Source organism: Lepisosteus oculatus, chromosome 13 (genome assembly GCF_040954835.1).
Source record: "Lepisosteus oculatus isolate fLepOcu1 chromosome 13, fLepOcu1.hap2, whole genome shotgun sequence".
Taxonomy (NCBI): Eukaryota; Metazoa; Chordata; class Actinopteri; order Semionotiformes; family Lepisosteidae; genus Lepisosteus; species Lepisosteus oculatus.
This window is the reverse complement of record NC_090708.1, coordinates 14,518,613-14,636,247: the sequence shown is the minus strand read 5'-3', so window position 1 is coordinate 14,636,247 and position 117,635 is coordinate 14,518,613. Positions and strand designations below refer to the sequence as shown.

The following is a 117,635-nucleotide window of genomic DNA, read 5'->3' as shown; positions in this document are numbered from 1 at the left end:
ACATGCTTTGGAGGCCATTCCAGAGTAACAAGCTTACCGAAATCGCCATTTCTGTAATATCTCAGGTGATGACCAAGAGAGTAGTGGAGCGTGTTTATTCACCAGTCAAGGCCAGTTTGTTCTTAACAGAAGTCAACTATGTCATAGTGAGCCAGCATTATGCTGAATTGTGAGATGTTCAAGCCAACCAAAGGGGTGGGTGACAGAAGATCTGTGATGCAGAAAGGAGTTGTTTTTTAACACAGATTTTCTTTGGTGCAGGTTGTGGTACCATTAAACTCTAAGTATTGTTCATTGAAAAAATCCTTCAGACAATTTTGTTTTTCATTCGTGCAAGGCTGTGTCAAAGACCACACAGTCCTGTGGTGCTTATCTTTTTTTCTCCTGACCTGAGACCGACAGATCAATTGTGAAACAAAATCGTCAAAGCCACTAATTGCCAATATCCACAACTGGATATTAGTCTGCTCAGGCGCTGCTCGGTCTATGTGCCAGTATTGCTAGGCTTGTGTTAATACTAGGAGGTCGTAACGGATACCACCGTTGTAATGTTTTCGTTTTGACAGTGTGTGTCACACTGAAACATGTCGTCTATCTTTGATCTGTACATTAGTTCGCAGTTTATAGGATTTTGTTTGATGATGGATGTTTAAAATCCTAGGTTTTGCCTCTTTCCTTTGCATCAGTATACAGTATAAGTAAATATTTCTCTCAGACCACTATGTGCACGAATCCTTGTGCCTTGTCTGTTCTTATTTGCCGCATCGTTATTCAAAAACAAAAATCCCAAATGAGGACATTTGGAAAGACGTCTGGTTTTGCAGGACAGATCCACATTGCAGTCTAATGTTTCTTCCCTGTCTGTATTTTATCAGCCGTATTTGATTTATAAGGCAATACTCGTATTGACTACAAATCCCAGGAAAAAGAATGGATCAGGCTGACAAACTGGCGGAAATAGTAACAGTATGTGCCGTCTTAGTATCCGCTTTCTACACCACTTATACGCCCACTTTAGATATTGTTAAGGTTAGACAGTTATATTCTTACGATTACATGTAATATCCACGATTTACATTTACGTCGTCACCAGCTATATTTAAATGAAAAAACTTCACATTCTGAATTGTTTGGATGCCTTTTTCTCTTTTCTAGAGATTTAGATTCTAGAGAACACCTGGCAAGAAAGTAATTAAGCCTTTACCACTGAACACGATTTTTGGAAAAGATTAAGAGGCATTTTTAAATCACAGATTTAAACACTTTATTCATTAGAAATATCTTCGTGTTTTAGCATTAACATTCAAAGATGACTAAACAAACTGTACATATGTTTACCAATGTAACATATACGATCGGTAAAATTAATCATTGATCATTTAAAACCAAACAGTATTGGGTCCCAAGAGCTTATATAGTATTCGTGGAATACAGGGGTTTGATGATAATTACAAAAAGCAGATTGCAGGGGTAATCTAATCAATTCAATGCCCATTTGTTTCTACTACAAGGCTTTTCCACAGTATATCCATAGACCCCAGAGGTCTTCAAAGAAACCGCTCGCTGGATCCAAAAAACGAGGAAATTTAACCCCGAGTCCAATGTGTTTAAATCAGTACACTTGGGCGACGCTTCACGGCGGGTGCGTTGATCTTCTGTTGATCTACGAATTAGAAAAAAATCGGAGAGCCTGACTGAAAGAAATATGAAAACATCCCTCCCGCAAAAAAAAACCCGGTTGCAGCCCTCCGCTGACTGCGCTGTATTTATAAAAATGTCTTACGTAACCAAGGGAACTATATTCTCGCGGGCGTTGGTGTCCGTATTCTCGCGAGATGTGAAACACAGCGCCCCCTCCTCCTTCTTATATGCGGAGAGGAAAAAAGGAGGGGAGAAACCTCCATAGCTATAGCAGACTGTTGAATTATAAATAAATATTAATATCACACCGCCAGGAACCTTTAGTTTGGGGGGGAAAAAACGGAAGCAGGAGCTAACTGGAAACCGAAGCCAACTCGCAACCAACGCAGCTCCAGCTGGCTACAACGAAAGCAGTCGGGGAGGACGGAAAAGGAGGGATAAATCCAAAGAAAAGAAGAAAAAAGCGGCCTATTTTTGTTCGGATACCCCGGAGCCGCCGCTGCAGGACAGAGCCCCGCTGGAGGTACATCGCAGCAAAATCTGGCCGCCCTCGTTTTCTCGTGAGGAGAGGAGAACAGGAAGTGTGCGTGCGGACGCCTCGGCTCGCCTGCTCTCCGGGGGTAGAGAGGGGCCGGAGCGGAGCGGCCTGTTTTGTTTTCGCAGCGACACCGCCATGAGCAGCCGAGGCGGACAATAAACACACATTTCGTGCTCGCCGACTTCCCTCCTCCGAGCGCCCTGAATGCATTGGGCCGGAGCCGTGCCGGGGGGAAGAGGACCTGCTGTTTTTTCCCCAGAAGCAATCGCCGAGATCAAGGAGGAGCGAGAGAGCGAAAAAGAAGCGGAGCTGGGGGTTTGGTTGGGATTTTGGTACAGCCTGCCTGTACTACAGCTCGTAATTGGAAGCCAGGCTTGACTCGACCAGGAAACAGAGCGCCGCCAGTGTTGTGTTGTTGAATAATAGCTAATAATAACCAGGAACAGCGCGGCTGCTATGGAAGACAAGTGATCCACTTTGAGGAAATAAGACAATCTGGATGTTTACCCTTCCCCTCGCCTTTTGTGGATTTTTTTAAAACATCGTCCTCTTCGATTTTGTGGATGAACCGTTTTATCTGAACATGTTAATTTGGGCGTACTTCGTGCCATGGAAGAGAGGAAAGCGCTAAACGCGTCCGGTGCCGCGCTGCTGTTGTTTTATCCACTGTTGCTGAATGCAGACTGTTTTATGCGAGCCTATTGACAGCAGAATTGGAAACCCCACCACATTCTCCCTTCCGGCGGGGGATGCGAAAGCCCTTTTTGGTTTTAAGCAGAACCCCCCAGAATTGCGCCGCGCCTGATTTTATCCACCCATGCTTCACTCCAGCCTCGCCTGCCCCTCGCCCTCTCTGGAAACTAGGGTTGAACGCGTCCTGCGCCGCTTTCACGGGAGCCTCAGCGGGCTGCGGTGACGGGGCCACCTTCCAGCGCGAACGGCGGATCTGGTTGCTTGATCATTTTTCTCCAGAGCAGGACCTATCTGGTGTTAAGTTGCTGCGATGAACCCGGTGAATGCCACCGCTCTTTACGTGTCAGCTTGTCGTTCGGTGCTGCAGTGCGATCCGCGGGACCCACAGTCCTTCGAAGAGCTTTACAAGCTTTTGCCCTTCTTCAGACAGTCCCTTTCATGCCTTGTTTGTGGTGAGATTATTATTATTTATATATATGTATGTATTTCATTGCACATTGCTTTCTTTGAATGAAACAGGGAGGGAAAAAAAAAATAGCCGAGATGCATCCCTCCCTCCCCCCGCTCGGGCAACCTACGGAACAGCTACTGTGATCAGCTTCCCAGCCCATCGGAAAGGCAGATTTCTCAGGACTTGATAAATAACAGCTCACCGTGCTGCAGTCTAGGGCACCGGCACCAGCAGAAGCGTCTCAGCTCCGCTCAGGGCTGTCCTAGCTCACTGTGGAAAACAAAAAGGGTGGCAGGGAGAGAGGGAGGGGGTCACTGATGTAGGTTCTTGAGGTGAAAACGCGGCTCTGTTGTTACGCTTTTATCATTTGGGAAGTTTTCTGCGGCGGCGGCCGCTGTCATCATGTGATGGAAAGTAGCTAATGAATGGGGCTGAACTGGTAACGGCGTTTGATTTTTTTTTTTTATTGTTGTTGAAATTCAGGCTGGAAACGGAAATGGTGAAGGAACATACAGCGTGGTCCCACCGTGAAACGTTCAGAAGCTTAGAAATAGTTGACTTTTTTTTTAAAAAAAAGACTGATTTAATATAGATTGATGAGGTGGGCGACTGCAAAAAAAAACACGCGTGCGAAATGCTGTGTCGAGACGGCTGCGTTATTAGTGTAATTCTGTGTTAGTGCCAAGAAGGATAGTAACTAGCTATAACGGATAAAGGGAAAGTTTTACATAACGCTAGAGCCTTTCTTTTAATCGCGAGTTCACTCCTCTGTGGTTGAAAGTTCCCACCTTATAATATGACATTGGCTTTTTGAAAACGAAACAGTCTGGTTTCCCTGTGCTATCGTCAATACATTATTTTATGTACATTTTTATTCATTTTAATAGTATTTGTGTATCTCGGCAAAATATACTGTAATGCATTGCTTAATGTACGCAAATACAGTAACCGATAAAAGACGGCTGATTTTGTCTAGAGAGCGAGGATGTTCACCTATTGAATGAAGACGGTACTTAACGGTATATTGAATTGATAACCGGTTTATATCGCATTTTCACCTTAAATCAGCTTGTCAATGCTTTCGTAAACGGCCGAAAATATATTCGTAATATGCAGACAAAGCCACAATAAATATTTGATGGTGGTTTTTTATGTTTGTATTTTAAGAACATTACAGTGCTGGTTAGAATATTACGTAACGATGCGTTGGAAGGAGTTTTAAGGTCCTAGCATCTATATAAACCCGTTTAGACGTCGAATTACATTTTTGTGTGTGATCTTTCTTATCGCGCTAATTGGGCGAATGAGGTTTTCTTGATGAGTGTCCAAGTCTAAGGATGCTCCTCTTGAGGTGGGTAGAAGCGGCGACTGTCCGGATCTCTAAGGAAACGCGAATAAATCCTGCTCACCGATCGGTATCAAAGCATGAGGTCATCGGCCACGTTTCCTACCTACCGGCGTTGCTAAGGAAGCCCGCGCAGCCCGGTCTCCTCTGTCCGTCGGTGCGCATGTCTCAGAATTCATACAGAGGCGTGTTATTAATGGATACTGCTAGTAAAATATTTATTGAGAGAGTCGCTGCGCAGTTCCGTAGTTATTTTGTTTCTGTGCAAAACCCAAACTGAGTGCTTTTCTGAATATTAATCCCTAAACTGTTTACCTCTCTATTAAGTCATGCTTAATCGTGTGTGTTGCCTGTGAGCTAAGGGTACAATTGTAGCTTTGTAATATGTTTAGGAACTGACGATTAATGGAAGGAAGCCTGCCGTACTGTCACGTACAGTCGATGGTATAATTTGGGGTGGCAGCTAGTGAATTCACTCCTAAAGTATTTAGAAATGGTAAATTTGCCGTTTAATGAAGTGTGCCTTTGTAATAACCTCAAAACAATGCTGAGGTCTGATTACAGTGTGAAGAACTACAGTTGTAGCCCTCTTGCGAGTCATTAAGAGACATTAAATTTGTTCTTGGGAAAACTGCTTTTGCAATCGTTTAACGGGTGGTTTTCAGATATTTGACTTCACATCCATCTGTGCACCTCCATGGGGCTTGGAGGAGAACACACTGCAGCCATACTGTGTACCATCAGTGGTACATTGATAAAAAGGCAAGGTGTAGTAGTAGTAGTAGTTACTAAGGACTTTTTTACAAGTGCGTCTTCAGATTCATCTTGCTGTTTAATGCAAAAGTCTAAACCATGAAGTACAAGTGAGCTTAACTGCTACTTAGAGGAGTCTGACCTTGTTGGTTGCTGAAGCAGTATTCTAGGAAACTGAATCTGACAGCCTTTTTTTTACAAGTCTTTAGCAGTAATGTAAGCCTGTTTTCTGTAATTGCAAGAAGGTCATTGTTCCTAAGAGAATCTGTGAAGGTTGCTCAGATATGCTGTGCAATTACTGTTCATAATATTGTGTGTGCATAATCATAATTGTCTGGTCTGTGTCTCGCAATGCTGCTGTTTCAGTTATGGCTTTATTAAAGGTTTATGTCAAGAAACAGCATCATTGCTTGATGTCCATTATATGAAACTAAAGACTTGAGCCATATTCTTCAACGTACAAAAATATTGTTTCCTCTGCTAATGGGGCTATATCATGTCTCTTGTAGGGTTTATACATAAATTGCTCTTTTCCAAATGTAGTAGAAAACTGAGCTAAGTGATCTTTACTAGAGTCGATCTTTCTTGATAGAGATTATTAATCATTTGTTAAATGTTTTATAAAATTGTTTTCAGAGTCAGAGCCAAATATGGGCAATAAACCACAGGTTTAAAACCATGTATCAACATAGTATTAAAGGATTTATAAGACAGTTATATTGATTAATTAGAAGACAGTCTGCTTCGAGTTGATTAGATAGCCTGCTTGCTGCCAAGAACTATGGTAAAAGAAACATCCAACAATTTCTATACAGTCTTAAATATTTTTAACTCATTTTGTTATTTCATGACTTAAATGTTTGATTGTGTTCTGAATATGTGTCATTTTATAAAATACGAAAACTAATAATCAGAAATGGAGAGCCCATCTAACACCATTCACTTTATAACAGTGTAAAGAGTTTTTATTGTTGGCATGAGTTTTTAAGTCCTTGTACTTCGATGAGTTGTTTTTTTTGGTCCTTATCGGGAAACATTTGCTTGTCTTTAGATAGTGTTTACATCTGTGCAGCTTTCAGTCTTTCCTAATGCATTCTTACTCTTAATAAATGAATGTAATTTGATTAAACCTAGTCCCCGATCAATATAAGGAACAAAGCCTTGCTGATGATGGAGGGCGTCTTTTGTCGAGCTATTGATCCCAAACCTCTTGGTTCAAATTTGTTGCACCAGATTCTTCCCCTGCTCGCATCTTTTAAATGAAACTCTTAAAGTGGTTTTGTATAATCATATTAAAGTATTTTATTTCAGTTAATATGCAATTTAAAATACTAAAGCAATGTCAGATGTTCAATTGCTCCTTTATTAATGCAAGTTTGTTTATTATTTTATCTTCTAGGGAACTTGCTACAAGATCCCATAGCTCCAACCAACTCTTCTTGCCAGCACTATGTTTGCAAAGCCTGTAAAGGCAAAAAGATGATGATGAAGCCCTCTTGCAGTTGGTGTAAGGACTATGAACAATTTGAAGAAAACAAGCAACTGTGCATCCTCGTGGACTGCTATAAGAAGCTCTGTGAGTATATCGTGGAGTCCCCTCTGGCTCATCAAATTGCCAGTGCTGTTGGAGGCTCCCCTGACGTTTTGGCGATGTTGAAGGAGGGGCTGTCGTTAAATGAAGGCGAGCAGGGAGAATCTCAAGTTTCTTTGTCACTGAATTTGTCACATTCCCCGACGCCTTCCACCTCTGAACACCATGACGCCACGCAGCTGGAGGCCTCCTCGGATCTTCAGAACCGGGCCGCGGATGCGAAGGTCAGCCCGGCTGGCATGAACGGGCTGCACGATTGCAATGGGCTTACAGTGGATGAGTTGGCAGCCAGCCTCCCTTCCCCGGAAAGTGCATCCGCTACCATCGATGTGTGTAGTAGTGGGGAAGAGCTAAAAGCCGAAAGCTTTGCTGATGAGCTGCCTGTCTGTGAGGCCTCAGAAGAACTATGCACTGACGGCATTGATATATGTAGCTTCAGCGAAGAGATAAAACACAGCAGCGGCCCCTTGCTTTTAAGTGTGGAGGAGGTGCTCCGGAGCCTTGAGCCAGACCCTGTCACGGAGGACTGCGCAGATCCCTTACATTCAAACCTGGAGACGTCAGGTAACCTCAACGGACCCTTCAGTGACTCCCGACTACCCTCGCTTCCTCTGGATTCGGGCGTCTTTGTTCCCTGTCACCCCCAGCCTTCCTCTGGGATCTCCTGCTCAGCAGCCACACCCAAAGCCGCCCGACTGAACCGAAAACGATCTCGTTCTGAGAGTGACAGCGAGAAGATCCAGCCCTTGCCCATTTCCAGCATCATCCGGGGTCCGCCCTTGGCCGCAGCAGCGCCTGTGACGGTTAAACGGGAGCCCAAGGTACCAGTGCAGCCAGTGGCTACTGTGCCAAATGGGGGAACACCCAAGGTCAGCAAAACAGTGCTGGTGTCCAGCAAGAGCATTAAGAAAAATCCTGACCATGGGGCCAAGAAAGCGTATTCCAAGGCCAAACAAGGGGTTACCAAGACCAAGGACAAAACGAAAGACCGACTCCCGACTAACAATGTCATGCCGGGGAGTCCCACCAAAGTTGTGTACAAGAAGCCCCAGGAAAAGAAGGGCTGCAAATGTGGCCGGGCCACCCAAAATCCAAGTGTTCTTACGTGCCGCGGCCAACGGTGTCCATGCTATTCCAACCGCAAAGCCTGCTTGGACTGCATTTGCAGGGGCTGCCAGAACTCCTACATGGCCAACGGTGAGAAAAAGCTAGAGGCCTTCGCTGTACCAGAGAAGGCCTTGGAGCAGACCCGGCTCACCCTGGGCATCAACGTCACCAGTATCGCGGTGCGGAATGCAAGCACAAGCACCAGCGTCCTCAACGTCACAGCGGGCTCCCCCGTCACCTCGTTCCTCGCTGCCAGTCCTCACGAGGACAAAAGCTTTGATGAGACTCTAGAGATGAGGTTTGACTGTTGAGCTGTGTTGAGGTGCTGCTCCTTTCCGTTAGTTTTTATAGGGAAGGAGGAGTTAGGGAGGAGTCACTACAATACTAAGGCAGCTATGGTTCTGTTCTAGTTCAGATTAAACATTATTGCCAAAGCTCCTGCCTATAAATCCCTTGTATCACATGTGCTGTCTTACACACTGCTGCAGTTCTGAATGAGGAGAGTATTGTTACTGTAAGTTTAGTCCTGCTACAAGTGATTTATACGTCATGATCTTTGGCAAGAGAAACTTGACCTCATTGTTGCGGGTCATGCTCTGTGCATAATCAAATACAAGGTTCAGGTAATGAGAAATGTAAAAGAAATGGTACCTGCAGTGTAAGTACATGGGTTGTATTTATAATCTTTTGTATACAAACTTAATTCCATTAAGAAACATTTTATGATATATTTTATAAGTTACATTAACAACATTTGCAGTATTTATTGGATGTCATCTAACATAGAGTACTGTCTATTTAGGGCATCGTCAGGATACCATTTCTACAAATGCAAGGTGGTGAAATGCAGTATGTACAGTTTGTCTAAATTATGTTGCTGTCCTGTTTGTGCTAGTTTCTGCTGTCTCAAAAGTCTTTTTTCCCCTTGGGGCATTTTTTTTTTAATTGTAACATAACTGTAACATATTTCGTCAAAAATGAAAGAAAATGAAATACTGTCAATGTTGATTTTATTCTTCCCTCTTCCCACTCCTGAATGTAAAATGTGTTTTATGTAGTAGCGCGCACAGCCTTGGTAACCTCCCTAAGTGATGTGCACAGTCACTCCCCTCGTGGGTTCAGCAGTTAAGAGATGAGCGGTGTCTTAAATGCTATATTCTGCGGGCACAGATGTAGTCTCTGCCATTTAGATAGGTGGGCTTCTGCCTTACCTGCACTTCATGTCGGCAGGGACTTGGGTATAAGCACTTATGTGAATAACAGGCCAAATAACAGCAACTATTTGGCAGACCACAGCAATATTTCTGGAGAACAGTAGATGCTCCCCTAAAGCATGTATGCATACACGACATTCACAGTAATGCTCACTTTTACATAATGTGACTTATATATTTGCATACATACAGTACTATAAAACAGAGGCTACCTTTTATTTTGATTGATTTAATCAGGCAGGACATCACCATGTAGAAGTGTCAGGGTAGTATTTTCTTTGAATTGGTGGAGGGTGGAAGTTGTCAATGTTAGTAATGTCCAAAAATACACTGCTTAATTTCTGCATTCAGAATCAATGACGTTATTTCAGTGTCTGTAACATGAGGGCACTGAGAGGGCAGGTTTTCAGAATTACTTCATAAAAGCAAATAGTTTCTAGATCTTCAGTTCCGTTCTATTTTGCTTTTAGTGCTCAAGTAAGTAAAGGTTGTTTATTAAGTCCGTAGTTCTATCATTTCTTTTTTTCAACTTGTGTATCCTCTCATAAAGCATTTCATATTTCCGTTTGGACAACATCCTAACAGTATAGAACCTGTTTGATTTCGCACACAGCATGCACGATGACAGTTGTTCACCCAGTGTACAGAATAAAGAATGTGCAGGTATTCTCTGACAGATAATATGGCACCCTCTGTTTTGTAGTTTTACCTGGTGTCATTTTCCTGTGAATGTGGTCAGGTAGTGTTTTTGAAGCCATAGGAGAAAACAATGTGATTTGTGTCCAGTCTGTACTTTTTTTTCTGTTTTGATTTGCAAGAAAAGTTGGAAAAAAAACTATTTTTGATAATGAGTAAACGGTGGAAAATGCCATGTAGTTTTGTGTTTTTTTGTCACCTTGCACATCTGATTTTAATTCCCTCCTCCCAATACCTCAGCCATTTTTTGTTTTTCTTTTTAAGCTGTTTTGCATTTGTAATGTGATTTATGTATTTTGACCAAAAAGAAAGTGAGGGAAAAAACAAACAGCCCCAGTCACCAGCACTGAGTTGGTGCTTGAGAATTACTCTTGTGTTTACGGCTCCACTGTGGTATTAGAAAACTGGTGTAAACAGAACAGTTACATTTCATCAGAGTTTTTTAATGCTATTGTTAGGGCTCTAAACTGACCAAAATATATAAAGAGTGCTACACTGTTAGACCAGGTAATGTAGTGGTCAGTGAAATTAGAAAATAGTTGCTTTCTTTTCATTTGCAAACTTTTGGTTATTGATTAGAGCCCTGATTACAGTTTTGTTGTTGATAGATCAAGTTGCTGGAAACAAGTTTCCCTGTTATTGCTGGTATATTCACTGCCACATTTTAAAATATGTAATGCAATGATCAATAAATGATAGTTTTCTACTACTATGTTGTAGATATGTTTAGAAACAGGTTCTTATGTTGTCTGCACTGATCTGTGTTGAAATAACACAATATTAGTCTTTTGACATTCAGTTCCATGGTGTTCAGGTATACAGTATTTACATGGACTTAAAATTACACATTTTAGTCGACCAAAGACGTTTGCAGAGTAAAATTTTTTTTTTTTAATTCATAATGTGGTACAACATGGAACCTCTAGTGGTAAGTAAAAAGAAATACATCTCCTAAATTTACTACTTGAACAATTCAAAATTATTCAGTTGAGATTCAGAAATGAAAATACTTAATCAAATATAGGAACATGCATAGTTATAAGTGTTAGTGTTCCATGACCTCAATATTTAAGCATTTTACTGTTTTTTTTTAGAAATCCTGAACACATCTTTGAGCATGATGTGGGGGGAAAAATAATGTATATTTTTTTAAGGGTGGTGTACAAAATCTATATATTATTTTATATACCACCCTTAAAAAAAAAGCCCTCAATCGTGTATTGCCATGAAACTTGTGCAGTTTAATGAAACTGCTCAATCTCCTAAATGTGTCAAATTTTTAGCAGTTGTCTTTCATTTCTGTGAAGTCTAGATAAAGTAATTTGGAATATAATCACTTAAAGCAAACTCCTTAGCCCATTTTATTAAAGGTGGTATTTACACATCACATCTTAAAAAGAAAAGACTATTTGCTGTATAGTTGGATTTTTCTTTTTTTCTAATTAGTATTAGTATTCATAATGCAAAAATCTATTTTTAGTTTTAAAATGCTAAAAGATATTGAAACCAGAAAAGTTACTTAACACAATTCTAATGGATATGTATATAGTATCATATTTTACTGCTATGTAAACAAAATAGGAATTTACAACTTTAAAAACTGCTTTATTTAATTCCAGAATTACAGAAAAGAAAAAAAAGCCATGCTAACACAAACACTGTCTCACAATAACACTTCAAGGTGGGATACTGCTTGATTTATCTCCAGCAAAATACATATGCTAGAAAACGTGGAAAAAACATTTTCAAACTCAATAATAAAAGTGACACAGGTTTGTTGCTTATGCAGTTGTGTTAAAGCTGAAGCAGCTGCCTCTTTATAAATGTTCTGATTTGCATAGAGCTAAAAAATAATTGTACAAGCAGCATATTGTCAATGTTCATCTCATGTTTTGATTAAGTCATTTGGTTCATGTTTGTTCAAATCGTCCTAATAAGTTAACCAGTACAGCAGTTTTATTGCTTAGAAAGCCAAAGTACTAAAAAAAGTGCTATTTTATACATCAAAATCCATTTAAAAAAATCTAGTTGATTGTCCTCAAAATGTGAATTCAGACATTTTCATTTAAATTTCATCTCTGAAGCTTGATGCGCATTTTATCACTGGCAGTAAAAGAGAAATATTTTAAAAAACTGCCACTCAGTGGCGTAACCAATTGCACAGAAATATGATCTGCACTGACTATAGAAAATTGTCCTATTGCAAGAGTAAAGTTGTAGTATAGATACAGCAACACGTGGCACATATTACAACATAAGCAGCAACTCCACACTTTTTGCAATACGTTTTACTCATAAAAAAGTTTACAATGGAACACACGGAGACTAGCTTGCTCAGTAACATGATACTTGACAAAGGGGAACTAGAACGTATGTTATTAATTTTTAAAAATGTAATGTACAAGAGTTATAGTTATAAGCAAAACAGCTTCACAGATCTGTAGTTTGATACCATAGAATCAAATACCACAAAGACAGTTGAATAATTTGGTTCTGGTAAACCTGTGAAGTGTAAATTTGTGATTTTAGTGAATGTTAATATATTATGATGCTGATAACCAGTGATAATGGCAGAAAAGATTATAAGCATTCATCCCTAAATTAAGGCAATGACAAAGTATGGTACAGTAACTGCCAAGTCTCTGTAACTTGCTATAAACTTGATTTGCACATTGTTGACTTAATTATGCAGGTAAATTCTAAAACTAGAATTTGCAGGTAAAATAAGAATAAGGTGTCAAACTGCTTGATGAAATTGTATCAAGGTACAGTTATAAAATTAAAAAAACTCCTACACTTCAGTAACATTTACACAACACAGATGTGGCCTTAATGATGCATAGCATGATGACAATTGAAGAGAGCACCATTAATGCAAAAAAATAAAAGTTAGCCACAATACATACAAGAGTACCTTTAAATATAACATTTTTATTTACAATTTTTTCAAGGTTTAATAAATATTATAATTTCTATATTTTACTTTATTTGACTATACCTGGAGTCTCTAACTCCATTCTTAAGGCCACAATCCTGAAGTTTTTCTAGGTCTCTTTAAAACGTGAACTTCTCAAGAACTGGGGAAATGGTTAATTGGCTCATTAAGATTTACTGTAATGGGACCAATTGAACCCTTCTTCAAAGGTCTGTTGATGATTTAAAGAGACCTATAAAATTGCTGGGTTGTGTCCCTCAGGGACCAGGACTGGGGACCCCCTATCTCTTACTGACAATCTTGATTATGTTGCTCAATGATGATGCCTTAAATACACTACCAACAGGCATTTTTAAATGTTTGGAGGCAACATTTCTTGTTTTTCTGAACTGGTAGCAAAGCCTTCTTCATAAAAACACATCCAATGCCTAATGTTGATTTTAGATCAGTACCATTTGCTATCCGCAAGTATAACACATCCCCAGGATATATCAATATATATAATATTCACAGTCAGAATGATTAAGTACAGTTTGAACTGCACTGTTCTCCAGCAGAAGACTGATGCTAGCAATTTACTTTGCCCTGATGTCATAAACACAGCAATATATCTCGTTCCACGTTTCTTGTTCAATTTTTCAGCCACAATTTTTTATTAAACAAAAAGTGTATCATGGTCTTGGAAAAAGATCTCTCAATCCCTGTCTTGAGGCTTAAAAGAAAACAGCAGTAAAATATATAATCCAAAGCTTTTAAAGTGGAAATTATTTTTCTAGGTTTACTGAAAACATGATTTAGCTTATCTTTCCGCTTCCAATATAAGATTTGTATTTAAATTATGAACAAGTATGCAATATGAACATATTCAACACATGAATTTGTGAAAATAGTGACAGAAACGTAAACTCTGTGACTACACAGTAAGAAAAGCTGGCAGTGTGGGAATAAGCTTTTTTGTAAGGAATATATCCTGGTTTAAAAAAATAAAGATGAGCAAAGACACATATCACTTACAGACATCCAAGCCCTATGTGAAGACAATTCAAACACAAAAGAACTGACTGGGTAGTGCATATTGACTACACACTGGACATTTTTAGCACCAGACCTGTCTACAAATTTCCCATGGCAATATCCAATTTACTATCACTTTTGACCACAAGGTGGTGTTAAACGTCAAAGAAGAAACCAGTTGTTCATGTACAAAATTGAGACAACCTCCTAAGCTATGATGTAATTCCTTGTGTATTTCACATCTTATATGTCCTGCATGTGAAAATCTCCAAGTCTCCTGCACTAAACTGCAGCAACCCTTGTGCCCTTTTAGACCTCAAGGTGTAGACCTGTCTGCCATCTGCCTTAATTGATAAAACCTCTGTTGTAAACTACAGTCCAAAGCCTTTTATTGTGTGGTCATGTCTGAAGTCATGACAGAAGATTAGCTGTAGAAACCATTAAAGGAGTTCATGGTGAATGACACACTTATTGTCTAACAAAGAATAGAAACTGACTAGATCTACAAATTAAGACATAATTGCACAAAACAAAAAGCCATTTGGTTTAGACACAGCTCTATTGCATACACACAAAGACTTTTTGACATAATTCCCTTCCAAAGGAACAAAGAAAACTGCTTGAAAATACTAAAACAGGATGTTTTCCCTTCTTGAGGCTGGCTGGACAACGGTCAGTTTCAGTGGGCGTTTCTAATTGGCTTCAGTGCTACTCTTACTGTTCAGGCCGATAGGTCAGAAATGACAAGTTTGTCCATCTTGTTTCCAATTTCTGGTGGGACGGTAAGCTCATCAGATTCATAATCATCCTCAAAAGAGCTATAAAGATTAAACAAACAAGAAAGAATTACTTCTACACACATTTCAAAACTGTTGGGGCTAGTATTTTTATTTCACAAATATTGCAGTTTTATGTATAATTCCATGGATGTTTAAATTGTTATAAATTATGTTTAAGTTGCTGTAAATGCAACATTTTCCGAGCTGACACAGGAGGGAACCTTCAGTGAAAAGACAGATAGATACCTGCTTTGGTTAAGGGATTCTCTGGAATTCTACCTACCAGCAGATGAACAGGCTACTTTGTTGCTTTTTGAAATGACAGATCCAGCTAGTTTTATGTATGATCAGGCTGCACTATGTATTTTCTTCCTGTGCTCCTACCATACTGTATATTTATGTGCAGTGACCAGTTTGCCTGACCCCAGAGAGGTCTGTCTTGATGGCTACAAAAATGTTGAATGAAAAATCTTGAAGTGAATTAGTCCAGGACAGACAAAATGTCTTCGGCGAACTGTGTGTTTACCCTTCCTGCAGCTGCTCGTTTGCTGACTCTTCTGCTACCAGGATCTCATATTCTTCAGCTGCATACTTATCCCAGTCTGAGGGCTCTGGACCTCCTTCACTGTCAGCATCCTAAAACACAGAGAGATTGGCCTTAGCTCTTTTTTTCTGTCATAGCTACGCCACCCAGTATGCTTTAGACCTCTGATCCAGTTCAGTCTTTCAATCTTGGTGATGTTTTCAGGGGGAAAAAAAAGGTTGGGGAGAGACAGTGTTCTCTATCAGACTCGCTGTTGGAACCTTCAACTGCTGGCCTCACTTCTGTTACACAAAATACACAATACATTTACACAATACACAGTGGGGGTTTATATTTCACTTCAAGGATGAAGGTGTTTACACACTCAACAAGTTAATGACCCACAGCGGTAAAATATTGCACATTATCTTCTACTTGTTCACATAATTGTAAGTGTCACGAGCTTTTGGTTACTGACAGCAAGTAACAAACCCAAGGCTTATCTCACCTTTTGCACTGCAAAGGGATCTCTCTGCTCGTGGTCCAGGTACTTCTCCAGGTTAAAGAAGGTGTCATAGAATATATGTGCCATTCTGCAACGCTTCAGGTCATGAAGGGTTATCCTACCTACAAGAACAATCCGTCACAACGGTAAGAAAGACAGAGTAAAATCTACAAGCACAACACAGTATTTCAGAGCCCATTACTGAGACATAAAATGTACTGTAGTTTGACAGGGAACGAAGGGCCTTTCCCATCCCAATCACTCAGAGGCACCCCAGGTAATTCCTCAGGAGTTATATCAAGGGAGAAATCAGAGCAAATCTACAATAAACTGGCAAGAAACAGCAAAGAATAATCCTCAGAACCATATTTAAATGAATGTAAAAAACCCCAAGATAATTACTTCTTACACCATAACTTCTTTTCATGTCTGGAAGTGAAAGGGGAAACTGGAAAGGAGCCGGAGCACAAGATTCCTTTACCTTGTTGCTCCGGCTTGACTAAGTCGAGCATCTGACAGAGCAGGTCGTGGAAGGGCAGCGGCTCGATGCCCATGCCCTCCATTCTCTCGCACTGCTCCTCGTAGAAGTGCTCCAGTTCATACATGGACAGCACTCCGTCTCCATCCAGGTCCATGCACCGGAACCAGTACTCCACACTGCAAGCACAGACCCGCTCTCAAACACAGAGGCATGAAATGCAAAGTCTGGAAGTACAGAACGCTATATCCCACAGATATATAGGTGCAGGGAAGCACAGTCAAGTTAAAGCCGGATACGTTCCCGCGATAAAGACTAGAATGTTCAGTAGCGTCATTTTCTTTTAATAAGGACGTTTTACAGCACTTTACAAAACTATTTTCTCATTTTTAATCTTTTGTTTTCGGTATTACAAAGTCTCAGAAGTGAAGACTGGTGCCACTTTAAAAGAGACGCAGAGGAGAACAGCCTGATAAATTGAAACACAGTAACTGTAGATGCCCACTGCAAAATGACTTAAGTTAAAAAAAAAATGGAGGGAAAAGTTAGGAAATGTGAAAAGGAATGTAGATAAGTGCTTGTGCTACAAATTCAGTTAAATTTGATATTTTACTTCTGCATAACTACCTTCCAAGGCTTTTTAAAGTATTAACATATTAGCATTACATCAGCTTGGACTTAAAAGGACTGGGAAAGAATGAAGAATGAGTTCCAAACATTTCAGTTTTGTACAGCCTCCATTCCCTAGGTGTTAAAAACTTGACTGTTGTTATGTCCTATTATACACTAATTTCTACTTCATTATAAGATGACAAAAATCAAAGCATTTGTTGCATAGTTCTTTTAAAACTGTTTACTGTTACTCAAGGAATTTGAGGTTTTTCCTATTCATGGCGCAGTGGTGCAGTGGTGAGCATTGTTGCCTCAGAGAACTGGGGCCCTGGATTCAATTCTAAACCTGGGGTGCTATCTGGCTGGAGTTGGTTTGTCATCTGTATGTTCGTTTGAGTACAGTGGACTGGCGCACTATCCAAGGTGTACTGTGGCTTGACAGAATAGGCTTTGGCCTCCCTTTGACCCTAAATTGGAAGTAGTGATTAGAAAATGGATGGATATCTACTGCCCAGAAATGTGCTCTAGAGTGACAGTGTGGTGGCAAGATGTGTTTTAAGTCTGTTGCTTTTACACTGTATGCTGGAGTTACCTTGTGGGATTTTTCTTATCCTCTTCAGAGATGAGGAACCACACAAAGTCTGCGTAACTCATTCTGCCTTCCTTCTGCACTGAGTTTCCCCTATGATGAAAAAGAACGACTCAGACAACAGCACCCTAGATAAAATAAATCAGTGAAAGGCATGCCTGTTGAAACAGCTAAGGACAGCCCCTCTACAAAATATGTTCCACTTTCACACATGCATTTACTATAATTTACACCTGTACTATTATTCCAATCCTTGTCCTTGTTTATGATGGGTATGTTGTAGCTGAAACAGAGCTATGAAAACAGACAATAATGTGTAACCAGCAACAATACATTTTATATTGCCTTTTAAATGTGCCAAAACCCTTTTTACATTTTTACACCAGGAAAGAACTGTAATGAAGCAACCACATGAAAGAAAGTTATTTTCCTTGGGCTGACTCTCGACTGTACCTTGTGACTGCTCCAGAGAATATTCGTTCTATTATTCTATTTGAAGAAGCTGCCAGAAAAGGAAAAGGAAATCAAAAGGTGCATAATTTCAGGTGTTTATGAGTATCCATTACAACAGCAAAGCTCACTTTTGGCTAAGGTTATGAAGTATTTCCAAGGTAAACAGTATAGAATTCAATTAAACCTTGAGAGGTTCTCAAGGGTGTATATACCACATACAATGATCCTCTTGTTTTTACAGTAATTCACTTACAAAGCATTTGAGATACACACTTAGAAGCATTTACAACTTCACAGGTACTTTAAGTGAGACACTGCAACACAGTTTAAAGAATAATTTCCACAGGGTAATTCTCTTTATGAGGTGGTTTCTTGTTAATTTGACATTTTACAACTCAGTCTAGGTCCTAGGAAGAATTGTTTGCATCCCTCAAGGAAATCAAGTGTGTAGCACAAGCGTACTATGCATGTAATTTAATTTTAGCCAGTAATATCAGTGACACAAAATAACATTGTAGGGATTATATCTATATCTCAACAGCTTCTCTTTGTGGTGTCACATTAAAGCTTATCATTGTATCGGCAAGTATAAAGAAATGCGATGACAATCAATCTGGTCGATTAATTCTCCACTCACCATGGTCATTATATCGGGCCAGGTCCTTCTGGTCAATGAACAGGTCATGGTCAGTGTCCAGTTCCCAGAATTTACAGTAAATCACATAAAAGTGCTCGTACGAAAAATAATCTGTGATCTGGTTGATATCATCTTCTTCCTCCAACAGCGCTAGAGTCTGAGGCAAAGCAGACAGCATTTTAATCTTATTATCCTCTAATGTAGAGATCCTGAAGTGCTGCAAATGAATCAGCACTGGTTTCAGTACGAAATTAAGCATTGCTGAAAATTGAGATTTTCAGAGGTGTGGAGTTCACGGAAAAAAGAATGTTCATGGCAATTTGACATCTTCTTTTTCTAGTTCATGCTAATGGTTTGGAAAACACTATTATCTGAGCAAGCCAATAGATGTTTGTTCTTATTTTCAATGTTTTTCATTTGACCTTGTTTACAGAGGTAGACTGCATAAAATGTAGATATTTTAAGGCACTGTTTTAAATTTTAACCAATTGTTTCTGACATAGCCTCATTCAGCTTTCTTGAATTTAGACTTGGACAACTGCAGGCTTGAAATGTAGGGAAGTCGATGAGCATACTTGCAGGAAGTTGCTTTTTCGTAGCTCTGTCATGGTGATTCTTCCTGACCAGGATCGGTTGACTGTGTAGAATATCCTCTGAATCACCTGGATGAACAGGGCACCACAAAAACAGAAGAGTCAGACTGACACCCACAGACACACACAGGCAAAAGAAACGCATGCTGCAGTTGAAATAGAGATAGAAAGACAACCTGCTCCCAGCCATGAGTACAATCTCTGCGTTACACACCACATACCTTACTCATGGCACTGATGTGGCACCTCAAACTCTAACAAACAACACAATTTTTATGATTTTAATACCCATTTTCACATCCATTCTTAAGTTAGTAAAAAACAAGATGCGTGTGCAGCGTTCTATCTCCGCTGTGCAGTGTGACAGTCTGCTTTTTTGGGGACCTTCAGCCCACCGAGTTTAATATAAACACAGATCAATGTTTAGTTGTCTTCTCTCTTATAGCAAATATCCTATCTTTTTTTTCCTTAAAGTCTTTAAATCCTGTTACAAAAATGCTACTGCACAAGAAAAAAAAAGTTATTACTACTTATTCATTTGTACCTATGGCTTTCTGGATTTTATTTCCTCCCTAGAAACGTAAAACACCTGCATTACGTGGTAAGATCCCACTGTATTCAAAATGATTTGCCTCTGCTGTAACCTTAAATTCTTTTTTATAAAGGGATAAACGTTTCCCACACACCGACGGCAAATTATTTTAAGAGTACAAGTGAGAACCAGGCAGCTCCAATTTCTTCTCTAGAGAGAAGAGATGTGAAGAGATGTGAGATGTTCCACCTAGTATTAAAAATGTCAAGGTGTATTAGCACGAGCCATTTCAGGGGCTGGGTTTCATATTGGACTGAAGAGTGCAGACTTGATAAAGCTCCATTTCCTGGTAGCCCATAAGTCCTGCTCTGAGGATTGACGAGCCTGACTTCAATGTCCAGAGGAAGCGCCTAAATATGGACAACTCCAGGGCTGCCATCCTCATCTGTCAGTGCCATCATTCTTTCCATGATGTCATGGCCCTTGTTACTGCTATCCTGGAGACTGTCACAGCCCACACTGTGTGTTTTCTAGAGGTTATTTCACTCAGGTAGGGCAGTGCTGACCTTTCACAGAAAACTGTGACAGCAGGACAGGGTTTTAACTTGGAATTCTAAGCACTGTACTCCTCTTTGGCAGCAGGCACTGAAACAGATACTTGCCAGAAATGTCTGGCACATGAATACGTTTAGAAGCATAAGGTGTTGTTTTTAGCGATGGTGTGTCAGACATTGGGAGACAAATTCTCTCATTGTACAGATGAGGAATCAATCTCAATTTAATTTCTTGTGTACAGACCTTGTGTACATTCATATAGTAATGGTCTCATTAGTAAAACAATAAATCTTGTTTCATCCCTCTTTAATAAAGTTAAGAGATTATAACTGTAAAAAGAATACTGTGGATATTAAGCAAAACAGAACTTCAATAATATAAGAAATGCATTGTTCCTGAGACACAGTATTATGTTTTTAAAATGTGAATCATCTTAAAAATATAGTACTGTTTTTGCACTCAAGTTGGAATCTACAATTGTTTTAAGACTCAGCACTTCACAGGTGATTGACTCCCATTTTGGAGAGAGTGAGACACACCTGCTCACCTGGCAGAGCCCTGTTATCATGGGGCACTGCACACTCCACAGTACCTGACAGTAGAGGCCGCTCTGATTGGAGGAGAGGGGAATCTTTCGCAGACATCACTGCACGCCTGATTTGGGTGTCACATATGTTGGCAAGAAGGCCAAGAGATCCCAGGAAAACTAATCCCGCCCTGCACCTGTGGAAGGTTGCCAGTGGTGCACCATTTCCTTGGGATTCTCAGTACCTTGTGACATGACCCAGGCTTGAACTAGCTGCGACTATATCAGCAACCTCAACCTGAGATCTGTGCAAGTACATGTACCTGTAACCTGTCAAACCACTTGGAAACCGCCAGGACCTGTAACACTGGCATTCCAGCTCTGAGCCCTGAGGTTCAATACATACTGTACTAACATTAACAGCAGAGACATACCGTGGTAATGTAGCGGGAATGGAACTCAGGAGCATCCTTCAAAAATGTCAGACCTGGGTGAGTGTCAACCACATCCTGAAACGAAAGAGCATTAAAGCATTTCACTTGATTACAAATCCTGAATTCACACAGTGAGCTCTCACAGTGAGGGTTTCAAGAGCAGTTACCATAGATTTTATTGGTGTTTGCCCTTGAAGCATGCAAACATGACCATATTGATTGCCCTCCTTTACTGAGCACACCAGTATTCAGCTGCTTCTATTGATAATAACAGTAATAGTTTGGAACTCCAGGCATGTGAAATACAGCACAAGGCTGTTTTAGCATTTAGCATTAAACCTAATATACAACAAACAAGTGCATTGTTTGATTTTGTATATCTTAGCTGTTCAATTTTTGTCTATGTCAGTCTCTATGTCACTAATCAGTGATAGAAACCCTAGGGGTTGAATTCATAGGGATTGAATTCTTTCAGTAAGGAGAAGATTGTTTTTCAAGTACATTACATAGCTAAATAATAACATTATACTATACTGTATATTATACTTCTATACCAACGAAAGCATTGATGGAAGGAAAGTAAATGTCTGTGGTATCAACGTACAATGCGACTGTGATTTTTGTCACAGACTAAGATCTGACAACGGCAACAAACTAAAGCTACTCCTGTGAATAACACACCAAAAAACAGACATGTCTTTTGGCATATCAGTGAGGCTTTACTTGAATGAGGCTAAAACAGTCATAACTCTTCACAACCACCATACAATATAACGAGATGCACAAACCCTTGTGCAAATGACAAGGGTTCATAGCAATAGTTCAGATGAATGTTTTACTATGCCCATTAAGAATTGTGGTCTAAACTGTAAAGCAGTGATTGTGCAGTAGTATCACCTGTAACAGTGGGATGAAGTCTTCCTGCTCAAGGTAGTTGTAGCCTGGTTTGGCCAACAGGTAAACAAACTTTGATGCATCATCATAGCAGCTGAGTAACAACCTGCAATGAATGCAGTCAGTTTACGAACCTGTACAAAGACCCTCAGACATGTGACATTATTCCCTTTTCTTACTTTCAGACCAATGCCTTCAATACAAAAGCTCAAATGTTAGAAATGGTCAGACAGTTGTACTGACCTAAATCATATGCTCACATACAGATCTAATTCTCCTTCAGATAAGTTTGTTGGGTAATTTCAAATCAATTAAATACTTACCTTGAAATATTGTGTGAGTACGTGCTAAAGAGACAGAAAACTGCACAGTTGTCCTGTTGTATATTTTAAAAAGTACTTAGAATTTAGCTACTTTTGTTCTTATACTTTTTCATTTCTCATTCATTAGTCTACAAAATCCATCACATTAGGTACACAGCGTAGAGAGATGATCAGATCAGGTTTCTTACTTTCTCCATGTTGCAATAAATCCGTGGACGGACACAAATCCTGTTCTTTCACCTCCAGTGCCATTGAACATGGGGGCCTTCCAGTACAGTGGACAGTTGCATGCCTGAAGAAGAAATTTCAAATCTATTCTGTGTAGAAGTCAGGATTGCTGTAGCCTGTAGTGTGCACATATAGATTCTGTACATAGACAAGCGATGGTAAAACTTGTCAGAATCGCATAAAACAGTAGTGGAAATATATTTAGTGTCAATGCATACATAACTATTTGGATGTCCAGAAAAAAAGTTATTCCTATGTTTCTCTAGAATTCTCAAATGTGAATATAGGAGTAAACAAACATAAGTAAAGATGCTAAAAAAGATTCAGCCTGTCATAGCTTGGGGAACTATCAAGTTGTCCACATTCAGAAACACCGTTCCAACATTAATTGAATGCCCTGAGCCATTCTTATACCAATATTATTGTGTCAATGTATGGAAAAGGTTGGGATGGCACAGCGCTGTTGTACATTGTACTGCTGCCTCTCAGCACCAGGGTGTCAGATTCGATTCTGGCTTTGAGTTCTGACTGTGTGGCATTTGCACGAGTGTCCAATGTTCACATAGATTTTCACCAAGAGCCTTCTACCACCGTGCAAAGACATGCTGGCAGTGTTCAATTAGGTATTGTCTATTGTGTCTTTCTGTCCCTGCAGTGCACTGGTGTCCTCTCCAGGGGGAGAGCAGTTGTATCCTCTCAGTCTCACCTTATGGGCTGATGGGATAGGCTCCTTTAAAATACTTTTACTGCACTGCAGGTGTTTAGTTACAGGTGGATAGGGTTCATTCAAATGGTACACTGTCCTGTGTTCTGAGATTCGTACGTGTAAGTAAGAATACAGAATACATTGTGGAGTTCATTAAAACAAGAGTGTTGCAGTTTTAGTGTACATATCTCAACACCTCCCCTCTGGGTCCTTCCCAGTATTCCCACCTGACACACTGAACTGCTGAAGAGGAGGCTGGGATGTGACAACCCTTGCAGTTTTGTCAGCATTTTTAAAATCAAACAGGAAAAACTCTTTAGCATGATTGTAGTCATGAGGTGAAGATCAGCTTTTTTCAGCTGTGTTTACCCTGCTGCTGTAAGTGACTAATTTGAAAAGGATTTTAAAGGGATAATTGGTGCTACGAGGTCAAGCTTTAGGTAGGAACAACTTTTTATTTTTAGCACTGTTGCCAAAGATAACAAGGGAGCTGCATGATGCATTGTATTATGCAGAGCCTGGAGTTGTTCAGAACAGAAGTGTCGTATTGTGAGACTGACCCTGCAGTGAATCATAAGGAGCAAGCAGAGTTGCCAGAGACACAAGACCCATTTCTATGAGTAGCAACAGGCTTGACCGGAGTTCTTATGACACAGCTCTTAAAACCTAATTCACAACGATGGTTGAGTGTATTTTTGTGACACAAAGGCCGACACCTGTATTTGATGTGTAAACATTAGAAATCTGTGGCCAAAGAGTACAACTTTGTAGAGCGGGATCTTCATAAAACACACCTCACATTCTTTTTTAAATTGGCGCTGTAGGGAGGAAGGAGGGTGGTATTTGTTAAAATGTTGCTGTTGTTCTTTCTGACTGTTACTGCTTTTTTTATTATTAAAGTAAAAGATAAAACACAACAAAACAAAAAAAAAGCAGTGCTATAAAATGTATTAATTACAACCAAAGGTCATTAAAAACCAACCTAACAAATAGACATAATTGCAGATTGCTTTCTCTGAGAACGCCATACCTTAGCAATCTTTCCCATTTCGTAAATATCAGCCTTTTCTTCCTCAAACTCTGTGAATGCTGCTTCAATTTTGGCAATGGTCTCATCGAGGTTGGCACTGCAGTTTGGAAGTCCCTTGGGGAAATAGAAGCGTGGAATGTTTACAGACAGGGAGGTGGCAACCACCACTTTGTGGGCAGGAGGAGGGGTCGGAGGTCGTGGGCTGGGGGTGGAGCTTGTTGGGGCTGGGGGCGGGGTTCCGGGTTTCTTTTCTTGCTTGTTTTGGACCTGGCAGAGGAAGAAACAAGAAAAGAGTTTGAGACAAAAGAAGAAGACTTGTGATCCTTATGGTCTACGCCGGTCATCCTTTTGGATCATATCATGCTAACTAAAACTGTACCTGAGCAGTTCTAGACCCATATATGAATGTTGCTTAAATAGTTGTAAGACTGTATTCACCCCACCTGTTAGAAACAACTCCCCAACTGTCAACTTCAACAGTTGACAAGATCACAAGCAGGTGAGTTTAACCGGCTTGACTGGTTGGTAACTAATGGGGGTGAAATAAACAGGTTTCACCTTCAAGTACTTAAAAAAATATTGGCAAATGTATTTCACACTATATCTTGTTTTATAAACAGAATTTTTTTAAACAAATTTTAGAAAGCAGATGCTTATTTCCCCACATGGAGTTATCCAATTTACTACGTTAACAAGGGGGTTTTCTTACTCTATCATTCATATTGTTTTACTGCATTGTTTAACAGTGAAAGAGGTTGGCGTAGCTCCTGCAAAGTAGCAGGTGCTACTGTATATATTGAATTTAATAAATTATCTTCAGTCATCATGCACTAAAATAGTAAATGTAAGTACATTTGGCTCAGTGGTGGCACTCTACAAAATTCCTTTCAGGTTGTATTTGTTTTCAAAATAAAAACAAAAATCCTAATATTCTCCCCAGTAAACTAGGCGAATAACTGCCGAGGAAAACGTACTGGGGATTGCAGTTACACGTTTATCACTGAGTGATGTACTCTTTGTGGTGGTATATAATTTCAGAGTATCACTCAGTGTATCACTGTTAGGGTTTCTCTAGAGCCTAGAAAACTAGCAATAATGATATCCAGTCATCATGTTATAGTACAGGTTAAAGTGTAAAGTGACTAATTTCAATGCTCTCACAAGAGTATAGGTTCTGTTTATGAAAGCACAGTACTATTTTTTCCTTTACATTATACGGTAAAAGTATTACCTTGACTGAATTTCTAGTAATATAGAATTGAAATATTAATATTAAGCCTGGTTCTATGTTTTCCTAGTGGTAAAAATTGTATTCTGTCTCAACACATTATTCTATATAATGCCTTCAGAACATTTTTTAACTCAATAATGGGTTATCTCTGTGAACTGTAAATGCTTTAAGCATGTTTATTTTAATAAAGAGCAGAGTACAAATTAAAAAATAGAAAATACAAGACAAATGAATATTGCTCCCCATAGAATATAGCACTTTACTTCAGACTTGGACCCGTTAATGATCATTTGATTCATTCAGAAAAAAATATATCATTTTCAATGTCCTGTTGATAAATACACAGTGCACATTACTGAGTTTAAACCATAGCACAGTTTCTATTTGTAGCATCCTTTTCTGTACTGAAGAAGTACATCACGAAAAGGGAAAGACAGTAGCATTTTGAATCATGGTTTGGAGTCTCAATGAATCACCAGAGTAGTGTGTCCATTTTCGTAGTAAAGAACCTAGTGCAGGACAGTGTACAGGTCTTGGTTCACACTAAAGCTTTTGCAAGATGCAGGAAGAAAAATCTGGATATTGTAATCATAGTTATTGTGCAGTGATGATAGTGTTTCATTGCCAACAAGATTTTCATGTTATACAATATTACAGGAGGAATGCTGTGATACTTTCACACATTGATACACACATCATCTACAGTATCTGGAGCAAGTGTACTTGTAGGCGAAGGTTATTTTTCATGATAAAGAACAAATGTGGACAGGTAAATATATCCTTAATGCTTACCATCCAAATGTATAAAATGTTAATTTCAGTAAATGACTCAATATTTCATTCACAGTTTCAATCTCACAACAATGGACCACGAATGAAATACGATGGTATATTAATACCAGTTTTAATAGTACTGGACATGAACAAATTAATTTTAACTGCATCACATAAATGAAATAGCAATGACTTGTAAAAAGTCAATTTCGTGACCCAGTTTTTAAAAACTTTTTTCTCAAAAGTCTTATTTAAAATAATTACTGTTTCATAGTTTTATTGATGTTTGCTTGAGCTATTTGAGAAGAAATGTAGTTATACTGGCAAACATGTGCAAGCATGTATTTAGGAGATCCTGCAGAATATGAACAAGGAGCCAAGTCATTGCCTTGTGCTGCAATCACATCCAGGATATTTGATCTTGAAGAATCAGGCAGTACTGCCCAGTTATTAGAAAGGGGGCATGGTCAGCTACACGAGTTAACATGAATAAAAGAGGTGTTTCATTTTGAGCAAGCTGTACAATCAGATGCTCAGTGAAATAATATGTTACAGAGCGGTACTATAAATGCAACATCGAAGAACACGGTGTTATCAATACAAAATGCTGTATCAGCTTTCTTGGGATTAAATAGAAAGTGCTTGGTAGTATTAATATGAGTATTCCTTCACTTCAGCTGTCAGCCTGTGGAGACAGAGCAAGCACTTTGATTCAAACTCACTCAAATATTTATGCATCAGAGACCTTGCTAGAATTCAGTGTGCAATAAAAATAAGCATCAGATTTGATGTCTATATTATTTTAATATAAATCATAATGGATTCTGTCTGTGAAACAATAGAATCAGTCTCCCAAAATAACAATGATTAATAGATGAATATGAGAAGACTCAAAGATAGAAAATAAGCACAAGACTCATATATGTCAAATCATTCACCATGCCATTGATAAAGGATAAAGCATCTGTAATAATTTCCTTAATCCACAATGCTCTGTACACTTTTGTTTTTTTCTTTGTTTCAGGTTTCTCAACATCTCCAAAGAGTTGTATCTATTAGTAAAACAAAGTATTTTTCAGTACCTACACCTATTTGGGCCAGAAGAAGAGATTTTCCCATTAGAATTCGCACATGCTTAATTCATATTATTTATAAAAAGCAGTGATTGTTTCAAATTCACTAAAAGGCTCTATTCATCAGCATTAACCACGCAGATTACAGACACAATGCTACCTGAATAAAAAGAAGACAACAGTTTTTGGCTTTAAATCTAAGTAAAGGTCAACCTTTTTTCTTGAAAAAATAGGAATAGCTGCTGATTTTAATCTATTTATAATTTATCATAAACATAAAAATCTGATTTGTTGCGAGGAGGACACCTGTTGCAACACTACTAATATCAGCTTAACGAGATGTTCATAAAATGCCCCCTGTGTCTACATTTCTCCAGTGTTTTTAGTAATGTTGTATTTGTGCACTGAAACATGGGCCCTATGCTGTAAGCGATGCCAATATTATAAAAAAACAGCAGATAAACACACAGAAACATGCACATGTATTTAATGTGACAGCTATATCAGTGGTTTCCAGGCCTCTGCTCTCTCCCCCGAAGATCTGCTGGCCAGATTGATTTTGACACTGTATTCACAGTCCTCAGAGCTATTAATAAACCCGTTGGTATCTGCCCGCAAATAGTTTGTCTTTAATGGCATGCAAGTGTTCGCAGCAGTAGTGGTTTCAGAGCGAATGATACACAGAGTCTTTAAAGCCGGCTGAGCCCACACTAACCTGTGCTTGCTGGAAAGACTTGAGCCTCTTCTTAAAGCGGGACGGCAGAACAAAATCACAGCCTCTGGCCAAGAAAGCCAGCTCTCCCCTCAGATCGGGATCTCTCCTTAAAGAGGTCTCCTTAATCATCATATTGGAAGGAGTTTGAAAGAAAGAGAAACAAGGAGCCCCGACTGCCGCTCCTCTCAGAAGATACGACTCTGTCACTACCGACTCCACTGCCACCTGCGCCACTCACTGGAAAAGACCAGGAGACACTTCAAACTCTGGGTTCTTCCGAGATCCTAGAGTCAAAAGAGTCCTTGTGTGACAAATTCCTGGTGTTTTCACTTCTCATACAGTCACCAGAGTGTCCAAGCATTGTATCTCGACTGGCAGGCCCAGATAGCCCCCGGTTCCAGATATCCAAACAATCTACCGCCTCAGCCACTGGCTCCCAGCGCCTCCCTGTAACACTCCACTCCGAAACATGACCCACACTGGGATCTGTCTCTTGGAAGCTTTGCCACAAACAAGCTGTCCCTAACAGGAGGCTGAAAAGGAGAAGGGGGTGGGGGTTAGGTGTTGTGCATGTGTTGCATTGTGGGAAAGGAAGCACCCCCCCTGGCTAAGTTGCTAAAAATAGACATTGTAGACAGAGTTCAATATACTGTCTATACTGCCTTTGTTTACTTTTAGTTCCTGAAGCACAGGGCGCACGATTTGAAAGTGGAACAAAGGGAAATAACAAGTAAAGTTTTATTCCATGCTGAAAAGAATAGAAAAGCAAAGAGACACAACGTTTCGCCTGTGGAGCCTTCTTCGGGTGTGGTTGAAGAAGGCACCTGAAGAAGGCTCCACAGCCAAAATGTTGTGTCTCATTGCTTTTCAGCTAGAATAAACCTTTACTTGTTCCTTTGCTGCCTACGCATGCTGATGCTGCTATCTACATGAAAGGGAAATTAGGAAGCTTACCATCACACTTTTGCTCATTTACATGCAGCAAAATCATCAATTAGCATCATTATGCTGATATATGATTGATGATTGAGCAGCCAAAAGAAGACTGGAATGACAACTATAGAAACGTGCTCCTTGGACGTACAGTAAATGTGTTGCAAGTTATAAGTCAAGCTTATTATTAAGGGATCTACACACAAGGTGTCATTAGGTAAAGCCATAATGTTTAATAATGTCCAATAACATTTTAAAATACCACATTTTACAGGATAACTGTACTAAAGACTGTAGCTGCAAAATTGTCTTGATAAAGATACAGCTGGACAATAGGAAAGAAAAAACCACACCAGAGCTCACAGTCTGGTACCATGGTCATAGGAGAGGGGAACTCTGACTTGGTTCCAGACAGACACGAGAGTTGAATTATTGCTGCTGCACGTGTGCCAAAACCAGGCCTGCTAACTTTCCTTGCGTTTCATGGATTTTGGAGGAAACAAGTAAGAAGCCTGGATGGTGGCCAAGAGAATTATATATTTGTTTTTATTCTGGCATTATCAGCTCTAACAAGCATGTAGTGACCTATTTTTACTCCTGTTTAATGTGGGATGACTTTCAGTATTTACTAAGCGAGGTGCAACACTTCACATTCCCAAACTTAATGCTGTTTATTTTTCTTGTACAATCAGAGGATTTATCTGTCAGTGCCTTCATGGTGCAACTTCTGCATGATACACTATGCACTTCATATATTTCTGTAAATAGAACATATTTTATCACTGTCCCAGTTTCAAACTTCTCCCACTTGAAGGGGGATAAATAAAATTGAACATTCTGTTTGTAATCTTTCCTTTCTAGGCTGCTTAATTGTTTGCTTCACTTAACTTGCTTTGCTTAACTGAAAAGAACGTCATTGCACCCATCTACTGTACAGGCAGCATTCTCAGATCCATATTTTAAATGGCTGAGGTATTCATGTACAAACGGAACTGGAATGTACTTATTATCTTAAAGGACACAGGCTGAGACATTAACAGTAGATAAATTGAATTACTTGAATAATTCTTGTACATAAACTGAATTCAATAAAGTGGCCGAATACAGAATACAGTATGCTAACTGCTGTCTTTACGCCCAGCTTTCCTGTTATGACTAAGTATTGTGTCCATAGTACCTGGAATGAGCTACCATAGACACACACATTTAAGCCAAATCAAATACTTGTGTCAGGGGTACAGACCAGCACCACCTAGTGTCCACTTATCTGTCATCAGGAACTCACAAAGACAATCCATGCCAGCAACACAGAATTTAAATACACCATTATCTTTCATGATGAAGTGTCTGTGATTCCCTAGTGGAACACTGCAATTCATAACGCACATAATTAGATATTGTTGAGGACAATTACAGTGAAAGAAAATAAGTGTTCTCTGTACATATTTAATAAATGTGCTAGAAGTGATCTGCTTAGCTTATTATTTGTGTGAAAGGGATGCTGCAGTATTGCCACATGGATTGATCTTATATAGGGCCAGTTCGGTTTTCTGTATAACAGTCCCTAAACTATCTCAACCCTCTTCTACCCCCTTCTCCCCTGTCACCCCCCCCCCAACACACACACTTCTGTATAAATAACTTGCACACTGCCCGTTGGCTCAGGTCTCATGACATTTCAGTTGCACACTGCAATCCCACAATTCCTTGCCCTCTCAGGCAGCTGTTTGGAGAATATCAAGCACATCAAGATTCCACAGTGGGCTGACCAGACATTAAGAATCCCATACCCCAATCAGTTTCTGCAGAACAGAATACTTACTTCCAGAACATAAACCCTCTTATTCCTGCATAAAGACACTGTCCTCTCATAACAAAATTTCTCCTAAGGAAAGTAAAAGCTTTGTAATTCCTTTTCGTCAAACAGATGATGAAGTTATAAATACAAACAAATGCATATTAAAATTATTTTCTGTACTTTACACAGTTTCCTTAATCAATGCACATACATGGGGCTTTTTTCAGTTAAGTTAGACTCTCCCAGGCTTTCCTTATGTGTAATAAAAAGCAACAAAAAGAAGCCTGTATTGTAAGATTTTCTGATAAAAGGTGAGAACTTCAAAGTTAATTTAAAAACATCACAACTGATGATGTAGTATCTGTAGTCATAACTGCCAGAAAAAAAAATATTTGGAAAGAATCAGATCTGTTTTTATTTAACATAATGAAATTTACACATTTGGCAATTCAACACAGGTCTAGAGAAATTGGCAGTCATTAACTTTCCATTGTAATCATTTAACTGCCTTGGGTTCAATCAGCTGAATTACATAAAATAGCCCATGTCTGAAGTCTTCCAATCTTAACCATAAAAAGTAATATTGCCTCAGACAAAATGAAATAACATCTGTGCTGGAACGAGTTATTAATAGGGCCACGAGCATACTGTTCTCTACTGTGTTGCCTTTGCTTTCTTAGTGTTTGAAGACATCAGAAAGGCTTTGGTGTAAAATGGTGGATTTACCAATAATGCATTTTGTACAAAACTCTTCTGTTTTGTTAGAATGATCCTAATTCCTAAAAATTTAGTTCAGGGTTTTTAAGAATGCAAAGGAATAAAACTGTTGTGATCTACTAAAAGCAAACAAATGAACATTTACATCTGCTTTAGAACAAGAATACAAATCATGATGTAACACACATTAAACATCACAGATATTAAAGAATGCAGTGTTACAAAAGTAGAATGAAGAAAACATTTAATTTAAAAATGTAACAATGTCATTGGTACAAACTTATTTTTTAGTTTTTTAATGCCAATCACAAAACTCCCTTCTACCCATCCTATTTAATTACACTTAGTTTCTTAATGTGAGAAGAGATGTTTTTAAACAGATTGTGTCTAAACATTTTTTATTAAAACATTTTTCAGCCTGGGATTATTTTGTACTAGGATAGGCATAACTAAATATTTTCAGTACAGGTTTTGCTCCTAAACTCTTTATTTTTTACATTTTTGTTTATTTATACAGGAGTACTGGGTTAACAACTTGCCAGGCTGATTTACAGCAAGTTTATGTACTACAAAAACAACCCAAGGTACAGCAGGATTATGTAAAATCTAACTCGTTCAAAAAAGAAATAAGCAAAAGACAAGCAGAAAAAACCCATGCTAGAGGACACACGAAGGAACGTTATCTCTTGAGAAAGCATGTATGGCTTATGAGCCCTTTTTAAATTGTTTGGCATGGGAAATGCTTTTTGGGTGTGCTGGTGTGTATATGAGAAAAAACATCTTGATTTTTATATCTAGGAATAGGGTACTGGCCTGGTGAGATGGACCTGGAAGTGTAAACAAGTTCAGTTCAGGAATATCTGAGCAACATACCTACTGTATTCCTCCATTTACAAATAAATCGAGAAATAGGTATATTCCATTTGCTAATATTATTTGAAAGACAAATGTGTTCTCATATTGGGAAATGCAAGAATTTGCTACAGTGATGAATCAGGGAAGACAGACTCTCTGCTGAAGGGATGCTTGCTGGATAAAATCATAGCATTCCAAAATATGGATGACGTTGTTAAATTTCCAACACTCTGGGATTCTGACTAAATTAAACCCTGGGCATACAAGATCTTGCCTCTCTAAAGCTCCCCCTTAATTTACTTGGTGAAGTCATGTCTCACTTCTCCACTTCATCCGCAGTGTGGTGGGGCTGCTGATGCACACATCACAGCTGTTGCACCCCAGCGGTGGAGGAAGTGGGTCCATCTCTGTATATGAAGCACTTTGGGTGGAAAAGTGTTATACAAATGCAAGGAATTTTAATTTCATTATTAGGTAAGATGAGAGTCTAGATAGTAAACGAATGAACTATAGTGCTTGATTCGGTGTTGATAATTATAGGTACTGGGTTTATCAAAGACTTCTGAAGAAATCTCAAATAAATACAGTGTTGTAGCTCTTAAGGAAAAAGTGATTGGGCTATTACATCAACAGTAAAAGTGTGGTAGAAACTGTCAATGGAAGACAATAGAAATAAATACTGAAATCTGACAGATACTTTATGTACTATATAAGTGAAAAGAGAGTGGGCCAAGCATAGCACTCTGTGGTACTCCCATTCCTCTGGGGAGCATCATTTGAAACATACCCACAATTTCTAACATCTTTGGTTCTACTGCCAAGACAAGGTACTGCAGTAATAAGTTTCAGACAGGTGTTGAAACGAGTGATGAGGTATTTACAGAGATTGATAAAGACTGCACCTCCTGTAAGTGCGGTCTTTTAATGTTCTGATGGCAATAAAGTAGATCTACAGTATTTGTGTATGGGTCTGTGATTAACAAGATTGATTTTCTCTTCAGACAGATAGGTATAAATCAAGAGTACTAAGAGTAGTGTGTAAAACTCAAATTTTATCCCATAATAATCGATATCAGGAGAGTTGGGACTTCACCACAGAATTGGGATTTTTATATAAAATGAAAAATAAAACCAGGAACTCAAACAGGAATAAAGTGTGCTGACACAAACAAGCTTTCACTGACTGATGATGTGGTCATTGAATGCATTAGGTATGAACTGTGGATCTGTAACATGATTTTTCTGTCTTACAAATTATATATTTGTATTTAGTATATCTTTGTAATTATTTAGGCCTGTATTTTCTGGAAAAAAGTAAATATTCTAGATTATTTTCTTTTCTTCAATTAGTTTTAAAATGTTTTTAGCAATCAAGGTACATTTATTTTCCAGATTATAATCTTTATATTTCTTGATACAGTATATATGATATAGTACTTTTGGTACTATAAACATTTGAAGACATCATTTGAAGAAACATTTGCTCTGACAGGAACTGGCTTTTTATTTGTTTCTAAGGAAACTAGTCATTTGGGGACTTTCCGATCACCAAACAGATGGCTGTATGTTGTCAAAAAGTCAAAAGACAGACACCGTTTTGGATTTCTGTTTCAAAGAATTACTAAACATTTTGAATGTGAAGACAACCCACTCAGTATATTTTAAGTAACTGGGACTATTGATAAAATATTGTCACTCAGAGGCTCGATAACAGGTTAAAAAAAAGCCAAGAAATGTTTGATCAAATGCTAGCTCAGCAAGTTAGCAACAATGTGACCTTGTGTAAGTCACCTTGTCTCGTATTCCTCCTCTGCAGTGCCCAGCTCACCCAGAGCCCTGCTAGAAACCTTCTAGGAAATAGTAGTAATGTGTTCACACTGACAACACACAGCTTAATTCTACACATGCATCAGGACTTCAGTTGTGTTTCATTAAAGAAGAAGAGCTGAAAACACTGGTAACTGTTCATTTTTCCCCCTTGATTTAGACCCTGAGTATTGAAGAACCCAAATTAGTTTGCAAAGGTAACACCTTACGAATTTATCTTTGTCACTTGAAAAGCTTGTCCCTTCTGCATATTGGAAGGGGTTCCTTTAAATCCAATAAAAACAGAAAACCACACCTCCTGTATCCTGCCTTTTGACAAGTGTTCCAAAATGCCGTTCACTCCGGAGAAAGTTTATTTTCTGATCCCTGGCTATCAGAACTCTTAACAGGATAACACAAAGGTTTCGTTTGACCACAGTGTCCTTTGCAGGTTCTTTTTTTTTTTTTACAGCAGCCCTGTCACATTTCCAAATAAAGTTTTCAAGTGCTGTGAAGTCTTTGCCTCATACCAAACCTCACTGAGACCAAGGCTGACATTAATGCCTTCTTTCTAGGACTGGAGTCTCATTCAGAAAGAAATGTTCTTAAATGCTAATGAACAGAGCTTTGCTATTCAATGTGTAGCTTTGGTATTCAAAAGTAAATTAGTCCTTTCTTTCTTTCATCAGTTTAATACCTAAGAATTATGAAATATCCAAATACATGTTCTTCAAAATAGCAGTGTCATTCCCATACACATTTACAGATAGATGGCTCCCCTTGCAAAGATTTTATGAAGGTATTTTAACAATCACCTTCATTACATAGGACTTATGAGAAAAAAAACTATTCTAACCATCTTACGAAACACAAACTTCCAGATACTGGGCAGGGATAGAATTAACCCAGATCAATCAAAAAACAACTCACTATACAGTAGACCCTGAAAGGAGGTCTTCTAATGAGATTTCATATTTTTATGCAAACTCATTATGCTGAAGGACTCTATAGTTTATCACTCAAAGACAAAAGATGACCTTTAGCCGTCTGCATCACAGGAAGAGGTTTTTTTGTTGAAGGGACCTTCTTTGTCTAGTACTCCCAAAAGATTTTGTGCCACAGTAAGAACCCCTGAACAAGAGGAAGAAAGTATTTCATTGTTGCTTGTGCATTTGGTGGCCATGTTCTGCATTGCCCTCTAAACAGGTTTCCAGAGAGGGAGTGCAAAGGCAAATATCAGGTATCTATTATTGAGACAGCTCATGTTTACTCCCACATTCTTCATCTGTTATACTGCTGACTTTTATAACTGCTCAAACAGGCTTCATTACCACCACAGCGGTGGCTGAAATCATTTTGATGGCAGCTGTTGAGTGTATTAATAGGTGACAAGTCACCCAACGCAATCCCACTGAGTTCATTCTTTCGATCTATGCCAGTGCCCCTCACTGAACTGACCATTGATGATTCCAATAGGATTTTGTTTTGGTCTGGAAGGAAAAAAAAACAAAAATGTCATTAAAAACTCATGTCTGATTTGAACTGGCAGTAAAAGAAAAGGTATCCAAATCTGGTTAAAAGTATCTAAACGCAACCGACTAAATGAAAAAATGAATTACGGTCACAACTTTGTTAACTGCCAAGTGTACAGGTTCAATAAATCTATCAAAGAGATATTGGGCAAAGACCTTTGCCTCCTAAGCCTGTTTTGTTTTGTTGATACACTCTCTCCTGCTCACCAGCCTATCCACCATCCATACCAGCATCTAATGTCACTTGTGATTTTAATCTGGGACACAGTATTTTCTTTCAATGCCTTTTAAAATATCTACTAGCGTTGCATTTGTTATACTATAAATCAAGTGTTAATTACAGCTTTGAAAGTAGAAACACTACTCTAAACAGCTGTTATTTGAGAGCAAGAGTCTTTTGCTTGTTTGCTTGCTTGTTTTAGAGAAAGAATAGCCTATATATTGTCATAGACTGAAAACCGCGCCTTGTCCATTCATCTTTTTTAATTGATGACAATTTTTCTGGTTCTGCTTTTTGTTTCTAAAACCTCACAAAACCAAACCATGATTTTAGCTCTAAAGCGATAATAAGATAATATTTTAAAATCTTTTTCAGGGTTTTAATTTAAACTAAATAGATTGTGAGCCTAATCACGAATCTCCCTGTCTGCTCTCAGAAGTGAATCAGATTATATATTGATCGTCGGCCAGAACCTTTCATACTTCTTTTGTTCATTTTAATTTCCAAAAAGAAACCGTGAGAGGAATTCTGTGCTCATGAGAGATTTAGGATCCGTGTGTATGCAAGTCACGAGTAAATCAAAGATATTTTTAAAAACCAGTGGCTGTTTGATGAAAATGCCAGTAAGACATATGTCCACTTCCGTAGGCTGACGCTACATTAGGTAGCCATGACAGGACTGGTTTCAGCACAGACCTTGAGCAGACTGCTGAAGAGCTCTTCAGGGGATACCTTGCCTTAAGCAAACCTAAGAGTGGGACTAGTCACCCCCAACCCCCTCCTCTTCTAACTGATAAATTCTCTGGGCCAGTTGGAGTGTGTAAGATTTCTTTGAGTATCATAATTGGAACAGATGTGAACTGACAGCCTGAGAGCCCGCGGAGTCACATGTGTTAGTGCTGCAGACACTTGTCAGGCTTATTGATCAGCAGAAAGGGTGTTGAGGTGGTGTTCTTCTAAAAAAAAAATGAGCTGGGTATTAACTGTCCCAGTTGGCAGTTTTGCAGAACCTAGTCTCAGCATCACTCAGCTAGGCACTAAGTTGGAAAACAGCAGCTGTTACCAAGCCACAGAGAAAAGGAATACACTGCATATGAAAGGGCTACAGCTTAAAACTCCAGTTTATCTCTATGAAACAATGTGGCACAAGTGAACAGGTCTAGATGTGTAACAGCAAAGGCACTGAGCTTTCATCTAGCGCACACTGTTATTCAAAGGAATGTACAAAGGCAGGACATCGAGCAAGAAGTGTTTCTGCTGAGTCACTTGCAAAAGGACCTCGACTTAATGTCTGAAGGACACAGCAAGCAGAAGTAAGCTGATCAGGCAAAACACGGAGGAGTGGTGATAGACCTTGAGTTTGCAAATGTGAAACATGTGCCGACAAGACCTCAGTAATGGCATATAGGACTCATTAAACATAAATTCCAATAATACAATAAAAGTCTATATAAAATTCTACAGGTACAGTAACAGCAAGAAAAAAAACCAAAGTATGCTTTACACAAAGTCTTCTCTTCATAACTTTCTCATTAAAAACCACCTGATGTAAAATGCAAGGTTATTGTAAATGCTTTTCTAGAGTTTCCTTGATGACTTTAATGCTAAAGAGCTGACACTTTCATTTGAAGAATAGAAGTGGAACAAATTCTTCATTGTGCTTAAATAAAGGTAAATGAATTTAATCGATGTTAATGGGATTCAAATCTATATGTCTTCCAGGTAAAGGCTAGAGTATTAATCCACTCTGCCTGCCAGAGACAACCGTGAAGAGTGAGATCTGATCCTGACAGCATAGTTATGTTCTTCTAGAAAGGCCTGCTGTAATCATGGGTGTGTTGTGCTGTAAGCTGATCTTGCAGATAAAGCTGCTTATTTGCGGTTTATTTCTGAAGCAGGCTCTGGGCAGATTCTAGAAACTTTGACAAGGCCCTTTAAATCCTGAAATCTTTCCAACATGTAGAAACTTTCACCTGAAAGTTTGAATACATCAGGACAGCATTTCAATGTATATTTTTAAAAAGTGAAATGCACCTCTGAATTCATTTCAGACAAACATGATCTACATTTACTAGAATTAATCGTGTTAATTCTTAAATATCTGTTGGTTATTCATTGCATTGTATGTGAAAAACAGTATAGAATGCTGCTTAATATTGACAAAACTGCCAGAAGAGGGCGAGCTGTTTTGCTTCATTGTAGAAGCAGCTTGCTTGCATCTAGTTCAAAATGAGAATGTTCATTCACTAGTTGCAGAATTTAAGAGAAAATTTTAAAGGCTATCTTTTAGGAGTCCCATTATTACAAAGAAACTTCATGCTTAATTTTCAGAGGTCATCATGCATTAAACATTCATAGTCTATGGATGTTTATGTTGCACAAATACAATAATTATTAGTTAAAAGACGAATGGAAACAGTTATTATCATCTGGGAGTGTCACAATTATAGCTGTGGACTATGGCAGTATGAATGTACTGTAAGTGCTCTTTCATTTTACTTAGTAAAAGTAACTCTGACTACTTTTTTAACTTGTTCATAAAGTGACATTAAAACAACCTGTAGATGTTATCTCATACTTAAATTTATCTGTGGCAAAAGACACACCATGTTCTATCTATATCTGAATACCTTGTGACAACAGTCACACATTGTCAACACAGTAAGTGTGCTGTCAACGGTGCTTAAGTGCACAGCTGTTTAACTAGCCTCTAGAACATTGATTTTCCAGACTAACTTCAATTTAAAACCCCAGGCTCACAGGTGCTTCCTTTAGTAAAAAAATAGAATTGTGAGTCAACAGATACAAGCAAAAAAAAAAAAAAAACTGGAACATGAACTCATCCTTCCTAAATGGGATTGCAATGGTCCATGCAGAAGGAGACAAATCTTGGAACTAGGGCCTTTTGCATCAAGTGGTGATAAGTACTTTTGTTTACCCCAGCTTCTGCTTAAGGTTGGAAAAGACTGAGCATATAAAGGTGATCCAGAATTAAACAAGGGTGGAACAAGGTGTTCTGATTGCTGTAAACTTTCAAGTACTCAAGTTAAATCTTCTTCTGTGGCAAGTCAGGTGAGTCTAGAACAAGTATACTCAAGGTACATTTCATCGGGTCTCTTCAAGAATGGCAGTACATGCTCATGTCTGGATCTAAGCTAGCAGTTTAAATAACTGGTTGCTGAGAGGCTCTTCATCACTTCAGTGTGAAGTGTATTCCTTAATTTGTCTCTTGACTTGATCTCCACATGCTTTTATTTCCCATTATGCTGCCACGATCAATCTATTTCGGGGCGGATGGCACTACTGTCATTTTGGCTGCTGGATGCCATTGCTCCCGTTCTTTGTTCTTTGTTCTTCTCCTGCCAGGCACTGACTGCTGCATGTGCTGGGGCGCACTGGGGTTCACCACTGCCAGCGCAGCCGGGGGCCGGCTGTTTCTTGGGTCTCGCAAATCATTCGGAGTCTCTCCTCCCCTTCCAGAGCAGGAAGAACAGACGGTACAGTCCTAGCTCTGATGTAAAAGAGGAGACCCGTACCCATGGTATGGACAGCATGCTGTGGGCGCAGACTTTCCACTCTCTGCTGACTGAGTCTGCCGCTATCGCCTGCCTCTAGTATTTTAAAATCATGGGAGTATGCTTCTTTGAGAGAGTAACTGAGACTGACAGCATAGACTTCCATCCGCAAAAGCTGCTAACATCTTACTACACTGATACCAGCCCAGTGCACATCTTTTCTACTTGAAAAGCACATGAGACACTTTGACACATAGCACTTTAACTTTATTGAGGCCTTTCATCAAGTAAAAAGTCAGTTTGCCAGGTGAGACTTAGCTCCCATAGAAATTATGCCTTTTTGGCATTAAACTGATGTATATCTTAAAATGCATTACAGATTTGCTCTAATGATGTAAAGCGGTCCAGCTACATTCTGCATACGATAGCAGACATATTAAGAACTGTCAACAATATACTTGTATAGTACAAAGAACAACACTTTGAAAGAAACGCATGAGCCTCACTTATTTATGAAGTACAGAATATTAAGTATGGGCTTAGTTTACAGTTTACAGTAGTTTGATCATTTCTCAAAGCAACTTTGCTTTGCCTAAAATGCAATGCATATCTTTACCCACCAGAGGGAGCAATAGGACAAGCGAGCTAACTATCATGTACCATCGTCATTAATGTTATCCTGTTTTTTGTAATGAGACAAAAAATAAAGAATAACTTCACAAGTAAATATTTATAATAACATTTTGGAATACTTCTTTGGTATTCTATTCTATGTGATTTGACATATTTGGTTCCTGAATCTTGTTACGTTCTGGATATTAGTCTGGGATAATTTAAAGCTTTGTAAAGGTTCGTTTTACTCTGCTAATTTGGTATTCAGCACTGCAGCCGAATACTGTACTGTACTTGACATTACAGGCTGGTTATATCCAGCTGTGATTCTAGTTGCCTACACCATATCTTCCCATGAAAACGAATCTAAATATGACTGTCTTGGATGGGGTTCTATGCGTAAATTATTATATATTTGCAACCAATATGTCATGGGTGGAGTTTTAAGATCAGTGGTATAGCAAAACAATATCGGTCAATATCAAGGTCAATGCTCGAATTGAGATGCAAATTTGAATAATTTAAATGATCCAAAACTGAGCTTCACAATATAAAAAAAAAATCTGAAAAAGTGCATTCAAATCACATCAAACAGCTTATGGTGGTAATTTATTATGAAATAGTGGTGTTATTTTCTTTTCATTTAGTTCATATAGTTTATTTGGGAGTGACTAACTTCTAAACAACGGTTACCTCCAGGCTATACATAATAACACCTCATAAAACGGGTATATTAAGTTAACAAAAATCGGAAACAGCCTAAGGATTAACCTGAAGAAGTCTGTTCTTGAAACGACAGTTCATAATTTAATTTAAATTGTCAATAGTTGGTATGAACCACTTTCTCTAATACAGCTGACTGGAAAATGCACTTCTTCCACCTTTCTAAGGAGTAAGGTGTTAACTGTTCTGTAAATTGTATTTGGAATATCAATGCACACAATCCAATACACTTCGATACCATATAATACCCTTGAACAGCCTAACAAAGCAAAAGTTCTGCACGCAGTTCTGTTCATTGATGAGGATTAAGCTTGGATTCAAATAATGTTGTTTTCATGTGTAAATTTTAAAAGTTTAAAATGGAAGACCAGGCTTGTGCACACCTGCCAGCTTCACTACGAGAAGCCCTGCAGCCTGATGACTTTATCTCACTCTGCTTCATGTAGAGATAATGGGAGACAGGTTCAGAGCTCAACAGGACACACCACAAGGAGATCAATCTGTCCTTTATGGAGTGCTCACAATGACCTGACTCCCGATCAGAACCACATTACATGCAAAACAAAATGTGTTTTACACTAGGGCCCGAGCAGCTTGTACTGAGTTTTATTTCGCCATATTATGGCAAACACATGTTTCTCCTGCTGAAACGTACCATGGATCTGTTTTCCTGGTTTCTGTCTGTAGTTCCGGGCTTTTATGACCTCTGCACATGCCTGCATGAATGGGAATTAAAACGAGACGACCTGTGCTGACAAAAACAGAAGCTCTGACATGGACAATGTCTTCCTCATGGGGGAAAAAAAGATTCTGCAAGTGGAGGTGCATCTGAATACATTTGCAAAACACGCTTTGAGTTTCGAGACCATGTTCACCCCTTGTTGCCCATCGCTCTTCCAGCTTCTCAGCTCTGTCAAACTCCCTTACCTGGCTCTCCGACACTGTCAAATCAACTTAATGGGCATCTTCAGAATCAACAGTGAAACACAAACCAGACGACACAAGTGGAAAGCACAGGGAACTGCATTTACAATCAAGGCCAGGAGCTAATTGTTCACGCTAATTCTGATCAAGCTACCCAGACTCTGGTCTCCTAAAATGATTTTAAAGTTGAGAAATGACATCCTTCCCTTGTTCACACAGTTTCTGTCTTCTAGGTTAAGCAGGTAAATGACTCAGATGGTGGATGTGGTTTGTGTGAATTATCAAAGCTTTCCGGGATTCCTTGGAAGAATTTGAATATTCACTAACTCTAGGAAAGACCAAAGCTACAATGAGACCTGGACTTGCACAGTACTCAATAAGCTCCTATCATCATGCATGACATGGGAGTACTCTTACAACACCCCATTTAAAACATAACTGACTGCACTGTCTCTGTCTAATTGTGACAATAAAATGTAAAGATACAATACTATAAAATGGTTTGTATGAGAAACACAATCCTAATTCACAATCTTTTAGGTAATCCTGCAAGATCTGCTTATTTTGTTTAATTTGAAAAGGGCTTGATGTCCCACACTTGTAGAGCTTTGGGACCCAGGGGTCAGAGAAAAAAAACAGTTTCGCTTTTTTTTAATGAACAATGTCTGACTCACATTCATTCTTCAGTGGTATCTAATTACTGATCTTGAGCTGGTGAGATGCAATTACAGACTAACAATTGGGTTTTTTTAGAGCAGTGTTACAAAGCTCCAAGTTAAAAATTCTCCCAAAAGACACACCAGCTGTAATAACAATCATTAAACTGGACAACCTAAAGTTCTAATACAAAAAACACAAGGGAGTCATTTCAACTGGTGAAGGTAGCAAAAGCATTTTCAGATCAACACAACGTCACCTTCTTATCTCATACAGCAGTTGCGTTGGAAATACTACATGGGACAGCAATATAAATCTTCGCCACAGGTCCAGAATGCCTTACAGTATGTCAGAAATTAATGAAGAGACACTCTGTAAAGCATGTGTACTATGGTAACTATGCTTCAACACTCTCAACCACTTTTTTTTCTATGAAAGAACATGGTCCTGAGGTTTAAGTCAAATATTAACTCTGGTTCCTTGAAAATATGCATTGATTAGAGAGCTATTTAGGTCCATCTGGAACTTTATCATTGTGAACTCAGACATTCATCCATTACAAGCCTCAACACAAAGCAGGTCTGTGTAAAACTACCACTACTAGCTTTCTTGAAGGGCTGTGAACAATTCTAAGAAGCCATGGGTTCACTTTCAGATTTTCAATTTTCCTTTTAAGCTTAGAAAAGAAAATCAGCCTGTTGTTTCTAATTTCTTAAAGATATGTATCGTATGTATTAAGTTGGATGAGAGCCTCTATCGGACTATCTGCTTTCCAAGGATCTGTGATGGAGTACAGGCTTTTTCTCAGACTTCACATGCACAAACCCACTCGCTGGCTATCCTTGCCTGAAATGTACTGTGGAAAAAATCCAGCCCATCAGACATGCATTTTTTTAACATGCCACAATGCCTGAAAATGTTAATGACTTTCTCAGATGACGAGTTTATGCTGGATATGCAAAGACAATTTTTAGGTTTCTCTGTTAATAGTGACAGATCGGTACACAGTGAATGTAGTATCAGATCAATACATATGTAACCTCATGTGGTTATCAAGTGCCAAGAGGTGGTTAATCGATTTAGATGTTCAAAATGTGTTTAATGTTTTATATTAGATCTCATACTCCGGATTTTTCACAGGAAGCATTTCCTTGGTTTGTGCACTGCTGGGGAAATGCATCACAGGAAAACTGTGAGCTTCTATCAGTAACTGTGTCTTTAAACCATTGTCTTCTTACAATAAACTACATCTTAAATTTCTCTAACCAGAATCCAGTTCTTACCAAACTATGATTGATCAGTAAATTGTAACAGAGAATTGACACGTAGCAAAAACAAACTTCCTTGCTTAACTCAAAACACAATGTACTGTATTCACAGAATCAAGGCCAAAAGGCTTCACGATTTTATATTTGTTTACCCATCAGCCAATTAGAAGCATTTAGCTACTTCAAAATTAATTAGCAACATAAACATAAGTGTAATATGAGTCGCCCTATTTCTGATATGAATCTCAAAAGATTCCAATTAAAAACTGAATAGCTAGGAAATAGGAATAATTTCCATAAAAATAATTCCTATGCTCCTTATTATGATGAATAATTGCTATAAATTGTCATATTTAGCTTTCCACCAGACTCCCTTCATTGACCTTGACAGGCAATCTTTCACTTCATAGTTCCCCTCTCTGTGGGATATACCTTTAACTTTTAGTGAAGATTTACAAGGATGGTCATGATTCTCACAAATCTCAGAAGGCTGCAGGTTGTCTGGGGGACATTAAACTTCATTCCATTGAGCTGTCAGCAGAATTCAAAATATATTGTGCACGACACACAAACCCTTTTAAATCGCACCAGCCAATATTTAGAGGGCTGTCTGCCAAAAAGTAAACCCATGTGGCTTGCTAAAAACTGCATGCAGTTCTGCATGATAAAGTAAAGCAGGCTTTGTGATGAGCGTGTCACCATTAGCTCAGTTCCTTCAGTTCCTAGCATAGTGGGGTGCAGGCTTGTGGCTTATTCCCTCATTATTATAACCTGACTGCCAAGTGCATGCACAAAACAGTTAAATTTGGACCAGAACCAACATGAATCTGATGGGAAGCTAGACTGTGGTCTCTTTCCTCCCACTGCAGTAACAAAACTCTTAATAACAGGGTTTCCTCTTACTTGTAATGATGCACTCCTCTTTCTATAAAGGAAAACCTACTGTCTAAATCTTCATGAAATTAAATTTGTTGCCGACTCTAAAACTCAGTACAGTATGCAATATTCTTTCACTTCACTCAATTTCTCATTTAATGTTAATAATAACCCAATACACTAAGAACCAATAACATTCCACATCTCCCCACAGGCCGGGGCATCTATTGTATCCACTTGAGCTAAAATACAGAAATACATAAATGTACTCTACAAGGATAAATTTCAATCTGCATAATAGGCATGACTCACATTATCCAACAAGTACTAATCCTGGTGGCACACAAAATAAAGGTCAAGCCATTAGACTTCCAGATATCTACAGCTGGTGAACATCACAGCCTGGTGTCTAGGTCCAGGTTGCAGGACTTTTTCCTGTTTTGCTCATTAAGATTAAAGGCTAAGTGGGCCAGTGGTTAAGTTCATGTTCTATGAGGATAATGTACTAGGATAACATACTTGCATTACTGGTTCATGTTTGGACTTGGCCACTGAATACCTGCATAAATATGGACGAGTTACTTAATCTTCAATTCTACTGAGATGTAAAACAGTTCCTTGAGATACAAACTTCTGTTGTGCTAAATGATAAAAAGGACTTTTTCCAATATCGCAGTGTGTAATATGAGACATCTCGGGTGTCGCTCTCTCCAGTGGAGTAAAAGGGCGCGTAAGATGACTCTTTGTTCAGAGAACAGATTTCAAAGGCTTTTGTTCATTCAGAGGAAACAGACTAGAAGCTGCCCATCAGTTAAGGAATGTTTCAGGTTCCTCAAGGGTTAACTATTGAACTACTGCTGGGAAAACGCTCTTCTTCTAGATCCCTCTGTACTCCAACAGCAGGCTTCAGACATCTGTTCAAGACATTAAGCTACATTCATGGGAACATATACTGTATTTGTTGTGTTGCCATTAGTTGCATGGTTGTTTTTAATTTTTTACCCATTCTTATTTTTGTACTGGAAACATTTCACAAATAGCAACAGTACCCAGAAGGTGTTGTGTGTGTATGTGTATGAGAGGGGGGTTTCCTTCTCTCACTTGGACACAGTTATCCTTGTGACTTAATTTCCTTTTCAAGTGAGACTGCAGCCAGGATGATGTAATTCTCTGTTGACCCAGAAAACACAGTTGCTAGCCCATATGAGGCCATATATAAGCATTCCCTCTGTGTTTAGGTTTAATTTTGTCTACACTTCCAAACACCGGGGCGGTGACTACTTTGGAGAGACCATCACATAAAATGAATCAACAATACACCACCTTGGATGTCGCAGTATTTACAGAGCAGCAGTAGAGATGTCTTAGAAGACAGTCCTACCATTTGACTAACAGGAATTTCTTGAGGGTCAGAGTTTAGAAATGGATTCCTATAGTAGGGATTTCTGCAATATTTTTCCTTTCTAAGAGGATCGTCAATCATTTATATTCAAGGGACAGATCTAACTAGATGATTTTAAAACTCTCCAGGGGGGCAATGGATTGTGTTAGATAATTAAAAATGTCAATATTCTATATCCTGCACCTAAGCTCCATGCAGCACTATGATCTTCTTAATTAAGTAGTGCGATCTGTGATTAAGTGCGTGTATGGAAGATTACCATCTTTTCTTAAAGGTAAAGAAAGCTTCTGCAGAGAACCGAAGATTCACCACGAAAGACTTGACTGGTAAAATAGCAGCGGCACCGAATGATAGAAACATTCTATCCTAAATGTAGGTGGAATAATTCACAAACCCTTATTTAGTTGAAAAAACAATTATGTTGCACCTTTTTCTGCATTAATTGAACCCGTGTTAGGGCATGATGCATGGAGATGCTGGACACGGAGTCAGAAAACTAAAATTATACAGTCAAGTGTATGTACTGTTTGAGGTTGTTTTTATTAAAATATGTACCCTGGGGTTTGCTTTACTTACCCTTAAAAAATGCAAACCACTCTCTTTCACCTGTATTTTGTAGAGCTTTTAATCAGAATCCTTTTAATCCCTTCCACCCTGAGGGGCCTAAACTGCCACTCTTCCTGTGCGCAAGGCCCTGCTGGAATCCGGGTGATTTATGTTAGCTGCTGCACTTTACAACTAAGCTGGGACTCCCCTGTCACTACAGAAATTAATGGGCCTCACTGACAGGTGCAGAAAGGACATATTGCCTTGTCAGCAGCACAGGTCTCGGCCTTACAAGCTAGAGGTGGCCTTGTGGGTGGGAGCACGGATGATCTCAATGAAAGGCTCCAGACAGGGTGATGTCAAAAAACACATACAGATACACTAGCTTCATTCCACCACCAGGCCTGTCCTGCTGTAAATCAGGCTACATCTTGCATATGACATCACTTCACCTTCAGAGGTTTACACAAGATTGCAGCAGTGCCAGAAGGTGCCAGGGGTGAGGGCCTCCTGTCAGTCATGGAACACCTGCTCACACTTCTTTCATTTTTTTACTTTCATCTTGTTAATTAACATTTCGGCTGAACGTCTACTAAAACATAAACAGCATAAAAAAACACAGCATTTGTGACAGCTTACAACACTTCTGAAGTTAAGTTGTTTTAATGTCGACATTTAAAGGACACGAAGAACCCTCCAAGACATTCTGTTTTTACTTTTCAGTGTGGAATTGACTTGACCTCTAGCTGATCATTTCAAAAGATGAAGTCTTTGTAATAAACATTTATTTATTTTTTGCAATTTTGATGCGTGAACACCTGCAACTTTCTGGAGTCCCTATATTATGCACAGGACCTAATGAACTGAACTTTCCAAGAGGCCAGTGACTGTTGACATAATAAAGTGGAAAAATATGTGCACCTTACTGCTGTATTTCCACAGAGTGAGAAAGGAATAATATTACCTTGAAATGTTCCATGGCACTCTATGGCCAGGAGCACAGGTACTGTACACCCTTTAAAATCACAATGCTGGTCTGATGGCTTTAGCCAATGTTCAGAGTCCAGCAGAAATGCTGCTCTGAAATTTTGCTTCATAAGGTACCCATAAGCAATGTATTATTTGAATATAGCTAGTGAAGTTTTGGCCGTTACATCCCGTGATGTACCTTAAGTAAAGGGAAGACAACACTTTCACTTTGCCATTTCAGAACTTCATTAAAATCCTTCAAATATGCTGGATTCAATGGATGGGGCAGAAGAATCATGTAAAGATGACAGTATATCAGGCCCTTGTTTGCTACAAAGATTAACGGGTTGTGTATAATTAGAGAAGTGGGCAGCACACTTGGCTGTTACCTCCTATTTGCATAGTTCCAGAGTGCCAGCTAAGATCAAGTTATCGAAAGCTATTCCTGAACTTAGCTGTGACCCCCCACTACACCGCCGGTTACTTTTTCAGTGTGGCGACAGAGTGTCTCTAACAGAATGCCATAGTACATGGACTAAACAGATTTAGGCTGTCCTTTAACACCTTTGTCTGCAGTTGACAAGCAAAGGAGCTGAGCGAAACAACACCATTAACACTTGCTTTCTCAACCAACTCTTACTGCTCTTCAAGCCCACAATGCACCTTAACAAGAGCTGCTTTGATGCAGCAGAGCCACATTGCAAACCTTCTCCTCCAAATACAACAAAAAGATATAACTTCGGATTCGTACTTACCTAGGCTCAATGCCAACAGGAAGTCAGAAAGAGCCTTCTTACTCTAATAAAAAAAAAACGAAGGAATTGTTTTTGTTTGTATTTTCAAAACTTATCAAATACAACCAAGAGCTGGAGCTTTTACATGGTATATGCCTGGCAAGCTCAACGTTTTTTTTACCGTATAAATAACGAGCAACACACATTATCAGTTTCCTTAACTTGTACTTGGATTACTGTGCTTTGGCAGTAAGACAGCACCCTTTGGTACTTCACAGCTAAAAGCAAACTGATTCTCATATCTGCTAAGAAAAGCCCAAAGCAACTAATGACACACATCTGTTTCCTTCCTGGCTACTCATATATCTTGTGATGAAAAAAGCCATGTGCTGCAAATGTGTGTAATTACAATTATTGAGATAAGCAGACAGGCTGCACTGGAGAAGTGGATTAATTTAATAGAACCTCTGGCCCCCATCCTCCTGGCCCCCTGGCCTACTGAAATGAGCAAATGGCCTCTGCCCCATCTTCAAGGTGTTGCTGGTTACACCACACCTATTGCAACCACAGATGCCTTGGTGTCAGGTTTTCATTTACTCAGCTGTGTCTCTGCTCAGCGCAGGGGGCTCTTCAGAGCCAAAATGGACTAGAGGAAAAAAAAAACTGTGATGTGTTGCTGTCATTGCTGGGCTTCCTTCACTGACTGATATCATCTCAGCATCATAAATAGCATAAGCAGGATAGCTAATGGGTGTCCAGTTACACCCCCAAAAAACAAACAAGTTGTGATTTACCGAGAGCAGGGAGAAAGACTGGAGACAGAACCCTGCCTTTGGAGTCATTAAAGACTCAGGTTTTAGCAGCAGCTTGATGCATAAACAGGAACATTTATAGATGTTCGCTATTCCCATCCATCGGATTTAAGCTAAAATTGAAGCTGTACACCATTGAATCAGACAATGCAAATATGTGAGTGTCCCTAGATCTTATCAGAGTGAGCATGACCTGAAAATGTTTCAATTTGTGTCATTTCAAGAAATTAGAATCATTCAAGGTTGCAAGAAGCTTGAGGCAAACAAGGAGTCAGAAGGACAAACCCAGCATCTTTGTTCATTTCTCTTTGGCATTAAATTCACAATCATGTTAAAAGTAAATACAGTACAAACATATATACATATATACTACCTAACACAATGCTGCACATTAAAGTCAGGAAGTGTGGCACCAGGACCTGGACATCATCATCAGGAATGCTCTCTAACTCACTACACCTTGTGTTCTGTCCTCTCTTTGATTAAGACCAGATTGTACCAAACCCATGAGGGCAAGTTTTGTCTCGTGGTCTAAAGGTGACTAGATCTGCTGACAGTTTTGGAGTGATTTCTCTTCTGATCTGAGCTGTATTTGAGTTCAGGCCCCCGGGGAGAAAAAAGGACAGGGACTTATCCCACCTTGACCCCCACACCCTCAACGAATAAAATCCCCATAAGAGATAAGATCACTTTATTAGCCATATACAATTTCTTGCATTAGGAATTTGTCTTTTTCGCATACCCCAGCTGGCTTTCCATGAGACACACAGATAGGGAGAGAGAAGCTTGGGGTCAGAGCACAGGGTCAGCCATTGTACAGCACCCCTGGAGCAGTTGGGGTTAAGGGCCTTGTTCAGGGGCCCAACAGAGGAGGATTCCTCTGCCGGCCGCGGGATATGAACCGGTGATCCTTAGCCACAGAGCCAGCGCTCCGCCCCAGCCATGTAATGTTCCATTACACAGATATTATAAACTTCGGTCTGAACACTCTCGTCAAAACTCATGTAATCTGCCAACTCCCTTAGGTCACTTATTAAATTTAATGCACATTAGCGTTGCACACGACAGCTGAATGTTTTCAATACAGATAGGATTCTTATATAGATGACATAGCGTGACACCAGGTGGCCAGACGCTGTAGGGGGATGTCAATCAATAAAGAAACCCATGAGCAAGTCTGGTCGTGACAGAACACAATCAAATCATCAGACTTTCAGCAACAGCAGAAACAGCAGCAACACTTACATTTAATTTTTTGTCATTTTATTTTCAGATATACCCTATGCAGCCTTTCTGAGAAAGCTACTAAATACTGTATGTCAGCCTTGTTCAAGCAAGTAACAAGTATCAGACAAAAATAAATTAAAATAATCAAATGTATTATTGTAATAATATTACTAAATATTACATAATGTAATGATACCACTCTATAAATGTAATGTTTTCATGTTTTACACATTTCAGGTTCAAATTTCATTTTGAAGTTTTACCTTTTGAAGAAAATGCCATCTCAGTGCATTTACTGCACAACATTGTAACACTTCTATTCACAAAATGTTTTTTTTTCCTATTATAATCACTGGCACAGTTATTTTCAATTCTTTGAATAGAAACCAAACATATATGAGGAAGAACAGAGGAGATCAATATATAGTATTGTAAGAGCCTGGTTTGGAGAAACTCACATTATAAGGCCCATTCTAATCTTTAAAAAAAAAAGAATAAATATTACTCTGGTAACAAATCATAACTGCAATTATAGTGCAGTCTTGTTTTTCAATTGAGAATCAATTTCATATTATTTATTAAGTTTAATAAAAAACTTTTTTATTTTCATTTTGGTTAATCATTTCTTTCATGGTTTATTTTACCTACTGTATTAATATCAGTATACTGGTGGGATAAAACTGTGACAAGCCATCTTTATAGTTCCAGGGAATATGATGGAGATATACTGAACTTCTACATCATAAGTACAGTTATATAGCTCTCACATATAATCAAAAACAATTTCCTAAACCTCAGCAAACAATATACTGGTACTTGTGCAATGTGGCTAGTTAGTGATCACAGTGATCCAAAAGTTAGTAAAAAAACATAAATTATGTGTGTAGAACTTGAGTAGTGAGTTTTGAAACAGTCTTTGATAAGAAGTCGATTCTAATCTTTAACCACTGCTGTTGAAAAATAACTTGGCTAATAACTTACTGTCTCTTTTCTTTCAAGTGGTTTTGGAAATCATTTCTAAATCAGATAAGAAATATTGTAGCCTGGCCACAAATTACAGTGCTCTTTTATAGTCCTTATCCCACACCTGTAAAAGGTGAATCCTTAATTGCTGTGTATTAACATAAAACCATACCATGCCATGAAATCATACTAATCCTTTAGAGGATGCTAATTGAATTGGCTTAAGAGTAACTCTGTTCCATTTCATGGCTCAATAGCCAATAAAATTACTTCTGTAGCCTCATTGACATTAGCAGCATGACAGTTCAACAAATGTCTTTTAAACATTAGTACAAGACTGATTTTGTATACAGCAACACTTCTTCAATCAAATGTAATGCCTCAGATATTTAAGCATAACAAATCATCTGCACAAAAACTGTAGTACTGCAGACCAGTTAAGAAAAAAAAAACCTCAATGCAAAACCATTAAAAACCTCTTAAGTTTATTCATTATACCTTCCTTTGGCAAAGGTACCAAGAGACTATATTTATCAATCATGTCCTCAGCTATAGCAAAAAAGCACAAGTTTTCATGATCAATGATGATCATTTGTGATCATTTTGAAAACCTTTGATATTTTGGAAGCTCAAGGTTTAGCTAAGGGGTGGAATTCAGAATAAACAAACAATTACAAAAATAAGCAGAGACCAGTTTTCTAGAGACAGTTTTCACTGGTACACTCAAAAAATTACTGCTACATGACATATAGAAACTTCTGGGATCTGAGAACTTTTGACTTTGTATTTCTTCAGCTGTATTAAATTTAGTTTGTACAGTATAAATCAGCCCTTTGAAATGCCATAGCATTGTGGCCATAGCTCTTTGTCCTCATTACGACCTCCATTAGATCAAAACATTGGTAATACCATTTTACAGATCTTTTTGAATCACTTAAATAAGCACGCATATCATTTTCCCCCAGTTTTTCTCTTGTACAGCACCTTGCACCTTAAGATGTTTTGGATGTGAGCTTATTCCATTTTGTAGAAAACAGTTTACAGCAACATGAACTTTCACTTTTGTGCATGTAAACTTAACTTTGAGGCATTTCTAATGACCTGTTAAACACCATGAACAGCAAAACAACTCCTACTACTGTGGCAACCCATGGCACATCACTGAGAATCACCCTCCATATTTTACCAAATTACCTAACACTGATGCCAGCCTAACATCTTGTCGAGTAGAAAACTTTGGAATTACTTTCCTTACTGAGTGCACCACTGAGATAAATGTTACTTTACACTTAAATTAATTGATTTTTGTTTTGTAAGTAGAAAGGTTTTACTTACCCTGATGACCTCCGGAGTCTGCTGAATTAACAGAGATGGACCAGTGTCTCTCACAACAGCAGGAACTGGGCCAGGCTGTGATTTCTGCTCGGACTTGGCCGTGGTCACCAAAGTGTCCTGAAGAAGTCGCATGACTTCACGTTCTCTAGATAAAGTTCCCTTTCCTGTCCCACTTTCCACAAGCTCCTGGGCGAAGCTTTCGATGCTCTCCAGGATCCGCAGCAGGAGAGCCCCATCCTCCTCATCGTTCACATCGCCGCCGTGCCTGCTGGTGTCCTTCTTGCCTGGGAGTGGGGAGGTCATGGCTGGAGGAGGATGGCTTTTGCTTCCTGAGCTAAAGATCAAGTGCTGAACTGATCCTGGCTGTTGGCTACAGTTCACGACTTGTTGGCTGTTGCCTTTCATGGATGGCTCTTGCTCCATATTTTGGGAAAGGCACTCCAAATCCATTAGCAATTTATCGATGTCATCCTCCTGGTTGCTGTGCCCCAACGTCTGGAAAGCCCTTGACTCTGCACTTAAATTTGTAGGGGAGACAAATGCTTTGCTGGCTCCTTGCAATGCATGGGGATCTATCTTTGGCTTACATGTAGTCCCGTTACTTATGCTTTCAGACAGTTTATCTGCACCATCACTGGTTTCTGCAAAGGTGCTTGGCTTTTTAGAGAACTGCTTGACTTCTGTAAACCCCAGGCTGAATTTCCCTTCCCCTCTGAGTTCCTTGTCCAGCACTTTTCCAAGATCAGGATCCTCCTCTATGTACAGTGCTTCCATGGATTCTTTACATATACTATCATTGCTACTAGACAGTAATGAGTTTGTAGAGGAATAGCTGTCAGAGTGGTTGATCGCAGTGACTTGAGGTAGGGAAGTGGAACTGTTAGCAGCAGTCATGGTATTCTGCTGCACATTGTTAGCAAGAGATGATGGATGAGATGGCAGGCTGGAAGGGCTTTGGACTGATTTCACATTGTTAACTGGTTCCCGAGAGGCTTCCTGGGATTCTAACAGAGAGGAAGGAGGTAGAGTTTTGGTTAGAGGAGGGGAATGGACTACATCCTCGTACCTGGGAGGCTGTTCGTTCCCAAAGATAGGGGAAAAGGGACTTTGCTGCAGTCCATGTAAGCTGTTTACCAGTTCGGCCAAGTCGTTATGTTCTGAACGTCCAGGCAGCCCGTGTTCAAACTCAAAAGGCAGCTTCTTAAGATAGCTGGAAAGTCTGGCCATGACATTCCTGTATATGAGTTCGGGATTAGTGCTGGAATCGTCGCTCTCGCCACCCATGGATTTTCGCTTGATGCACTGCTTAATGATGTCGGTGCACTTTTTGAGGTCTTCTGAGCACTTGAGGAGGATATCCAAACAGGCTTTAATGTCTTCACCTGAGGCATTACTGTCCATCTTGGTCTTTTCTAAGATCTTGTTGATCAGGTTTTCCTCTGTCAAGCTGTTCAGGTACAGTGTCGCAACATTGTTGACATTTTGTTCCAGTGAACTGCTGCGGCTCAGCTTGTGCTCTTCCATGACTGATTTCTGCAGCATGCCAAAAGGAGGGCAATTCTCATCGTTGCCAAAGTGCCCATATATGATATCCAGATCTGTGGACCTTCTGCTGAAGGAATCTGGCCTTACTTTCCTCCCTTTCCTGAAAGTGACATGACTGGAAGAATACTTAATTTTTTCAAAAGAGAACTCCTTGATCTTTCCGCTGGCTAAATTTATAGCCTCTCCTGTGATGTCTTTTAGGCTGGTGGAGCCCTGAATGGCCAATCCCTTTTTGATTCTAGGAGCACCTGGAAGGACTTGGTGATAATCCTCACTCATGGCTTCAGGGGCGGCATTGCCATTTTCAACAGCTGAAAATTTATTGCCAAGTTCCTGGGCACCTGAAGGTCGGGCATTGGAAGCCGGAGCAACAGGAGCTTCCACCAGCTCTGAGCAGGTGCTATGGTGAGCTACAGTACACTCAATACCGTGTTTAAGAACCTGACAAGGCCCGCTACAGTAGTGCACAGTGTGCTGAAAACGTCGGTCTATGACAACACTGTTGTAACAATTAACAGTGCTTACTACAATGCGATATGTTGCTGCCATCGTTTCTGTTGACTTGCAAGCCACGTGTCTTCAAATAACAGCCTCTTAACTTGGCACAACAAAAGGCTACTCCAGGTGTAGATATATTTTAAAAAGTCATTGCGCTTAAAAAAGGCTGAGAGCTCCGTTTTCTGTATATAATTATCTTTACATAGTCAGGTGTCAAAGTTTAAGTAAACACTTATTAAAAAGAAAAGTTAAAAAACCTTTTGGGCCCCACAGCAGTCGGGGGTATTCAGACTACAGCTGAATCCACTTGGTTACAGAGAATTCTGCTTGTATAGTTCACATACCATTCATTAGGACATACTCCATACTCAGTGAATAATAGCTCTGTTCACCATTGTGGCACTGCTATCCATTTCTTAACAGTGCGATCAGTGGCCTAATGATAGGCCTGTCTGTAGCTCCCAAGAACATCCCACTTTCAATGGCAGATGCCTGGAGGCGTTACTATATATTTTGCCTTTTTTTTTTCTTTTCCAGTCAGGAAGAGTTGCCTGCTGAGTGACAGATGCCTTAATGTGTTTTGTAGATGTTTTGAAAATCCTCTTTTCTCAGGCCTGTTTGTGCAGTGGATTCTTGACCACAAAGACAATCAACCTGTAACAAGAGTAAAAAAGGACAGTACTGTAAAACTGATGCAATGAAGCTGATTTGACTGTTTTCTCAGCAAGAAAGCAATTTCAAATAAAGTTTTTTTAACTGGCTTTAGTTTTATGCCACAATGAACTTCCTGTTTGAACGCACCCAAATAGCCCATAATCAAACACTTTTAGCGCTTTTTAAAGATGAAAAAAGCTTCAGGCTTGAAAAGAAGCCAAAGAAAATTTGGAGTCTGGAAATCAGACAACATCTTGGGATGGATCTGTAGATAATAAATACATAGAAAACAAAAAAACCTTTACAGAATGAATGTTATTTTAAGGTGAGGTCAAATATGTAAGCAATAGCTTGTCAGTAATAATTGAACTCTCTGACTTTTGAAGTACAAACAGTTTTTCGTAGCTGCTTTTCATTCTCTTTTGGTTGAACATCTGGTTGCTTTTCATAATAGAAAACAAAACACACACTTGCATAAGGCTTTTGTTGATTAAACTACAAAACTACATAAACCACCATTATAAAAGAAAAGCTTTTGCCCAGCAGTTTTAAAAAAGCAGTTCAGCTGAAAAATGCATATGACAAGGTGCAACATAGCAACTCCCTACATGAACAGTACTGTATTTTAAGCCCAGTGTAAAGAGGTTAGGCACAAGTTATGGATATTGTCCACATCAGTGTGAAATGAAAAGTACATCAAAGCAGTATAAGATCTCCACAGAGCTCACTGTGCAACAAAATGAAAAACCACTAAAGAAATAAATATTATACTGCATAAAACATACTAAGGGTGGTACAGTGGCACTGTCTCTCAGAGCTGGGGCCCTGTGTTTAATTCTGGACCAAATATTCCAGAATTAAATGTGTTCTCCCCATATTCACAAGGGTTTGCTCCAGGTGCCCCAGTTTCCTCCCACAGTCCAAAATACAATGGTAGGTTAATTGACTTCTGGGAAAACTGCCCCTGGTATGGGTGTGTGTCAGTGCCTATCTGTTCTGTGATGAACTAGTGTCCCATCCAGGGTGTACCCTGCCTTGTGCCTGTTGCTTGCCAAGATAGGCTCTGGCTTCCTGGGAGTCCCGTATTGGAAGAAACAGTTTGAAAATGGATGGATGGACACAACATGTTATCTACTTGATTATTAATCAAAAAACAATTGCACTCTATTTTCAGTGATCCAACTAGAAAAAAAAACACAGTTGAAAACACAAATAAAGATGAGAAAGCTCAGGGTACGCGTGTGCATGACGTTGTTTGTGTCTGTCCGTCCTGCGATGGACTGGCATTCAATTCAAGGTATACCCTGCCTTGTGCTTGTTGCTTGTGGGGAAAGGTTCCAGCCTTTTTCATGTTGCTTCGTGAGAAGCAGTTTGAAAATGAATGGAAGGAAAAAAGCTCAGGGAGGCACTAGTTCCAAACTTTCAGCAGTAGTCTTACAGGGAGCAGAACATCATGCGCAGCAAGAATTCCCAGAATCCTCCATGACTGCACTCGGCACTAAATGTCAGAGCGTCGGTTTGAAACCTTTAGCAAGCCCTCCGACACTAGTAAACATCCAAATAAAGTTATTTTCCCCTGAAAACTCATCTTTAAGCCATGACTCTGCGATTAAAGGGCTTTTTCAGATTTACATAAGAGACTGTATGCAAATTAAACACAAAAGAACATGGCCTGAAGTGACTTTGTTTTATGACTTACCAGGTTCAGCATCCCTTTTATTTTTGTATAACCTTAGTAAATTTGTTATTTACTTAATGATAGACATTTAGTTATTTAGCACTATCAATGCACAAGCAGACAAACATACAGTAATTTGGCATTTTGTACATTGTTTAAGCAATGTGAGGATTATGGGAATTATATTTTTTTATGTGGAACAAAGAAGAAGAAACTGATTACATCTGAAATAACAGAAATGAACAAAAATGAATGATATTTATATGAGCTCTGGTTTTACGCATAGACAATATATAAATAGATAAGGATGTAAAACTGTAATATGCAGAGGTCAACAATAACAAAGCTGCAATGATTATGTATAAACAGAAACAGTCTAATGACTATTCTAAGAGGAATAAATGCACATTCAGAACAGTAATCTTCATTAGGTAATGTACTGCTTCTGTGCTATAAAGGCTATTATCTGTTTAGGATGATTTGTCTTTGTTAATTTAATTATCTGACACTTTTATGCTTTAATTTCTTCCTACTCTACTGGAACTGTTATGTTATGTTATGAACTATAAAAACTCCTTAATTTTTCTTGAGATAGTTTTTATCATCTTAGAATTTTGGAAAACTAATCTGTCCATTGTTTGTACATATGAGAAACAATTTTAGTTTTTGTTTAAGGAAAAAAGGTATAAGTTACAGTACATACTGAAAACTGCAGCAACAACATTGCTGCATCACTTTACAATGCAGAGTGAATGTCAGAAGGTTTAGGATAGTTTGCTTTCCATGCTACACAACCCATCAGTAAAACTTCTGAAGGCATCTTAGAAAATATCTGATAGAACAAATGCTCTTATCGTAAGGTGAAACCATGCCGAACAGGATATAAAACAAAAAAATTAAAGATGAAGAATAAGTAAACTATTCCTTCAGAATCATTCCTTTAAAATTCTGAACAAATATTCTCTAATTCACTTCATCTGTATGTGCGTCACATAATACAAAACAGCAATACCCAACAATTAGGGCGCACGTGGATTTCAAGTATATCTTATTCCATTCTCAGACAAAATGCCCCAAACAAAGTTCCACATCTGCTAGTTAACCTCTCTGTTCCCACCACATGAGAAATGAGCAGGGGACCCTCTGCCTCAGGAGACATTCCAGGCTCCAGCTGACACCTTTCATAAGTCATTAGAGCAACAGGAGGTTCTCCACTGTTCTGAAAAAAACGACCACAAGACTCTTCATTTTTTTAATAAGGGTGCTATAATCAACATCTAACTCTTTCACCTGTGTATTAAAGTCCGTTCACAACAGCGCACTGCTCCCAAAGTGGAATGGTAACATCTGTTTACTCACATCTCTTTCTACCCCGATTTACTTCGCCGATTGGCGGGCGTGAATAATCAACCATCCCAAACACTGCCAGCAGTGTTTCCCAGGCTGCACTCTCATGACTTTCCCGTGGCCGAATGCATTTGAACCAGGGCTTTTCAGGATTTTGTGCATTTTAATGGCTGTCTGATGAATTCCACCATTCTGTTTGCTCTGTGTTAAAGTTCATAATGTGGGAAATTGCTCTTGACCTTAGGACTTGTTAGACAGCAGATTGCATTGTAACAACTGCTTAACTGGTGAGGTTCAAAACTCCAATTGTAAAGCAATAGCAAAAAAGCAGCTATTCTATTTAATTACATTTTTTAAGTCAATGTTTGCTAGTGGGCCTGTGGTTTATTCTAACCTTACGTACAGGTATTGTGGCCTATATGTTGATTTCTGTTGGTATTTTTAAAGAAAGGGCCAAAGCATTTTTTTTCTATGGTTGTATCTACAGGCTGTAGGGTAGCTCCACATCAACATAAACAAGAAAAGACATATCCTTCCTCAAAATGTAAACAGCGGTTAAGGCAACTCCACATAACTGGAAACATAAACATTGATTCCAACGTGTTAAAGTAAAAGAAAATAAATTAATTTCTGCAACTGGAAGAGGCTTGTCAACATCTGGACCATCTTTTGTTCTTCATAATTGAACAAAAAAAGATTTTAGGTCTGTTGGGACTACATAAGACATAACATGAAGAAAAGAGAAAAATACTGAGGGAAACATTTGCAGAAAGTGAAATATTTAGTGTCCTTTCAAACACTACAGTATTTTATAACTATATCAAACATTGAACGAAATTCATGGTTGTAACTGTGCTAAAACAAACTCATTTCCTAATAGTCCATTAAAACAGCTCCATTTCACAGCATGCAGGTTCACATTGCACTATAAAGGGAATTGGAAGAGCTGAGCAGTGTTCAGACAGAAATGTTTTATATGAAAAATACTGTATAGATATTTTAACCACAGAAAAGAAGTTTAAAACACTCTATACAGCACATCTTATGCTTTTAGTAGGTATATAAGGGACAATAACTAATCAAAAAGACACTGGTTTGCCATGCCACAACATATTTTTAAAAATTTGAATTAAAGCTGATTGATTTAAAAAGTGTGTGGGGAGGAACTTTGTTTCACTGGAAAACAGTGAAATAAAAAAACAAACTGATCCTCACATACATTAGGTCAAAATTTAGAAAGATGTTCTCAGCATTTAACAGACACCATATGTTTTTCACAAGGTCAACAATTATTTTTGTACTGTAAGTGTAACCTGGAAAAACCTTTAATGAAACTTTGAAAATGATAATGAAAGAAAATAGTGGTATAATAAAAAGGCTGATATAGCATAGTTTTGCACAATTTTACAAAACCTTTGGTGTACCACAGGCACCCAGTGAAATCCATCTCTTAACTAACAGTAAGCATTTTTAAACTTTTTGAAGGTTGTTAAGACCAACTGTGGTATCTGACATGCTTCAATAATCTGACAATGTCCAATCACACGCAGAAAAATGCTTACATTTTCAGCTTTTCAACTATACTTTCATTCCAGGATTTCTTGTGAACGGGAAATTACATTTCCTGAACATCTCATTTCTGCAGAAACTGTCAGAAAACACAGCTGATAACACAGAACAGGTACAGTATGTGGGCAAACTGTCTTTAATTCTGTCAGCAGCAACAAAAAAAAGAACATGTAGTAATAATTTTTCATGTTAAGAGTTGTCTTTTAAAACCATGTACTAAAAATAAAATTCCTCAAAAATTATAATAGAGGGCTGAACATTAAAAGACATAATAACATACAAAGTAACCAGTGAATGACTAATGACTTCCGCAGAGCTGATGACTGCCTGTATCAAGTGCATCACTGTTTCCACTTGCAGGAATGAGACCTTTCACAGTCAAAAGTCATGATGGGGAAATAAAGGTGAACTGTTAAACCTGCTCTCTGTCTGAAAAGAAAAGCCGTGATTCATCTGCTCATGAAAGAGCCATACCGGACTTATGGCTGAACACAACTAAATAGAAATTACCTGAATAATCATTCTGTATATTTACATTTTTTATTATATTTACATATTTTTTATTTCTGGATTTTTTTATATTTGTCCTTACATTATACCAAGTGATATGCATACTACATAGTACTACATAACTACATATTGTAATAATAATTTAATTGACAAGACTGACCACATAAATGTAATTGTGAATGCAGTTGTGTACACAAATACTTAGAGAGAAATATATGTATATATTTATATACAGTATACACGTGTATAATTAAGAACACATTCATACAGGCATGAATTTATATTTATAAATAACTAAATTTCCTAGATATTTTTTTTAATACATTTATGTTGTATGTAGCATAGCATCTTTACTGTCTGGTTAATGTAGTACCGTAGTCTGCTTTATATTGCAGGACATCAGTCGTTAGATTCAATTTCAGCCTAACTATGTTTTAATAACAGCTTGTGGTTATGGGGTGACGTAGATGATCTACAGAATAATCTGTCTTCTTTTATTAGTCAAAATACTGAGGTCTACCAGAGGGCTAATCTTTTAAATTCCTTGTAAGTTACCTACGTAAATAAACATTTCCAACTATTTTCATTGCGGTTTCTTGGCATTTCCACAGAGGACCTCAAGACTGAATGAACAGAAAGATTCAAATTTATTTTAAATCAGAATTCAAATAATGAGCACTGTTAAGCAAAAGCCAGGCATGTTAATAAGGTTTTAATGGTTCAGTCTACATTTGGTCCAGTCTTAGTTGGACTAATTGCTAAAAACCTACAGAATGTACAGTACATTCCAGGTCAGACTGCATTTACAGTCTTTTTTTTTTGCTTTATAAAACATCAATGGAAGAAACTTCATTTTACCATACGTATCATCATTACATGTACACAACCTGTAACGGTACTGGTCAATAAATTACAACCACTCCTCCAAGACATCGTCATCAGTGGAGATTCAGAAGGCTGTGTGAAGACGAGCTAAAGGACATCAATCTGCCTTTACACCTGGGCACCTTTCAGCCACAAGCAGGCTGTTCCACACGAATGAAGATTTAGGAAAGGGTGAAGTCTAAGCATGACACAGATTTACTCTTCGTCCAATGTACATATAGACTTGACAATCAATCGATTGATTTTTACACACCTGGATATGCCTGGAATGGCATGTGTTACAGAACATTAAGAATGGAAATTAACTACACACAGCACAGCACAACTGCAGATTTGTGGCGAGTACAAGTTGCAGATAAAAATAATGATGCCCTTAACCATGAACATTCCCCAGGTAGAAATGAATTTGAAATGTTTGATTTTCTTCACTTCATTAGTACAGGCTTTCCACATGTTGTGTGTGAGCCCTGTCAGACCCCAGTTGTAGCCTTGAGGAGAAGCAGCACACAGATCTCAACAGAGCCAAGTAAAAACTGCTTCTCCTGCCAAAGAGACTGTATTTTCCCACATCTGTGGCTGGAAGCAAGCAGTCTGCACTTCTTGGGAATTATTTCTAGGGTTTATGTGATTTAATTTGTACATTTCTCTTCCATTGTCAGTTTTTACTTCTTAATGTCTTTATGTTAGATTCTGACTGGTTAATTTCTCATGCAATTTTTATATGCTTATTATATGTTGTATATGCATCCCAGTTTGATGGATTTCATGGTGTTTTGTATTTTGACCCAATCTTCATAAGGAATCTTTTATGCCACATAAAATAATAAAATAATAACTACCTAGTATAAGATCAAAACCTGCATAAAGTATATGAATACTTGTTAATAACACATTTTAGTTCCTGATTTTTCATGGTAGTTTTTGCTGACATTTAATTTCTTTCACCCATAAAGCATACCAGTTGAGCACTCAAGTTTTGATTAAAAATATTTACTTGGAATAATTGTAAATACATCATTTGCAATTCAACACAATGGGGCATTACTGGAGGGCATTACCTCTGCAAGGCACTATACTCTATGCAGATATGTGCATTAGGAATATACAAACATAATTAATTTAGCAGGGTGAGAGAAAGGAAGGATAACATTTTGAATTAAATGCTCCATGTTGCACAAGCATGATGTTCTAATAACCTTTTATTCTGAAGCAAGAAAGCATTTTGTTAGGTTCAGTTCAGTTAGGTTCAAGAGTGCATTTTCAAAGAATTCCAATATCAAATTTAATTGTATTGTATTTAAGGAACAGAAGCTATGCAGGGCAAATAAACTGATACAAAAGGAAAGCTAACTATTAAAGAGGGTGGAGAGCATTTAGTTGTTTAATCCTTTATGTGAAGCACCATGTCCTGTCGTGTCTTGTTATTGTTTGTGGTCTGCCAAGTAACCCTGCCATTGCTTTGTTTGTCTCTAACTTGAGGAATGACTTTTAAAAGCCTTCCCAGAAGTCAAAGTGTGGCCTGAACTTCAACAGGAAGTTCATAAAAGAAGGATTTGAGCCTTAATAGAAACTAATACAAAGGAATATACCTTAGCCCATTTGGCCTAAGTGCAGAGAATATTTTATAACTTTTGTTATTGCTGACTTTAGGACACTAAGCCCATTTCGGGTGGTTTTTATCTTCTAATATGCTTTCCAAAAACACAGCTCTCAAATGGGAATTTCTGGATAATTGTAAGCCACCCTCATCCTAGCTTTTTTTTTGTCTTTTTTGTTGGAAATGCAATTAATTTTGAAAGTTCCTTTCCCACGGTTGCCTACAATTTGTGTATGATGCAAAGATTAAGCTGAGTAATTGTTTCTGAAAGCCCAGGTGTCTTCATTTATGGCTTTTTGGATCTCTGCTGAGAGACATAATTCTTCCACACTCCCAACTTTCTCTGTGGGGTTTTCCTGCCTATTGACTAACTAGGCCACCTAAAAGTATCCATCATCCACTCTCCATTGACATTATACAACTCTTGCCCATACCCTTTCCAGGACATAAAGTTCTCTAACAATTATCGTCCAGACTAGACCACTTTAACATATCTTAAAGTAATTAGGGGTCACAGCTCAAGCAAGCTAAAGCCATGGAGTACATCTGGCTTGATATGCTGGTTTGGCTGCTGCTCTCACACTCACTTGCAGACGTTTCTGCAAGCAACTATCTTAAATGCGTCCTTTTTCTTGCAAGCATTATGCTCCATATTCTGAAGTAAGCAAGGTGAGATCACATCCAAATGCGAAAGCCTGTATAACATTTCTATTACTGTAACAGCTGAATATAAATATTATCTACCAGTTAGAAGTCTGTGTTTAAGACTATAATTCTAATTCTTTTTTCTTCACATCTTTATACAGTACATCTCTTCAGATCAGTATTTTGAAAACCTTTTGATAAGAATGTGCTTCTTCTAGGTTTTCAAAAGGTTCTTAAACTACTTATGAGGGACAGCTGACCACTTCTCCGAGCTTTTCCTAGTTGTTTGACCTGTCCTTGTGAGCTTCTACTAGAGAGATTTAGATATACTCGTAACCTTTTATTTATTGAGTTTGATGAATGACTTGATTCAACCAAGCCTGATTTTTGTGACTGAAGGAACAGTTTTAGGCTACAATTTCCTGGTATACTCTGTAATCTATCCCTGTTTTAGACACCAGTATCAGAAAATGCAGAAGAGCTAAAGAAATTCACTTCTGTCCTTCACAGAAGGGATGTCATCACTTCACAGAAGGGATAACATTTTTTTGCAAATAAGCTTCACCTTTATGTGTCAATTATACCACTGATGAGACTCAATAACTCAATAAAGTTTGTGTTTAGTTGCTTTTTGGTAAATGCATCTTTTCTTTTTATGTTGCCATGGAAGTCTGCCACAGACACCAGATTCACAAGGTCAGCCTCCAGTGGGTATCTTGGAAACACTGTATCCAGATGATGCCTGAGTTGTGAGAACATTAATAATCATTGCCTTGGGTGGAAGATAAGATTATAAATCCCTTATCTGACTATACTATTGGGTAAACCACTCTTGCAATCATGTCTTATTGATTTTTTTGTAAATGTCCCTTGAGTTATGTCCATGATATTTTACCTTAGATCTTCAGACAACTCTCTGACTTTCCCCATGATATCTGTAAGTTTTGCTCCTTAAATACCTATAAGTGAACCAAAATGAACTTTTTGAGCTTTGTAAAAGTACCAGATGACTAAAAATATCAGAAGATTAAATTTACAGCTCTTATGTACAACATACAAGTTATCAAGAAAATTAAACATATTTCTGTATTTGTAGCTGTACTTTATGGTTTTTACAGTACCCCGTGATGGCCTGGTATCCCATCCAGGGTGTATACCACAACCCTGAACTGGACAAATTGGACGAAATGATTAAAAAATGGATGGATGGATTTTTACACTTGTGGTTATGATACATTCAGCACTCTTTTTCATACATTTGCATCACGTCTTTCTTTATAAATGTTAAAAAACCATGATGTATGACTGATTTTGTTGGACAAATCAATTTTAGTCACAGTTCATTGAGGACACGAATACATTTTGAGGCTAATTCAAATTCTTGGTAGCATACTCTGAATGGATTTTCATCAGCTCCAGCTTCTGTTCTTGAAGAATGTCAAGAACAATGGAGGATAGAAGGCTTCTGACATTTGCAGTTCACATTGGAATCAACATATCAAGTTTCTCCTGCAAAAAACTGATTGCCTTTCGTTGCCTAAAAACACAAGTAACCCCACAAAGATAGACCACAACAAATCCAGTGCTGAGTTCCTTGGCTACAGTGTAAGCATGCTGGGAGCAGTGCACTTACTGTACACTATCTTATCTACTGCAGGTCCACAGATATCCTGTTGGCCACTCATCAGCACGTCAAAGTGCAAGTGCAATCTGAATACAGGGCAATTCTACTGAGTAGCAATGACAAAAAGGACATGCTGTATCCTTTCACTAGAGTTTAGAATTGTGTTCTTCCAAATCAATGAACTGGAAGACAAAAGCTGTTTTATTTTTTTTCCTCAGAACACAGATGTGTCAGATCACTTGTTATTATTATTCAATTTTATCTCTTAGTGGCTCCCACAGGAATTAGAGAAGTGGCCAATTACTGGGCTCTTAATCCTGAGTTTTGCTTACAAACAACATTATGGAGCACTAAAGATGAAATGAGTCTTCCCAGTAAGCTGGAGTATTAGAACTTTTTGTGTGCAAGATACTGAGGTCTGGTGCCAACAAAGCACAGAGGGAAACCACCATGTGACAAGCGGTGTTCTGTGTCAAGTTTCCATTCTGAAATCAGTGACATGATAGTAAAACAGCAGACGATTGTAGCAAACTATGCTGCTGCCCTTTGCACCGACAGCAAACAAATTAGGTTGCCTGTCATTATCACTGATTATCCTCACTTTAATTACATGACAATTTTCAGGTTCTAAAAAGAAGGAGAAAACGAACGTGCACCCAGAGATAAGAGAGGTTTTGCTTAATAAAAAAAATGAATATAGTACAATCATCTGGTTGCACGGTATCTCAACTTCAAAACAATTTCTTTATTAACACTTATCGACCTTTTGGCAACATTTCATCATCTGATGATCTCTAGTACGTGTCCCATTGATTCTATCAATTTCCATTTCTCTCATACGTTTCCAGATAATATCAAGGGTGTAATCAAATCCTAATCCCTAATTGTCATGGCACAAGCATTAAAGGGCTCAGCCCTACTATACTGTAATTTCCTGGCCTTTCATTGCCAAAATATACCTCAGCTTTCACCTTGAGGAACTCACTGGATTCCCGCTGACCTCCCTCCCACATGGCAGCACACCATTTGTGAGTAAATCAAAGTAACTTAAAGACAAGGAATGCGAAGCTTAATATATATACTGTATGTGTCCTCGTTTACATCTCGCCTCCCAGACAGCAGCAGCACAACTGTGTCAGATCTAAGTGCATACACGTGTGATAAAGTTTAAATCCGTCATTTAAAAAAAAAAGAAAGTTTTCCGAGACAGACAGGCAGACTCTAAACCACAGAGAGCTGCGGCAGAGCTCCAGTCCAGCCAAAGCAACATGACTCCCCCCACCCACCCCCTCCTCCCAGCCCAGCAGAGAGGTCTACGGCATCACAGCGAGCTGGTGGAGCAGGCGTTGGGGAAGGTGATGGACAGGCACAGCAGCGGTGCTCTGATGACACATCTACTAAATAGAAACATCAGAGCCCGGCTGGAATGCGGTGACTGCTGACTCGCGGGGCTGCGTCACGGCTCTTCCGGGCAGGGGGGAGAGAGACACTCCTGCAGAGCTCCATGCACATGCCTTCATAGAGGACATTCTCCAGGGCGGGAGACTGATTCACACAGGCTGGGGGCCTGCAGTGCACAACCTTCCCAGCTGCTTTCATGCTTACTCAACTTTCCTTTGGAAAATCTAACCACACAATGAGTGGGGCGTTTTAAATGAAATCAACTTAAGACCACCGTTATGTTGGCTGTTTTTGAACTAGAAATTTCTTGCTGAAATGCAGAAACAGTTTTCGGTGGCCCTGCGCTATAACATACCTTCTTGTTTGAAACAGGTGGCTGGGAGCCAGGGACGGTTGCATAGATTTTTGCAGGTGCTGTTCAGAATAAGAAGCGTTGGCATACACTGCAAATTCATTTTAGGTCTGCTAAACTTTGTGAATACCATGTACTACATTAGGTGCATGCAACCCATAATGGTTAAGTTTTATACATTATATTGCCTACACATACAGTATACTGTAATTCTAATCAACCATATAAATTGTGGGTGTAATATTTGTTTTCCCCATTTAGAAATAGTCTTAATCTAATGAGATCTCCCCTTTAAAAACCACTGCTTTGATATATTCTTCTGGACTCTAACTAATTACACTTACTGTATAAACAACAGCAAAACACACACTTTACAGTGATTCCAGACTTTCTACTTTGTAAGATTATCTGAAAAGCCTTAAGGGTACACTAAGCCGGTAACACTTCAATGCAACCTTTAAAAGTGAGCTTCTGAGGTTCTTGAAAATATAAAACTGGAATGTTAATTCTTAATAATGTATGCAAACCCTCTAATCTTATGCTTGCCTCTGTTTTTCATTCCGGATACAGCAAAGGACAAAATATGTCACGTGTGAACCACACTCTGTTTCATACATGTATATGCACTATTGTTTAAAAAAATAAAGTAATGTTTAAAATAACAAAAATCTATTAAACACTTCATGTATAATTACCTTAGTAGCACTAAAGAATGTTCTCTGAACAACACACTCTCCTCATCTGAATTTATAGCACAGAAAACCCAGACATCATGAATGATTTTATGTGGGTTTTTTTTGACTGTTTGACTGTCCTTGTTACTAATTAACCATGGCTGGTGGACGATAGATTAAAAAAAAAGTTTTAGTTAAAGTAGTAGAAAGAAGTTGATTTGCCAGGCCAAATGGGATCAGACAGATCAATATGAACTGAGAATGGAGAGAGGCTAAAGAGATTTAGGCAGTGGCTGAAGACCTTCATATACTTAAACAGCTGGAGGAGACATGTTGTGAAATCAGTCTAGCCTGTAATAGAGGGGTTTTCCTCAAAAGAAAGAAAACAAAACAAAACAGTACAAGCAAAGAAGGAATTCTTAAACTTGCAATAATAACATTAAGAATGAAACTTCTTTAAAACTCACTCAGCAGTTTAATCAGTCAGTACTTACAATTGCTTACATGTCTGCAGAAGTAATGTGAAGACCTAATCTGTGAGAAGTGTTTTCAACTCTCAGGTTTCTGGTCAAATGTACTGAGCTCTCCAGTGTTTTGGCAGCTGTACTGAACAGACAGGGATCACTCGGATAGCAAGTTTCCATGTGGAGGTGACAGACGGCTTTATTACTTGTGCTTTTGTACTTAATAATAAGAGGATCATATCAAAAGTACAGGGTCCTGTTCTCATGTCAGGCATTTGAAAAGTTGTGATTATTAGACTATTTTGAAGACACTGTGTCTCATATTTCATAGTATTAGACTACACCTAAAAAACCTAGACGACTGAGAACATTTGATTGATCATCTATCCTGGCTCAGAGTCCTTCTTCACCAGGGTTACTTGTGGCCCTTCTCATCTGCTCTATTCCACTTTTATGATACAACCAGCTCCTTAATTAGTTTATTGATCCTGAGGATTATCAGTTAAAATATGAATAAGATGGTTGTAGCAAACTCTTGGAAAAACACAGATTATACAGGATGTCCATTGTTGTGGATTTCTTAAGAACTGGGAATTTCACTCCTTTTGATTAGTTTGCAGCCATATATGCATGAAAATATGTCAAATATCTATTTCTTATTGTAATTGACTGTCATGTAACCTACATGCAGTTACACCATCACAGAATGGAATAAGCATTGTATGTCAATAGTAGATTCCAATGGGAAGAATTTTGTCAATATTTAGCTTTATTCATTGAAAGACAACACACAACTTTAACCAGATCAATTTAACTATCCACGTAGTTAAATACAACAGGAAGGATCGAAATTCTGACTATTTAGAGAAACTATTAAATATACGATGTGAAAGTATCTTATTATTCTGTTGTCATTGCTTACTGTTCTGAGAGCTAGCTTGCTCATTGCATATGGTTCATTAAATGCAGCATTGTAGCAGAGTAACACTAAATATAACATAACTTTTCTTTACAGAAGCACCTTCACCCTTTAAATAACCCATGGCTGCAGATGTACTCTTCACAACATTGTCAGAAAGAACATTCTGCACAATTTAAAAATGGTAAATTCTTATAGTGGGCAACAGTTAAACAAACACTTCAAATTAAAATGATTTAAATAATACATACTGTATATTAAAAAATCTTACCCATTTTAAAACATTCCCAAAGAACTGGAAGACTTTTTATTGATAGCAAAGCTATAGTATATTGAAAAAATTGCTGGAAACAAAACATATAGCATTTTAGCCAGCATTTTGGCTTTTTTGGGTAAATGTCTGGAATATAAAAAGAAATCAAAGTATAATCTTCAGAAAATACAACCATATGTCAAAGTTGTTCAGACGACCGTCTGAATTTATTTGACATTATGTATGTATGACAAAAACACCTCGTTGTCTAAATCACTTCAACACTCTTATCCATCAACCAATCAACCAATCAATCAATCCATTATCAAAAAGCCACTCATATCCATCAAGGGTCACAGCAATTTGGAGCCTACCCAGGATAGGAAATAAGCATAGGGAAAGGATTCCTATCCATCACAAGCCACACACATACTGTACAGAAGCACATAAGGACATAATCAATGTATCTGTGGAGGGTGGGAGGTAACTGAATCACTCAGAAAAAAACTTCTGTAAACAGAGATAATATGCAAACCCACAAGTAGATACTCCAGAGTTGAGCCCAGGGTGACAAGTACCCTTCCACTATGTCCTTAATGCAAGTCAGAAACCATATTATAGACTCTGCACGATCTTTTACCAGTCAATCATAGAATTGTGAATGAAAAGAATGAAAAAAATGAAAAATGATACAGTACTAAGAAACTAAATTAAATAATACTTAGAATGTAAAACAAACTAAAGTTTATTTTCTAGCTGGGTTCTGTATATTTCTGAGGTTTGAAATTTTTTATTTCCTATAGTAAGGCATGTTCTGTACATACCCCTATAATAATTTCTTTCACATATGATTAACATCTACATACCCCAAAACATTCCAGATAATGTTTTTATGCAGAAAACTGAAAACTTGGGAATGTAAAACAAACCTCACTGAAAACTAGACATTGAGTAGGAATTAAGTAGGCACATCAATTACTCAGTAATGCATTATGGTTATACAATTATGCAGTTACACGTTTATACAACAATTAAACCATTATGCAGTACAGTTAATATTCTGCAGGCCACTACATTGTATGAAGAGAGCTCATAAAACAAAACTAAGCAAAAGGCTATATGCATGCAGTGGTGGTGTATATAAAACCTGCGAAGTGTAGTAGCTATATGAAATCAAACATTTGTAGTCAATAACTGTCCTTCAAGTGAAAACCAATGGAACACAGCAATTTGTGGTCAAAGAACCTTGGTTGCCATCAGGAATTCTATTTCCCAAAGCCTACAGATCAAATCTTCTTCGAGATGTGGCTTTATAGTGTTTTGATTTGAGGTCCTAGTCAACGTGCAGCTGTTTAAGTCACTGTCATTGTTCATAATTGACACAATGCACGCCCATTATGTACAGTAGCTCACCATTTGTCTGTACAGTAGCGTCTACCCTTAAAGCCCTTGCAAGGGAAAGCATGTGCAATACAGAAAAGGCAGAAAGAGACAGCATGCCTGTAACTTTTAAAGTGCTGTAAATGTTAAATACTTGCAACTCTTCTTATATGATGGCATCCATCAATGATCTCAAGAGAACCAGGCATATCAGGCCTCAGCATCATGCTGATGTAATCGGAGCAGAATGACTGAAAATATCATTGCAGCTTCGCCTCATTTGTTTTCCAGCTAATATTAGAAGTCCTGGCTTTGATCAGTTCTTTCACACACTGTAGCACTTTTCTGTAGCTCCTGAGCAGGCTGGGTTTCAAAGAAAGTTTTGGCCTTGAGATGTGCCATTCATGTCTGCTACAATGAATCATTACAGAGAGATGAAATATTGCTTGTGAGCCACTGAATCTACTGTATATCACTTAAATTAATAGGAAGGGACCACTGGGAAGGTTAATATTATGTCCAAATATGATATTTTCCAAATGCTATTTTGGTATGAAATAAGACAATATAACTTAAAAGGGCAGGAAATTTAAAGTTTTAACAATATTGCCTATTGGAATATTTTTTACATGGTTACATTTCTTACAAATGGCTAAATGCTCATAGCCTTCTTCTGATTTGCTTGGTGCTACTACACAATTTATAGTTCTGAATGGCACTATATATATATAGTTTATACAAGTTGCTTGCCAAATTAGTACCATTTTGAATAAGCCAACATGAAAACCACAAAAGGTAGTAGAAGGGAGAGCTGACACTCATTAGTTTAAAGCTACCAGCTTTGTTCATGTATGTAATAATACCATGAGTGTCTTTCTCTATGACCACTTCATTTTCATTTTCACAGTAAAATACACAATAGAAATGGCTTGACTAAGAGGTCAGAAGATAGCAGCAAAGTTTATAGCTCTCCATATTAAGTCATGAAAGTGGAGATTTTCTAGACCTCATTCTCTAAAGCATAAACACAGAAATGGCACGTTTCTTTTTTAGATGTGATGGTGTGTTCCACGTCACAGAACATCTGTGCAGCTCATTGAGGATAAGCCCTCATTCACACGATTCATTTTCAAGCAAAACCATAAAATCACTGGAAAAGAACAGTTATATATCAACAAACAGCTCATAATACTGTAAGTATGAAATCCTTAAACAATGGAATAAATGTGAAGCTTGAGCAGCCAAGTACTGGAGTAAATTTCAATCTGGAACGCTTTCTACAGGTACAGACAAGCATGACCAAAGTTTAACCTTAATTTTTCAGGGATGACAGATTTGTGACAGTTTTGTTTTAAAAACAACTCCTTAATACGAGCCCTTGCATTAATCCTGGTCCTGAAGGTCTGGTGTATCTGTTTTCTAAGTCTCTCTCAGGCACCAGCACGTGTAGAGCTGGGAGAAGCGATTAAGCTCATCCAGCTACAGTAACTCACCAGCTGGTTGAGCTCACTGGGAGCTGAGCTGCAATGAAAACCTTGAGGCGCACACTGGCCCTCCAAGACCAGGATTGGACACCTTAGCCTTAACCTTTGTAATAACATCCGATCTAAAACGTCATGAGTAGTCATTTTAGGATGAAATGTTGAGCTGGAGTATGTTCCCTCCACTTTCCAGTTTTTTTACAACTCTACACACATTTAATTTACAATTGTTCAACTGTTTTGGACATGTATTTTGCAACCTTTGAAATCTGAACAGATGGGGATTCTAATATATTTTAAATAAAAATGTGCAAATTCCACTTTCTTCTTCTGGAAGTGCCGTGTAAGCAATAATACAGTCTTGCTGGCATCAAACAACCAAAGACACATCTAGCAAAGGCAGAAAGCCAAGAGCTAACACTATTTTCCACATTGTTCCCAAAGGATACAGTGTCTAACATTCGGTGGAGCTATATTCAGACGAGAAAGAATGACTCATTTTTTTCTTATGCTACACTTCCTCAAATTTGAGAGCTTGACCTTATAAGGTTTATTTAAACAATCTCGATCCCCAAACTGTTATGTTTGTGTATACTATAGTACTGACTGAAATATTAGCCATCCTAACTGAGGTTTAAAGTTTCTTAATGAGAATTAATAATTGGAGTAAAAAACATCTATACATGTACATAGTTACATGTCTAAGGTTGGTTTATTGCGATTTTACTAAAAATTCAAGTTTACAGCCTGTTTACCGTAGAGGTACATCTACAGTGCATGCATTTCAACTACTACATTCTGTTCATTTTAAGAATATATATAGTAACTTGCTGTCTAGACTTAATTTCTAAGTGTGTGCAATATTTTTTATAGAAATGATACCCCCTTCTTTTGGTCTAAAACAAGCTGAAGACAGAAGACAGAAAAATGACATGCCTCAAATCTTTTTAAAGATCATGTTGGGAGAATAGCAAATGAAGGGAATTCACATGCAACAAGCCTCATTATTTATCTCCTTTATGGACAAATTATGATAATTATGGATCAGTGCATAACATGATCTTTAAATCCATATTTTAGTTAATGTAAATTATAGTTTTCTTGGATGTGAGTTCTGAAGGATGTTTTTCCATGTTTCTGCACAGTAATTAAACGCTTCTTTGCATTGAATTCATAGAATAATATTTAATTTTCTTCTGCTGTCCAGAATGTTAACAATCATCCTTTAAATAAGGACATTTCCCATTTTCTGTCTGTTGGCATTTAGGAGAGATTCAGTCTTCCCTTCTACTCTTATGATTTCAATGAACAAAATAGTGATCAGAGCCGATTTCGGAACATTTCCCCAAGAGGATCTTGTTAAATGCCCATAAAAAACTCCTGCACCTGATGTTCATAAATTACACTCTTTCTTGAAATGTTTCCCAAAACTTCAACTCATTTAAATAATTCACATAATCCAACCCTAGGCATACTATTGACCTAAAAATTAAATCACATTTAAAAATGCACCTGAACACACAACTGTTTTTACAATAATATTAGCCTTAAAAGCTGTATTAGTTTTAGACTAAATAAGGACCCCCATTTTCTACAACTCACTTTGAACAAGTCAATGTATCAGAAAAAGATAAAAATAAAAGCTTTGGCTCAGGTAGCTCAAGAGGGTATAAGTCTGAAGGTTAAAATATAGCCAAAGCAAAACCAGAGGTTGTGCCCTTTTATGCCATATTGTTTGTTCTCCATTTTATTTCATAAGCCTAGCTGCCAGAAACAGAGTTATTGAAGTCATTACTTGGCACAGCAGCAGCTTGCTTTCAAGCAGTTGTGGACAATGCACTGAGAAAGCAACTAACCACTGGGGAACCAAATGAGTCTGTGGTGAGGCCTGAGTACATTAGAGACTAAGGTAATGTGAATGAACTAGACCCCTGTGGCCTTATTTCACAGGTTATAAAGGGAACATAAAAGCTTTCCAAACCAGCAATACAAAATGGCTAAACACAAAAGAAGTGACCAGAATTTGCAATGATACAGGAAGTGAAAAAAACTGCTTAAAAAAATTATCATAACTGCGATCAGGAGGACGTGGCTTTTCTCTTCACTCTCTTTTACGATGCAAGACATGTATTCAACTCGGCTATTCTCCAACTCTAATGGAGGCAAGAATCAAAATCATTTACTTTTGCATTTAATTAGCTGTTGCGCGTAGAGCAGCTGTCATTATGACACAGCACACACCTGTGCCAGTTGGTAAAGACTGTTGTTTCAGGGTCATTAATCCCCCTTACTCTGCACAGTCAGGCTTTATAACAGACTGTGCAAAAAACATTCATTGAAAAATATATCATAAGCAGAATTTTAAAATACAAAAGTGCTATGAAAACCCAGACACAGAATTGAAATATCCTTCAGCATCTGTTTCCAGAAAATGCATTGAGATGGAAAAGTGAAATTCCCCTAAATGAAGCCAGGAGCTCCCCTCTCCATTCTCTTCCATTAATCTCCAATGACAGCTGACCTGAATTTGTCTTTATTGCTTCGTGTTTTCCATCTGCTATCGTGCTGCAAGATACTTCTGAGCTTTAACTGCTTCAATGCCAACATTACCAGGCACCAAAATGGGCAACAATAACGTTTGTTTCTCTGTTAATGAAATTCAAAGTTCATAACATTCCTATGATAGGATTTGTTTTTAAACAAATATCTTTATATGTTCTTATACTTTATGTATATACTTATACAGAAAGTTATACTTGTTGAATGAGCATATGCAACTGTTGCTCTGTGAGGCTACTGTACTTAACAGCTTTAGTTAATACTGTAGAGCAATTACTCAAGTTCCCAAAGATGAAGATATTTTAAAATGGTATTTTTCTTTCAGACAGAAACGTATGCCACTGTTTATCTGTTTTTCTAGAAACAAAGGTCCTATTTTGCTAGACTATTTGGAAGCACCCAGAAAAAGTCTTCACTCGAGAATGGGCCCAATACAAATGACTGTACCTTAGTCTTCCACAAGTCAGTTTTGACAATACCATCATTGACATCACTGATACAAGAGGGTGACATAAAGACATCACTTGCAAACTTGTAAATACCATTCTGACCACAAACGTAAACACTAAATATACTTTAAAATGCTTAATAAATTATTAACCCCTTGGTTACGTCCCATTTGTTAAATGATGAACACAGCCACACAAGCATGCTGTTGATTTCTGGTTATCATGTATTTTGTTTTGACTGTGTTGGCAGGTACCACCCATCATTTTAATTGGAACACTCCAGTTCTAGTACATAAAATAACAGGAGAGTGTGGCCTTTACAACATCATATTTGCTCCTTGCAAGAGAAATTTGATGCTTTCCTCAAACTTAGACTGAGATACCATAAGGATAACATCATGGTGCAGATCATTTGACTGATATTTAAGACTTTTTTTTGCAACTGTGAAAAACCGAAAGGTAGGAAGATTCTGTTTCTGACATCCCCACTCTCAGTCTTTTTTATTAGTAGCAGAAACAAATCATTTCATTCTGTTTCTGCAACTTAGTCATGCAGTTCAAGTTTAGCCCTTAGATTCCCCACATTTGTTGTTCTTGGGGAGAACTAATACTGTGAATCCTCAAAAGCCACAAACTTGTGACTCTTCATTAGACTGCTGTTACTGTCCATCAAGAGATCTTGACGCCAGCTCAGTTGGGTTACATGAGAATCGCATCTTTTCTGTGGATGTGTCTAGTCTAATTTCTTCCAAAAGAAAACCTATCTTAAGGGACTGTTGCTATTGCAGTCTCTGCCAATCAGAGAATTAGGTTTGTCACTGCAGAGCAGACATCTTTCTCCACTGTCTTCTCAAAGACACTTCAGACACGAAATCTGAGAATTCATGTTACTATGGACATGAAGCTATCTACTGTTATGTGGATTCTCCATCTTCAAGCTTGAAGACAAAAAGCAGCAGACATCTAAGGTCGGAAACAGCTTACCTATGAGCTTCCAGTTTAGCGATTGCCTCTCACAGCAATTTGAATGTTACCTTTTACATAAAAGTACAGGACACAACAACGGAAATGTCTATTATAAAAGGTTTCAAGGTTTTGTGTTAGTTGTCTTGAATTTGCCTGCCTTGTTCTTACAACAGAAACCTCAGATATGAAGTTCTGTATCCCAGAACAATAACAATGATTAATACATTAATACAATGTCTCCTAGCTCGCTTGGTTTCATCATGAAAAGGTCAAAGATGGCCTTGAATAATGCTGAATTATCTTTACCTATTGATGTTATGAGACAAGTCAGTACAACTTGGGATCTCTGATTTACAGTCAGGTCAGTTCAGGCAATTGGACATAAGCCATGTCTTTTAAAGCTGACACTTACTCATAGTGACTCTCAAGCAATCAATTAAGCTGGCAAATTCGCAGGTGGCTTCCTGATTTCTTGGAAGTAAACAGCGCCAGCAATTCTATAGAAAAAAACAGATTAATTTTCTATGGATCTTCTTGATCCATGTAAGGATATGGAGGATCTGCTTTGATGCTCCTCTTTCACATCTCTGTGTAATTTAACAGTTTATATTCAACCACTGCAATTTTAATTTGCTAACTAAAATGTTGGTTAGAAGGATTTGCTGGTCCGTAGCAAATGCAAGTCAGCAACTAATATTTCGGATATTGGGAGACGCCAATAAATTGTTGTAAAAAACATTGCTGTATGTCTGGAAACATTCATAATGTGTTCTGAGTCATCTGTATATGAAAAGCTCTCGTGCCCCCTGCGAGGAGAAGGTTAAAAACCCTTGGTCTAGATCTTTCTAGCAACCATTGAAAGCGTGACAAAATATTTACCACAACTTCTCAACCCCTGCCTTCACTCTTCTTCACACAAGGGAAGTGTGCTAGACTTGCTTTCAGCCTTTATCAGCTAGTTTTGATACATTTTTCTTTTATTTTAAACTCTTAAGGCCTCTTTGGCACATACGAATGACCCAGAATCAAAGCAGGAAAAACCCTTATGAAACATTAGGATGTTTTTATACATTTAGGTAATTGTTTTTTAGTGTACTCCTCTAGTTTAATTTTTACTGAACTGGAAAGGTCAGTAAAAGAATGTAGGCTAGAAAAAATGTGTTAATGGAATGTGTGTTCCTAAAAGCCTTAATGTACTCTCTACAAAAATAACATTCACACTTTGATATCAATTTCCTTCATCCAAATTCCAGCACATAAGATTATAGAGATGCACAAAATCGCTCTTTGTGTGCTCCAAGATAAAAGCCCTATTTGCATAACCCTGCGCACTGAAAACATTATCTGTGAATGGCAAAGAATTTGAAAATTAGACCCAGCCACAAGAACTGTCACATCACTGGCTATCTGGTTTCGTGCGTTTGCATTCAGTGCAGAGATCCATTTAATTCATTTAGAAAGCATCCCTTGGGTCAAGGTAATGTAATAGGAACAAAACTAGAAACATCACAGTGAGCACCAAGTTGCTTTCTTACTAGACAGATCTCATTACTTCCAATTTTTTTTGTTTTTAATCAAAACTGTGCCCACAGAACACTCAGTTTTGAGACAGAAACCACCGCACAGAGATTACAGACATACAGAGTATGCTGAAGAAATGTAATTAAAACTAGCACACTCTGATTTTGTTTCTTTCTTGCCTACATTTGCTTCTATAATTCCAACAGTTGGAAAAGAGCCACAGTCTTGACAGCTTTTCTTGAACATCCAAGCCCGTCTCTCTCCTCCCCAATATTTTCTTGTTTAAAGAGTTAGGATTTCCCTACCATATTTAATGTGGAGCAGTGCCAGAGGGAAGAGAGATAAAAAATTATGACATAGGGTTTCTGGTATTTATCCAGGAAAGGTGACTCCATTCGTTTTGTAGTTTTTTTCTCTTGAATTTTGGCTATTTATCATAACAACATCAATAGTAGTGTGGTTACAGACATAATCTACGATCTAAGGAGCCCATCTATCAAATTGGTACAACAGTGTATGATTTCCAAAACAGCATAGTATTTTCTGGTGTTTCTAAAACACTTTTTTTAAACTATGTAGTTCTCCTATAGCACTTCAAAATAACCATTCAGACACCATTCAGTCACAAAGATTAAAAACGACTTTTACAAACAAAAGCGGGGTATTTTAAAAGCTTCCTGTATATTCTTAAAATTAGAAAGCAATTTAAATTTGAACTGTACAACTGTGCATTATTTTCTTAGTTCCACACAGAAAAATATAAAAAAACAGACATTTCCATGAAGTTTATAGAAAGCTATCCCCTGCTTAAAATCAACCACTGTGATTAGATTCACTCTCTCTTTGTACAACCCAGATTCTAAGTTGATTTTAGATCTGACTGAGTTCTGCACTTCTGCCTGTTTAAAACTCATCTTTCATTCCAAACACCCTGGCAAGCTTCCATGATACTTGTATAATATTCTTAACAATCTGTTTATTTAAAAATAAAAAGACACAAACAGGAAATGTATCTACTTAACTGCTAGTGTTACAAAAGCACACATTAAATGAGATGTTCTGTACATTGTGAAAACATGCTTAAAAATACTACTTGCAAACTCAAAACCTACTTTATATATACATAAATACAGTGTTATTGTGAATGTATTCTCTCCTTGCCAAGATCATCACATTTTAATTAATTACAATAACCGAAAAATAACCATTTTTACTGAAAATGTAATGATCAAACTGAACAGTATTTGATGCAAAGGAGGAGTTGAATATCCATAAAACTTGCAAAGAAGAAAAACAAAGTGAAATTTATGGACTACATTTATTCACTTCCCCAAGTCAGTTCTTGATGGAAGCAACTTTGGCAAAAGTTAAAGATGTCAGTATTTATGTATAAATACCAAAAACAGCTTTGCAGAGTGGGATGGTGTAATTTTGTCCATTCTGACCTTTGGTCAAATATGTGCAGTATAACTCATTTGAGATTAAAGATTAAATCTTTTTTTTAAAACACTTCTTTCTTGCCACTCACCCACACAAAACCATTTTGTGTAGAGACCAGGATATTGTTAATATAAGAACAGTTGCTCAGACACAGAACTTTGCAAGTCTCTCAATGTCACAGTTGGCTTCATAGTGAATTATTACATGAGTAAATAAAGATCAAGAACAGGGATTTGCATGTAGGGAACTATGGGAACTAGCATCGAAAGCTGAGAACTGCAGACAGGTCTTCACCCAAAGGTGAAGAGCTTGGAATTGTGGGAGCATGTGGGAGCACGGCATAAACTATCCTAGAAATGTTGTTGATAATTGATATGGCTCCTTTCAAGAAATGACTGGAAGAGATCCTTGGATCAATTAGCTATGAACTACCAAATGGCTTTGTCTCATTTATGAGTGTTCTCATGTTCTTAATATGTTCCATATCACACATCACACGAATCCCAGGTTCTTCTCTCACGATTATTTCATAAAATAATACAATTATGGCAGATCAGACTGAAACTGGACTAATGGTATAGTTTTCACAGCTACTTGAAGTTAAATCTGATCAACTGTGGAGAGTAAAAATAGACATTTTATGATGCGGTATACACCTCCCACCCATCTATTGTATCCCCTGGGAATTTAATGTGACAGCCGCTCAGTGGCCATCAGATGCACATGATGCTGTGATACTGGCTTCAAATAAAATGAACCTACAATAAGACTATATAACACATATGTAAAAATGCGCATTACCTGTGCATTTACTGTTGCATTTTAGATTAAAGCCCGAATTGCTTATTGTATAGTCACTACATTAAATATATTTTAAGAAACTAAAAAACGACTAGGTATTTACAGGACAGGTTTGCTGTATCTCTGTCTGTGATCATCACTGCATCAGCCTGATGCCCTGGCAGAGGGTCCGGTCTATAATAAATTCAGCACTGGAATAAATATTCAGGACTCAGTGTGTCGCCTTCATGTGCTGACACCCCACTGTTCCACTGACTGGCCTATGAAGTAGAAGATGAGGTCTGGAGTTTCACATGAATCAGTGAGAGGGAATGATCCAGTTGCTATTAAAAGGACTGACTTTTGGAACCCTGAGAGGGGGGAACCAAGACAGAGCAATGCACCAAATTTCTTAAAAGTCTGATATGCTTCAGGGAGCCTGGGTTCAAGAACAGAGCTAGTGTAGCAAGTTAAATGGCTTCCTTTTCTGAGCCTGTGGCATTTGGCATAGCACCAGCAGTAAAGCATTCAGTCTAAAGATAAAAGAGGCCATGGATTACCCTGGGCATAATTACCCACTAGTAAAAATGCATAAAAAGGCACCAGGATATAGCTCAAGTGAGAACAAGCAACAACAGACACCAAGAACTCAAGTGGAAATAGATGGAAAAAAATGCTGCTGCTTATTAATTCACTAAATTAAAGGAGAACTGCAGTCACGATTTCTCAAACCAGTTATTAAATCTCGGTAACTAAATAAATTAATTAACGTTAAAGAAACATTAGACAAATTTCAAATTAACCACAAAATTGTGAACTTGGTGAAAATACTATGTCGCCATGTTGCCTCAAACCCCTGGTCTCGCCACAGTCGAGAATGTGAGTTCCCACAAATTGTGATGTGAAGCGGTCCTTCCTGCTCACTAGTCACTGTGCTGACTAACATAATGTGATGAACGAGTGAATAAGTACAGGTTGTGCAGGAGACATTTCACCACAGAAATGTTCCAACGTGATATGCATTCAGAGTTAACAAGGAGTATCCGTCAGCAAAACCATCTCGAAATCGAGAACAATATTTCTATTGGATCAAAAGAGATGTACTCACAAGCCTGCTTGTTTACAATGTAAAAAGGCCGCAACATGTCACTGGAAGTTTTGTTGCCTTGTTCCGAATCGCAGAATAAATATGGCTCTGTGCATACCTGGAAATGTAGTCTATTTTGTGACGTAAACTGGAGGTTTTACAAGTTACTGTGTACATTTTACTTTTATCGTGGTTTGAATGCATCATCAATGCTGATTCTTTCTAACCCCGAAATATAAAAATAGCTTTGTAGTTCCACTTTAATTGAAGGTGTTTATTGAGGTGGAACTTTACAAGTAGATCCAGTACTCAGATGGAAATCAAGTCTGTTCTAAAATGTCTCACTTGGGTTCATACTATTACAGAGTAACATATAACCTTAACAATAAAATAAAACTTGAGAGGCATCTAGCCCTCCCTCAAACATTCCCTGTTAAACCCAAAGGGCGGAAATACATGCTGTTTGAATGGGAATACAGGAATCCATCTTGCCTCTTCACCCCTGGTCAATCTCTACAATAAGCAGACAGTTTAGCTGTCCAATCCATTTCATTTGACAAACAGAGACACGTGGCATTAATACGTTTTGGAATATTGATCATTTGAGGCTTGACTTTAATCTCACTCTGGAGATTAAAGGCTTCAGACCCCCCCAGCTTTGGAATGATTCAATATATCTACAGTATCTTAAACTGAGGGATTATATTAATATTTCATGAGAACTTGCAATAATAACTTTAAATTACCTGACATCTGGTTTTAATAATCAGATAAAAAAATAGCCTGATGTATTAAATGATCTTCTGAACTCATGTTAAATCATGTACAAGCTTTCAACAAGACATTGGCCTTTATGCATCATAGTGGGTTGGACATATATCCAAGCCATTGCTCTTTTTTATTGCTGGGCAGTGCGCATCTTATTTATACAGTACTGCCTGAATGAACATACTTTTACATATGCTCATCTAAAATTAAATTAGACAAGGCAAAAACAATTGTACAAGAAAAAAACATCAACTTCAAGCTGAGAAAAAATGCCATCTGAAATTGCTAGAACAATATAGAAAATCAAAACTAGTCAATACAGACGATTCTAATTTATTTTGCTCAGAAAAAGAATAAAGATAGCAAATCTGAATCTGAATCTAAAATTGGCTGTCATGCATTTGCAATTCCACTGAGGTTTAATATGCATTTCATTTCTAACTACATAGAAGAAATCACATGGAAGAGGCAGATGAAGAATGTGGGCATTCTAACAATCACCTAATGTACCACAGCCCCAGCCTTATTAAAAATCCAGCCTCAAAGCAAAACACATGAAATATTGCTCCTATAATCTCTGCATTGGCTCTTTGATATATTCCCTGTGTATAACACAAGGTCTGACAGGCTACCCCTAGGAGCATAGCATTAAGGGTCTTACCAATTGCCAGATTTAAACAGGAGCAGTTGTCAGGTCAGCATTGTTTAATGACATAATACAGTCTATCAATGAGCTTTAATAAAGAGACCATTAGCACTTGCAGTATGTTCACGGCACAGATGAAAAAAGTTTCCTATGCAATCACGAAGAAGATGGACTTTTGTTAGTTCTTTCTAACTATTGTTACCATCCCTAAACCTACCCAGTACAAGAAAGCAACCGTTCAGGGAATTAACTTGTTCACTTTTCCCAGTCCCACTCCACAGGTTAAAACACCCAGGAAAAACGGAAAACAATTTTGTGATTCACATAAAATCTGAATAAAAGGACAGACACCTTGTTAATGTTAACAGAAGACCTTTCCAAACTCTGTGATCAATAGTATGGTAACTCCCTGTGTTAAAAGTCTTACAGGCAAAAGAGTAGCTGTTAAGCTCAGCTGCTTTTGAAACTATTTGCGTGAGCAATGTGGGTCACTAGGGGTAACTATCGAGCAGTAATACCCAGCAACATATCCTGGCAGACTTGTACAGACCTTGGCTGTTAAGCATCACTGCTTCCAAGTTATTTTTGAAGCCCCACTTTTAATAAAGACCCATGTTTATAATCTATTCTTAGTTTGTGTTTGGACATGTGATTCCCTTATTGGACTGCAGGCCTTGCACGTCGAGATGCAGCATTCACTTAATGTGCCCCTCAGCTGTTTGACAGAGACAGAATGGCTCCACTTTATATGACAGCCAGGCCCATGACAGTGACACCTGTCTCTCAGAGTGATCTGTGATTAGGAATTCAAAATTAATTTAATCCCAAAGCCTTTAATCCAGGAAACATGGGTGCAAACTTGGCTTTACTGCTGGAAAACTGTTGAGCAGACCTTTATGACATGCAGTATAGTCACACTGATTTCAATACTTCTTCTTCTGATACTGAAGAAAAAATGCTGATATCTGGAGGACTTTGTACAAAACGAAATTGAAACGTATGAAAGAGCAATATGAAAAACACATTGTGAAAAACGCACATGCTATTTTTCAACATGTTAAGAAATAAAATGTTTTTTTAAACACACAAGAGAGCCAGCATGTGACACTATAAAAGTTATTAATAACGTAGATTTTAGAGTATTGTGCATCTTCCCTTTTGGCCTCTGCAAACTGTCTCCAGAGCAAGTGGTCAGCAATTCATTTTAACATCTTACAGGACAGTCATGTGGGAGAAGCACAGCAGCTCATCATAAATGGGTGAACTTCAAATGGAAACATGCCGCAATCTCTTGTGCAGAATGAAGCAAATATAGCTACAAAAATATCAAACCATAGAAGAGTGTGAATATTACATTTGGAAAAGAAAATGATAAAATGCCTTCCTAAAAAGGAAGAAAAAGCCCAAGCATATTGCATTGCATAAAGTCCAACAGGTTCGTGACGCATTTCTGGTCAGTTGTCTCACAAACTCAATTGACACAAAAAAAAAATCCAAACTTGGATGGTCATAACTTTCTAAGAGGAGAAGTCTTAAAACAAAACAAACCATATCCATATATGCCTTTGGAGTCTCTCAATGAACTTGTAAGGTTATTTATTTAATTCAAGTTCTGATCATCGGTGAAAGAAAGTGGAGAGCTGCACGCAGACTTGGTCTAGGTGTTTGAAGTGCTGCAGTGAATTCTTTCATCATGCAGCTCAGGAATTCTGAAAAAGCCCTGTCATTGGTTTACTTTAAGCTCGCTTTTCTTTGCCAGAGAATGTCTAATTGATTTGTAAAGGCAGTATAAAGCACAGGCAGCACAACTTAGTCTCCTTATGTACCACAGAGAAGACATACACTACACAAAACAGAACTTCAAAACATCCTGTTGCAGATGCATCGTAATTTGAGGTCTTCCTTTGTTTTCATGGGTCCTGAAACTATGGGTCAGGACCCTAAGCAGGTGGTGGGGCAGAGGCAGTTCTGAATTTGCATGTCCTGTTGGAGCATCTGATCCTGTAGTGTGTGCCACTTTGTGTGTGGGGAAATTCTAGGCCACTATAATTCACAGGGAAGTCACTCTCCATGTCCACTTTCCAGAAAGATGGGGTTTGAGAATGCAGTAAGCTATTATTGTGGGTCATCACACCAAGTAGTTATAGCTTGGAACTGAATCTGAATTTGCACAGGACACTAAACAACAGCAGTACAAGAAACTAATTAGGGATGAATCATCATTAGGTGAAGTGTTGTCAATTGATAATCACAGTTTAATTGCCCATTTTACCAGGTATCCAAGCAAAAAAAAAGCACCACCAAGCTAAAAACCTAACCTAACACTAAGTGTAAAAAATCTATGATTCTCAAATTGCTTGAATGCTTAGTGGCAATGCACAAAGTTAAACAGGTTAGAGGCAAACTGGTAAAAGGGAGAAAGAAAGTTCATTTAGTTTTTGAAAGCAGAATCAACCCAGCCACACTGAACGTAGGTGTGTTTTATTCAGCTCAGCTACTTATTTACCTATTTCTTGCTATAGTAAAGATTTCTATAGCTTTCTTAAACTATATCATATCTCCCACTGTCTTTTGTCTCCTGAACATAGTCTAGCCTTTTATAATTGAAAACACTACAGATTTAACTTGAAAAGCCAGAGAAGAATGGTTATCTATCATGGGTATGTTTAATTGGCTTTCATATTGAATTTCATAAATATACTATGGTTCTTGACTTCATTTAAATACTCTACAATAAATTGTCACATATAAAAAAAGAAATCTGCGTTTGAAGCATGTCAGCATCCAGCAGTCCTGTTTGCCTAACATCACTGTGACAATGCCAACATCATACAATTAGCCCCAGAAGTTCCTAAATTAAATATCACTTTTATGCCAAACCCTCTATTTGCAAAGGTCTACCTTCATTAAAACAAAAGTTTCATTTTTTTAGAGGAATGTTAAGCTGCTGCAGAGAACGAGTGCTATACTGTGGCTAACTACAATTTAACATCTGGATACGATCACTTCATTTGACAGCTGTTTAGTGTTAAAATATGTGCATATCTTTAGTTCACTATATAATAAATTAAAAAATGTTCTTGAAAATGTTTGGTGAAAACTGCAATTCTTAGCCAGCTTCATTAAAACCATTAAAATCGAGGCCTTTGTGAAATTGGTTAAATATATGTTTATGCACAGACTTGGTAATTACTGCCTGTACTAACATACAGATATGAAACATGGGTCACATGTCACAAAAACTCCTGATAACCCAAAGAGGTAGAAACCATGCACTTTCAGATCAGCAGGAAAAGACAAACAAATGGGTTAAAGCACAAAAAGTGACATCGCTTGAGGAGGAGGAGGGCAATGAGCAGAGGCAAAGCCAGAAGGGTGGACCATTACATTACACTAATATAGACCTGGCTCCCAGATGGCTCCCAAATGGCAGAGAAAAGCCAATGAAGAAGAAGACCTCCCATAAACTGGCATTACAAAATCATTACATGGCAAAATGTATGAATGTGAATGTGGACTGACATCTATAGCACAACTTTGGGGACATCTTCAGTAAAGGATCAATAAAGGTTGATGTTGATAACGCATATGCATTAACTGTATATACTGTATAACATAACTGGAATGAAATGACAGTCCACAATGCATATTGCTGGATATACCCAAGGCTAGAATCAATTACACTACAATACAGTGTATTACAACCACAGTTACCAATTACTAGAAAGCAGACCTGGTAATTACTAATCCTTGTGGCCAACTATGTGAGTAACTACCCACTATCTCGGATTCCCCCAAGTCACTCAAAAAAAAAGATGAGCACAGAGAAGTTCAAAGTTGTGGATCACACCCTTCAGAAAGGGAAGACAGAATCAACTGGCCTATCTGTGCCGTGCACGGAAAGAGTCAGACTATGCTTTGTAGAAATAAAAACATGAACACTTTTTAAATATTTCAAAATATAATAAGTGAAGACTAACATTTAAAGCCAGTAATCCCAAGTGTAAATTGCGTACCAATCAAAGGGCTAGTGCTCTTTGGGTCCCTTATTAAACTTGATGAAATTCGGCAACTTCTTTTTTACCATGCGATTACGTCTTCAGAATACATTATTGCAGTATGTGTACACCTAATTACTATAATACTACAGGTGTGCACAATGTATTTACTAGAACATGTTTCTACTTAAAGTTTGAAATTTGGAATGACAGATTTTCACCGCTAACATCTATAATTGCAGGCCTTGGAACTGAAACAAGGTATCACACAGGTGAAGCAGTTCAGCCCTTTGATTTAGGAGTCAATGATACTAATATTTAAGCACTCACTTTGCTAGCCTCTGACCACCAGTGAACACCACCCTACATCAGCTGCTGCAGTAATGCTTCCATAGAGACATTTGCACAGTAGCAAGAATTTGTCTCCCATTACTTTGTGTTCATTCTGGAGACTTGGAAGTGTCATCTCAAGGACACCAAGACACATTACTTTGACATGAAGAAAGGCAAATGGAGAACAAACTTTTAGGCATTTGAATTACAACAATCTCTGACTGAAGCTACATCAACATCTCTTGGCCTTTTTAAATTGACATTTCTCACAGACTATATACTCTGTTAGAGCTGCCTCAAATGGTGGAGAAAAACTGTCAACCTCCTTCATATAATTAAACCCCACCTAAAACTCTAACCCTAAGCCCTTCTCTCAATGACTCAGTTTTCATTTAATTCAACTCCTCACTGCTTTGGTGCAATGTTTCACAGATGCTGCACCCAACATGAGTGAGATATACAAAAGGGGGCCTTTTTTTTTTTTGCTCATATCACCTGAATCGACTAGAAAGAAAGTGGAAATTAATGATGTCATCTCTGCTTCTGGGCCAGACTAAAACAGTAACACACAGAGATTTTTGTTTTGTTTTTCTCTCTAGTTAAATTTCACATCGGTGCCTCCATTTATTCTCTCCCAGGAGGCCTGGCAGTTCAGACAACCAGAGTAAAAAATTACAGTGTGCATGTTTTTTGTTTGGCTTTTTTTCCAGGAGTTTAATTATGGGATGGCAGGGTAAGTGTTTTACCATGTCGTCTGTGAGAACTCCAGGGAGTGTCACAGCTCAGTTTGGGCTTTCATATGGAAATACAGTGTCCTCCTGCGCAAAGCACATCTGAGCTACAACTGGCTGATGGGAAGCCATTGATTTATAATTCATACGCTCTAGTCCCCAAATTGAGAAAATTTGTATTTTTTATAGCCGCGGCTGCACAATTAAGGGCGGTGGGGGCTCTGTTTTAATGACATGCTACCTAGATTGGGAGGAGAGAAAGATCCTTGATACAGTATATGCACTTTGCCTGCAGTTGCAAAAGTCCTGTGTGCAAGGCACGCTCATTCCTGCCACTTCATCAAAAAACACAGTTTGCACAACAGGAGGAACGTATGGACTGTACACAGTATATGAACACAGATGACAACACCATAAGAAAGCAAAATATAATATTTCAGTGGCTCGAGCAGTAAAAAAATGGCTTTAAATGGAAACAGTGGTTGAGCCCTGTAGTCCAGACATCACTCAACCAGGGCAGGGTCAGTAGCCAAATGTGACCAAGATTCCCCCAAGTGGTGAGAATCGTGGTTACTAGCAGAAACCTGCACTTAGTTGAATGTATTGACTTGATTAGCAGGTTGTAAAGTGATGCATTTACATCTAAACTATTTCCGATTTGCACATTTAGGTGTGCTGGAGAAAGATGTACTGTGTCAGGGGCTTAAGAAGTTCAGGAACAGCAATGTTATGATCTTCTAGTATCTCTAGAGAAGCAAATTGCAGATATTTCGTTTTCAGTTCTTTTCCAGCCTGGAAATGGGAAAAATATATATCTGATTAATTAAAAGACAGAAGTGTCAGTCTAAAGAAAATATGTATACAAGATATTAATAGTCTTTATTCATCGGAAACGCATTTGGTTCATGTTAAATGTTAAAGCTGAACTCCAATTAATTAGATTTAGAAATGGACAAAGGACACATTCTTACATCTAAGGGTGTTGCAAATTCTATGCACAGCAAACTTTTCAGGATCCTAAGGCTAACGTGACTCTGAATTTCCTGTTTTCCATATTATTAGTAGATGCATTCTATGCTTACTGCATGATGCCTCACTAGGGTCTCATAACTGGCACAGCGGCAGATCTAGTAAAGCAATCAGGAAGGCCTTAAGCCTCTCACATCTCAATAGGCGCTTTAATGAACAATGGATGAAATATGTTTAAGATTAACTGCTCAAGAAAACGGGCCACCATTGTGAATGAAGCACTTCTTCTGTTGTTGCTCCAGCTTCAGCTCCTAAAAGGCAATGTCACCATGGAAATTCTCAGTAAACACATCTATTTTTTTTCCCTTTTCTTCAACATAACCAATGCTGGTATTCAGGGGACTCCTCGAGAAGAACACACCCATGATGGAAAAAAATGGAGATTTCTCTTTGTGGAAATAACACAAGCAATTCAGTACCACAGAAACATACAGTATAGAAAGGGAGTGTGTTTTTCCATTTAATACAAATATTTAAAAATAAAATATGGAAGATTTTGTAGACCTGGTTTAACTCATTTTTAAAGTATGAGCTGTTCCATTTTAACATGGACCACACCCACTCACTTCTCATGGAATTAGCAGAGCAGCTACGTTTTGCAGTATCCTGAAACAAATCAAAATCTACTGGATGTTTTACTGCTTTGTCATAATGCAAGAAGAAAGTGTCTTGATTAATAGTAAGGATTATAATTATGGTAAAAAATATTCACAGAGTTATCTCTTAAATGTATGAGCTCTACGTAATTTATACAACATCACTTACCTTGGGGTCTAATCAGTTCTATTCAGTGAACGGGGGATTGGAAACAGGTAAAATCATTTTATTCCTCACTGATGCTGATCAAAATCAGCCATGGTGTCATCTATCTAAATACTGTATAGTGGCTGGGAACTACCCACCATACAAGCAATAAATTCTACCAAAAACAAAAAAGGACTTGGATTAGCTAATTTCCTTTAAATCTATTTTTTTGGGGAGGGGGGGTTAATTGCGGGATAGGGAGGGGGGTGGTTTTGCTTACCTATTTACAAGAAGGACAGACAAAAAAGGGGTGTCCACATTCCATAACTCCCACACTGCTTTCCACTCAAGCCTGAGGAAAAACACAAAACAAGAGGGGAGAGCTACTGTAAATTACATTTTGATTAAAAAAAACGCTCTTTCTCCCAGGCTCTTTTTGTTGTTCCCCAAATGAATACTCGGTTTGCAACTACAATAATTATTTCTATAGCAAATAAGTAACCAATCCACAGCATAGGAACAGCTTTTTATTGTTCATTTCTTAAGCTAGGAAAGTCAGAATTACCACTACAGTACCTGGGGCTTCATTTTACATGTATCCGTGGATACAGGGAAAGAGCATGATGTCTTTTTTTTTCAAAATAAATAAATGAAGCTGCTAATGTGCGGTCTGACGCAGGGAGACTAAAATATATATTTTTTTAATCCAGCATGAAAATTATCACCTATGCAGCTGTAAATGTCTTGGTAGCAACGCTAACAATTATGGATTTCCAAGTATGGTCTGAGGTACAGTACATTAAACTTACTGGACAAGTACTCTAGAGATATCAAGATAAAAGGTCAATTTGACAATATCCACTAGTTACAAATAATAAATAAATAGATAAATAGTAAGCAAAATAGTAAAAAGAAATGCTGAAATTATCACCCAGTGATGATGACATAAATTAAACGATTATAATGAAGCTGTGTCTATAACCAAATGAAAACGAACAATATAAAAAATGTGAAGGCACACAGACACAAATTACACACTCAAAAACTAAAAGAACAAAAAGGCTGCTCTGCTTGCAAAAGCAAGTATTATTTCCTTAAATAAATTAATTTAAAACATGTTATCATTTACCTATTTAAGGTAACAAATGGTATCGCAAACATGAGTATAGATATCAATTTTGTTCAGCTGAATGTATTTCTCTCATGACAGTTTTACTTTAGTCTGCCACTGGCTTACAGAAAAATGTTGAGAATAACTCTGATCACAATTCTCCCACTGTGCCTTTTTTCACTGGAAAGGTTAAATCACAATCAATATTAGGATATTCCTTTGTAAGTATACCTGTATGTTATGATTGATGCTGACTGACACTATTTCTTTCACCATGAAATCTAATAATGGTGCCCATGGTGTATCATAGCACTAATTTATTTATACCGGTCAGGGACAGAACTGCTGCCATTCAATTGCACATAATATGATTATGAAATTCCCCAATTATAATAATAAATCATGAACATTGATAATTATAATTCCAAAATGGAAAACAAACTTTTTATTTCCTCTCTCAAAACTTTTAAGCTGAAATTTAAAACTTTAGAAATTTTCCTGACATCTTAAAAATATTTTCATAAGAGCATTATGCTAATCATTGAGGCTGAAGAAAGGCAGTATTTAACTTGATCTTTTGAAGTGCTAAACCACAAATCTGCTGTGAATTCATTGTGCTCGTCAGTTCTGTTCTTCAATGCTTAGCTAGCTGTACGTACTGTGAAACAGTGAGGAAAATGACCTAGAAAGAATTTGAAGGATTCGACACAAGAAATGTAATTTATTTAAAGGAAACCTGAGCAATACTGTATATAATATACAGAGATCCATTAAAAATGCAACAAATGAGTATTGGAACCAATAGCGGTTCTGTTTTAATGCCCCTCAGCATGTAAACTGTATATATATAAACAAATGTTTTTAGTGTCTGATGTGCGCTTAAATACTATATATATTACACATGCAATAAGTAACTTCAAATTTGTAAATGTATAGCTTTTTAAATACTGGAAACATTTAAAAGAGTAATAAATCTCTCTCTGAATACTGTAATTAATGTAAAAATGTGCTCTGCACAGTGGGATTCAGTGTGGAATTTAGCCTTGCTGATCCCTCAATAGAAGAGTAAAGAGAGGAGGCTGGAAAACATCTCCAGAGGACATTGACTACATAATCAACAATGAAAAGGAAAGAAAATCTCAGTGTTTTTATTTAATGGAGTGTTGCTTGTTTGGATTATTCTGCAGCGTTAAGATGACGCTGTCAAATTCAGGCTGTGATGATGTAATTTGCTCATTTCGTGAAAGGTATTGTAAAGTACAGCTACGTTTTGTCATTTTTCCATATTTGTTTAGTATACACTGTAGTGTATTGACCTGCAATATTAGTATTGAATAATGTTACAAGATCCAAATATATTTTAATGCAAAACTAAACATATTGATGTTTTAAAATGATTTGATTGAATATTTCTCATACTGCTCAGAGAAATATTAGAGAAATAACACCTTTTCTTTCTTTTAATCTATTTCATTTCAATAAAACATTTAATAGTTTTCAGGGATGTATTGGTAAAAAAAATATACATTTTAAATAGAAGGTTTTTATTTTAAGTTTTTTGGGAAACTCAATATTTATCCCATACATAGCCACGCAAGTCAGATTTCATATGTACAACCATATGTACAACCAGGACAAACTGTTAAACAGTACATACTGTAAATATTCCTCACTGGAAAGTGTTTGGCTATTGCTATGAGTGAATTGCAATTCTGCTATAGTGCTTTCCTTCTGATTTACATCCTGAAAAGACCATCTACTGTAGTTATTATTTGTGAGATACCCTTTCCTTTCAGTTTTCTGTAAGAGCCTGATATCCTGTCAGTTAAGAAAGTTTATTCTAACAAAGCATTTATTACTCTGACCAGCAACTCACTCTTCCAACTCCTTTGAGGTATTTTTTGCATTGCCTTTAAAGGCTCAAATGAATAATTTAACGTTTAAGGAGAAAGTAATAAAAACAACCAATGTTGTGTAATTTAAAACCCAAGGGGAGCCATGATTTTTAGGTTTCTGACCAACAGGTTTTGATTCTTCGAATACATTCAGTATTTTAACTACATTATTAAAAACTGCCAAACCAAGGAAAGCAGATTTGAAAGAATTGAAAATGTCCAATTTCTTTTGGAATTTAGCATGCTTCTTCACCCCTGAAAAAATGCATGAAAACCATGGATTATGACCACAACGATACACGTAATCCATGGAAAAAAACAATTTCTAACCACAAACATGCTATATTCATGAAGTTCCATAGACTAATAAGAGCAAATAGTTCTTCAAGGAGGGAGGGTTCTTAGAAACTAAATAAACTCCCCCACAATGATATCTATCTGCATCTCAAAATATCCATATTGCTATATGATCCCATATAATCTTCAGAACTCAGCTAAATGGTCTCAGCAAGCACAATGACCAATCATACTGTGTAGTCTGCAGCTAAATATGAAGAAGCACTAGAACGTGGAAAAATAATCAAGGCTTCTGTAATTCATCGCATATTTTTCCTGGTCAGGATCCAAATCTATGAACTTTGAACGTCTGTTTTTCTTGGCTACTACCACAGCTTGATTTATCAGCACAGGCAGGCAGACGAAACAAGCCATGAGTCTTAAAAGAATCAGCAACTTAATGACATTTACCCTGGGTATTCAAATTCAGAGACATCCTAAATACACTGGTCTCAAATCCTTCTGCACACAATGGCAGTGTTTACAGTCATTACATCATTCCCTCTTCTGTCAGTATGGTCTGGACAGAAACTATAGGAAATGTGCTGCAAAGTGGTTCTGTTTAACAAAGAGAAATATGCTTTCCTGATGCAAATGGTCTAATTTATAGTGGTATTCGAGAGGGGGGATGTGTATATGTCCATGTCTGCCTATCAATGTAGGAAAGAACAAAAAAAACCCAATATGCACTGCTAAGAAAATCTTTTAGGCAGAAAATGTTTAAATAACTTGATCATGATCATATGAACATATCATATGAACTTGAACATGATCACAGATTACTCCTTTGTGTCTCATTATACCCTTAGGCAAATTCTCTCTATATAATTATAAATTATAGTATTCATATTATAGTATTATAGTATATGTAAAGTTCATACCAGAGCCACAAGAGCTCTCTGGGCCAGTGCTTACTCTGATTTCTCTAACATTAAGGGGACTAGAGAGCATGTGACCCCCCCTCCCCTCCGAATGGGACAACAGTCCCTCAGCAAGGATGGTCCCCGCTTACTGTATACAGCTGGGAGGCCTGGAGCAATTGGGGCTAAACCCAAGCGTCTCAAAAGGAAAGAAGAAGGGCCTAAAGTGGAGACTTAAACCCAGAACCCGTGAATCATGAGTCCAAAGTCTTACCTACTGTTCTACACCTTCCTCCAATCACATGTAGTCAGGTTAAATAAACCAGTGCTTAGCGACATGCACTCCAAACTAACATTTTACTTAACAGGTGCGGTACAAATGCGACGTCCTTTCTGTTATTTGCTTTTTTTTGGCACAGCTTCTACACTAAGGACTAATATGACAATACTCTGGGAGAACAGCACCTTGACTGCTGATATCTCCAGAGAACTGTGGAGAGAGTGCCCTGCTTCAGTTTACATGGCAGTTTGTGAGAAAACATTGGCCTTGCCCTCAGAGCCGTCCTGTCCGAGATGTTTTCCTTTGTCACGACACAATGCGCATGATGGGTGGGTACTACGCCACGAAGTCATAACTGAGATGGCAATTTCCTACTGCATGTAAGCCCAGCCCATACCGAATATGCTTTGAAATACAACATTGCATTTTAGCCGGAGGAACATTCCCAATTGCTAGACAAGTCAAAGATGGAATTTCTGTCATTACTCTCTTTTTTTATTGTTTTCCTCAAATCTGGCCACATAAAGCATAAATGAATGGTTAAAAAAGAAACGGCAATGATAGGGCTTCAAAATCAAAATCAAAACAAACCTCTCAATGAAATTCCATATTGTGAAATACATAGTATATAGCAGAAGAAAAAATGTAGCACATTCAACTACCCTGCTGATCATAACAATGATATCAAAGGAAAAATGTGTCTCGGTTGGAGAGCTAGTAGATAACTAGTGGTGCAAACTCAAGAGCAGCAGCACCTGTTCAGCCTGGAACACACCAGCACTTAGCATCACGTTACTTTGCTCTGCTTCCAGTTCTGACACCCGGCAGATGATGACACACCAACGCGTCAAACCCTAATTCTCTTTCCATGGTCAATCGCAGAGCAAGCTCTTCCCTTTAACGTGAACCAAAAACTTTTCCCCACTCCTATTCTCCCTCTCATAAAATAAAAATAGAGGCTTCTTACAAGAAAACCAGAAACAAGAGTGAAGGAGTCAGAAGACAGCATGGTTATTATTAGAGAGCTTATGTCAAAAGAGAAATATAGCAGGTTCGTGACTCTAAGGAATAGAAGGGAGCAGAGAAAACACCAAACCTTGATGAAAGAGTTAGTATGTGACAAGAAATTATTAAAATATTATTTCAGGATGTCAAAAAACAACTTAGAGGTACAGTTAGAGTCGAGAAGAGAAGATGGTGCAATACACATCCCACTGAGGTTTATTGCTGTCGGCCAATACCAAGCGTCTGTCAAGTAGCACTTTCAACATTTCTGGTGCTGAGCGCTGGATAGATGCGCTGCTCCTACAAGTGAAGCAAAGCAACGCTCCAGTGTGTTGGGGCTTGCAGAAACCCATCACATGAACAAAATGATGCCAGGTGAAGCCAAGCGACGCTAAGCAACGCCCTTGGGTGCCGCAGGCCTTCGCCCTTCCTACCGGCGCTCTTGGCTCAGAGGAGGAGGCAGGCCCAGCGTCTTTGGCTGAAACCACAGTAATTCATATCTACTGCCGTTCCTCAGACACTACCTCTGAATACAGACCTGATCAACAGAAATGGAACATATTCATAACAATTCTAACAACACATACATGGCCCAGTTAGTTGGGTCTACAGTGTTACTAACCTACATCCCTTTTTGATTTTGTGGCTGTTTTGCTCTAGAGCTTGGAAGCCCGTTGTTTTTATTTTTGAGTGTATAAAAAACCTCCCCCCAAGGGAGGTTTCTCACTTGCACTCCTAGTTGCCAACATATCCAGGCCTGTAATCAACTGAGAGCCTCGACAACAATGAACTCCAGGTTAGCCTATGTATAATCACATTAAGCGCTCTTCTATCTGACACTGACATTATAGTTTGCATTAACACAACTCAGTCGGTATTCATTATGTATCCAATGAATGAATACTGATGTACGCCTTAAAAACACTAATGGATGTTATTATAGAGTGTTGCTAGGTGAGGATGTTAATTGGGTGTGACGGTGGTTCTGGGCAATTTATTTACATGCGTTCAGTGCTCCCTAGGGCTAATTAGCCCAGTATAGCATGAACAGCTATTGAAAAAACTTACCTGTGGGTACAACAATATTTAATCTCACCAGTCCTTAGCATAAGGCCAACTAAAGCACACACAGAAAATAGCTTAATTAATAAAAAAAACACATTCTAAATCATTGGAGAAAAGACGGTAAAATTGTGTTCTCTTTGACGTTTAGTAGACCCCAACTAATGTAGTGTCCTAATTTCGTTTAGAGACTGAAGATCCGGTGAATAAGTAATTTAATATTACATTTTGCTTTAATTAAGACTCCATTAAAGAATTTTACCTTCTGTACTGATTTTGCCACACTATGATTAATTATCTCATTTGAATAACACAGCTAGGCAAGACCAGATTGTTATTCTGTAGGTGTTCTGGTTGCATTTCATCATAGTTAATCAACCTGAAATGAATTTCAAATGCAAGGAAAAAAAACAGAAGTTTGCAGCAATCAACAAAAAGTTATTTTCTATTTAAAAGGTCTACGTGACAATGAATGTATATAAAAATAAATATTTATAATGACAGACTGTAAATTACAAAGACAATGAAACTTTAAAAATCCAGAATTATATTTCACTAAACATTTATGCTCTTTTATGCTGTACAGTGACAGCAGTGTGGAGATGGTGTTAGCTACAGAAAGCGTATGTGACATCTATTGTACTGTATGTCCATCAAGAATTTCTTTAAGATGACATACTTTAGGCTACTGTATTTTTATGTTTTAGGTTCTGATAATAACGTACAGTACAGCGTGAAAATACAGTCACTACAAAAACCTTAGGACTAACATTCTTTAAAGAAATTTGTATGACCATTTCATTGGTCTCCAATCTAAAATCTTCTCAAGCAAATGATGAAAAATACACCATATACGAAAATAAAGTTTCCAAACTAGAGTAGTCCATTCAGCCATCTATGTGGATGTGGTTTAGAGCAATTAATTGATTTGAGGATATATTAACACTTCTGTTACTGGCTTTAACTTTGACAACATGAAGACCACCCACAGTATGGACGTTCTCAATGCCTCTGACAAATTTCAATCCTTTAATCAGTTGTAGTAAGTCTTCCCTGCTCAAATATTTGGTTTTCTTAGTCTGTCAGAGTAGGACATGCATTTCTGGCAATGTACCTGGTCTGCTTCCAAAGCAGAAATATATTTTTTGTAGCATGGCTTTTTTTGTAGGTGGCCAAAAGTCTACACAATGTTCAAAATGTGGTTACTATAGCATTGTACAATTTTAACATAACATCCCATAACACAACAGCAATTCTGTGCTTTCAACTATTAATTCTACTATTTTTCTTACTGTTTTTGTATTATTTTTACACAGACTAGAATCTAGTAATGAAAATTATGTTTTTAACATAAACAGCTAAGTCTTTCACAGGTATCTTGTCCAAACCGTTTCCCATTTTATATTAAGTTCACATTTTTGTGACCTGCATGTATCACTCTGCACTGATCTACATCAAATGCCATCTGCCAGGTTTTTTCTTGATATCTATCTAAATCTTCTTGAATTTCCTTTGCATGTTAAAAATGATTTAAATTATGTGCATTTTGCATCATTCAATACAGTTTTCATCCAGTGCTTTTCTATTGCTTTGAAATATAAATATTAGGAGCAAAAACTCCTGGATCTGATCCAGACCTGTATAAAATAGGTAAATTGGACACAAGATTTTATATTTTGCCAGGAATGCTGTATATGCTCATGATTTTAAGTTGAGCTACACTTGACTGGAACTCGCTCATCCTAACAAAGATAATGAAGTTTCGCACTTCAGCACAGCTGCTGACTTGCCATCTATGATAATGAGGTTAAGAATCACACTTCACAGGAGAAGAGCAAGTAAATATTCTAGCTTTAGCTCAAAGACATGGATGAAAATTTTCAACTGGTTTTTTCTCCTCAAAAGAGCATAGATCTACCAAGTGGTATAAAGATTTATGTGAGCAACGGATTACATCTTTGGCAATTTATTATTGTCTTGCCTACTGCATGTGTATCTGTTTAGTTCAATTTAAAATATTTGAGATCTCAGCAATTCAGGATTCAGATTTTAATGCCAACTTGAGAAAAATGCAGGTCATGTTTTCAGAGTTCAAGTATGTTGTCAATAACGTACTTTTAGGTAAAATCAGAGGACTCCCTCTATCACATCTACTCCTCCATGCTCAAATATTATGAGATATATTCCAACACGAACACCTGACAAAAAAACTAACATGAAAATTGATAAAAGACTCATATGCCAGCATTCTGCATTCATTTTGAGGTGGACTTCCTGTTAGGGTACAGACACAAAGTTTCCACTCTTACCTTGCTTCTGATGCCCACTTCTTCTGATCTTCCTTTTTAAGTTCCACAGTTTTCATTAAAATACTAAAGAACACTGTTTCCTTAATGTAAAGGAGCCTTGGGAAGACTGGAATAACATCTCAGCTGCACAGTTCAAGACTGCTTCTCTCCTTTTTTGTGAAAGATGCTCTGCTCTTGAGTTCTTCACTCCTTGTTCACTCTTACTCCCTGATCCAGCAGCGAGTATTTTTGTAGCCATGGAAACAACTTAAATGCTGCTTGATCCTCCAAAAGCAGGATCATCTTATGCTTGTAAAAGCAATATAGCTAATAAGCTTTTTTTTCCAAAGCATTTCAAATTAGTTGGCCACAACCAGGAAAAGCATTAAAAATTGCCATCCTGAAAAGGTCATTAGCAAGGCACAGGAACCTACTAGTATTAAATTAAAAATACTGCATCAAAAGTATGATTTCTTTGGAGGTTTAAAGATTCAAAAAGGATCTTTTGTCTGACATATCCTTGGATTGCAAAAGTATTAATGCAGCAGTAAAATGCATCTCAGTTCTATGCATTTTACCGACAACAATGTCGTGTTAGTTTAGTGTTGCTTTAAGTTACAGTCTCCCACAATGATGATGCTAACATGTTGTAACGTTTTCTTTCTTGGAGTAACACAATGTTCCCACCTGGGACACCACCAATAATAAGGGTGTTTCCAGACACAAGTATAACGATGACTATCTTTCCAACACAACCTTCTATTCTGTCTTCACTGTATAACTTGACTTCTAGCTTCCAAGGCAAATAAATTCTTGTTAAATGCCTACAGGAGCTTCTTTATATAATAATCCCACTGCAATTTGGAGCAGCTCTGGTTCAATATGTTCAAAACACAGAGATAGGCCTGTATGCTACTGCTGTTATTAAAAAAATATTCAAAGGTAATTCTAGTCTGTACAGTACACGGAGATATCCCTTGAAATAAGATGAACACATCTTTACGTCTTTTCAAAATGCCCTAATATAAATTTGATAATTTGACCCATTCATAGAACACAATAATAAGCTGACTCTACAAATATTTTTGTTACTGTGAAAAGTATACTTTCCTTTTTTTATACCCTTTATACGCCATACAGGCTGTTTCTGTTACAGTTTAGTTTCGGCAAATCATTCATTTGTTTCTTTTATTTCAGTTTACCTTTTTTTTTTGTCAATGTCAAAACTGTACTTCATCACACACACAATGACTCCCATCACTGCCTTTAAAAGCACCACTCCAGTTGATCTAAAGGAAAATCTATCAGTATTGTTGGGAAAGAAATCCAAGATGGAGACAGGGTTCAAGCAAAAAGCCTGATCATTTTCTTTGTCTGCAAAAATAGTTTCAGCAAGAGATGCCAGTGTGTACGTGTACCCTTGTAACAAATGTATTCTGCCCCGCAATGAATAAACTAATGATATCTGAGCCATCTGAGCAAGAAAACAAATTCACTTTGATAACAGGCATGAGAGCCAACAGAATGGCAGGAACTAATATTGAAGCAGATTGAAACTATTTGAGCACTAGAAGAACAGTGCTCGTCACAGCTCAGAAAAATAAACATCTGTCTACTAAAAAGGCATTTCAAATTTCACAATTACCACGAAAGACAGTTTAAAACAGAATTAACAAAATTAAATTATGCTCCTTGTGGCTAGCATGGAAACAATTTAGATAAATCTATTCAGGGTTTAAAAACTGTACTTATATCCAAGTACATATTTTCTGAGTCTTTTATTACGCCCTTTAGCAACTAAAAAGAAAATCAAACCATAGAATGAATTCTTAACCTCTCATCATCTCATCACCAAATCCTCAACATTTCTTCTTTAGTGCATCAACTGATTACTAAAACCTATACAAACAATAGTTTGACCAAACCCTAATTAAGGGGTTGTGGAGCAGAGACATCACTTGAATTAGACTGATTTGAGATTGACTGAATGAGACAAAGAGCAGTGGTTAGCATCGCTGCCTCTCAGCGCTGGAAACCTGGGTTCAATTCTGCTGCTAGGGTGCTCTCTGTGTGGAGTTTGCATGTTCTCCTCGTGTTTATGAGGGTTTCCTCAGGAGGCTCCAGTTTCCTCCTATAGTGGCTTCTGGAAAACCTGGCCCTGATGTGAGGGCGTGTGTATGGGTGTGTCTGTCTGCCTTGCAAAGTACCGGTGTCCCATCCCAGGCGCACCCTGTCTTGGGGCTGCTACTTGCCGGGATAGGCTCCGGCTAGCCCTCAACCCTGAACTGGGAGATGAAGGTAGAAATGGGACGAATGGATGAATGACAGTATGACACCTGGACATAAGGAAAAAGCCTGTTGAATGCCTATCCACCCCTCCAGTTTTTATGATGACCTAGGGAGTTGCTGCAAAGGAGATGATAGGGTGGAGGGAGGGAGATGAAGTGATAACAGGCACTCTAGGATCATTAGACCCAGAAGTGATGGAGGTTCGAGTTGAATTTCCCCCTAGGCTGCTGCTTAAAACTCCACTGAACTAAATGACATTGACTCACTAATCAGAAGAGTCCACGTCCTGGATTCCAAACCAATGGTATATACCAGTTTTCAAAGTGACAGGCATGTGAAGTACAGAATTACCTAGTCGACCCACAGACTGACACTATCGACCGGGGGGTTAGGAGTTTTGCCCTTGGTAGGAAGGTTGACATTGGTTTAATCTATTCTTAAATTCTTTAAAACTGAAAAACTGCAATCTCAATTAAAGGGAGCATTCAAGACCTGCCTGAAATTTCGGAAGTATTTCTAAATGAATGAAGCAGCAAGCAAACTGACAACTGGACGTAACCAAGCACAATATGAAGCTTCTCGGAGACGTTTCTGAAATTTAAGGCATGCTCAAATGTTCCCCGGGAAACCCCAGAGCAATGGCCCCCACAAAATTTGGCACAGGCAGGATAATCTTTGTGGGCTGGTGGTGAAGCCTGTGGTTTGAAGACTGCAGATAATTCCACTTTCAAATCCTCGCTTGGCCACTGACTGTCTGACTGTGTGGCCTTTCATGGGAAAGCAATTCTTTTCCTGCTGGTCTTCCAAGATTTTGCAAAATAAACTATAGCACATCTTTCAGTGTAGCCACTGCATTCCACCACCACACTCTTTTCAAACTGGAACCCACACAGCTTGGCCTCTTGGGCTTTCTTGAAGTCCAAATGATCTTAAGACATAATAGTTACTCTGTGTGTGCATAGATGGGATGGTACCCACAGGAATAACATGTTTTTGGCTTGTTTGTTCTACAGTGGCCAAAGCTCTGCTTAGCACGCTACAGTTCGCTTAGAACAAACACAACTCAAGGGGAAGAAAGATGGTGTTTGGTAGTATTTTGGTCTTATTTTGAAAATAACCTAAATTAAATGGTTCTAAAAAGCAAAAAGGAAAAAATAAATCTCTAGGCATGTTCAAAATACATGTGCACAGACGAAGCAATTTTAAACATTCTTTCTGATAATAAGTGTGTTTCCAGCCTCCTGAAGAAAGATAAGATCAGATCATTTTATTGGCCATATACAATTTCTTGTATTAGGAATTTGTGTTTTCGCATAACCCAACTTGCTCTCCATGAGACATACAGACACACAGACAAGGAGAGAAGCTTGGGGTCAGAGTGCAGGGTCGGCCATTTATACAGCGCCCCTGGAGCAGTTGGGGTTAAGGGCCTTGCTCAGGGGCCCACATAGTAGGATTCCTCTGCCAGCCGCGGGATACGAACCGACAACCTTCCAGCCACAGGCGCAGATCCTCAGCCCCAGAGCCATCGCACTGGGCCGTCACTGGTGAGTTCAGGGCACGGGCTCAGAAGGAGACTATTGTTAAGTCATATCTACCTAAGGAAGACAGTGGCCTTCCCAGATATGTAGCAATCAGTTTACTACAAATACTGCTCATTGTGCTTGGATGAACCTTCCCCTTGTAGAAAACACACCAAAGATAGGGACAAATAAAGTATGCAGTTTCTATTACAAACATCCTTCATTGTGCTAACCTATACAACTACTTAGTGGCAGGTAAGTTCAGCTCTGATCAGAACTTGCCAAGTCTTATTGCCATTGTTGTGAGTCCTACCTCTGTAATATCAGATGAATAAATCCTTAAGCAAGAAGTCTCTATTAGATCGTAATTACACCTCTGTTTCCATGATATGATATGTGTCTGAATCCTAATGTGACAGGCTTATATGAGATATGTGCAGTAAAAATCAACTGATGGGCTATTTAGTTTAAAACAAAGGTTGGGTAAAAAAGTGCAAAACCACTAATAAGCATTTTTTTAACATCAAGTCAATGCATAGGAACACATTGGGATTTCTCCACTTTAACAATTATGGACGTTATTGCAATTCATTGATAGAAGGTAGATCTTTGTGGTCCTATGCAATATGCTCGAACACCACTGGTACTAATTAAGAACTACACTTGTGTAATTCACTTGAGAGTTGTCTTTGCCACAACATTGAGCAAAGCATCCCTGACTTTGGAAGAAACAAAAAAAAACATTGCCTAATAAATCTATTTATAGCTTGAAAATCATCTATAAATTATTTTTTCCACCCATGTAGAAGATTATGCTAATGCAAAAACATATTAAAATACAAAATATATTTGCTACTCTATTTTGTTTAGAAACCTTCATTTTTAAGACTTTGCACAAGCCCTAGCAGGGCAAAACATTTTTCAGCTCCTTCTTTTTGTACAAAGACAAAGGAAAGCTGTGTTAACACTGAGGCCACAATCAGCAGGACAGTAGAAAGCTGTTTACTCATTGAATTACATTCCACACTACAGACTTGAACTGTGACATTCAAACTCTACAGACCAAGAATTATGACTAATGTCTATGACTCACTGTCATTTTGACAAAGAGTCCCAGTCAATTGACTGCACTCTACCTTGCTCAGTCTAATGAATGGACTGTGTTGTTCATCTTGTAGATTTCATTTATGATCTCTGTGGAAAGAGATCTGTTGTTCATCATGTAGATTTAATGTATGATCTCCATGGAAAGTGATCCCTTTTCACTGCTTAACGCATGATGCTATTCCAGGATTTACTGCAGTATGGGGTAGCCACCAACTGCTATAAAGCAGCAGCTGCATTTACGATACTTGGTATGTTATGGTGAGCAAATGCGAGTTAATATTGCTAGAATGTATGTATAAATGTAAAGTGGGCAAAGCTCTGCTTACTATTGGACATTAAATTTAACCACTTTCAGCCTGTCACAGCTATTACTAAAATCATTTGCTGCAAGGCAAACAATTCATACAAGCAAATAATTACTACACCAGAAAAACTTCTAAGGACCCATTTCTTAGGATCTAGTTCATTTCAAAGTTGCAGAAACAAAGTTTATAAAATTGCAGATAGAGAGAGCCTCACCTACAGCACAACCCCTGTACTGTACTCTATTACACTATTACACAGCCAGAAGTCATAAGGGAGTTTCAGAGATAACAATCCTGTATGACTAATATACACATAGATAACAGTGGGGAAAAAAAACATAGCTCAGATAAACTTCTCACTATCATTTTACTTGAATTGGAAAAAAAAACAATTCATCGATCTAGTGTTTAAATGCCCAGCTACACCAAATTTTGTTTAGACCGAAACAACATTTTTAAAGAGTGGCACCCAATAATCAAGCTAAACTGTAGCACATAAGAATTGTGCATCCTAATTACACACAGCGAGTTAGATGTTGTTCACAATACATACTTTCTGAGAGACAGAATGATGTTAAATACTAGGTTACTGTCAGAGAATAAGCAATGCCGGCATTATATTACCAAGTTACACTGAGTACAGAGGTCTGAGTCGTATGATACAGTTTTAATTTTTAAAGCTGTGCAGTTGACTTAATTTCTGTTTCACTCATTCTTCTCTCACCTCTGCTCACGTTCAGTCCATATTTTAGGATTAAATACTTTACCTAATTTGGAACTGTCAATAAGTCTTAGGTCTTTGTCAGTGGCTTCTGCACCACGCAGGAGAAAATTAGCTCTGCAGAGCCTTACAGCCGGAGGAACACTTACAGTATTTCCCTGACATCGCTGCCTGTGACAAAAGGCTAGTTCACTCCCTCATCACATGACCTGTAACGCCACCAGAAACCTTTTTCCCACTTGCTCATCTGTTGCCCTTACCATCTGGGAACATATTCAAATCCTTTGAACTTTGTTAACCTAATTGGAGATCATTTGGGACTAAAACTGAAGTCCTCTTCTGTCCCAAAGACCAAAATACTCTCAATGGATCCGATCACTTGCTTAATTTATCAATATCTTTCAGGTGCTACTAATCTGTAAAAAGATTTGATTTATAAGACTATCTGTATTGGAGCTCTCTAGGACCAGAGCTGGTGACCCCTGTGCTGGAGCATTCTCAGTGAAGGGTATAGCACTAGTGTTATACCCTGAATACGAAACCCACAACCTTCAAGTTTTGAGCCCTGAATTCTCCTCCATGCTTCTGTAATCCCAACCCCAACCCCTGTACCTGTGGTGCTTTGCCCATTGCATGTGACAGTGTAAGGAATCCTGGTTGCACTAGCTGGGCTACAAGAGCCTGCCTCAAACCTGAGTTGTCAGGACCATGGAACTCAACTTGTGTTCTGAATGAGCAACTTTATTGGCTCAGCCATGTGGGAGAGGAATAAAGCCTTATTAGTTCATTATACAGTTTTTCCAGTTAACTGCACTTCAGGGGACAAGTGTGTCTGGTTTCTAAGGGCACTAAGCAGTGGACCACTTGTCTCATCGATATATACAGTACCTGGGATATAAAGGTAAGGTATTATTCATGTAAACATGAAAGAAGCCACCAGTGCTTCTCCTGGCTATATGTTTGTTGCCACTGCCAGTCCTACCCTGTGGGCATTATTTTTCATAATGAGCAATTTTAAAAACACTTTGTATTAATGCATCTTCATTATAATAACAACATCAACAACAAGGGGAGCTGTCTTGTCAAGTTATAGCACAAAGGTTGCTACTCCACCCATCCTTACAGCTTTAAAAAAGCTGACAATATTAAAAAGCAGGAAACCCAGCTCTTTTCTATCTGCAATAAAATCACTACTGCTCAAGAACAGGCCAGCATGTTCTTTCAGGCTTATACTAAAGTCTGTGGTTTGGAAAAAGTTCCTTCATGTACAGTATCAGTATCAGGCCTGTTCAGAGGCCTGTGTTTAATCCTCTGTTTGGTTACCTGTCCCTAGAGATTTTGTTATTGGACCCACCCCATCTATTTGTACAAGGAGTTCCAAGTTCACTGCAAGGTTACAGAGTCCATGAAGTGTCTCTAGTGCTGACTAATCTGAATTGTGCCCAGTCTGCATTTTGTATGAATGGCCCAATGCTTACTAACTGCACAAAATCATCCTTTATTGTTTTGTTGAAACACACTCCCAACAGCGCTTCAGGTTACAGAGATTCGTTAGAATGTGATTTTCATTGAGATTTTTATTACGTACCCATTCTGCAATCCAATGCAGTTTCTTGCTGTAACAAAATATTGTATTCAAGTATTTTCAATACAAAATACAGTATATTTCACAAATGCAGAATATGTATCCATTTTGAATTAGTAATGATAGTAATAATAAATAATTATTTTTAAAAAAATACAAATACACAGACAAAAGATGTGAAATGTCTTAGTGGAGCAGGTCAGATTGCCTGTAGTGCTCATCTCTGGCATGCCATTGATATAGGACAATAGAGGACAAAACAGAGAGTCTCAGAACTGCAGCCTGAAAGTTCCTTGGCAAACAGAACAAGCAGATCTTTCATGAAGAAAACAAATGAAACGGTTTAAATGGCTGGGTCAAATGCAGTATCATGGCTATGGCACGTCTTTCAAATAGGAATATTAGTGTAATCACTTGTACTTGACGATCTACTTGAATTCAGTAAACAGACACTGTATATGTATGAGACTGAAAGATGAGAGGTACAAAGTGTAAGAATGTCAGTTTTGGATACAGAATTCTGAGAAAAGAAACATGAGGAAAAGCAGAGTGTGTTGAACTGAGGCAAATGGCAGTCAGGAGTCACGTCATCATGGCTGTTCATCGGTTTTCACATATACAGGTAGTATACACAGGCAGGTGGAAATGAGAAGGAACAGCCCTTGCCCAGGTCTGGACTGGATCGAAACGAATTAAGACCGATAGGGGAAAGTCATGGAGGGAACTAGACAACTCGACATTGATGGCTGTGAATACTGAACGGATTTATCCGAGACATCAGAGAGAACTGGGTGGCATGGTGGTGTGGTGGTAAGCACTTGCAGTGCTGTGACCCCATTGTTCAATTCCGGACTTGGGGTACTATCTGCTTGGAGTTTGTATATTCCCCCCATGTGTGCAGGTTAAACAGCTCCTGGAAAACCAGCCCTGGTGTGAATTTGAGTGTGTCTGTGTCTAGGGTGTATGCACTGATTGCTCGCTGGGATAGGCTTCAACTCCCTGCAACTTCATGTTGGATAAATACAGGCAATCATCCAAGTGGATGCTGCACATTGGTGGTGGTGGAGGGGAGTCCCCATTACCTGTAAAGCGCTTTGAGTGGAGTGTCCAGAAAAGCGCTATATAAGTGTAAGCAATTATAATTATTATAAAGCGGTTAGAAATGGATGGATGAATATGACTTCTGTAATAAAGCTTTTGAAGCCATCTCAGATGTCTCTGCAAACTGACTCAGGCATACGTAAAAAGCATGAAATGAACAGTCACTAGTGTTGGCTTTTGTAATGGCTCAAAGAGCAGTGCAAGAGATTCTAATCTTTCCCATGTAATATGCTAGCTCATACTATCCCAGCGGCTTATGAGCCCACAATTGCTTAATGTGTTGACACCAAATACCATTGTACCTTAACGGGGCAATGCTAAGTCCTACTTTCATTGATTTTCATCATCTACAAGGCACTCTCATTCAATTATGTTAGGTGAAAAAGATGGCGGCAGTGGAGTATCGCTACTGTTTACACCTTTTCCTACCTTACTGTTTTGACAAGAATGTTATTTATAACCCGAATTCTATCAATGTGTGATAACATCTCAAAAAACACCATTTGTGGCAAATGCAACTTAATTTCTAATGCTAGATTAATTTTTACAGGTTATGAACAGAAATGTAGTTTCTATGGCAATTCAGCATTGTCTAACAACTGTCTGGGTCGAGCTTTTCCTTTATTCTCTGCCTCTGAAATACCTTAAAGGTGTTTTCATTTGTAACACTTCAAAACTGAAACAGAGTGCAGTTTTCCCTTTGGGTCACTGGTGCCGTATATGTACTCTACACTGGCTGTATCTCCTACGTCATACAGCATTACTTTAAATTGAAAATACTGAGCCACAAAACCTTTAATCTTTCCAAGTGCTATCTGACTGAAACAGAAAACACTGACAGTAAAATTTCAAAAGCAATGTAAGTATTGCTTGATTAAAGAAAAAATAAGACAAATACATCTGTTACATTCCCCACTAAAAAATGCAGCACTTACTGAATGAATATACATGTGCCAAAAGAAATGCATCATATGTACAAACACCTTCGTAATAAAACAATTAATGTGAAAAACTACAATCTGTCTCAAAAACATGTTGCTACAGCTTACAAATGACATGATCAATTCTTTCAGACAAGCCCTGCAAGGCTTGTGCATCACAGTAATTGATAAACACTACAGGCAGATCAGCTTGGTTTACCGGAGTAGCACAAGGCACAGGATAGGAACCTGGGGTACATACTGTAGAACAAAAATGAAACTTATCACACTAGAAATGAGTTGTCTGTAAAAAAAAAAAACAGTTTGGACTGCTGGCACTTATTAATGGAACTGTTTTGACAAAGAGCATTAGGGATCTGCTGACTGCTTAGATAAGTAATAATTCAAGATTCCGATTTAGTTTCTTCTTTATCTTCTTTCCTTTATGCGATGAGATAAGATACATTTGCTGATGCTTTTTTTCCTGATTATTGGCCATACTAGCTTTTCCAGCAGGATGAAAACAGCTTCTGAATGGAGAATGAAAGTCCTGTGGTGAGTAGACTGGTCTTGGAAAAAGTTTATAAGGCTTTGCTAAGCCTCTCAAATTGCAGCTACTGTACCTCAAAGAACTTGCACTGAGTGGTGGAAATGTGCACTAAGCAAGGCAAGAACTAACAAATACAGTAAAATGAAGATAGAGAACTCCTAAGAAGCAGAATTTTCCATTATGTTAGGTAATGAAGTCAAAACAGTTCTGGAAAAGGATCTATAAACAGTTTTTATTTTTCTGATGATTGTCCACTGCTACATGTTTTATAAGCAATCTGTGCATTCTACTTTTGTGAAAATTAAATAAACAGGTGACAGTTTACTGTAAATGTACAAGTGCAAAAGCAAATGTACAGCTATTAAGCATTGGTAGTATGCAGAGATTTTTTTTTAGCACTGAACCACACAGCTTAAATTTTCTCATTAGCTTTTTATTATTTCGGTAATTTACATAACTCCTTGGTTCTTGTAACTGTTTTTTTTATATTTATGATGTTAAGGAACTGAGCTGATGATTTAACATGGCAAATCTGCCCAAGTGCCACATCTCACACTGTCCTAAAATCCATAAAATGCCTTAGTACAGTGACTTCACTGTAGCAAACTATTAAACTTGAAAACAGCCTAGTTCAGCAAAAATATCTTAGTTTCCAAATTGGGTTACGCTGTAAAGGATTCATCAAAATATTAAAGTAAATTATTTTTAAGTCCTGAGGAAAATCCATTTCCTGGAATAGACAGAAATTTCCTTCAATCCTGCCCCATTTAAATGATTCATAACAAACTTTAATATTTCCACCAACCGTGCAGTATTAAGTACTTTTCTTCATACCCTTTTCACTTACTGCAATACAGTATATTAAACATCATAGCAATTTTATAAACTTGAAATGTTACTTTGCTTTGACGATCTTATTTGGTTTGAGATGTATTATTCCCAAAAAGGAAATTAATAAACAACTTTATGTACAATGATAGATATGTTACTTAGTGTATTAACTTCAGTACCACATTTATACAAGTTAAATATTAGTGATTTTTTTTTTTAAATGCTGCTGGAATTATTCCTCAATACGAGAACACATCAATGAATGTGGAATTCCTTAAAATAAGGAATGCAGGAATTTATAGAAAAAAATGTTGTAAAAAATACAACAAAAATCTGTATTTAGAGAACATTACAGCATAATAATATTTTACCAGTATTATTAGTCAAATCTTGGCCACAACATGTTTTAGGCAGCATTCCAAAAGAACCATAACAACCACCTTAAGTGCACACAGTAAGGTGGCTGCATACAGCATGTGGTATTTTATGTTACTAGCCTTTACATGTTCCTTCGCCCATTCTTGGCCCAGTCTGTTTCTAGTTAGACCGTACACATAACATTATGATATTCTGTTTTGTCTTTTATCAACAATTTCAAAGTGAAAAAGTGACGTGTGTACTGCACAGCAGTACTGTTGGTTTCAACTGATAGACGTTGAGGGAAACTGATTAATGCATTGACCTCCTATTGTGGAAACATTCATCTAAATGTGGTGCAGAACACTCAAATAAAAAGATGTAAAACAGTAGAGCTATATGCATAAGGCTTCCTCTGGCTATCCCATGAAATCCCCTCTTTTTTCAACTCTATTGGCCGTATGGGAAACTACTGTATACACACAGTACAGTCTCAAGATCGGAACTAAATAATTCATGTAAGGTTCTGTAACATAGGTCCCAAGGACAGAAATGGTGCTTTAACTTCATCTTCAGGGGGCACCCATCACCACAAAGACGTGTGTGATACCTTAAATCTAATATGAAAAGCATAGATCTCTTCATAAAACAGCCAGGAGCAAACAAATCCAGATTGTTTAATGGAAAACATTAAAACTTCTTAAAAAGTATTTTTTTTCCTTGAAGGCCCAGATTTACTTTTGGGTCATACTGGTTGATTCCCTAGTGTTGTGCTCGTAATGCCTTTCTTGTGGCTGTTTTAGCACCTGCGTTGTACTGTTACTCTATCTCAGCACACCTCTTTGTGTTTCACTGGAGGTGTTACAGGGTGCTCTCCTTCTGGATCTGTATGTTTCTGTCAACACAAAGAGGGCAAAAGATGTTTAAGCTGTCTGTTCTAATTCAGTGGGCTTCAGGACTTTTGTCTCACAGAACTGTTGTGGAAGCAATGCTTCTTATAACATTTACCAATTTCAGCAGAGTCTCTCTAAGATTTTTAATTTACTGAAAAGCCCTACTTCTTGACAGCCTAGACTCTTGATTAATGCACGAGCTCAAACTCCATTTTCTGAAGCCGGAAAAAAAAATCAATCAGTTCTGATATTAAAACTGGGGGTGACGTATGAGCACTTTCAGATAAGCTCAGTGCGATAGATCTAGAAATAGTAGTAGTGCTCAGGCTAGAACTAACATGCAGCTTTTAAGTACAGTTAATTATGGTGATTTCATTGCAACGACTGTAACAATTCCTTTCTCATCCCGGATGTATTTCTCGATGAAGGCGTTACGCTTGCCACACTTTAATTACCTTGTTTATGAACTTAAAAAATCCCTTGCTCCAGCCTCACGGAAGAAACAAACTCAAAGGTCAACATGAACTGACAAGCTGCAATTACTTTTTTCCTAAGTCACATCGCATGAGGCTGTAAGGTTCTTCAACAAGCTCATATTTTTGTAAAGTAAGGTAATGATCTGAGCAAAGAGGAAGGCTTTTGCAGTGTGTGTGCACTACCTCCCAGTTGTGAAGGGTACTTGTGTAAAATTCCTGGGGAATCCCGGGAGCAATAACTTTAATCTCCTCTTTGAGGTTCTTCTCAGGAAATAATTTGATTGTCTTCTCATCCACTGCTGTTAAATGAAACTGGGGCCCCTAGGAATGCAGTTGATTCTGATACACTGTGGCCATCATATACAGTAACTACTGTACCCCTCAAGGCCACTGTGAGACATTGCTCACTCAAGGTTAAACTAAAGGCTTTTGTCAGAAAAGGGGCTGGGTTCTCTGCACCAGCAATGTGTCACTACTCCAGAGTTTTTATGAGACTCTGACACTAACAATTGTGCAGCCTCATGCAATGGCACAAGCAGTACATTCCTTGTTCAAGAAGGTATTGTAGAAAACACACTTTTGATAACTGATCTTTAACTGATGAAAACCTCACTGCAAGTTCCCCTGTGAAAACAGAATGAAAGCTAAAAAAAAAAATACCAATAATGTGAGTCTCACTTTCACCAATGTGCTAAATAAACGCCAATGCTAAATTCTGTAGAAGAAAATCTGTGACTGAATGTCAAACGTGCACCAGGGAATAGGGCCGAGAGCAGCCTAAGAGGGCTAGGCAAGGGGGAGTTTGCTCCCTTTCAATGACATAGAAGAAGAAAAAAAGAGGCTATAAAAAATATCACTCTCAAGCTTCCACAGCTAATTTCCTCGGTTGTAAAGGTCACCTTCCTCCTTCTAAGTCTCTTCAAAGCACTCTGGAGCTGCATAAGGCACGTCTTTGCCACCTTTCTGACACAACTGACCTCCCCCCTAAGAAAAAGAAATTTCCTCAGCTGTCTAACCACTGCATTTCCACACATAATCCTCAGCAAATTTCCTGTGATGGGACAGATGACAATTAAATCCTAGATGAAGCTATGCCTCCTAGATTATCTATCCATTACCAGAAAGTCGCGCAATTTGATTTACAGAAAAGTCATTTATATTGTGTCCCCCACATTGTCTGTTAGGATGTACTCTCTCCTTTGAGAAACATTTTCTCAAATTACTGTATGTTTTTAGGTCAACGGGCCCATATGCATGCACACAGGATTTGTATACAAAATGTTATTTTTTGAGGGTTTGTATACAAAATGGTGCCTACCTGAAACACTCTTAGGTTTACTTAAGCCATTTATTAAGAATCAGTTAGTTGGAGGAGTATTCTGTCAGAACAGAGTCCTTACAATTTGCATCTGTAAGGTTATATCAAGGACTGATGCTTTTTTTGGCGATAGTGGGCTTCTGTAAACTAGACTGTAAAAGACAAAACTCAGAACTGATCACAGAGTATTCGGACTTCTATGCCACCATATGAAGAATGAAAAAGCTATAACTGCAAAAGTTAGATCATATTAACCCCATTTCATTTTTCTTTAGCCTGGAGGCACATTTTCTTCTTTGCTGTTGATTACACAGTGCTGTTAGTCTAAAATGTAGCATTTGCACTTCTCTGTAGTGATCAGGTATCTTGCAAAATAGGTTTATTACAGGGTTATTACAGAGAAGGTAAAAGAAGGAAAAATCCAAAGCACGTAAATGGGATTCTCCTGTCTTCTACACCTAGCTTCACAATATAGTCCTCCCTTTTCAAGACAATGAAAATGTTTAGGGAGACAAAATTCTCAAGATCTCTTTAACCCTTAAAGGTCTTGAAAGTTTGGACAATAGAAAAGGTATATGAACTAACAATCAGGCCTTCTGGCCTGGTGAGGTGCAAAGTCATGTCAAGATACATTAGACTGTAGAATGTAGGCACACACTGGTAAAATGCTAGTCTTCCAGAGAGCCAGATGTGTGCCACAAAACAAAATTGAATCTCAGTCACATTCAATGTACACACTCTGCAGTTTCTCTTTGCCTGAATGAAAAAAAGACCTGCTTATTTCAGTTTCACCTCACATAAATATATTTTTTTTACTCGACTCATGCAGATGACTCATTATGCTATGAATCTCACTCATAATCCCTGAAAAAAATATCAAACTGATTGTTTTATACAGTGTATCTTATAAATAAAAGTATGAACTTTGTATTAAACAATCATCTGACAAACTAATGATACAGTATCTGCATATGTAACACAGGTCATTCAACACAGGGGAAGAGAAACTTCGGCAGGATTTCAAAATCCTGCTGCCTGTAAATATTGTTGTCTAACGAAAACTTTTTCAAGCTTTTTTCTGATATAAAATAATTATATATTTATGGATACATTGCTGTGCAAAAAAACATTTTAGACAAAATCAACAGTTACAAGGTATTTGGCTTATGAGCATCATATCAAAACTTTAAAAAAAGTCACCAAAAGTGTTTTTTGCTATATTGTTTTTGCTATTTTGCTATAAAACAGTTCGAAATGACTGAAAAGAAACCAGGCTTTTCTTTTGATAATCCTTCATTCACTTCAGAAAAAAAACCTCAAAGTGAACTATACATAAGCAGCCAATAAGAAGTGTCTTAGTAAATTCACACTAGTGAATGTAATTTAACATTATTTGTTCCACTTTAGACGTTCACAAAGCTAATTAATTATTTTTGTAATACAAAATAAATACAGATCTCTTATAAATATCCTTCTGCACATTTTGTTCAGACTTCACAAGCTCCCTTGTTTCTCCTGATTGACAGCCACACCAGTCAACTGCTGACACTCCAGTTGAGCCAGACTGAGTAAGACCCACTCTTGTCATAGCTGTGAAGGAGAACCTTATTTTGATGGTTAATATTCCTTCCAAAGGAAAAAAACGATGCCAGCAAGAACGGGCACCCAAGGGCTACCTGACAAAGCGATTCTGACCTTCCCTCACATTGTTTTATGTGAAAAGTGTTTGGAGGGTTAGGTCAGGTGGGAATGCATGGTCAGTCCCATTGTTAGAGCAGCTCAGTCAGTCTGTCCAGTTCACCAGGTGTCCAACAGCAGGCCTGGTACATGTCACCTCGCTGCAGCTGTTGCTTGTCCATTAACCTCAGTGTGTTGACCTCTTTGGCAATTAAAAAAGGCACTTAGCCTGAAGCTTGTACTTCAAAAGATATGTAATGGCCCTATTAGTGTAGTTCTGTCAACAGCTTAGATATAAAAAGGAAGAAGATTTTGTGACTCAAAAGGTAAAACTCTAATGCATTTAAAAACAATCATCAAGACTGTGCATTACTGAAATGGTGCTGTAATCTTCTCAAGACGTAGGACCCTGTTTGGTTGACATGGAGACACCTTTCTTTGCTGCAAGCAGTAAATGCACCTCCATCGAAATCGAAATTCAGTTCTCTCCAGGAAAACTGAGTTTTCATACCATAGACAAAGACAGTGACGCAAGAGACGAGACAGAATTAGATTTTGAATACCAAGCGGACAATAATTGCAAGGTTAGTGCCTCACTTGTGTATTTGCACATGAGGAATAATCTCTCGATAAAATCAAGGCAGAAACAATAGGTAGTGGAGAGGCATTTTTAAGTAACAAAAAGGCTTAAGTGTTCCAATCTCAAATGTAAAAGAAGTAATTTAATAAACGGACACACAAAAGAAGCCATACAAAGATAAGGGAAAACAAAAGATCATATTAATTCATATTTACTCTCTACTCATCAATAGCTGGTGAGAAACATGCCGTTTCTGGCTGGAATCATGGTACTTTAGCATGAAAACGTTGTCACACTATGTTTACAAACATCTAACAATATTAAGGTAAAATGTAATGGATGTTCAAATTTAAAGTGACAAAGGCTAATAGCACTTAAAGCTGTAGAGGACTACATATCTTCCTGTTATGTCACTTCTTTGTTAAGCATGCCCAACATGATGTGTTATTGCTTTTCCTTAGATTGTGACTTACTAAATAATTACCCTAAGAACCAATTCTAAAGGTGGACCCAGAGGAAGTGTGCTTGAAAATAGATTAGTCTTTGACGTGCATTAAAGCACTACTTGCTCTCTGCTGTCAGGACAATATGGAGAGGCACCTGTGTGACACAGCTGCATGAAACATCTATATGAATGTGGGTCCTATTAATGCTATGTTTTGCAGCAATAAAGTGATTGACACCTGTACCTCTTTCATGGGTCTGCTGCTTCAACTGAGATCCCCAAAGATCAGTTCACTGTACTTCTCCTGTGTGTAACCATTCAATAGTGTCACATGCAAACAACAGCAGCTCAGAGCCATCCTCCAAGCTTCAGCAGTTCTGACAACTAAGTTTAATGGACTGAAGCCAGCATCCGGTATGATGATTGAGATAAGGGACTGCTCCCTTAGTACTGCAGACGGAAACATGTGCTGGAGCAGAGAAGTAATACTAAAAACTGCCATTTTAAAGACGGGGACAAATTCTGAGGGATCACAATTTATTACCTTTGTGAAGATATAAGCTATCAGCTTGTAAAAAAAGAAACATTTTATTGCCCATGGTACATCATTCAGAGCTATTACTACCAAGATTTAATTTATGCCAAAACAAACCGACAAGAAGACAGCAATCAAGGCACTGCACGTACAGATTAAAATAAATACTTGGATTAGTGAAGATATAATACTGATTTTTGCACTTAAATAGCTGATTAGTTTGAAAAGAAAGAATTATATGTATCCAAAAAAATCTGTTCTATTTTGAGTTAATTACAGAGGAAACAACTGTGTAACTTACCAACAACTCAGGATCTACAGTATCATGATCATAGTGAAGAAGAACAGAAAAAAAGAGATTCAGGGCTGTAGTTTGGAAAGACAGGGCACATTCAGTACCAGCAGGATGCCACATTTGTTCCATTTCAGAGAAACAGTGCTAATTACCTATGAATAGCTACATCACAGATGAATTATTCTGGGATGCACGAGACAGAGTGGGAATGAACTAGTGCCCCGCTGGTAAGATTTTGATGAATAAATAGCACCTTTGATAGATGCTAAAAAATGCTGCTGTTTTAAATTTAACAACTGTCAGAACTTTGTCAGTGAGTTATTTACTGTATATTCATTCAGGTTCCCTTCTTGTGCTGACATTACATTTAATGTAAATGAACTGCCACGCAGAAACACTAGACGGTCTTTACAATACATTTAGTATAATCTTTTGCTTTGGAGGCTGGGACTGTCTTAATCTGAGGCATTGCATTGGTCCTGTTACTTTTTAAGATAGAACCACGGGAAATTCACAAAATGAGGCATAATGTACCTGTTTTATTGACCACCAGAATTAAGCCTGTAACAGAAGATTTCCCGGGCGTGTAAAATAAGCTTGTTTTGTAATGGAATGAAAGTAAAAACATCTCAGATCCAGATGCCAAGTCCTGGCAACAGTTTCAGAAGTGTTTGATGAGTTTCTAAAAAAATGCTTCATCACATGTACCCTAAGGTCGGCTAATAAACTATGACTTTTTTAAATCACGATTCATCATTATTTCAAACTGCTTCTTATGATTTAACATTTCGCACCAAAAAGGTGGTCTCCTGCTCAATAAGTGTGAAGTTTCTGTTACAGTAATGCAAGTTTTACAGTATACAGCAAGAAAACATTTTAACAGACCGATGTTTGAAGTAAACTGTGGAGCACTGATTAAGTAAATACAACGTTAGACCCAACAGTCAGTGACATTTCAGAGCAATCCCGGATGCACAGCGATGTTGTGTTACTTTCTATTACACGCACAGCAACAAAAGGTAGGGATTATGCACCACACAGGTTACCCCGCGGTACGTACAGTCGTCTAGTTTAGACGCAGCCAATACAGCACTGCTAGCTTCAAAGTTTGTTTTGCCTCAACTTCAGCACGGTCCTCCGGGTTTCCGAGGTATATTTCTCTCGGAGACACAATGCGAAAACTCCATGCAACCCAGTCGCTTGACCCAAACAAGCCAGAGAGGAAGAGCGACTGTAAATATTAACGAGAAAACAGCGGGGGGGAAGCGATCGTGTTACTAAAAAATAAGCACACCTACCCTTTCTTTTCAGAATAAAGTCACGCCGTGTGGCTCCCAGGCGAGGGGGGGAAATCCGTGCGTGAGATCTCCGCTTGGCTGTGCTGTCAGGGCAAAGCCTAGAAGAAGAAAGTTGTCCGTATTGTCAGAGCAACACCATTGGAACGTGTCTGCTTAGGGGAACGGTTTTCCTCCTGTGAGCGCTACACTGACAGTACACGCAGCTCCCTGGCTTCCAGCGCATACAGATTCTGAGGAGCACACGGGGGCCTGCGGGGGAGTTCCTGACAGCCAAACTGGGGCGGGAATTTGTGGAGTGGCATCACATTTAACACATGACTTTAGCAACACCGATGCTGTACCGAAAATCTGGGTTATGTACGCGGTCCCAATAATTATTTACGACACCGCGGGCGCAGGAGATGCCGCTCAATGCATCAGTTGCATTTCATAAGAAGTTTCAACTCTCATTATATGCTCAAAGTAGTAACTAGGTATCTTTTCATTAGAAAAGTCTTGACGCAGTCCTTGGTGTGACATCTAGTTGAGATACAGTACGCAACATGTCTTGTTGTTAGGGATTTAATAGAAAGTTGCTCCAGAAATTAAAATGATCGCCTTTTGATGTACAGTAATTATTAGCAATTCGTCCACATTCTTCAGATCTGTCAACAAGAATTACTTACCATACTCCTATTAAGTGTTTGGACCGCTGCTATAAGGTTATTAGTCTGACGTTTAGGTCAAACTTTGTTAATGTCTTGCAGTTTAATTTCAAAAGAACAATTCATAATTTATAATCTATCTTTGTGTATACTTAACTCAAGACTTCATTAAGACGATGCGCAGACCGCATTGAATTGTAAAAAGTGACAATACATGAAGCACTTAGAG

The 117,635-nt window shown here is 38.1% G+C and overlaps 2 protein-coding genes across 3 annotated transcripts; one reads left to right on the top strand and one right to left on the bottom strand.

Annotated features, from left to right (window-relative positions):
* The first annotated feature begins 1,843 nt into the window (after nucleotides 1-1,843).
* msl2a (MSL complex subunit 2a) lies at nucleotides 1,844-10,738 on the top strand. The gene is made up of 2 exons (XM_006637695.3): nucleotides 1,844-3,324; nucleotides 6,821-10,738. The coding sequence occupies exons 1-2, from the start codon at nucleotides 3,183-3,185 to the stop codon at nucleotides 8,428-8,430; spliced, it is 1,752 nt and encodes a 583-aa protein (XP_006637758.1). The 5' UTR covers nucleotides 1,844-3,182; the 3' UTR covers nucleotides 8,431-10,738.
* Nucleotides 10,739-11,613: 875 nt separating this feature from the next.
* ppp2r3a (protein phosphatase 2, regulatory subunit B'', alpha) lies at nucleotides 11,614-116,993 on the bottom strand. Of its 2 annotated transcripts, XM_069197298.1 has the most exons (15): nucleotides 116,763-116,993; nucleotides 89,400-89,471; nucleotides 52,593-55,289; nucleotides 24,376-24,642; nucleotides 22,600-22,703; nucleotides 22,092-22,194; nucleotides 21,195-21,269; nucleotides 19,130-19,216; nucleotides 18,555-18,711; nucleotides 17,918-17,966; nucleotides 17,468-17,557; nucleotides 16,267-16,442; nucleotides 15,789-15,907; nucleotides 15,284-15,393; nucleotides 11,614-14,796 (listed from the first exon to the last, which is right to left on the bottom strand). In XM_069197298.1, the coding sequence occupies exons 3-15, from the start codon at nucleotides 54,684-54,686 to the stop codon at nucleotides 14,700-14,702; spliced, it is 3,528 nt and encodes a 1,175-aa protein (XP_069053399.1). In that variant the 5' UTR covers nucleotides 54,687-55,289; nucleotides 89,400-89,471; nucleotides 116,763-116,993; the 3' UTR covers nucleotides 11,614-14,699. The 2 variants fall into 2 exon arrangements, with proteins under 2 accessions (XP_069053399.1, XP_015216606.1); XM_015361120.2 differs by lacking the exon at nucleotides 89,400-89,471.
* Nucleotides 116,994-117,635: the final 642 nt, after the last annotated feature.

Excerpts from the sequence above, each read along its gene's own strand:
- msl2a (XM_006637695.3), top strand. The coding sequence starts at position 3,183 with ATGAACCCGGTGAATGCCACCGCTCTTTACGTGTCAGCTTGTCGTTCG. Across the intron at positions 3,325-6,820 it reads CCTTTCATGCCTTGTTTGTG|GGAACTTGCTACAAGATCCC; the intron begins GTGAGATTATTA and ends TTTATCTTCTAG.
- ppp2r3a (XM_069197298.1), bottom strand. The coding sequence starts at position 54,686 with ATGGCAGCAACATATCGCATTGTAGTAAGCACTGTTAATTGTTACAAC. Across the intron at positions 21,270-22,091 it reads ACTTCATCCCACTGTTACAG|GATGTGGTTGACACTCACCC; the intron begins GTGATACTACTG and ends CTTTCGTTTCAG. Across the intron at positions 19,217-21,194 it reads ATTCCCGCTACATTACCACG|GTGATTCAGAGGATATTCTA; the intron begins GTATGTCTCTGC and ends CTGTTCATCCAG.